Source organism: Saccoglossus kowalevskii, chromosome 13 (genome assembly GCF_978046115.1).
Source record: "Saccoglossus kowalevskii chromosome 13, keSacKowa6.1, whole genome shotgun sequence".
NCBI lineage: Eukaryota > Metazoa > Hemichordata > Enteropneusta > Harrimaniidae > Saccoglossus > Saccoglossus kowalevskii.
The window spans coordinates 15,653,078-15,783,829 of NC_140653.1; the positions used below are offsets into that span (position 1 = coordinate 15,653,078).

General features: G+C 34.8%; 2 protein-coding genes across 5 annotated transcripts; both read left to right on the plus strand.

Moving 5' to 3' along the window:
* Positions 1 to 5,082: 5,082 nt before the first annotated feature.
* LOC102800798 (ADAMTS-like protein 1) lies at positions 5,083 to 73,541 on the plus strand. 4 transcript variants are annotated; one of them, XM_085506958.1, is made up of 20 exons: positions 5,083 to 5,198; positions 5,801 to 6,055; positions 49,820 to 49,993; positions 50,380 to 50,619; positions 51,574 to 51,700; positions 57,909 to 58,038; positions 59,816 to 60,017; positions 60,508 to 60,655; positions 60,921 to 61,008; positions 61,309 to 61,634; positions 62,963 to 63,092; positions 63,993 to 64,203; positions 65,394 to 65,573; positions 66,118 to 66,271; positions 66,845 to 67,174; positions 67,670 to 67,712; positions 67,898 to 68,105; positions 68,498 to 68,677; positions 69,252 to 69,402; positions 69,647 to 73,541. In XM_085506958.1, exons 2-20 carry the CDS (start codon positions 6,023 to 6,025, stop codon positions 69,766 to 69,768), a joined length of 3,177 nt encoding a protein of 1,058 aa, XP_085363084.1. In that variant the 5' UTR covers positions 5,083 to 5,198; positions 5,801 to 6,022; the 3' UTR covers positions 69,769 to 73,541. The 4 variants fall into 4 exon arrangements, with proteins under 4 accessions (XP_085363084.1, XP_085363085.1, XP_085363083.1 ...); XM_085506959.1 differs by lacking the exon at positions 5,083 to 5,198 and adding an exon at positions 5,574 to 5,698; XM_085506957.1 differs by lacking the exons at positions 5,083 to 5,198; positions 5,801 to 6,055 and adding an exon at positions 41,790 to 41,910.
* Positions 73,542 to 74,808: 1,267 nt separating this feature from the next.
* On the plus strand, positions 74,809 to 81,204 carry LOC100375245 (uncharacterized). Its single transcript, XM_002740522.4, has 2 exons — positions 74,809 to 75,649; positions 76,313 to 81,204. The coding sequence occupies exons 1-2, from the start codon at positions 74,918 to 74,920 to the stop codon at positions 76,529 to 76,531; spliced, it is 951 nt and encodes a 316-aa protein (XP_002740568.1). The 5' UTR covers positions 74,809 to 74,917; the 3' UTR covers positions 76,532 to 81,204.
* The last annotated feature ends 49,548 nt before the right edge of the window (positions 81,205 to 130,752 follow it).

Below are 130,752 nucleotides of genomic sequence, written 5' to 3' on the forward strand. Positions count from 1 at the left end.
AGTCTGACAAAGGTTGAAGTAATTCTGATTTCGATAACGCTAATGAACGCGATCTCGTGCAGCTCGTGTTTGTTTGCTCGTAGACTGGTACCTCTTCTCTCGAAATTCACACCGCTAGTAATGACTGTGAAACTCACCGTGAGGAGCGCAGGGAACGGAGGGTCGTGAACTCTTCAATTTCTGTCTCAATTTGTTCTCAATTTGAGGCGCACTTGGAAACTCGAGGCAGATTTGAAAAAAAAAATCCTAAAATAAAAATGACATAAATTGTTCAACAAAATTACACATTCGACAGAGTTTTTCTACTCCCTCTTTCTGGATCCGTCAATGTGCTTTTTTTTGAAGAGTTTGCACGTGTGATGCCATAACATTATTTGTTGCTCTAGCCACCTCCTCCCCATCAAGTTCTTCATCCCGAAAACCTCAAGGGGTCCATTTGTGTAACAATACGTCTAGAAATGCGAAAATCACACCTACTTACGAAGGGAAATGCGAGCTATGTTTATAAGGCGAATCACGGGCCGAGGGGGGTCAACAAAGCAATTATACAAACCCCTTCTGAAAACCACTGGCCATTAGCCTGAGACTGACGTGAAGTGAACCACGAAATACTACTTATAGCCCAGAGTCCTATCACAAGTGGATGTGCTACTATCGTACGTGGTAGATCGATGAAAACACGTTTAGTTATAAATTAGATAAACGTTATCGTATAACCGTCAAAAGAATAGTTCTTTTTTTAAATCTGAAGATACCCATATGCTCGCTATTTTTGATTGAGTACATATACACTTTGCAGCCGCCGCTTTCTCCCTGAGAGACACTCAGCCTATTACTACGTATTGTATGAAATACAAGCCTAAGGGGCAAACCATTATTTCGAGAGGGCTTCGAATTATAACAACCAATCCAGGGGGAAACCGATAAAAATAACAAGCAGAATGAAAAGAGACGCATAATCTGTATGCAAACCCCTCCGAGAAAAAGAAATGTCACTTTACGAAGTGCGGGAACGTGAATGGGCGGCCTATCCATCCCCTAGCATCATTCACTGCATTTCTCTGCGACTTTGATATATCAAGTTGCAAAGTTAAACTTTTCTTCCACGGCAATTTAAAACTTAATTGTTTGCCCATCTCACTTCTGTCAATACCGAGGACTTGATTTTGAGTAGGCCAGTCTTAATCTCAGACCCAATAAATGTGTTGTCATTCAGTTGCCCTGACGTCTTTGTCAATGACACTTAATCGTCTTGGTGAGCATACCCAAAAATGTGGGCATAATATTTATACACGAATTCTCCATCGGTTGATCATCCACGGAGTATCGCCGGTTTCACTGATACCGCTAGTCTCATGGAGCCCTGCTTCGAAAATCTATCAAGACGAGTTACATTCGCCAGTACAAGAGAAAGCGCAACTTGAACTAGCGCCCTCGGCGGCTGAAATAACTCAACCGTGACATTGAAATTTGTTGTTGAAAAACTCGAACATGCTAACATTTCTGGAAAAGCATGTAATTCTACTAAAATATAATATCATCGTCTTGTGTAAAGTATATTAGCACAATGGAAATTCGCAAAATTATATTCCAGTTTGTTTAAAGAGGTCTGAGCAGAATCCCTTATTCTATGATATATAATGAAACATTACCCCAATGGAAACTTACCCAATTTACTGCCAGTCTAGATCTGTTCATGCACAGTCGATTAAAACGAAAACAAAATTTCGCAGATGTGAAAGTCTTAAAACTGCCCAACATTGACCATTGTTTTTCCTTGGTACGATCGATATCTCATGTCTTACTTACATCAGCGAAAATCAATGCAATTCAAGTTCGGCAATTGAATAGTGATACCGTTAGTATTTATTATTAAAGAGGGCAATTTCGTAAGATGTAATTTAAGTAAATAAATAAATAAATAAATAAATAAATAAATAAATAAATAAATAAATAAATAAATAAATAAATAAATAAATAAAAAACGTAAATTCGTAGATATGGGCAAGGTGTAAAATGTAATCAGCTATTTTATTCGTCTGTGTAATCATTTGTACAAAGATCTTATTTTTTGTAAGCGTATACTAAACATTTTCCACATTAAATGTCGCAATTTGTGCGCAATCTCCAATTTTGATTCTTAAACACGAATTATCTAATATATTATAGAAATATAAAATGTAATTAGGCATTTGCTTTATCTGTAAAGTGTAAAAATCTATTTTTTACTGTAAAAGGAACTTTCATTTTATTTCCTGTAAAAACGTAAAATACCTTCAAAGTTTTTTATTTCCTGTAAGCTGTACCAGCTATCCCCCTTGCCCCCCCCCCCGATTAAATGAGCCAAAACTAAACAGCCTGCAAATGACACACACACTGACTAAACGAAATTCAGAAACGTTCTATCCGAGAGTCATCGCAGTATATGTGATATGGTTATGTAAGAAGTCGCACTAGTCACGTGACCACCCGGTGTTCACTGCAGATAAACACGCGCCACCAGTTTGACAACAGATCCTTGTTGATACAATCGTACGGGCTGTGCCTTTGATAAGTTACAGTAAATCACCAAACAAAACAATAAGTTGCACGCTGCTCAAATTAAATCGAGCTGAGTCGCCACATAACAGTTTACTGTTAATTAGTATGTGCCAACTTTCCCACACAACTTGACAATTGTCTTGATATATAACACTAAGACGTTACATTCCAATCGTATTGTCTATTTAAGTAGTTGAGATGCAATGTTATTCACGTCTACGCAAATCAACATTTACATCGATTTGAGAATAATGGTCCATTGCAATGAACGTTTTCGGAACCATAAGGGGTGGACCAATAAAAAATATGGGAGGACGATAACAGAAAAACTGTGCAAAATATTTGTTTCCCTTTAATACCTAGTTTTGTGCTATTTTTTCATGATGAATATTTTTTGCACACTGAATTTTTCCTAAAATTTATGCGCGCTGACTTCATTTTCTGTTTTTGGGTCGTGTAGGATAGTTTTCCATAATTTTTATCCTGTGCATTTTTTTTTGTTTTCAATACTGCCATCGCCTGCAGATTTTCTAATGGTCAACTCCTAAAAACTTCACCATGCTCATAAAAAATGTTGTTTTATGGTGAAGTCTAGAAAAAGGAGTTAGTTGTTTGGTTAGCTGTGACTTCTGCCCTGCAGTGATTGATTTCTCGTATCGACTCGTCGTATACTAGAGTCACCAGTCTATTATGCAGACAAATTAACTCAAGCGGTATTCGTAATTACCAAAACTAATTGTATTTTGGCTTATTTGCATATCTGACGACCTGTGACGTGGTAATGAGACAAATCAAGAGATGAAACGGGCTTATGTCATTAGGGAGCACCCACAACCACTATTTGTAAAATCCTCCCCAATGCTAGCACCTTTCTAGCGTCTTGTGTTACTCCATTCATTCACCAGCAGTGGCATTTGGTGTCCCAGACTTCGCATCTCTGCAACCAAGTACACCTCACAGGTATTTCTGGACGAAGCATTTTAGTAACATTACGTCATTAAATCGAGTGGGCACTCACTGAAATGATGTCGTAGGTTGTATTTACGATGTTCTCATATATTTTATTGTCACGTGATCGTAGTCCAGATATATTGCGGTTGTGGGTTCAAGTAGAATTCCAGGTATAAAATTCAAGACTTTCCGTTCGTCGCACGACTATGTTAAAAACGTTCGCAGGCAATAAAAGTTGATGTGTACTGAGAGGAAATATCTACTACATTCCGAGTGTAGTCTTCTCTGCAACGGTCTGCTTAGCTCATGATGGACATTCTAAGGTTTGACGGACCTTTACTTTAAAGGGCGTCGTGCCGCGTCCGGTTCGATATGGGACTCATAGCGATGTATACAACGCGTGTAAAATACATTGTTTGCGGCGACCACCGCGCTTTAAGAATCCTTTTCGAATTTCGGTTTGTAACCAGGGAGACAGTCTAGTGAGTTTAGCATTACAACTTTATTACTGCTGAAACTATCGGGGGTTTTGATGTGGCAAATTACAAAAACATAACAAACAAAAAAAAAACAAATAGTGAGACCAAAAGTTAGCCGACAAATAAAGTTTCCATTGGATATTTTGCTAAAGGGAGATAATAAAATAGCTAATGTATTAGTCAGTTTCAGATTCGTTGTATTATGTTTGAAAGATGACGTCATTGCTACTATTTCGGACAACTTCTACGGAATTAATTAATACATCGGGTACTAATGTTCGTGACGTGGCCAGCCTTATTACAACTTGAATGGTCAATGTGATATGAATTTTACGACGTGGCATTGAATTTATGTACAATTTTATGATATTTTAATGTATAAAATGAAGTTGTCAACATTTGTATAATGCCATTTCTCGGCGGAATCAAGTTGCAACAGACGCGATCGGTGGACGCCGGGGAAGCCCATGGGGGTTGGTTCGCCCACTACTTATAATCTACTCTGATCAGATTGTTCTTTTTGTGTGTGTGGATGTCAGATTTCCACTCCCTCATCATAGTATTGAAAAGATACCAATAAATCAGTGTTTATTAATATATATATTTGATTTGTATGTCCCACCCCGTTATTCGACGGCGACAGTATTTCGGCTGCCGGAAAAGGGGGTTACGTCTTACTCGTAAATGCAGCATGTCGGTAAATCAAATCAATGTCCACGGCACTCTGTGCTGCAAATTATTGGCATTATAGATGGAGGGACGTTGTACGCTGTAAGTTGCAATGTACTGTTAGACTACCGTGCTGTTTACTCGTATTACAAAACTGCACGGCGGCTGTGCTGACATGAAATCTCCAAGTATGCCGTGAGTACAGTAACCGGATACGTCGTTATTGTTGATTCTCACTGTTGCCGCTATCAATAATTATCCCCATGTTGGGCGTACTTCGCTCTAACTCAAAATAATCGCTTTTTATTGTAAACATCATTATATTTTTACACGTCATACTTTCTCTGAATCGTGATTGGTCAATTAAAAATTGTGTTTATGAATATATAATTACGTCGGCGGACTCGACCATTTTACTATAATACCACCAGGAAGTGAGGGGAATTGTTGGTAGGTGTTTAAAGACACAGATTAATTGAGCGTAGGTAGTTGATGAAGTTCGGTCACAGAGTTTGTATTGGTATGAATTATATTGATACGGCGGCTGCTCGGTGTTAAGTAAGTGCTTTAACGTCTAGTCAATTAGTTGAATTCTTGCGTGTAATGTATGCTTCTATTGAGCGCAACTATATGAGAAATGTGACGTGAAGCTGGCCGGCTTCTTTACTGAACTGTACGGAAAATAAGCCCAAAAACTGCCAGTTGATTATATGTTACCGACTACTACCAAAAACTTACAATACATGTACATTTCTATGTCGTCGTGTCCATTTCCGATTTTGGGTCTTCTGCGCCAAAAATCTCCCAGTCAGATTTGTTAATAGACTTATTTATTCACTGAATTTGTTGTAATGGTCACATACGCCGCAGCTGGGCCGAGGAAGTTTGTTTGCCAGCGGCACTAATTTCTACATAGCTCGTTAACCGTCATCGATAGGGAGACAACTGACATGACTTTCCGCTGGACACTGTGACATTTCATCAGTTCTTGTCATTTAGCTGCGAACGAAGATACCGAGTTGCGCGTACAGGATTCAGTGTTTGGTCATTTATAGACGGTACGCATCTCTGTTCACTGGGCATTGAACGCGTTCGTGATAGAAATAGATACTTATAAATCAGCCACTGTTTAGCACGTACTTTTCTTCTTCGTTTTATAGCGCCGTAATCTTGGTCGTGAAAAAGGAAGACAGTAGCTACTGGACCATTGATGTTCCAAGTTCATTGATGAGATCCTTCGAACTTCAGATTGGATTTTCGATATTGGTGTGTGAGATATAATCCGATAAAAATATATCAAGTTCGTTGTTTGCATCTGGTTGTTGGCTGAGAGGCGTGTTTACCGTTGTATCCAAGACAAGTCGAATACAAGAAGAGTGGAGATGACAGCGAGGGCCATTACGCAGGCTCTAATGGTAGGTGCACGCTGCATACGTCATCCCTTCCCCCCTCCACAGCAATCAGTGAAATATGGCATCGCGTTCCATCATCACCTCTTTCAATTTCCTCTCCAACCGTCAATATTGCTGTGGCGAACATACTTTCTCGTGAAACTGTCTGGCCACCTGGGTGCCCCCACATTGTCACCGCACAAAAGCTCGCCGATGAAATATCGGCAATTGAGCTCGTAATGAAAATAAACAGGAACATACGCTCCGTCAGATTTATAAGGCAGTACGATTTATTGTGAGACGTCTGTCATGCTATAGTGGTTCGTTGATCTGTTCAACCGTTAAGGGCTTCACCGTTTGATTTATCCCCCAAAGGGACACGAAGTTCACTCTTACAGTCGCTCTATTCTGCAAGTGTAAACACTTTCTTTGCCCAGTAGCCAGCTTAATAGTAATTTCTCATTTCTGAATCACGTAATTTCTTGAGTACCCTAGCCCCGATTTAAGTATTTAACAGTCGTATATCAAATACAGGGGTCTTAACCGCTGATAAGAATATTTGAAAAAATAAAGGGCCAGGATGTCGAGAATTTAGTAGAATGGTCGTGAAATTATCATGCTATCAGCTTTGACGTTATACTAGCACTACATCTTCTCTGCACCAGTAACATACCAGTATCACATGCACTAGCATTTCATAATCGATTCCCATATTTACGCCGTAATTATTTTTAAACAGGGTATTTTAATTGGTACAACATGTTTATAAATATACAAATTCGTATTACCACTATATATATATAATACCGGCTCCCTGCTATCCGTGTCCGAGTTTTATACTGATATAACTCTTGTAGGTTGTTTTCAGCTTAAATTAATCAAATTTCAATTAAGCTTGATAAATATTTTCTTGAAGAATTTTCTTAAAGAAAATTCCAGGAAAGTCTCCAGCTTCAAGCCTGGCGGAAAGATTATCAAATTCTTGACCCCGACATTGAACTTTTGTGGCCTGCTTTTGCAATTAAGTGTGGTCACTGTGGGAAAAGTACAACATAGGCGGATATAATGAAAAGGATCTTGGCATCAGCATTGGAATTCTGACGTGCTCCTGAGAGTATTATAAAACTACATCAGAGAATTCGATTTTGTAAAGTCGGCTTATTTTCTGAAGCCATGATGTACGCCAACGTGAGTCTATTTTCACGGGACATGGACTTCACGGTGGAATTGGTAAACTACTGATGCATTTCTTTTTGCTTGACCATTACGGCTCTTAAGCAGTGATCGCGTCACGCATGCGCGAGATATGGGTCTCATATCAACAAAGATGGAGATTTTGACTGTTGCGCACACCAACGGGTACAAACTGTGAGGTTACCGAGCTTTAATTTGATTTTTTTGTGTGTGATTGGGAGGTATCGAAGGAGTCGCCGGCGGTAATTAGTGCAAGTGGCACTCAGGACAAAACTTGTACTTGGAATTTCATTTAAAGGCGCACTGGGTTGTGAGGAAATCATGCACATGCACGGCTCGACGACTACCGCCCTTTACAGAAAATGCAATCGAAAAACAAAATAAAAAAATATTATTTCATCTCATTACCTTACTATGTTATCTTATTACTAGCACACGTACAAGCGCAAACCCGTAAAGCCTGTCGTCATGACGTCATTTTCGTCGACATTCGTGGCTATTGTAGATGATTTCAATTTGGTAGTCCAGTATATTATTTCTAGGTATTACACTAGTATTGAATAATTAAAGGAAACAATAATAAATAAAATATATCAATATACATCTGGCAGCACAAAATGTGAGCACGTGTTGTCATGGTGATGTTATGAATTCGCAGTTTTTATTATTATAAATGAAGGTCAAGCGCGGTTTTTATCTTATTAGAAGCGTATCTCCAAATTGAGGCGCGTTCAATCCAACTATTATGATAATGTCCTGACCGGCTCGTAGTACTTTATAAAAAAAAAACTCCATATTCCGTTGTTGTTCAGCCTCGTTCGTTTGTATAATCACTAGAACAGTTGTTAAACTGACTATCCACCAATCTGCGGTTTTGCTTAAATTTGAAATACCGCGAAATTTAAAGCTGGGCCTATGCGTAATGAACCAACTTCGAAAGTAATCGAGTGAACTGTCGTCTGCTTCGGAAACCCCAAAATGGTGCATTGAATCTGGACGTCACCAGTGTTTCCAGTCTTTACGTTGATCCGACTGTGATTACAGAAGGGTATTATGTTCTATCAATGATCTTGATATGAACAGTTCTCACATTTTATCATATGACGCGGTATTGGATTTTGGCCCTCCAGTAAAATAAACTTTTCTCCCGGGGACTCTATTAAGACCCTATCTTATCCAATTTGATCGTTCTCGTTAATTGGAAACTGTAGCGCTGTCGGTACATACTGAAGTAAAACACACACATTTACTTGCATTCAAAATTCTTGAAATGGGACTGGTGTTGTACTTACCACATAACTATGACAACAATAGTTGCTTGCTGCATTGGGTGGGTGTGGTAACATTGGTTGGTTAGGATGATGTGGATGAGAAGAGGCATAACAACATTTGGGGGTTCTGAGATGGTTGAGATGGGACATGGTAACATTAGAGGGTTCTGAGATGGTTGAGATGGGACATGGTAACATTGGTGGGTTCTGAGATGGTTGAGATGGGACATGGTAACATTGGTGGGTTCTGAGCTGGTTGAGATGGGACATGGTAACATTAGTGGGTTCTGAGATGGTTGAGATGGGACATGATAACATTAGAGGGTTCTGGGTGGTTGAGATGGGACATGGTAACATTGGTGGGTTCCGAGGTGGTTGAGATGGGACATGGTAACATTGGTGGGTTCCGAGGTGGTTGAGATGGGACATGGTGACATTGGTGGGTCCTTAGCTGGTTGAGATATGACATGGGACATTGTAACATTAATGGGTTTTTGAGGCAGTTGAGGTGGGACATGGTAACATTAGTGGGTTCTGAGGTGGTTGAGATGGGACATGGTAACATTGGTGGGTTCCGAGGTGGTTGAGATGGGACATGGTAACATTGGTGGGTTCCGAGGTGGTTGAGATGGGACATGGTGACATTGGTGGGTTCCGAGGTGGTTGAGATGGGACATGGTAACATTTATGGGTTCCGAGGTGGTTGAGATGGGATATGGTAACATTGGTGGGTTCCGAGGTGGTTGAGATGGGACATGGTGACATTGATGGGTTCCGAGGTGGTTGAGATGGGACACAGTAACATTAGTGGGTTCTGAGGTGGTTGAGATGGGACATAGTAACATTAGTGGGTTCTGAGGTGGTTGAGATGGGACATAGTAACATTAGTGGGTTCTGAGGTGGTTGAGATGGGACATGGTAACATTAGTGGGTTCTGAGGTGGTTGAGATGGGACATGGTAACATTGGTGGGTTCTGAGGTGGTTGAGATGGGACATGGTAACATTAGTGGGTTCTGAGGTGGTTGAGATGGGGCATGGTAACATTGGTGGGTTCCGAGGTGGTTGAGATGGGACATGGTAACATTGGTGGGTTCCGATGTGGTTGAGATGGGACATGGTAACATTGGTGGGTTCCGAGGTGGTTGAGATGGGACATGGTAACATTGGTGGGTTCCGAGGTGGTTGAGATGGGACATGGTAACATTGGTGGGTTCCGAGGTGGTTGAGATGGGACATGGTGACATTGGTGGGTTATGAGATGGTTGAGATGGGACATAGTAACATTGGTGGGTTATGAGGTGGTTGAGATGGGACATAGTAACATTAGTGGGTTCTGAGGTGGTTGAGATGGGAAATGGTAATATTGGTGGGTTCCGAGGTGGTTGAGATGGGACATGGTAACATTGGTGGGTTCTGAGGTTGGTGAGATCGGGAAAGGTCGGATTGGAGGGTTCTGGGGTGGGTCAGATGAGGCATAGAACCAATGGTCTTTCTGGGGTGGGTTAGATGGGGGATAGCGGCATCGGATAGTTCTGAAGTGGGTTAGATGGGACACGGCAACATTGGAGAGTTCTGAGGTGGGTGAGATGGCAACATCGGTGGTTTAGGGTTGGCACTTGAAAAACTGCAATAACCCGAGATGTGTTAATTTCTCACCCACACACTGAGTAGCCGGGAAATTAAACGGTTCGCCCCGCGCCGTGGCGCATTTAGTACTGAGAATACGTAGTACGAATAATACAATAAACAAAAATGAAATAAGACTGGCTAAGTGTCGTCATCAAGTTTCAATACTGATTTTTGGTTTCATTTCCTTGGTCGTGCTCCGGATGTACGTGGAATCTGTTCTGCACTTTCGTCGGTTACAGTGAAAACTTCCACCACCCACACATACGCAAGCACTATTTATATTTTCAGGAAAAGCTAATGAAGTTCGAAAGAGTGTCTTAATATGAACCATTGGCCGAAATGGACAGTTGACAAGTTTCAATTTATGTTTAATTCTTAGTATTCGGCTCATGTCAGTATGTCATTATTGTTTTGTTTTATTGGGCATTTGCAGGGGGTTGAACGTATAAAATGTACGTTTTAATACACTGTGTTGTTGATGAATGTCCCAGTGATTTGAATGTAAACCTGTGACCCGGAATGTCACTAGAGCAAATTCTTTTCATCAAATGCGTATTAAATCTCTCTTCGAGGATTGTGATAGGGCTAATAACGACACCAAGCTACACTCCCACTTACATCTGAACTAATTGGAATCCGAATTAGCAATATCTCACAGAGGGCTACTAGAAAATCGGACACAGCTGCCGTCCGGAAAATCCAACGATCCCCTTACCTTATATAATTGTAGAGAATTCGTAGAATGAGTTATTTCATTTGTCCATTTTGTTATTTATGTCATGCGTGGACATTTGCGCACCATGACAGGATATCTGGAAACAGATCTTGCCTTATTGACGATGCGAGCCTTGAAAGAAATGTGCCTTGGCAGTGTCTGTCGTCACCTCCACGGTCGACCACCTGCTTCGCTCTTAGGTCGACGTAACATGTTTACTCACACACTGCATACCGTGACAACACAATATCACAGTCTTAGACTACTGTTGTTCGCGTAAACAGGACAATTCAGTTACACTTTAACGTTCAATGATGACTTGTAAGATTTGTACGACTATGACTTGCAATGAAAATAGTTTATAGTCAATATTCTGGTGAATAGCTTAAACATATCTCATCATTTAGAAAATAGTGCTCATTTATCTTCAATAGCTACCGCCAATAATGCACAGTTGTTTTTAACGCTTCTGGAACAGTCATAGGGAAGGCGGTTATATGAATGATGGCAACGTGTTTATAGTATCTATGCTGTACACTATTTGGGACCATGACGTACATTTACTCTAATATCGAGTTTCATATCGTCTCGCAAACAGCATGGAATATTTGGCATAACAAACTCAGACATTGACATGCCATAGCCACATTGATTTCATAGATACAGTACATATGGTATGTTGGCCGATTCTTTGAGAGGGGAAATGAACACCTTTATTAGTTCAGTCGTGACAGTTGGTGTCAGGTGAACACAACAGCGAAGGTCAGAAAACGGCAGTAAAAATCGGGATGAGGTAGAGTCCCCGGAGGCCGTGAACATACCGTCACCAAATGGTTGATAATCACTGCAGTGGGATATACGCAGGGGTATTCAATCTGTTATGTACCAGGCCTGAGGCAATGACGCACGGTCAGACTGTGTTCAGCTTGACAGGTTTCGACCCTCGGTCCCATAACCGCATTCTCTTTGTAAAATATTGTCGTGCCCAATCACCCAATTGTCCCAGTACCAGTGAAGAACGGGGTATAGTTAATAAAATAAGAGAAGGCAAAAATTTCCGCCTGATGTTTTCCGGCGCCCTTGAGTAACATAAGTGAGCTAACCGCGCGGCAGTGTTATGCTCCCCAGAGTGGGAAATCAGTATTCGAATATTTTGTATTATGAGTAGTTATAAGCTGTTAACAAAAGAGGTGCACCAGAAAGTTCTGGGGATAAAAATGTTAACAAAGTTTTCGAAAGTTTGTATATCGATGTGCATTGTGGGTAATGTTGTTAGTGTTAAAGCGGCCATTTTGAATATCGACCGAAACTTGGTGATTATAAGGTGAGTTAAATTTCCTGCAGTTCCACTGCGAATATATTCACTAGTCAGTTGTGTCATCACATTACGTGCTTAATTATAATGTCATATCTGCCACGTGCGTGGTTTTTAGCGTTTTTTGAACTGTGTTTTTCTTGTTACAATCTCAAATCCGTATCAGGAGACAAAATTATGTCAGAGTCAGAACCCTGATACAGATAACTTTTCGGCCACACTAAATTAACAGCTTAACAGTGACATTTAACAGCAAATGCTACGTTCTTTTTTTAAGGTTAGTTGTATAAAGATCCACAGCTCCATACTTATATTTCTTGTCAGTGTTGTGTCAAATAAATATGTACGTAACAACATGGTTCGAAAGAAAATTATAGAAATTGGTTTGCTACTGCAGGCGTGTGTGAATAGTCTAGTCTAGTGATAGGAACACATCTTTATATATGACACAAATGCAGTATTTTAGGATAATAATTTAATTTTGTTATTGCATCTTACATTGCTAGCAGTGTACAGCTACTCTTTTCTAATAGAAAATAATAATACAGTTCTGAGAGGGAATTCAAAATCAGTGTGATTAGTACGTCTATGGTTGGGGCGGAATCATTTGATCAAGTTGTCGTATATATATATTGGCACAGTGAGTCCATCAACACATGAACACAAAGAAAATAATAATAAAAAAACAGATTGTGGATGAGTCATGACTGACAACATGAAATTAAACGAACACTTTGATGATAATGATGTCACTGCAATACCAGCATATCCAGGCGATGAGGAACTGCATGCAGTATGGATAAGGGGTTTGGGTTACCTTTCAGCTTGATTACTAGTAAATTGGGTTTGAAACATTGTTAAAATAATACCAATGTCATATTCTTAATGGTTGTGTAATCAACTCCAAAACTCACCATGGACTTTTTGTAGTTGAATAATCAGTCAAATTGAAATTTAATTAAAATATGTGTAGATAATATGAGTTACTTCATCATCACCTCATGAATATTCATGAGATTATTTAATTATATCATCACCTCATGAATATTCATGAGATTATTTAATTATGTCATCACCTCATGAATATTCATGAGATTATTTAATTATATCATCACCTCATGAATATTCATGAAATTATTTAATTATGTCATCACCTCATGAATATTCATGAGATTATTTAATTATATCATCGCCTCATGAATATTCGTGAGATTATTTAATTACATCATGACCTCATGAATATTAATTTAATTGATTGATTGATTCAGAAAAACAAGTAAACAATTAATGGTGACACACTCAATATTTCAAATGATTTTGACATTGAAATATCTTTCAATTTAGGCCAGGCAGTAAATCTCTTTGGGATTCCAAACAAATCACTCAAAAGTCACAACAAACATGAAAACATCTATAGTATATGCTCGCATTTCTGGAATTTTTTTGATGAACCTTTTCATCCAAGCCGATTATGAGTTTCCATGAATCGGATAGTACTTGTCTTTTTTAATACACAAATACAAAATTGTGCATAAAACAAATGAATATCTAGCAATACCATATCTTATGCTATTATAGTCGTACAAGCTTAGACCCTATCAAAATTGAAACACTGAAGGATCTGAGAAAGCTGTTCGTTCAACATATCGGCTAATGAAAGCATCCACGAAAGGCCACGATGAATTGAAAAAAATCATTCAATAGACAATGTATTAAGGATGTCAGTCTTCTCTACTTATCTTGTATAAGCAAATCTGTGCAGATGTACGGGAAAATAAGATTGTATTTCAATGTTAGCATTGTGTCTTGTGATCTGTGGCAGGTAGGAAATAAATTCTGTAACTGGAGACATTTACGTGTAATTTACAGTGTTGAACTTAAGTGAACTTACTTCCTTAGCACATTCTTTAAGGTTGCTAATGGACTTGTATTAGTCAAAAAACATTTTACTACTAGGTTAGAGTACTCCAGAACTATGTGTGGCTTTTGCGAATTTGATGCCATTTAATTAAGGGAGTGGAGTAAACAATTTTGCTGATTTGTTGGGAAAATCAATAATTTACAGTTTATAGGGACACATTCATAAGATTTTACCAACTTTAGATGTAATTCTAAGCATTTTGAAGGCAATGCAGGGATTAAAAATTGATCTGTACACCCAACACATCATTTGAACTTATACATGTAGATATTGTTGAATAAGTTAGTGCATGTTACTATGGTTACTAGACAATTGCGATATAATATAACACTTTCAGTCAAGCACAAGATGTTCTTATTGCTATAGGCATGACGATCGCATCTCTGTTATCTTTTATCTGTCTTTCATTTCTTGCTATGACTGAAAAACTAAAGACATGCTCCTGACATTTGGTTGATGATGGAGGACGTATTGGCATTATGGACAGGGGAGAGGAGAGAGGGCTGCATAGTCCTTTGGTATGTTCGGGGTTTTAGGTATTATTGAAAGGGTATTTTATTTTGTTATGTTCAAAATGGCTGATGTCAAACTTTCTGACTATATTCCTCTCAGTATCCACTTGCTTCCATCAAATATATTTGGTCTAAACCTGTCATATTTCTTCTGTTTGGGTAAAAAAACATTAAATGTTGACAAAACTATGGAAAAACATAAAGTGTTTTGTACAAAAAGTAGAAATATTCAAGAGCAAAAAAAAATTAACAAGTTAAAAAAAAAGTTTGAAAAAAGTTGAAAAAAAAAACAATGGTGTCTCATACACATTTGCAGTTTTCCTTTCAAAAGGTATACCATTACTAGTTGAAAAAAATTAGTTGACAGGTTACCAAAGTAGATTAGCCATGATTTACCATCAATGTTTCAATTAGACAAAATTTATTTGATTATATAAGTACTGACGATAGTATGTAAAACACTGGAGACCTGTGAAATTGTGAATGGTCGAAAGTTTACTATAAACTAGTGTGAATTTACGAGTTCTTTCTTCTTGGCAGGGGACATAATTATGTCTTGAGTGTAGCATATAAATCTGTACGCTTATAGTAGTTTGTATAAAATTAAAGAAGAAAATCGATGCACAGAGACTTTATTTTATTTTGCCACCCCTGAACAATCTGTTTGCACTGCCCATTGAGGCTGATTAGGAAAAAAAACAAAACTTTTTTTGAAGTTTATGTACTTGAATACAGAGCAATTTATGAAGGCATTAATGTTTTTTATGTAAAAAAAATTCATAAATGTTTTCTATATTTCAAATGACAACTTGAGCAGTCACAATGCCTAAGTGGCTGCAGATTCCTGTACATGATAGTAAATCTGCCAATGACTGGAGGAAACCTGCAAAGATTCATGGGTAATGGTCATTACCTAATTGCTTCTGTAGCCAATGAAATCATCATCTTTAGATTTGAATGAAGGTCTTACAAAATAAATGTTTTATAGCTTTTTATATAAATTTACATTAAAAAAAACTATGCCCTCATGAAATATGTGATTTTCTGTTCAACTGCGAGATCTCGCGAGATGCATGAAACATGCGTGTCGAACGTCTGTCGCAAAAATCGAACGATTTGATTTTGAACTCTAACTTCTTTATTTTGTAACTCACATCGACCGGCCAATCTTCGACAGAGGAATATTGCTTTTGAATACCCTCACTTAATCAAAATTGTCTATCATCAAATGTGTACAGCACATTATTAAGCATGGAAATGCTCCGCAAAATATTTTCGCGTTTGTCGAATCCCACGCGATGTTTGACGCCACTACGACCCTATGACCTTTGTTTGTCCTGTTTTCACGTTCGATTTCACGCATAACACGTGATTCTCGCAGTGAACGGAAAATGGTCTATTCAGCGTCAACTTTTTATTATTACCGGGTATATTTAAAATTAAAATGTGTCACAGTGTTGTGCAGCACTTATTTGTTTTATGTGTAAACAAGGTATTTCACATGTATTGTGATGTATTTAAATGTACACCAGTTTCTCTTAATAGCGCATCTTGTTGGTAACATTGTCACAAAAGTGAGCTAGTATTGATCAGTAAGCCATAATTATTATCATACAGTTGCAGACTGGTTGGCATAACTGTAAACATTCAACATTAAAGTGCAATGACCTATATATCACATGGGACCCATAGCGAATATGAGGGCATGTGTTGTCTGTAACATTAAATTACTATACACATTTTTTCACTGTGAAGTAGTGATACTACATGTACGAGAAAAAAAAAGTTGCTCATATTTTTGGAAATGAAGCCAAAGTTCTACTTTTTACAAATCTCTGCTAATGATGTCTAGACACAGGTTTAAAAGCATTACAACCCAGCAGTGTCGCTACAGGAGATATTTGTTTTCCTCCGCGGAGAACCAAAATAAAAAACATGACATATACCGGTAGCATCTACATTAGGAACACAGATGTGGTGTAAATCTGGATGAAAAAAAATCACAGAACATGCAGAGTGTGAAATGTTAAAAAATTCAGAGCTCTGACCTTGGTGTCAGGATACGTATAAATATAATTTTACTCTGTCATTCAATATACCACGTAACCGCTGTCCATCTTTGGTATACAGAGTATATTTTACTGATAGGTGATGATCTCTTGCTTTGATTTATATTTTGTTGTGTAACCTGAATTGCAAAAAAGTTCATAAAAAACGTTCCAGGGTGGTGCAAACTATGCAGCAATTTCGAAAAAAAAGAAAAGATGTAAACTCAAGGAGAGATTATTGATTGAACTTTTCATGTACCCATGATGCAATGCAAATGCTACTGTTCTTTGATGATAGATTTTTTCCCAGCATTATATAGTAACCAAGAACGCCGGCATGTTTCAGCCATTTTTGTTGAAAAGTGCATTCATGGTTTATACCATAGTTTATCATAAACTTACTTATTACAAACTACAGTAACACATTTCAATTTCTGACAGCTTTGAGTAGTCCAATCAGAAGCAAATTTGCTTCAATTGTCTAGAATTTGACAACTAATATAAAGTACATATACTTTTCCCAGTAACTAGTGATTTCCAATGTACTTTATTTAGAAGTTATAAAACGTCACAGTATTAGGGTACTAGGGTATTAAGTATTAGGGCAGAAACTGGCGCATTAATGTGTTGACAACTTTGGTTTTGCATGCATGACTAAACAGATCTACAATAGGATACTTCTCTAAAAAACATGTTTTTAAGTTTATAAGGTTTTTATGTGTGCTAGTTTGTATTAATTGGGCATCTGCACATGCTAAAAACCTAACTTGTCATGCTTGTTTCAAAATGCCAAATTGGTTTGATGCATATTAGTGTCATCTTATTCTTAGCCTATATTGTGGTTATTAGTTTGATTCACTGTTGAAATAAACAACATTTTCTCTTCCCTTTTAGAAAAATATAAACTAGTCCGCTAAGTATTGCGTCCCTTTTTAATATATTAATACAACTTACTGCAAATTGCCTTCAAAATGCTTGTTATATCGTATGTTTTTTTTTTCAAACTGGTGTCAAAATTTTAGTCTAACAGAAACATTGCGCAATAGTTAATTTCTTTGTGTGCAAATACAGCTGACAGATTAGCCTCATGACCCGCAAACCAAAATCTATTCAAATGCATTAGACTGTGTTCACTTAGAAATCATGCATCCTGGTTATGAGAATCTATGAATTAACACTTTGTTTAGCATAGAACAATACTACATAATGCAAATTATACAGCGTGTACCTGAGGTGACCAAAAAAAACAAAAACGTAAAGTGTTGGGGTAAATACAAATTTTACGATTCATTGTTCAACATGCGCATTAGCGTTTTTCAAACACGTTTCTGCTTTCTCCATATTTGTTGGCTGTATCGCCATATATGGTCATGACATCCATGTTTTTTGGTGGTATATCCATATTTGGTGGCGATATTTCTGTATAAGATAATAACATCCATATTTGCTGATGGTGGTATGTATTTGATTTTGGATGGTCTATTACACTTTCCAGTCTATTCAGTTACCACATTCATGATAATGATTATTCTATGTGCAATACTTGGTAAACATGCTTAAGTGACATCATCTCTATTATGCGAGTGTCACGTACTTCTCCTTGTACACGTTATCACCAATTACGCATAGCTGTGTAGTCTTGTACTGAACGATATACTGAGCTTTAATCATCATTTCAAGTGGTTTGGAGAGTCAATTTGTGTTTAATATATACCTCTATGTCCTTGGTTCTAATTCCATTGATTGACTATTCAAGATATTGTTAGCACGTTCTCAAACTATTATATAGTATATTATCAGAGTAGATTGAATATAATATCTTAAAATCATAACAGTTAATTTGTGTGTAGTTTTATTCTGTATGTGGTCGCCTCATTCTCATGCGTGTGCATGCTATTTCAATGTCGCAAATACTTACGAGTGTGGTACCAGAACAAACAGTACAGTCCGAACATAACTTAACTTCCAAACTGACTTTGCCTTTCCAAGTATCAATGTCATCAACTTTTTCAACTTATTCTAATAGGTAGTATTTACCTATGTTACTTAGACATATTTAGGCAGATTACCGTACTCTGCACAATTGACATATATTCTATTTCAGGCTAGAAATCTAGTTTTATGCCAGCTTGAAGCTATCTAAAGGTTATGTTATTCTTAGACCATACAATAGCTTAATTCTAGCTAGGGGTTTCTATAAATGCAGTTAATTAAAACCCCTGATATGCAATCACACAATGCATTTCCTCCACAATCCAGTGAATTTAAAATCTAGTTAATGTCTGTGCAAAAGCAAATCCATTAAAGCTATACCCTATGGATATTTCTTCTTGTGACCTGATCACCTTGCTAGTAACGCAAGATGGTGGACCATATATCCGTATTACACGGGTCGGTATGCTACTGTGATCTCAACAGTTTATCAAGTTATGCATTCTTACAATGCAATGACAACTAAAACAACTTCACAGTCTAGTCCTTGATCACTGTGTTTAATTTAGAATACCATGCTTAAATTTACTGTTAATTTGCGCGTACATAAATGTACTATGTAAATGTAAGATGTGGCTTGTTGTTTTAAATCGTGTTGATTTATTGAAGGTGTACAATGTAATATTTACAATAATAGACTAAACATCTTGACTTTATGACTTCATGACATCTGTTTCCGTTAGATACCTACTTCCCTTATAAATAACAGAAAACTCAATACTTTTTATCTGATCTAATCTTTATTTGGTTAATTTGTGAAAATAATAAATTGGAATATCTTGTTGGTTTAAATTATCTATATAAACAGGATATACCATATTTCCTCTATTAGGCCAGACTTTTTTTATTCCTTGTTTCTCGAGTTTTATAAGGCAATTTTTTTGAGGAGGGCGGAAAAAAAATAAAATTAATTCTTTTTTCCTTTAGATTTGCGTGATTCTCAAAGAACTGTAAGTGAGATCATTGATCGAAGAGAAGAAATGAAATAAAATTTTATTCCATGTATAACCTTGTTTCTCATCTGCGCGAGACTTTGGTGCTTTGATCATGATACTCCCACGAAAATGCAACTTGGGTTTGTTATGCGGCGGGCATAGTTTTTTTAGCAATTTTTTGCACTTACAAGTCGGCTGGCGCGAGAAATTACACTGAAATAAAATTTTATTTTTATTTCATTTTCGGCTCTTGTTCATTCGGCGGGTTTGCGAAACAAAGGATAACAAAAGTCTGGCCTTAGAAGCACATCTCCAATAGAAATTCTTCAATATTTCTGGAAATAAATCCTAATTTTGGGGCAAACTGAAAAAAAATTGTTCAATTATCAGTTTTTACTCAAAAAGTTCAGCTACTTTTGTTCCAATCTTTAGATGGAAGTGCAGACTAGAAACACGACTATTTTGTAAATTTGTGATGAAAAGAGGGAACTGTTCTTAACATAAATGTATGTGCTTTTAATAGAGAAAATACAGTATCTCCTTTATGAGCTAAAAGGAGGTATAACTGTTGATGTCATCTGAAAGAGCATTTTCAGAATCTGTCTATCCGATTCCATGGTGATGATACATCTATCTTTATACTGTTTTAATATAAGTAGAATTATGTTTTTTCAGTCAACTCAAAGAACACCTAAATATCCATAACATTTTATTGTGTCTTTAAGGTAGATAGATACTTTAACCATAAATTACCAATGTTTCCAATCCGGAAAATCAATCACAGCCACTTTAATTGTCCCAAATTTTACAAATAATCACAAAAATGTTTTGTTTTTTTTGATGAAAATAGCATCACATTTAATTATAATAAATACAGCCTTAAAATGTGTGAGTTAACACATAAACAAAATTCATAATGATAGATACCAATACTTGTACTAATATATAGAATACAGAATATAAAGAATTCCCAAGAAAATAGCAAATGAAATGTTTTTCTTATTGTTAGCACATGCTTTACTCTTAAATAAATAAAAGGCAACTCTCCAGTTAAGTTCCCAGAACTTTATTAAGTATTTTTGCGTAAAAGAAAATGTTTTTGTTTGACCAGTTTACATAACAACATGTACTGCATGGAGAATGCCTGGATAGAGCCAACATTAAATCATTTTCATCTCGTTAAATTTTCTTCAGTTATTTCTCACTGTTAATAGCTTTACAGTTATTAAAATTTAGTGTCTAAAACAAATAACAAGACACGTTGGAATGACATCAGCAAGGTATTGATTAACCATAATGATGTTATGACCTGTACTTGATTCAAATTTGAGTAAATTTTCTATAATGTTCACATAATTTTGAACCAAACAGACAAAATGTGACATTGTTTCTAGTTTTTGAAGAAGCATTTTGAAATTTTCAAAAAATTTCATGTGAAAAATGCAGACTATAAATGATATCGTTTTGTGGAAGTTGATGTTAGTGCTGAAAGGATTATAATCAACTTCTTCTGGTGACTTTAAAATTGCTTGAGTGCTGTTTAAGCTGGCACCCCCCACCTTTGCAACTACATGTTAGTACTTGTATGTATATTCCATTCCACTATGACCAATATCTCATTAGTGACATTTTCTATCTCTAGTGCACACTACCATCATCTTTGTTTTCCAGGGTTCCACGTCATAAAGAATTATCACTAACGTATATATTTGTGACCTAGAGCCGCTTGCAGTGAAATTTAACCTGCAAAAAGAGGCAAACATTTGCTGGAACATATTCAAGTATTTTTATGTCATTTTGTAGGGAGATAAACAAGTTTGTGCCAAGACTGACTGTCATACATCTGATCTTTTAAGTGAATGATTATTGGTAGATGATGAATGATGTATGTGAGTTCCTCATCTGTTGGTAATTTGCTTCTTGTATTTACCCTCATTGACAGACATATGAGCTTTTTTTCTCATTTATATTTCACCAGACCTATGAGCAGAGACCTCTTTTAATTATAATTCACCTTGTAATTAGGAAAAGTGGAAAATTGCAACCGTGTTTGAATGGGAAAAAATTCAGGTCATAAGACGAGATTCAGACAATAAGTTGTCTGAGGATGAAAAACATGGATTTTAGCTGTAATACTTGTTTGCAATCGCCCTGCTAGACTCTTTCTAGATATTGTTGAACCCTGGATAGCACAAATAGATTTATAGTGAAGCAGGATTTAAATTACTGGCTGCGACATAAAATATATATTCAGTAATTAGAACATAACATACATACTGGCTGTAGTAGGCGACACCCATTGTTTTGCAGAATGTATGAATCAGGCGCCTGTGAATGTATTTGTAAATGTAAAAAAAAACTACCCTTTTCGCATATGTACGTGTCAGCAAATTATACCCTGTAATGGTCACATGACATATGAATCAATTGATTTGTTGGACGCGATAAAAGAGCAGGGCATGCATGATGCATGACATAACTGGGAAAAACTCGGAAAAATCCTACCACAGTCATTTTATTTCTGCTACTGTTTTTGATCATTTTCAAAACTTTTACCTTTGTAAGTGCATTAGATATTTAAATTTGACAATTTATACCCCTACATTTATATTGTGCCTGGGCAAAATATGTAGAAAAACACTATGCAATATGAAATATGAAAAATCCTACCACAGTCATTTTATTTCTGCTACTGTTTTTGATCATTTTCAAAACTTTTTCCTTGGTAAGTGCATTAGATATTTAAACTTGACAATTTATACCTCTACATTCATATTGGGCCTGGCCAAAATATGTAAAAAAACACTATGCAATATGAAATTGCATATGATCTTTAAATTCAAGTTATGAAATTTATGAGGGCGTTATGATGATGCACGGGAGCACTATTTGCTGGTTTTACTTATAGTACAGGTGGATATACTGTATACATACTGCAGGATGATTGCAAAACCATTAAAATCCAGTACATGCCTAGCTATACAGAGTATTACACTGAGTTAACCTGAAAATTAATGCTTTTTTATCCATTTCACCATAAATTTAAATCTTAAATCAACAGTTAATGGGTCCCAAAATAATTTTTTTCATGTATTTTGAGGTTACTCTGAATTTCGTTAATTATCTCATGAAAAAAAAGGTGAGAAGTCATGTAATTATTTGTCACAATCAAGATGTCGGCCATTTTGCCAAAACCATAGATATTTTTATCAACAAATTTTGCTGTATTTTATAAAACGTCTTTGATTTCACCCATCTATTTCACTAGAGGGCGCTATACTTATATGGATTGTCTGTTCCACAACCTTTCATCAAATGTACCTGAAAGCACTTCAAATATGCTTTTCATTACCCGCTGTGTTGTGGCATTTTCCAATGTGTATACATTTGTAAACATAATGCAATTGTGATATAAATTCAAACTTGGAGTGTGTGTGTCCATAATACATGTACTGTGAACCATTTAATTTCCAAAGCTAGAAATTTTTCGTGATTTTATAGCATTCGTGAAGACAAAAATTTCATGAATGCCATTGTGACACTTGGCGTCGTAGTGCCCCCGGGAAATTTCCACTGCTAGAAAAATTTGTGGTTTTTACCGACTTGCGAAATTCCTAAAAATTTGTCACTCGCAAAATTAAAGCGAGGTACAGCTAGGTGCATACAAGATCTGACATGACGACCGGTAGATTTATATGGTTTTGGTGATACTGTATTTCTTCTACTAGAATTGTATGTGCTTATACATATTACAGGTGTGTTGCTATGGGGAAATAAATCATATTTTAATGATTTATTATACAACACATGCAATTTTGGTTTATAAGTGCTTCTATCGGAGATGCGCTTCAAATAGAAAAAATATGGTACCAATAAATTCAGTGATAAAAAGTACTAAAATTAACGACCGTATTCTGCCATCATCATTCCACCTTTAATAGCCAGCATTGAATGGTATCACATTGTCGTATTAGGTGGAATTAATCTTGTTCTCCAGTTATCATGTGTCTTTTATGACCTGGAATTAATTTGACTTGTTTATACAACCAGTCTCTCGAATGGTTTATACTGATCTAAACTAATTTGGCTTCAACATTTATGGACCAAGAAGAAATATAAAAAAGAGAGTGCACCCTTGATTTTAAATGATGAGTCACTGTACACAAAGATTTGCTGTGACACTAATTCCCTCGTGTAACAGAAAATTTTCTTTAGAAAATCATACATTTTACTATTCTGAGTAAGATGTAGCTTGGGCCATGCATAGGTGCCATAATTTCACTTTGGGACAAGTTGCAAGACCTTAAACAATCTGAATCAGCAGGACATAGGGAATCTTTGCAATTTTACCTTAATATTTATTATGTTTTTTTCTTATCTGGTGCAACATGAACCAAAAACTTTCTGAGAATTACTCGGAGAGTCAGTTAGCAAGATAACTGTCCTCATACTTCTCAGAACTGGTGTGAATGTATTGGTGGGCATTTCACAACACTTTAATTATTCGTCCACTACTCCTTACATGGATATGGTGAGTGAAGCAATAAAAATGTTTCTGACTACTACTAGTTATAACAAATATTTCTTTTCGGGCTTTGATCTTTGATTGCATTTGTAGCATAAATAAACAATTACCAAACAGTTGGGTCTATTGAAGACATATGATCCTACTACATAAACATTTATATAAAGTTATGACAGGCAAATATTCCTTGAAGGGGTCTGGAAGTGTTTCTGGTATTTGCAGTTGCTGATTACCAACAGATAATTTGTCACAAAACAGAAGCCATCATGCTAATAAATGATCATTTGACTTCTATCTAATCAATCTGATTTTTGCATTCCTTTTTACAGAGACTTAGGGTGTTCTTTTCTTTGAATACCTATCATTCTGAAGATTATTATTATTATTATTTTTGAGTCAATGCAGAGTTGTTTAAAAGAGTGTGCCTGATTGGCTACCCAACCCTAACACCTAACAGTCTGACCAATCAGAAAGCAGCTTATTTGTGGAAAGTTTTTTTTCTGAATGAGTTAAACAAGTCTTGCACCTTTGACCACCAAAACTTTTGTCACCTTATACAAGTATTTTTTTTTTTTATCTTTTAAAAATGTTGTTCAAGCCCTTTATCTAATGAAATACATAAAATTGTCCAAAAATGTTGGGCTGAATTTTTGGCGAGAAAGAATTGTGGAATTCAAAAGGTTTATATTAATAGTCTGATGTAACCAGTTGAGTTGTTGTAGTTACACAAACGATTTTTGGTATTTCTACAAGATCTCGCATTATGAGTGTAATGATTTGATCTTGAGCTTGAATTTCTTTTTTTTGTAGTTGAATGTCAAAAATACTGATCGAGAGTTTCAAATGTGTATAGCACATTCTAATTTAACCTTTTGAACCACCAGTTCCCTCTTTTCATGACAAATTCACAAAATAATTCGGTTTATAGTCTGCACTTCTCTTCAGATATTGGGACAAAAAAGCAAAATTTTTGGGGTAAAAACTGAAAATTGATTTAAACTTTGTCCAAAATTAGGGTTCATTTCCAGAAATATCAAAGAATATTAAAAAAAATGCAGTCTGGTGGTGAAAAGGTTAAGATGTAGCTACCGTAACTTTTTTAATTCTCACTAATAGATTGTTAGCTCTGCTTTGAAATTAAGGTGCTGCTGATAGAGGCATTGAGCCAGATTCACTAATTTATATGACACACATTCAGTGTATTTTACAGTACATTGTACTGTTCTGGGTTAAGATCTTGGCTTGTTCAAGTGTGACAGTCATTGATGAGTGACTTTGAATCAAGACGAGTTTATGTAGACTGTGTTTGCATGGGTGTATACATTCAAAGTGTTGTTTGTATTCCGGCTTTTTACGGATGCAACATGAAGCGGAAAATATAGTTACACACTATTTGTCGATGAAACTATCAAGAAGTTATTCATGTTTCACTCCTTTGTTGGAGTGTTGTTTGTCCTAGTTTCAATGTACACTTGTACTTGACAATGTTAGTACGATCGAGTCACAATCATGTACTTACAAATCTAGAGAAAAATACAGATGCCTTTGAAGATGAAGCTGTCGATCCCAGGGATTGCACCAGTGAATCATGGGACATCATTGTTTATGTTTTTTACTTTATTAATCTGTCTATTGTTTTTCAGTGTAGTTTTAATCAAGTAATATTACTATTTGGCTCATCACTATTATTCTGACAGTCGCTAACCTTCCAAAGTGAATGTTTTTTATTCAGCATTTACTAGGAAAGTACTCTTTCTTAGTTCCAAACAGTACTCATTTACTAGTTTCTTGAGTTCTCAACAATGCCTGTTTACTGTGAAAGTACTGTTTCTTTGTTTCAACCCGTTTAGCAGTTTCTTGACCAGACTTTCTCACCTCAAATTTTTTTGCATTTTTTTCTATATTATTCAGTATTTCTTAAAATGAAGCCTAATTCAATTTTCAGTTTGTCAACAATTTTGCTATTTAGGTTTTTCTCCTCACTGTTCAACAATAGTACATTTTTAAGAAGCAATAACCAGGATTCGAACCAACCATTTTCAGATCAAGGAGCAGTGACCATGCTTGATGATTTGAAAATCATCTATTGAATGAGCTAACAGGAGGTTTGTGGTTGAAACATGCACTTCACTGTGATATGTTCATCGAACAGGTGTGTTTTATAACAGGTCATTGGCCCATTGTCCTTCAATACAAAAGTTGCATAACAGATGAACACTGTGACAACACACAATCCACAATGAGGCATGCAAAAAAAGAAAAAAACACCTAAAACTTTTAAGTATAACATTAAAAATAGTTAAAGTACAACAATTCTGATGCTTGCAGCCTATTTGGTGTCTCAGTTGTTCTACACACATCGGAGATTGAAGCCAGCTGCGTCAAGCAAAAGGAGGCTGGTTTTGGCTGAAGACGCCATCGCGCTAACGCTTTTGCGCGCGGGCCCCTTAGCAGTGTGGACTGGGTCCACGAACACTGTCTGACCTGTCACCACTGGTCCCTCCCTGTAAAGACTGTTCTCCAACACTTTGAGGTCTCTCAGGTAATAGTTAATGAAGACATTCTGAGATCTCCAGAACCCTGCTCGGAGAACCTGCTCGAGCGAGGCACCAGACATCAAAGCCAAGGAGCTTCAATTCTCATAGCCATACTTAAACTAATGGAGTTGTCTATGTTGCCCCTACATGATCAGAAAATTCTTATTCTGCATTGTATATTGGTAGTTTCATGGAAATCTAAATCATAGAAATCTATTTGCTCTGTATTTAATCTGAAATAACATTCCTCTAACCTCCATGAAGAGGAAAACTCTTGAAGAGCGTTATCACAAGAAAACTGCAAAGTACATTGATTGTATTAACAGACATTTATTTTATAAGATTCATCCTAGTTTTCTTTCAGTAACTAGTTCTACTTCCATCATGTGCTACATATTTCTACATGTTGCTGTCTAATATAAACAAGGGAAACTTGAATGTTGGTGATACAGTGAATGGCAGAAAGCTGTATCTGTTTATAGATATATTTATAACAATTTGTAAATATTGATTATCAGCTTTCAATCAAATTCAAATATTTAATGATTGGCCCAAGAGCAAATTCAACAGCTCACTTATTTAAAATGAAAGGTTTCCTGATTGGATGATTTTGAACTAATTAATATTAATTAGAACTTGTTATGATGTCACCTTATCATTTCCGGATATGTCAATTTGAATTGTACCAGTCATTTTTATTTGAAAAAATTTATATTGATAACACGTTTATAAAATCCCCAGGTTTATGCCCTTCACTGTATTAGTTTCTCCCATATATTACTGGTAGAAAAATTTGAACATGTTAACACATTAAAACAAATGGAAATGCATCTTTTTATGAAATGCTAAAACCTATTTTTAATGCCAGCCATAGTAGTATAATAATACGGGTAATATATAATATTGACAATTACTGTGGGTCTTTCCTAAAATTTTGTTGTTAATTTTGAAATATTGGGAGCCTGAAATCTATCTACATGTAAGGATCAGAAAAGTATATAAATGTGTCTGGTCATCTTTTTTTGTCCAAATTAAAGAAAAAATGAAAGAAAAATTCAATTTTAAGGAAAATCAACTTAAAAGCATGATTTTATGACAATTTTAAAATAAAATAAAAAAACAGGCACATGCATAGATTTGGGGAAAGCAATGACCAGAAACTTCTTTTTTTTCCCTCTTGGCCTATGTTAGTGGAATGTGAAAGTGTTAAAGTTGATACTGTGAACAAACAGGAAGGAGGTGATTAAACCACAATTATGTTAATGTACATTGAATGACTGTGATGTAATGTCGTTACAATTATATATAGCTACAATTCTATTTCCTGTGTGTGATGGTTATTATTGTTGGGAAGGTGTAAATTCCATAGGAATGGCGTAAAGCAATGATTTCATTACTAGCGTACTCCAAATAACTGTCTACTTATCATGAATGATTGACTGCCTGCTTTAGTAACAGGCTATAAACCATGTTTATAAAGTATAAAACGAGAAGTTTTATGTTGTCTACTTCGTAAATGTGGACGCCTAATCAAAAACTCTACTCTGCATGCTCTGCCCTCAAGTGACTTTTTTCCAGGAATATCCCTATAATATTTACAAAATTAAACCCAACATGATGTATTTCAATTTTTCAAGGTCCATAGTCAATATGAAATTTGTCTGTTCAACCTTTTCACCACCAGTTGCTTCTTTTTCATCACAAATTGACAAAATAGTCAAGTTTATAGTCTGCAGAAAATTGGTACAAAAATAGCAAAATTTGTGACAAACTGAAAATTTACTCAAATTTCGCTGCAGAATTAGGCTTCATTTTAAAAATATTGAAGAATATAGGAAAATAGAAGTTAAAAATTATCAAACAAATTCTAGAATAATGCATACAAATTTTGGCGGGAAAAAATATGTTGTTCAAAACCTTATGGAGGAGGGGGCTATTTATAGGTTAGTGTTTCCAGTCTGGGCAAATTGTTATTCAAGGTCAAGTCTAGATGTACATTATTTTGTATCTTTCAAGATCTTGGTGTTTAGAGCCAGTAGTTATGGGCCAGTGAGTGTATACAGTACAGTACCATGTATGAGATAACCTCTGCCATCAGGCCAAACTCTATGGAATGTCTTTGTTTCTTGTCTATTCTCCTGTCATTGCGAGGTGATGATGTATTAGGGGAACTTTGTCTGCCAGAGTCCTTGTCAGTGTTACAACCTGATTAATTTTTGGAACAAAGTCCGAAAACCGAGACTTACAATTCGGTCTGTGCATCTGTGCGTCTGTCCGGAGTCATATCTCAGAATCCCTTGGACCGATTCCATTCATTCTTTGCATGTACCTAGTACTTTATGTGAGACATATGCACATGCAGTGATTTAGCGATTCAATTCAAAATGGCCGACTGGCAGCCATCTTGTTTTTTGAAAATGTTGTATTTTGGACATGCTTTGTCAGTTTTCATTCAAATTTAGTACATCGATCATACATGTTAGGATACATGTCCATGACGATTTATTTCGCAATTGGATCAAAGATGGTCGACTGGCAGGCATCTTTTTTTTTTTTTATGTGGTATCTTGGACGTGCTCTGTCAGTTTTCATTCAAATTTGGCACATACATGTACTTTATACATGTTAGGATGCATGTCCATGACAATTTGTTTCAAAATCTGGTCAAGGATGGCCGATTGACAGCCATCTGACTTTTTGGCCTTACTACTCTATTTCCACAATTTATGTACCATTTTCATTCGTATTTGGTACATACATCATACATATCAGTGTGTTTCATAATCAGATCAAAGATGGCCGAATAACGGCTGTTTTTTTTTTGGCCCATATTACTACTACTCGGAACACGTGTTTTGATGTAAATAGACAATCTGTTGTATACGCCACTTGGAACTCAAGTTTCAAGAACATGCTCGCGACAACCCCTCCACTTTAATATGACGAGTACAAAGAGAACTTTCAAAAATTTAACAGGGACTGTGTCATTTTCAATGACTTGTCTTTTTGTAAACTGTGTATATTCTCTATGATCCAGTTGAAAAAATGGTTCCGAAAGCCATACACGCTACCAGTAGTTCAATTACTTGTATAGAAATAAAAACACAGTTTAACTACAGATGGCTTGCCCTGTATATAAAAGGGCGGGCAGATCATAACATAGGGTGGGTATTTCATTACATAGACCATAAGTATAATATGTGAAAATGGACTAATGAGGGCGAGAAGATCACATCATAAGATGGAGAGATGGACTACAAAGGGCAAGGAAAATCAATAATGCATAAGATGAGAAAATTATAGAATAAGATGGGGAAGGTCATCTAGGTATATAAATTAACCATATATACAAGTTTGATAGTACTCACCTAATTTGAATGTAGAAAAAAAATATGGAATTTACTCATAATGACTTTTAAAGAAACAATTTAAACGACTCCAAATTATGTACATACAGAAACAAAAGTTCGTTACACTGTTAATTTAAGTTGAATGAACTGACCCTTATACATGTAGCTTATACCGGTAGTCAATATTATTAATATTTTATTTCCAAAAAACTTGATGAGATTAGTTAAATTGCTAAATTAAAATCCCGATCATTGTGAACTTGTCTTCAGTAAATAATTATAAAATTATTTTACCTTTTCAATACCAGTTCTATTTTTCATCACAAATTCACAAAATAGTCCCATTCAGAATAATGGGATAAAAACAGATAAATTTTTAGAGTAAAAACTGAAAATTTACATAATTTTGTCTGTTTGCTCCAAAATTAGGGTTCATTTCCAGAAATATTGAACTATATAAAAACAAAGTTGGTTGAGAAAGTCTGGTGATGAAAAGGTACTATTTTATAGGTTGAATGTTCTGTAAACATCCATATGTATATTGGAAAGATTAGTTTTAGAATCTAACATGAAGTCTGATTCACTGTATACATGTTGTTCCCAAGGTTTTGAAAGTAGACTTGACAAGACTTTGTAGTGTCAAGTAGCCTGATAGACTACAGGGAATATGAAATAGGATTCCATGCACCAAATATGTGAGGATACTTATAATCAAACCTATGTCAACGCCTGTCCCTATGGTCTGCTACTTAATAGTTTTATTCAATCACTTCTGGCAGATGTATCTTATAAAGTTACCAAAAATGTTCATTCAGTCAGTAGCAATGACAAAATAAATTAATTAGTTGCATACCAATGATAGTTTATCAGTTTATACTGGAATGGCGCCCTCATTGGTTGTTACTTGAGGGTGACTGCACACAGCATGGTCAACAGATTCCTTAACCATTTTGAGTGCCAAAGTCGACTTTTGTCACTATTCACAAAATAGTTCTATATACCATATGTGCATATTAATTAAGGTAATTTGCATATCATTAACACTTTGAGCACCAAAGTCACCTTTTGTCACTATTCACAAAATAGTTCTATATACCGTATGTGCATATTAATTAGGTAATTTGCATATCGTTAACATTTTGAGCACCAAAGTCAACTTCTGTCACCATTCACAAAATAGTTCTATATACCATCTGTGCATATTAATTAGGTAAAAATATTAACCATTTTTGAGTGCCAAAGTACACTTTTGTCACCTTTCACAGAATAAGGCTGAAGCCAACAGGGATTTTATCCAAAATTAAGAGAATTATAGAAAAACACAAAAATGTTTTACCAAATTTGTTTGTCAGAAAAAATGTGGTGCTCGAAAAGTTAATTGCTGTTAAACATGCAGGGTTAACATAAACTATTAATTTTGGTGATAATTAAGTTTTTTAGGATTTTTCTTGAGCTTTTGGTTGGTTTACTTGATTTTGCGTTTTTTGGTTCAATGGTGTGTTTGAGCAGGTCGTCTGGTGCATTTGTCTGCACTTTTTAATATTAATATTTTAATATTTAATAATGATTTTAATATTTGTTTTGGTGGATTGAACTGAAATGGCTTGTTTGTTATGTTCATTGGCTTTGTCTTGGAATTGAATCTCTGTGCCATACATCCAAACTGGATACATACAGGCATTGTACAGAAAAAATTACCAGTGGATTCTGGATGATGATTTGTGTCCTGCAATTTGCAAAAGAATGTGTATCATGATGGCCCTATGCCATACTTTAAAGAAGTGTAGTTGCCATGTAGAGTATGATTGAGTTTTGTGTATACTTACTATATAGGTCGTTGCACCGTGACGTTATTTCTTTACATTTTTGCCAACCAGCACAAGAATATCTGATAACAAATGTCGCTCATCGATCAGCAGTAGCTCACAATCTGCTGTGACAACATTGACTATAAGTTATTTTATCTGCCGTAACTTTAATATATGTTAAAGCCATGAGAACAAAGCCACTGTTTTATCTTCTGGTGGAATGATTAGTTTTTGTCAACGAGTCACTGCATATTCGCTTGCACATAAAAAACGGTGACTATATATACATTGCATGGGATTGGTATCGAACATGGATGATGCACCTCATTGGTGCTAAATAGTCCTGTGTATAGTCTGCACTTTCCTTCCGAGGATTGGAACAAAAATAGCCAAATTTTTTGAGTAAAAACCCATAATTCACTAAAATTTTGTCTGTTGGCTCCAAAATTAGGGTTCATTTCCAGAAATATTGAATAATATATAAGAAAAAGTGCAGAAAAATTTGGGCGAGAAAGTGTAGTGGTGAAAAGGTATCATAGAACTATATTTAGTACAATGCTGGTTATTTAACTATTCCGCCCAAGTACATGATGTTTTGAACCTAATGTGTATAACGACATGCATGCATGCTTGCTCTTCTCAAATACACGATTTGTTGTCGCAGATTAATGGAGTTCATTCATACAGGTGTTAACTTGTCACGATATAGGTGTTTCCGTTGATTAACCTTTTGATCTTCACATCACAGGGAGTCTAGTGTCATTAACAGTTCAACTGGAACTACTCTAGTACTTCATCTGTACCACTTCTCCTCAGACCACACATAAACACATCCACTCATGAGTGTGTTGCTAAGGGGTAGACCATTTATAATCATATGGGGGGGGGGGGGTCCACAGACTACGCACTGCATATAAACATTGCACACATTGCTAAAGGATAGACTATTTGTAATCGGTTCATTTTGATCGTCCACTGGCTACGTACTGCCTATAAAGCATCCACACATAGATGTGTAAAAGGGTAGTTCATTTATAATCAGGGGGGCAGTCTACTGACATCGCACTGCATAAAAAACATGGGTACACTACTGAGGGTGGGTCATTTATATTGTTGGAGTGTGCTTCCTCCTCGGTGCACACTGCATGTAAACAAACTATAGACTTGTTTATTTTATATATTTGCACAATGTGCTTGTGTTATGTTAATTGTTTTGACCATAAATTACATATTTAGTACATGATTTTGTGTCAAATAAAATATACTATAATATAAAACTGTAATGCATGAGTTTGTTGCTAAGGGCTAGACCATTTATAATAATCGAGGTACTTCCTCAAATCATGCACAGAATAGATAACTACTCACACATGCGTGTCTTGCTGAGGGGCTGGCCATTTATAATAATGGAGGTACTTCCTCAAATCATGCACAGAATAGATAACTACTCACACATGCGTATCTTGCTGAGGGGCTGGTCATTTATAATAATTTATTTTCAAACCATTCTCATATGGGTTTTTTTCTAAAACCAAAAACAAACTCTTTGAAAGATCAGAAGAAATGTGTTTGTTTTTTTTGGAAAAATCAAATCTAGCCTCAATTGCTTTATACTGTAAACCGTTTAATTTTCACTGCTTGAAATTTTTGTAATTTCATGATTTTACAGCATTCATGAAGACCAGTTTTTGCAAAAGTCACAAACAATCCAAGTCTTAGGATGACAGAGAAATTTTCATTGCTACAAAATTTTGCAATTCCCATTCATTGTGAATTAAAGTGGTTTTCTGTATGTGGGAGTAAGAAGTATTACCTCATAATGTCAAGCCTTGGTATACTGTAGAATACTTTATTTTCGCTTTGAATTTATTTTTGCTGAAGGGATGATTCCATGAAAATAAAAACCAGCGAATATACTTTTTTTTGCTATATTTCACATTGAACTCATCAAAAATAAGTGAAAATAAATTCCATACGAAATGCCCAAAAAGCCTTTTCAGCGAAAACTTATTCCAGCGAATATAAAGTATTCCACAGTATGTACTCAATTGTGGAATTTCCCTACACTCTTTTAGTCAGAAGTTTAAATGGTCCCCTTGTTATCAAGTTTTATGTTATTATTCACCACTAATCAGAATTATAGTCTCTGTTTGATCCCATACTAAATTTATCAAAATCGTCTTAAATCTTGATGCAACTGCAAACGATGCTGAGAGAAAAATACCAAAATTAAAAACATTTGGCACTGAATATTGGTTGGAAATAATCTACATATTACAGAGAAAACAAGTGGTCAAATTGTTTCCATGGAAACAAAGATTGAGTTTTCTTTGAAACAGAGGATACAACTTTTAACTTGAACACGTGGATAGCAGAAAAAAATGGCGTCAACAGACAATGCTGATGTTGACTCTGGTTTGAAAGTAGGAAGAAAATTGCTTTTAATTTTCAATTCAGTTCAATCTTTAAGAGTGAAAATTTATTAATTTGTATAGTTGTCCATTATATTGCTCTTGCTTGCAATCTCTTCAACTAAAAAAAGTTTATATTAGATGCAAACATTTTCCCACTTCAAAAATGCCAACTTGTCATCTTGCCAGACTCTGTACACAGCTGTTCGCATTTCCCCATTCAGACCACACAGCCACATCATTTACTGTTCTTTTGATGTAATCCTGATTCAAATGGACTGTGATGGTGTTTTATTTCAAGTTTGGTAATCTCGTTCCTTGGCAAGCAATATTTCAATTTGTGTGTTTATAGAGCACTCACTCTTTGTGCTTGAAAGCTTTTTTTTAGAATGACCTTTGTTTTAAGTGTTATCTGTTGACAAGTTGCTTAATAGATAAGTAATAGTAAGATATCTACAGTGTACCGAAATGTATACTGTGTTCTCACTTGAAGAAAGTTAATCGGGTTGCGTCTGTAATTAAAAAGATAAGGGTCTCATAATCATGCGTTCACACATAGCAATGCTTACAAGAGACATAAATATGGCAGCCACTGAATATGGCACACACTAGCAGTGACTCATAGATATGTTTCAGTTGATCATATATTTCTGTTTTTTGTGTACTTTTTCAATCGAGCAAAAATTGTTTACAATTCTAGGCCATATACATGAAAAAGGTCATAATAATATATATTATTATACATCTTTCAGCGTAACGTCATAAGTTACAGCGTACTGTAATTTTGCGGTATTTTACAGGGTATTTTCATCGTACCATATAAGTAAATGCGAATTCCAAATATTAAACAATTTTAGTACATAAGCATTCTCTAATAGTAAAAACAAATATGGCTGCCACCAGGGTTTGACTGGGCGTTAAACAAAGAAGTTTGCTGATTCTGTTGCCTCTGCCATATATAAACTCTTTTATGCCGTTTTATGCTAGCGAATGTATTACATAGTTATGTTGGTGCTGATATCCCTTCTGTATTTGAGTCCTTTACTTACCAACCTTAAAGTGATGTAAAGGGACAATGAATGTGAACATGATAATAATGATACTATTTTCATCTCAAAATATTATGTTTGTGTTATTAACATATGTGTCTATGATTATACCAAGTCATATTTTAATGATAAATAATAAAATGATGATAAATATTGATTTTTAATGAATAATAACAATAAATACAAGTTTAGTTTATGTTGACTTTTATTAGAGTTGTGTTTCTAATACAGTGAATATGGTAGTCTGTAAATGGGGAGTACTGGTATTATATTTGTCCCCGCCCATCCCAACTTAATTACTTCCAGTTCATTGGTTCATTCATGTAGTCTTGTATGTCAAACATACATTGTCTATTCAACATTGCTACAAAGTTACCATATAGTAAGGCAGGAAATAAATGAGTTATTCTGTAGCTGAGAATATCATTGTTTCAGATTTCTATTGAAAATTAATTTTATTTTCATTATTTGCACCAAATTACCCGTAATAAAATAAATACACGAAAAGCACCTATCCAAACATCAGACTATTCACTTTCCTTAGCCTCCAGGCATTCTAAAATTATCTCATGCATGTAATGTTTTCATATCCGGCACACAAACCAGGTAAAATTAATAGCCTTACTAATGTTTTTCGACATAAACAGTCTAGTGTTGTGTGTGTTCTGTTTTCTTTCATTATAACTCTTGTTTACAAACAGTCTGATTGAAATGTCAATTTTTGCTGATTGTATCAAATTTGATATAACGCATGACAATCGGAATTGAAGTCTGCTAAGTTCTTTTTGCTCTACGCTATGACCACAAAAGATTTGCAGATTTTATACCTCTCAATATTCAGTATTTAAATAAGATTTTCTATTACTAAATGCTCTCGGTTACCCAATGCTACTTTTATGAAGGGTGGTATTTCATGGAGGCTTCGTTACCTTGAATGCCCAAACCTGATAACGCTTTTAAAATGTTTTCATAATTTAATTAGACTCTGGCTTTTCAAGCAAGTTTGAGCTTTATATTGGATATATTCACATGACTAAAGTTACACATTTACACATTTTACTTAAATATTCTGAATTTGGATCTATGACTTGGAGTGCATTCATAAAGAAGCAAGAACCAAAAGCATTTATTTATTGAACAAATTATTTTTCTTTGGCATTATGTTACATAACAGTAATAATAATATCTTTATTACTAAAACATGATGATACAGTATAGTAATTTAAACACACAACAATGGGGTGACTTTGATATAAGAAGACTGTTCTTCATTTAATTTGGATCTTACTGGTAAAGTTATTTTTAAAGTATTTTTGAAAACTCACCCCAGTTTATGGGTAGGACATCGTAATGCATTGTGGGACAGTTTGCATCTAATGAGTGTGCAGAACCATCATTGGTGGAAATTTAATCGTTCAATTGCATGCAAACTTTCCCATGATTCTTTGCTTGGAATGATCTGTAACACGGTGACGGTGACGATGACCATGATATCAGTATGAAAATGTGTCTCAACATATATATAGATCTTTCCTTTTTCTGTCGAATAATGTAATAATAATAATGACTTTATTGAAATCATACCCTGTTTAGGATCTAGTTAAAATACAATAAAGTTTCCGATACATTAAAAATGGCAAGACAAAATACAAATGAAAACAAAATGAAAGCATAATGAAATAAAAAAAACGAAGAGAACAAGGTCTGATTAAATGATTAAAAAAATGAAACAGAAACGAATCTGAATGAGTTATATATGTATCAATTATAAATATTTTAAGACCGCTATTGTATTATACGACATAACTGGATATTAACAAGATTCCCACTAGATGTCTTGTAGCTTTAAGATACAAGTTTTTACAAAGAATCTTAGTGTTTAGCACGCGTTAACACAAGTTTCGCCATGTGGACTGGTATTAGGATGACTTTTGTATCAACAATGTTGATATAGCATGCTGCAATCATTATGGTAGTGATTTTATTTAGACCACTGGTTTGTTACTCCATGTGGAGATATCAATATGATTATCAGACTCTAGCATGACCTATGAACTTTGACCCCCAACCTATAACATTCAGTGATATGCATGCAAACACACACGTATACCTCAACTCTCATCAGTATCTCCCGCTTTGGGGGGGGGTTACTAGTTAATTCAGTGGCGATTTGTTGGGACGTTTTATCTTTTTCTTGATACATGTATAATGTGGCATTTGAAATAAAACAGACCGACTGAGATCACTACGTTTTAATTTACTCGATTAGTAGCACATTTAGACTATACGTAGGGGTGTCTATGGTCAAAATACCTATGAGAAGTGCATCTATAATAGAAACGCATTGTAAACTGAGAACTAACTTCTCAGAGTAGAGTGAACCAAGAGAGCATTGATCACCAAATCCGGAAAGAGAATAACCTACTGGAGAGGAGCACTTGTAAACTAAGATGTTTATTACTCAACTGCTAGGCAACTGCAACTGACTAAACTTATGCAAATGACTAAACTTATGCAAATGACTAAACTTATGCAAATGACTAAACTTATGCAAATGACTAAACTTTGGTCATAGCCTCAAATCATCACATGCATATAAACCAAAAATTACATTGGTTGTATAATGAATCATTAAAATATAATTATTTTGACCATAGAAACACTTGAGATATTGGAACACATTGAATAACTCTGGAGTCAAAATAAGTGTTCATGCAGCAAACTTCAAGGTCACATCAAAGGTAGTATTTGTTCCTGGCACTGAGAGAGTGCATTGGATTGTGGGAAAATCACTTTTTATCAATACAAATGTCACACATGCGTGGTGTGACATAAATGTCCCTTTAAAGGAAAGACAAACAAAACAATAAACCCTATGTCGGTTTTAGTTGTTCTTTCTAAAGATGGATTGCAACTTTAAATAAAGTAATGTTCCAAACTTTGCACTATGTTATGATTGATCTGCATCTGACAAACACGTACCACCATACAATGTAACTACTTTGAGAGCCTACAGGACCAAGTCTGCTCATTCAAGAAAAAGTTACAGTTACCTAAAATGTCAATGAGCTATTCACATCACCACTCATGATTTTCTATTTCTCTTTGAAAACAGTTAGTTAAACTCTTCCATAAATTTAAGCACAACAGTGCCTGAAGTGTTTCCGAGTGTGTGTTCAATTTTGAAGCTTTGTTCTGTCTCCACTATCGAGTATAACTAAGTATTCCCTTCAGACATTGATTTTTTTTCTTTGTAGAAAAGCATTTGTTTTATCTTTCCATGATGATAAAGTAACAGAGGCCTTAGAATGAATTGCTATTTAATGGAAACACCCTCTGGTTACGTCCCTGTTTTAATGGACAATTCACAGCTGCATTCACCCTTTCACTTCATTCAAAACATAGAATGTTCTTTACCAAAATGTTGCCAACATTAATGTTTTGATCAAACCATTTAGCAATGATTAGATTCTGTGTGTTTAAATTACTGAAATATGTTTAAAACTTTTGATTAATTCTATAAAGCTGTATCAAGTTCTGTCTGGTCCAAAATTATCTTTCAAATTAGGATAAGTTACAAAAATGTGAGAATATTTCTTTCAAAATTTTGGCAGTGACATATAGATAAGATAGATAACAGCTTTATTACAACCGTGTACAAAATTTTACATTTCTAATTTGGTGTTTAAAATGTAATAAAGTTAATAATGAATAACTAAAAAAAAGTAAGTAATATTGAAAATTTCAGTAACATTTTCAAAAGCTATTAAAAACATTCTTCAGACTTCTGAACTGCTTTCTAACTCTGGGAATTTTTTTTGTTATTTTTGTTTGTGGCAGTATCTGCTGAGTGAATGTGTGACGGGATTTGCGTCAACCCCAGACAGCCTTCAGTAGACTGTGATATGTTGGCTCCAACTTGACTCATGTATATAGTCAGTATCTCTAAAAGTCTAATATTTCTTTCTTAATGAGCATAATCATTCTTTATAAATCTCCTCTTTATGTTCTTGTCAACATGATCCTAGATACCAGTGATATTTTTGCCTAGAATTTAACCTTGTTGCCATAATTTACCCTATTCGAAGCGCATCTGAGCCAAACAAAATTGATTTAATAGAGTTTTAAGCAAGCTCTCACCAATCAAAATCTTAATTTTGTTGACAGGGTATTTATATAAGCACATGTGTTTCTAATACAAATAATTATGTGTAGTAAATAATAGTGCAAATACAGTAATAATTATATTATAGATAATTTTCCAAAAAAAGAAAAAAATTGTAGCCTAATGTTTTTAAAATTGACTTCCTTATTTTCTATTACCGGTATGTACTAAAATTTGTAACAATAAATTATTCAAAACTTGTTGCCTGTAAAATTTTCCGGTAATCTTGCTCCTTTGTCTACTGCAATATTTAATACGTTGCCAAAATTAGTTCCTGATTCGTGGGCACTGATCACTCAATGTTCTTACAGATATTTTTTTAGTCAGTGTGAAGATGGAAGTTGCATTCACACGTTGTATAATGTGTAGGAAATTTTTCACTGAACACCTCTACCCTCCAGTGCTGATACCCCCCATTCAAGAGGGATTAAACTATATTTAAACCTCTTTATGCAGGTGTAACATGCTCACATCTGTCTTCTCTTATGCTGACGTAGATATGTTGTGTAGAGGAACACAACAAGCAGGAAACGCTATGAAAGACCGTGAAAATGGGAGAAAAAATGGAATCAGAAATTTACCAAGCTGCCAATATACACTTGCTTTTAGAAGGGGGATAACTTCAACTATTTTAAAAACCACCTTTGGTAATCCCAAAGAAAATCTTTGTTAAAAAGCATAATGCAGCACTGTTATGCAAATAATTACATAATAGAACAGTGTAGCAGTATAACAGTTGAGTGTTTATTCTGAAGCCAGTAAGTAGATAAGTAGTAGAGGTGAAGAATGGAATGAACCAAATCTAATTAAACTAATCTGTAAACAAACCAGGCAAATCAAAGAGTGTCTGTTTTGTGTTGATTAACCGAGAACAGCTGTGTAGAGAAGTGGTTGGAAAGTAGGCACATACATTTACACTTCAGAATGGATACATTTAATTTTTTACCACAAAGGGCTTAAATCTCACTAAGAAACGGCAATGTGTAATTCTACTATCTTACTAGTACAAGACTGGTACTGTAAAATAGTGTTTGCGTGTTTTGTATGGAATTTATTTTTACTGATTTTTGACGAGTTGAATGTAAAATACAGAGAAAAGAGTATATTCGCTTGAATTTATTTTCACTAAATCATTCCTTCAGCGAAAATAGTGAATATTAATTCCAAGCCAAAAAATTATTTTACAGTAGTTTATTTGTTTGGTTGCTCTGCATTAAAGTTGATGAGTTAATTAAGTGTATTATAATATGAGGATTGTTTATCTAATTCTCGTTAATTGTTACTAGGACAACACACATAAGTATTTTCAAAAGAAATCAGCCAACAATGCTATGAATATCAGACCTCTAAAAGAAGTGTGAATGAAGAAGAGAAAAGAAATCTTCTTGAAACTTAAGGAATATTCCATTTACATTGCAGGGTGTTAGCATGGGATTTGATGGGGTTAATAAAAGATTACATTTTTGTTTTACATTTAAATGGGAAATTACTAGTCTTACTATATGTGTTTTTTCAATATTGAAAAGGAAGTCAGAAACCAAACTGAAAAAGATGTGTAATAATACTTTTTGACAATTATTCATGATGCAAAAAAATGACTTCTTTCAATTTAGGGAAGCTATTTCAAGAATAGAGTGTATATTCTGGGATATTTTATTGTGTATGTGGGGGTGTCAGCCTCTCAGCATCAGAGGGACAACATTATGCTTTAATGGTAACGCGATAATAAATAAAATGTTTTTCATGTGAGCAAGAATTTTTTTTTTTCAATTTCAGTGTTTCTAAGTTACTGATTGATTTGTTGTTTTGCCAGAAAAATGTTATCAACTGCCTTGAAGGAATGTTTCTTTGTGGGTATGGTGGACACCGAAGCCACTTGCTTTCAAGAGACCCATTATAGAATCAGTAACAATTAAATTCCCATAAGAAACTTAATTCCATGTCAAGTTGCTTTGGGGTGTTGAATTCCTACTACGGGGAGTTTTCAACAGACTGACAGCAGCTAGAAATCTTTATGCAGCCAGACAAGCCCATATAGAACACTTCAACCCAACTACCCTTGGGATATTTAGCCTATTTGGACGAAATGCTATACCTTTTATCTGTGTTTATACAGTAGAATAGAAACCAGGTTGTAAGGCGACATACATTCCCACTGCTGTGTATGTGTGTGTGTGCGTGTAGTACACATTGCTACTGGACTGCACATTCATACCATACCTGCCTGACACTGTCGCCGTCTCTTGGAATTGTGAATAGACTTGTTCAGAGTGGAGACTAAATTGGTGGACAATCACTCCTGTTGAGGCAGCATGTTGCCTCTTGCTTGAACGCACAGAGTGTGTGTGCTGACAGCGTAGTGAAATACTAACACCAATTACTTGTCAACAATAATCACTTGAAGTCTTCTAACCCGGTCTTTCCATTCGGTTATTTTCATTCATACTGTTGACATGCCTCGTTCACGTCCCCCACCCGCTTCTAGGCTAATCATGATCATGGTGAGTAGGTAACTTTTTTTATTTTGTCAATGATCGTAATATTACAGATTTTAAGAGATCGTTATTGAGGAGGTTCTATCACAGGGTGTCTTGACAAATGCTTGGCATATTATCGTGTTATTGTGTGAAGCACTTATGGTCCGTGTTTGTGTGTACCTGGTTAGAAAGCCAGACACTTAACCTGCAAAGTTTGGGGTCATTTAAGATTGGATGGAATTCTGGCCTGATAACCTCTTGTCATAAAGAACCCATGCTGTGACCATTGAAGCCGATTGGTTTTCTTATGAAAATAATTTTCTTTGTGATTATCTTTTTTTGAAGAAAAAATATGCAGTGCTCTACTGTTAAAGATTTTATAACAATGTAATTATTGTTTAATAAAATTTGGTGTATATCATAGTCATTTCTGTACTTTTAGTGATATCTTATCATGTTAGAATTCATGAATTGTGTGATCGTTACTATAGTGATGTTACTGATTGTTATATCAGTGTTAAAAAATGTCTTGAGAACAAGAATGTTTCCCACCCCTCTCTTTTCCAAGTTTATTGAACTGTTTTTATGACGCAAAATTTAATTCAGTCCAGACGATTCATCACATTTTTTCATTTTAATGCTCAACAATAAGGGATTCAGCAAATTTCATTCAGAAAAAAACTATTATAGTTAAACAGTAACCAGAAGATGTAGAAATATACCTTATTGGTAAATAGAACAAACCTGTTATTATCAGGTTTTCAAAGTATTACTGAGCACATTGTCAAGTTTGTACGTCTGAAGTTTCTGTATAATTACAATTAAAACTAAGGCAATTATAAAACTTGTTAACTCCTATTGTTCATTGTTCATTTTCTCTGTGGTTCTTTCTGATTAGATCTCCTTTTCTTTGGGACTGTGAGTTGATCAGCGGGAGGGTGACTTTGATTCAACTGATCATTGTGGTCACAGTGTTGAAATACAATGTAGGCTGAATAGCAGTATGTCAGATAACACTACTCGTTTTCTTTGCTTCACCGTAAACAATGCTCTGTTTTGCTCCACTTTAAAATAGCAGTCTTTCTGCTTATACAACATGTACTTAACACATTAGTTTCCACTGGTGGGCTCAAATTGTTAGCTAGCCAGAAAGTCACATGGCTTTACTAGGAAATGTGTGAAATTAAATTACAGTACAGTGAATACTGTAACATGCTTTTATAATCTTGTTAGTAAATAAAAATTGAAAAATTTCAAGACATTTTATTTTATCTTCACGAGAAGTTTACAGTATTCACTCTAGTAATTGAATTTTCCAAATTTCTCAGTGAAGGAATCTGACATTCTGGCTTGGTAACAATTTTGTTCTCCCTTCGGCAACAATTTCAGTGAAAACGCGTTCTGTAACTATCAGAGTCAAATAAACTCAGTGAAATAAGTGAAAAAAATAGTGCTAGAATAATGAAATAATAGTTGACGGTTTGCATGTATCTTCTCACAAATCACTGAAAATCAATTTCATGTTTTAAATTAATCTAACATTGAAAAGTTAATTCCAGTAAATTGTAAAGGCAGTTTTTACTATATAAAAGTCATAAACTGCCACATCTCAACAGAACAATTTTCCACTTTTATTGTTCAGTTGCTATCAAAACTATGATTAAAAAAATCTAATGAAATTGCTGAAGTTAAACCTTGTACCATTATCTAATGTCATTCTCTCTCTTCTCATCAGAAAAGCTTCTAATATATACATGCAGTTGGGTTATTGTCCTCGTAGAACATATTTAAACAAATCCACAACTCTGAAATGTACTAAACTATTTATTCTTTACAAAACAAGGTACCTAAGAGCTACAAACAAATTATTTCCCATGGCCTAGCATGTTTTTGTGTGTGTGAATATATTCAACACAGTGTGTGGGAATGCAAATGATGTTACGTACTTTAGTCAAATTTTTATGGACTGTGATGGACATTCTCTCCTGGCTCAGACCGAAAAATTTGTATTGGCTGTGATGGACATTCTCTCCTGGCTCAGACCAAAAAATGTGTGTGGATTGTGATGGACATTCTCTCCTGGCTCATTTTTATCTCATTTGTAGTGCATTTAAAAATAAAAAAACTGTAGTGTACAACAATACTATCAGAGGGAACAGTATGGGAAAAAAACTACAACATTCAAAATGCAATAAGTGTATCATAAAATTTCCCTTTCTCTGGTTTTGTGCTTATCTATGGAATATAGTTTTCAAGTACTTAGAAACTACAAAACTATTCTTCATAATTTCTCTGAAAATTGCTTCTTTGATCAGTTTTTCATTGTTAACCTATTCACCAACAGACTTTCTTGCTCAAATTTGTCTGCACTTGTTTTGCTTATTTTCGTCAATATTTCTGGAAATGAACCCTAATTTTGGAGCCAACATAATTTGAGTTGATTTTCAGTTTTTACTAAAAAATTTGTTTATTTGTCCCAATCTTCTAAAGAAAAGGGCAGACTATAAATGGAACTATTTTGTGATAAAAAGAGGGAACTGGTAGTAAAAAGGTTAACATACATTGTTTGTTTAGACACTGTTTGAAAACACAATACCTGAGTAATAGTGGTTTGTGTGTTCTCACATCTGGGATGTTTTATGTTCGATTCCAGAGCCCACTGTTTATTCAGTAGTATAAATCAGAGTACTGTCTGCCCTGCTTTCTGAACACACAATATTTGGTTCAGGAAAATGCACATGCAATTAGACCAACAACAAAAACTTCAGAAAAGACAGCAGTGGCCTCATTTCCCGGAAATGTCGCTTGGCAGAAAAAATATTTACGAAAACAAACATTTGATGAATGTATGCTCCTCACCAGCTTTAATGCTTTGAAAGTGTGAAAGAGAAATATAATAAAAACTTGGCTACTATTCAAATATACCAACAAATTACCATAATATTTACCATGGGTATTTAATTTCACTAGCAAATCTAGTAAATATAAATAGAATTGTCAGATTAGGTCAAAATTCCATGAAAATCATATTTTTGTATTTTCGTATTTGATACCATGGTTACTAAGGAAATACTGCAAACTGTATTTTTTTCTCGATTTGATTATTTTATGGCAATCATGAAAAAAAATAGCAAAAGTTCACTGACTCTGTGTAGTATGACAGAAGAGAAATTTTCACTGCTACACAATATGGCAACTCGCAAAATACTGTCCCGCAAAATTAAAGAAATTTACATTATTACTGGAAGCATGTGAAAAGTGTTTAATCAATTCTTGTCTATTTTCTGGTAAAAATTAAAGCGAGAGGGTTGTCGACTGTGCATGCGCAGGAATTGAGTCCCATGCAATAATAACAACACCAGCTAAGAACGCAAAGGCTAAATGGTAGATGCTTGTTTGTAAACAATGACACGCTATGGCCATCTGACGCATGCGCAGATGATGACTCCCTCGCTTTAATTTAAGCTGAACAAACATACTTAAATTTGTGTAATGCAAAAGCGTATATTGGTTTGCATAACCAAGTATTCGAATAAATGTTACCCCAAGTTCTTCAAAAGTTGGATTGACCCAGATCCCCAGATCTTAAAGGTGATTAGAAGACAGCTGTATCCTAGGCTTCTGGCAATCGAATCAAACTTCCAAAATAGGGGATAAGTGGTTTTTGATCTCTTGGTGTTTTTAGGCAGATATCTCGATGCACAATTTTGTTGACAGTTTTCAACAGTTTGATCATTCTCAGTGGAGCTGCTTAAGGCCTTTTTCTTGTTCCCATATATCATGTTAGAAAATGTGGACTTTGTTAAGAAAATTAGTTTTTAAAAATCCCATGATAGCTTGCTATCAATGGCCACTTTTTGTATAAGAATGGTTCTATTCATGACAGCTGTCTTGTTTGTAATCCTCCACCGACTGTTGATTTTTGGGATCTTGTTTGGCCTATACTGCTGTTGATTTTCTGCAATTTGTTTATATAATATTGGTCTACTGGACTGTTGATGTGATTTTGGGTGGGTAATAGTTTATTCAATCATCACGTTCTATTTATATAGTGGTTTATTGTCAAGTTGTTAGCAAATAGCCCAGCTAATAAAACAGGAAATCTGAGAGTTCAAGTTATTTAGGAGTACATTGCTTATTTCACTCAAGTAGGGAAGTGCAGCTAAATAAATAAGTTGTGAAAAAAACAAGTACTGTAGAATACTTTATTTTCGCTTGGAATTTATTTTCGCTGAAGGGACGATTCCGTGAAAATAAAATCCAGCGAATATACTTTTTTTCCTATATTTCACATTAAACTCATCAAAAATTAGTGAAAATAAATTCCATACAAAACGCCCAAAAAGCTTTTTCACCGAAAATTAATTCCAGCGAAAATAAAGTATTCCACAGTACTCTGCCAAAAAATAATAAACAAATCTACCAAAAAATGAAAAAAATAAATGTTCCAAGCTGTACAAAAAATAATTCTGTATTATGCTCAATATTATTTTTAATATTTAAGCAATAATTTTGTATGTTGATCCAATGAGAAAATTGAATCATTCAGCATAGAGTGATCATTTTGTATTCTCTTATGTTTAGCCTTTTTAACACCAGACTTTCTTGCCTATATTTTTCTGCAATACTCTTCAATATTTCTAGAAATGAGCCCTAATTTTGGAGCCAACAGAAAAAACTTGAGTATATTTTCAGATTTCACTCAAAAAATTTCGCTATTTTTGTCCCAATCTTCTGAAAGTAATTGCAGACTATAAACAAGACTATTTTGTGAATTTATGATGAAAAGAGGGAACTGGTGGTGAAAAGGTTAGATTTGCCATTAGTGTGTGTAAAAACAGGTGTACTATTTTGTAAAAAGCTAGCTACAATATTACTTATTTGTTGGTGTTCCAGGCTGTCCTTTATGGAATGTGAACCTTACTTGTATAAATATATTAAACGCTCTGAAAAAGTCTTACTTTATACAGACCAGTGTGATGAATTAATAGTCACTGGGCATTCAAAACAAACATCTAAGTTTCAAATTTGAAAGTCTCAAAATAAACTTTGTAGGGGGAAAGAAAACCTTGGAGCAGTAAAAAAATAAACTGTATATACTGAATAGTATGTATAACATCATTTTAAAGTGTACGGTTTTATGTTTGAAATGCCAAATTCTGGCATAGTCTGTTTATTGCTCGTGTTCATTGAGAATACTAAGTATTTATTTGAAGTGAAATCTATACTTTTCTTTTGTAGCTAGCACAGACGCTGTAATCTAAAAATATTCATACCAATCATAGTTAGAAGTATTAGATGTTTAGTAGAAATTCCAGTCAATTTTTTTTTCAAAGGCTCGGTTTTAGCTAAATTGAAATTAAAACTCCAGTATGTTTTAAGTGGAGATCGATAGTGAACATAAAGTACACTTTGAAAGTTCAGAAATTTGTCCTGAATCAAAGTCAGTTCAGTCTTGATTTTGTAAGTTTGTTCGCTACCATATCTTTCCATTGATTCAACTAGGAACAAATAATTATTGTCGGAGGCATCTGAATAATGTTGGCATAGTGTGATGAAAGTTTGAACCTTGTAACCAAAATACAGGGACTCTCAGATATAACTAATTATATTTCTCATAAAAAAATGTCCAGTCAGATTGATAACCTCTGCCTTGACTTGCTGAAGAAAAAGAACAAATGGTTTCATCAGAAATTAAATACTTCAAGTAATATAAGGATTATAGTAATCCAAAGAAATTTCTATTTTACAACCTTCATTAAAAGTATATGTAAGATTAATTTCAATAATATTCAATATTTTATAATTAAATCTGATATATAATAATAAATATACCAGAAGAAGAAACTTACAGAAATAGAGTACATTCGGACGGGTATCTTGTTTTCCAGCATTTCAAGTATTTCTATAATAAAGCTTCTTGTTTGTGAGCTTGGTCTTAAGTGTATGCTAAGCATAGTCAAGTAGTCATAGAGTACCCAATTTCAAACATTCTGAATACTTGATTTAAGGTCATGCCCTGTTTCCGTTTTTATCAGTACTTTTAGTTTATATGGTAGCAAAAATAAGTGCCACTTGCAACACACTAACTCATGATTTGCTAGTAACTGTGTAATTGTAGGTTATCTCTTGTTAACCCTTTCACCACCACTTCCCTCTTTCATCACAAATTCACAAAATACCGGTAGTCCCATTTATAGTCTGCACTTTCCTTCAAAAATTTGAAAAAAATAGTCAAATTTTTTGAGTGAAAACTACAATTTTATCAAAATGTTGTCTGTTGGTTCTAAATTAGGGCTCATTTCCTGAAATATTGAAGAATATAAGAAAAAAGTGCAGAAAATTTGTGCACGAAAGTCTGAACAAAAATAAGCCATACAATGTATAAAATTTGATCCTATGATGGTTATGTAAAAGTTTTGGATTGACATGTTCTTCAATAAGAAATGCATCCTCTTGAGCAGGAAAAGGCATGAGAAAAAAATAATAATCTGACCATAATATAGGTAGTTGTTTTTCTGTTAACTAACAAACAGATAACTAATTTTACACAACTATGTTTTAATAATAATAGTAAAAGCATTTTTTTTTTGTGAATGCAACTCTGGGAGCAAGAATTTTCACACAATCTGGATGGTTGAACAGTTAAGTCAAAATATTAATAAAAATTGCGCTGAAAGGACGGACTAGGAGGCCTGGATGTTTGGACAATATTACCATATTTGCTATATTAGTAGCACATCCACTGACAGAAATATGTTGATGATCAAAATAAGCCATTTTTTAATGATCCAGTATACGATGCATGCAATTTTTGTTTATGGGCGCTTCTGTTGAAGATGTGCTTTTAATAGAGCGAATACAGTATGGTTACTTTGATATTACTTTTTTTGACTAGTTTTCTAACAAGTGTAAAAAATGTGCTATAACTAATATGCTACATGCTGGAAAGTTCAAATGTCCTTGTAAGAAAGTGTGAATCTAGCCAGTTTTACCACAGGCAATATACATGGTATTCAAAAAATGCACTTCTGAACGCTCAGCGAGGTTAAAACTCTAACAAAGGGTCACATGAGATTCTCTTCGGTTCTCTGCTTTTCCATACACGACTGCTCTATATGTGGTCGTGTACACCCCTTGGCAAAGTTTTCAAGTACAGCCCACCCTGATCTTCAACTATACTGTAGACAAATTGTTATAGATGCGATTAAGATATCTAGCTACTTGATTCTGTGAAGTTTCTTTAATTGTAATAAAACCCAGAAAAACTAATCAGTATTGGATGCTACAGGCAAGGTAGTGACCTCATGATACTGCGTTGACCTGGAAACATAACATGCCTGTACAATTCATTTAATTTGATCATACTTGAAGTCATCTACTGAGTCAACTGGTAACATATTGTTAAACTATCCGTATTAAATGGTAAAGGCATGCACAAATTAAGAAGTATTTTCTCTGTAACTAATGAAGTTAGATGGCTTCTCATTTTATCTGTACTTGTAAGTACCAAACTAACCAGTCTTTTGAACTGAAAGAAGATGACTGTTCAAAAGTTGTTTTTGTTGCTGCTTCTGTAGCTGTTGCTATTGGATGTGGTTTTAAATTTGTTTACTTCTCATAACATAAGTGAATGGAAAGAAATTACACAAGAGGACATGTTTTTTTCCCATCCTGCACTGGTGAATATTGTGTTAGATACAATAGTTTTCAAACTTTTTTTGACATTAAGTATGATCAAGTATCGGCCTAGTTGATTTGAGAGAAGTATGCTTGTGTTAAGATATTGTAAAAAAAAAAAATATGCAAAATACACAGAGAAATGTAAGTAATAGGACTAGGGTTTTCAAATTCCAGTGTGGCCGCTCAATTTTATATCTCATTTTCATGTTTTTATTGACATTCATTCCGGTCTATTTGTTTCTATTTGTAGTCTTTAATCTGCATTGGTCATGCCTTGGCCTGGTCACCCTGGTCGGCATGGAGTGAATGTTCCCGGACCTGTGGAGGTGGCGCTTCCTACTCACTCCGTGATTGTGATCGTGATCGTGATCGCCACGAAGACTGCGCCGGAAAATCAATTCGATATCGAACATGCAGCACACAGGTGATTTGTAATAATTTGAGCATTTTTAAGGTTATTTACAATAAGCAAATTAAATATTGGAAGTTTTAACTTGTTTTATCTATTTTTCTATAATTTCTTAATTAATTGTAGACCAAAGGTTTTAAAAAGGTTTTAAAAAGTGTGAAAAAAAATTATGAAGGTTTATTTTGTGAAAGCTGAAAAGAGTTGACTTTGGAATTCAAATTTGAAATTTATAAAATTTTATAAGTATAAAACAATAAAATCCGTAATTTTAATTCTCTCTGGTACCTATATAAATTTATTATACTGCCCTCAATAGGATTAGTTTCACATATGTATGAACTTGCATGAAAACAAAATAATACATGTTCATTAACTATAGAGGGCGGTATTTCACTCTGTAGGCATGTTGTTCTGGTTCTGCTGATTTTAGAGCACAACAGTGTTCAGCTTTTAATGATGTACAATTTGGTGATGTATCATTTGAGTGGATTCCAAAGATCGGTAAAATGCGCCAGCCATGTGCTTTGATTTGCCAAGCAGTAGGATATGACAACATTGTTGAGGAACTTGCACCAAAAGTACTAGACGGTACTCCATGTTATCGTAATGGCAGGGATATGTGTATAAACGGTGAATGCTTGGTAAGTATTTTATGTCTCACATCATTATTGGCCGATTTAATCTGTGTAGTTTAATTTTTAATCATCATCAGTGGCATTCATCATTGTATGTTCCTGTCCACACAACCACTGTTGTTGTTATTTTACTTTTGAAGTTATTCATTTGTTGTGACAATTACTAGGTATATGCAGTGTTTTAAAATACTACCTTCCTGTGTGCCAGAGATGGGTTACTCTCCAGTCTGACTAGTGAAAATTCCCAAAATGTAATTTTAAATCAATAAATAGTAAATTGAATGGAATTAGCACTGTTCTCTTCTGATGATCAATACGAAAATAGCAACAATTAGCATAGTGACAAAAATCATGTTTTAAATGGAAATCTCACTCAGTGTAAAACTTCGGTTGACCTTACGACCTGCTACGTTCAAACTAGGGAAATCTAATTACTCGTTTTGCATATTGGCACTTATCACAAAATGTTGAGTTGATTCTAAGGGATTGATCTTCCAGCAAAGTGAAAGTGACTGCACAACACATTTGAAGTAAAATAAGTAAAAAAGCATGCCCTCTTTAGTGCGATATCTACTGCTGATTAATAAATGACTGTTACCCCCGGTAACATATTTTACTATGTTAAGCCATACTTACCTCACACTAATTGGTTGAAGTTCTTAGTCATTACTCGATCATTTGGAATGGAAGCATTTGAAAATAAACTTCAATGCAAGACTAACAGCTTTCTTTCAGGACTGGTAAAATTTGAGTTGCCTGCCTTGGTGTCTGAGTTCAAGAAATGTCAAGCATTGGGATATGGTTATGATAGTAAAACATCTGTCCTTATCCTTGTTGTTATCGTTGTCATTGTTTACTACCACTCTCATCACAATTATTGGTGTTGTTATCCTCTCCCGCATGACTGACATTGATTACTTGTGGCTGTGTGATAACTACAAATTTAATTTTTAATTTTAGCCGGTTGGTTGTGATTATGAATTGAATTCCACTGCTGTTGAAGATGAATGTGGAGTCTGCAACGGTGATGGTTCAACGTGTAAACAAATAAAGGGAACAAAGAAACTTTCAGCGGTCATTGCCAGAGGTATTTAAACTTATCATTGTCAGTATAGTGAAACATGTCATGAAAATAATCACATCATGACTATATGAATATTTATTTTTCAATGGTAGTATTTTAATTTTGTGTGTTGTGCTCAGAACTGAATGTGAAATTACATGGTTTGGTTTTTCGTAGAGTGCGTAGTATAATATATATAAAAGGTATGTTGTTTCAGCTAAAGAACAATAACCTACTAGGGGCTTTTGGTAACTATTCCTCACGCTGCGTATCGCATTTTCAATTGGCTACAACAAATTATGCAACTTTTTCACCACCAATCGCTGAGAGGAAATCCAAAAAGTTATTTTTATTCTGAGTAAATCATAATTTATAATCATAAAACCTCACAGATATAAGTGTATTTTCACTTCTCCCAAAATCAGAATAATATTAAGAATTTTTCTTGTCTTCACCCCATTTGCCAATTGGCTGAAGAAGGTGGTAATTTACTAAGAAAAACATTATATCTACCCATTCATCTGCAGATTTTGAGCAACTTTATTTCTTTGAGGACTACTCTTAAGCCACTACAAAATCTGATGACTAAACTGCTTTAGTTTCAGAATGCACCACAATATTTTAAGAGTGGCAGTTTAATTTTGATGTGTTGACAACACACAAAACATCAAAAAAAACCAGAGAGCTCTCAAGTTTAACTTCCTGTTTATTCCGCCATTTTCAGTTACACCAATGGCACTACTTTTTTCATAAAAATACACTCGGGTGATCAGGTGACATATGACACCATTACAAAAGTATGTATTCAGACACATGCAATAAAGTAGTCCCAAAAACGTCACACAGTTGTTGAATCATGTGCGAAAGAATCATGAAAAAAATGTGCATTATTTACTTTTTAAACATGTATAAATTTTAGTGAACATGCCGTATGCAAAGACTGCTTGCTGTATTTCAATAAATATTAGTTTTCTCTATTCATGAGAATTTCTGATATCCAATAAAAATTCCATATAATATATTTATCATAATGATGTTTGATGTATTTCTCAGTGATTTGTAATTAACTACACATAAAACATACACATTTAATTGGTAAATAAGTTCTTGATATGAAAATCTTCATGTTGGTAAAGTACTGCATATTCATATGTTTTTATGTACCATTTTCGGTATCGTTAAATAAAATAATTGCTATGCTACATGTACCGTACAAAGTTCATTTTGTAAATAAGAAAATTATTTTGTTTTGTGATAAAAACTGCTGTAGAGTGCCCTCTATAGTCAACTCTCAGTGATTCTTAAAACAAATTAATTTGACAATCGCAGGCATTGAGGAATTGATGATTTTACCGGTTGGTAGTCGCAACATCAAGTTCACCCATAGAGGGCGAGCTCACATGGGTGTAAGGGGCCAGAAAACCAGGAAAGGACTGAATCAGAACATGCGCTATTTAACAAAGGCAGGAAAGTACGAAATTGAAGAAAATTCTGTGGATTTTTTCCTCACTCGCAGTGGAAAAGAAATCATCAGCTTAACAGGACCAACCAAAGCTAACCTAAGTATGACAGTGAGTATGCATAAACCATGCCCAAATATGGTATGTAAAATACATGGACGAGGCAAGCCTATTAATGGTGACAACCGATATCTTTCCAAATATAAACAAATCTACAAAAATGCATACTATAATGAAAAAAAAAATCAATCCTAATCATTTTAAGATTTAGACAAATCTAACAGAATACCCCAGATTCTAAAAACAACAAAAAACTCCCGAAAACTGATATTTTAACAAGCTGGATGCACAGTACAAGCACTATTTTCACAACCCTGGAAGTTTCCTATCTTTTCAAATGTAGACCATTTAATTTAACGCACCACTAACAAAATCACTAACATACTGACTAGAGATCTTGTAGCACATTCTATGTAGTACTTACTGATAACAATAATTTTTTTTGCAGCTTTAGCATATTATCGTTGCTGTAGTAACCAATCTGGTGTGTTAATATTGTAGTAACTGTGGTTTGTGGTTTTCTGTAGAATTACAATGCTATATATACATATATAATATAATTGCTACTTTTTGCACTGTTTATTAGCCCCTTGAATGCCAATTTCAATTTATGTCACCTTACGAACAAATATTTTTCAACTATTTTGATCAATACGTGTAGCCAGTGTGAAATTATGTCCACTAGGTTCAAAATCAACTCAAAAATTAAAAAAAAATGCGTAAAAATTTGAAAAATGTTCCACAATAATTTCAGACGGTAAAAATGAGGCATTCAAAGGGTTATAACACACCATATGCTGCATGCATGTATATTTAAGGTACTATACACTGAAGCCAGCAGCAAGCATGAGAAGGTGCACTACCAGTATCATGTGCCCAGGCTGTTTCTGTGGCAGGATTTAGGATGGACACAATGCTCGCATACTTGTGGAGGAGGTATGGTGTGATTTTTTTTTGCTTTTTCTTTTGGCCTTCGTACGCATAATTAAAGGGCATATTTGTTTATATTTTTCTATCTATGTAATATGAGGGTGAAACAACATTTACTAAATGAATACACGGTTTAAGTACAGGCATATGTAGATTTCTTTAGATTAATTTCCTAGTTGAATAATAACTCATTTCTAAGGACTTTTAGAATAAGTCCATATGACGTGACATCAGAGTGTTCATTTTATTATATGACCGACATATTTCATAGTAGGTGAGAAATTCTATAGTTTTCTGTATACTTTCTGTACAATATGGCAATCAAAAAAACAAATAGTCAGTTGATTTTGTCTGTTGTCTGCTATAACCTGTTGCAGTACTCATTTAGTGCAATGATGTTCATTTTACTTCTTTTATTACATAGATTGAGAAAAATATGACAAAAAATACAGGTGCTTGTCTTATCACTTGTATACAGGCCATAATATTAATTTTACAGCAAAAAAACCACACATTTTTGCATTACTTGCTTGCTAGTTGTTAGATGGAGTTAGAAATGTAAATGAATTTGTAATGGTAATGTTCTTGCTTCCAAACTTTTGCTAACATTTATTTTAATTGCTACTTCTGTAGTCATGGAACTATGGTGGTAAATTTTCAGAACTCATTTCCAGGTGATCAGAAGGGGTGTAGAAAGCACACATTCTGCGGTAGTTGTCGCAATTACCGGTAAACATTAAAACAGTAATTTGAAGAAAATTTGAACTAATTCGCATCAGTATTTCTCATGTTAAAGATGAAATAATTTTCTCAATTTCTGACAACAGATTCTATGATGTCATACTTTACCCATAATCCTTTGCTTGAGAATCAAGATGGCTGACGACATAATATCGATGAAAAGTTGAATATCTAGAGAATGAAAACTGATATAAAAAACTGTAAATTGCATTCTCCTACATTTGTGAAGCTTTTTCTTTAGGGATCATTATGTTGTTTGGATTGAGGTTCCCTTTAAATTTTTGCTCTTAATGGCATGTTCACATGTTCCAATTATATTACACAAAAAAGTGTGACATCCAAATAAAATAGGAAAGTTTTGAAGCCACTGACAAAAAAAAAATCATCTTTTGAATTTTCTAATTTTAGTTTTTTGTCATTTTTGGTAAAAAATACTATTTTCAAATTCAGATGTTACTTTGTTTGACTGCACATGGCATGCACTTTGCATGGGATATCACAAAATATTTTATAATATAACTTCAGATAGTCGTAAAGTCCTGTCAAGATGTTTTAAATATAGATTACTGATCTGATGGCAAAATGCACGTACCGGGGGGGGGGGTACATGCATATACTGTCAACGCTTGCAAGTGCAATTAGCGCAAAAAGTATTTTTTTAAATCGGCCAAAATTCATACTTAATTGTCAGAGAAACAATGCAATCATAAAACAATAATTTTCTCTTATTTAATACATTTTTTTGCAATTTCTGTAAAATTTTCTATTAAAATGTTACAATGCAACAGAGAAGATGCAGCTTCTATTAGAGCATCAACACATACAAGAAATGGTGAATTTTTGGTTCTCAATTTTTCAAGAAGAGTGGGTGTGACTTCTGTTAATGATGCTGCTTTTAATAAAGGTTTTATGGTAGTATGGATTCTGTAATGTAAGAAGTGTCGATATACTGCTGTCTTCTCAAAAGATGATCAACAATAACAACAGTCCAGTTTATGTTGTTGAAAGAAAATTTTTGTTTCTGCTACTTTGATTTCTTTGAAATTAGAAATATTAATTTTTTTCTCAAGAAACTGACCTTTGGTTGCATCCTGGGAAGTGTTACTGTGCATATTTGTTTGTTTTGGTTCAAGCTCTCTTTGTATACCAGTTCAAATAAAAATATAAAAAACAATGAATGACCAATAAATTTATTATTTCAAAAACATGTCCACTTGTACATTGCTTAACATTCTTAATGGGAAAATTTGTAAATTTCAGAAGAACTACAAAACATAAATTGAAATAGTAAAAAAACATGCCTGCCCCATTCACCCATTTGCTTGCCTATCTGCACAAACCTGACTTCCTGTCAGTGGGATTACATGTACTTTCAGGGCTCATACCACTAATTGAATTTTCATAGACGACAATGTTAACATATGACGAGATTGCTATATGTAAATGATAAACAAAGTTGAAAACATGGCTCAAAAATGGGAAATCAACATGCCAGTAATCAACCACATGAAAAAACTAACATGTTGGCCAGTTCAAACTCTTGAAAATCTCAGGTAAACAAGACACACCTACTGTATTTGGATTGCACCTAGAGAAATCACTGTAAAAACACCAAGATTAGAACATCCAAATACACACAGAATAAACCCACAGGTACACAGTCGCTAAGTAATAAACACAAGACCACATGTTAGTCTCACCTTTGACCCAGGTGATGCATGCCCTCAAATAGGGCACACCTGAAAAAAAATATTTAAAAACTTTCATTGGTTCTTCAAGGCATTTAAAATAAGGGCTACCATTGGTCATTGATTGATTAGTGGCATGAGACCTGAAAAATGGAATGTCTTCGTGTAAACTGCCCTCTAGCAGGAGGAATGTGTAATTCTATTGTTTTTATTGAGAATAAACTGAAAATGCTGTTAAAAGTTTAAACCAGTTTTACTATATTAAATTTGTGATCAGTAAATTTGACTGTGCATATTCACTGGATTTGCCTGTGAAACAATGAGTTACATGTATATTATTATTTTTCCACTTCACATGAAATTAATGTAGCAGATTTCATGAAAGTTAAACATTAATTGATGTGTTCATAGTGCCAGTATTAGTTTTATTGTGAAATAGTGGTTTCCTTATATTCTTATGTTCATCTTCACCAGAATTTAATTTTTCAGAGAATCATGGGTAATTTATGCAAATTAGTAGCATATTTATCCTCTCCACTCACCGAGTACAATTCACTCTGAAGGTGACTTCTAGTATAAAAGAACTATTTGCTGCAAGGCTGACATGTTTTCTATGACTGGAGATCTTACATACATGTAGCTTGAAATTCAGGAAATGCCAATTCATAAATCAATATAAGATAAGATAATTCTTTATTTCAACCTTATAGTATGAATTACATATCTATTTTGGTTTATAAAATGTAATAAAGGTGTTAAAATAAACATATCAAGTTAGATATCTAAAATCTACTACAATACAGTTACATGTAATAATGTAAAAAATATATAACTCTGTTTGTATTTAAGATTTGTGAGTGATTCTCACTGTAACTATGCATGTTATTAGATGCATACAAAGGTACATAAAGATAAAGTTATGTAATTGTCATAAGCACATGATGAAGATCCATCCAGTAGCAGTGAAAAATAATCAAGGACAAGAAATTGTCATACATGAAACGATTACCAGTATTTGAATTTATACAGAAATTACTTTTGCACAAAAAATGGTTGAACAAGCATTTCAAAGATATCATTACCAATATCCTAACACCAGTCGGACCATTCAGAGAGCAGCTTGTTTGTCAGCAGGTGTTTTCAAAGTATCAAAATCTGTCTTGTACATATGCTTTGACTCAACTGCAACTGTGTGGCTGGTGATATGACGACTTCAAGATTGGTGACTGGAAATGGCAACTCCCCTTTTAAACGTTTGTCTTAATGCTGCATTTAAATCACTTTCAGGATGTTGTTATTTATTTATTTATTTATTACATTGTTCACTCTTTGTTTTTTTTCTGTTTGGAAAAGGAGAACAGGTAGCCAAAGTCAAGTGTGTGGATGTGAGAACTGGTGAAGAGGTTGATGAAAGTGAATGCCAGCCGAATCACAAACCATTACTTCAGCAGAGGGGTTGCAATCAACAACATTGTCCACCCAGGTTAGATGATCTAAAGCATTCCCCTAGTCGTATTATGGTTGTTGTTTTGCAATCATGGGACACAATTAATATCCTGCCCTGGGTTGAACACACATGTCTTGAATACTCTAATTAGGAGACCAATTCTGCACTTTTCTTTGTTGGTGCCTTAATTGATATTACAAAAAAGGGGTCACATTTGCTAGACAGCTTTGACATGCATATGTACGGGTAGTCTGAAAATGACTTTCATGGAATTTTGTTCATTAACAAACGGCATTATACCATCAAATCGCAAACTTAAGTAGCAAGAATTAAACTGCTTATAGTATGTATATTGATTACACAATTTGCTATCTACGCCAGCCAAGATACAGTAAATATGTGTTTACCCTATCCTTTTACGCATGGTCTCGTGGGGATCCCAATAGGTCGATGCTACATAACCATTCGATTGATGACACTTTATATGTCAACAAATGTCAAAAGCAGCAAAAGTGATATTCAGTGCTCATAACTCCCGCCATTTTTAGCTCCGCTGTCGACTTTGTCGAGCGGAGCTTATCATATGAGTGATTGTCCGTCGTCGTCCGTGTCAATGTTTTACTTTTTCGACTTCTTCTTGAAAACTATAAGCCTGAATGCTTTGATACTTGATGTATATGTACCTTGGGTAGACCTCTCTCAGATTTGTTCATTTCATGATGATATCTACAATTCTCTAATTTTGGTGAATATTTTTGTAATTTTTGGTAAAAAGTGATATTTTTGACTTCTTGTTGAAAACCGCAAGTCCAATTGCTTTGATATTACATATATAGGTACTACATGTGGACCTCTCTCAGATTTGTTCATTTTGTAATGACATCTTTAATTCTCTAATTTTGGTGAATATTTTTGTCATTTTTGGTAAAAAGTGATATTTATGACTTCTTGTTGAAAACCGCAAGTCCAATTGCTTTGAGTGGTTCTAACTCAGATTTGTTCATTTCATGATGATATCTTCAATTCTCTAATTTTGATGAATATTTTTGGAATTTTTGGTAAAAAGTGATATTTACGACTTCTTGTTGAAAACCACAAGTCCAATTGCTTTGATATTACATATATAGGTACTACATGTGGACCTCTACCAGATTTTTTCATTTTGTAATGATATCTTTAATTCTCTAATTTTGATGAATATTTTTGTCATTTTTGGTGAAAAGTGATATTTTCGACTTCTTGTTGAAAACCGCAAGTCCAATTGCTTTGATATTACATATATAGGTACTACATGTGGACCTCTACCAGATTTTTTCATTTTGTAATGATATCTTTAATTCTCTAATTTTGATGAACATTTTTGTGATTTTTGGTGAAAAGTGATATTTTCGACTTCTTGTTGAAAACCGCAAGTCCAATTACTTTGATATTACATATATAGGTACTGCATGTGGTTCTAACTCAGATTTGTTCATTTCATGATGATATCTTCAATTCTCTAATTTTGATGAATATTTTTGTAATTTTTGGTAAAAAGTGATATTTTCGACTTCTTGTTGAAAACCGCAAGTCCAATTGCTTTGATATTACATATATAGGTACTACATGTGGACCTCTACCAGATTTGTTGAAAACCGCAAGTCTGATTGTTTTGATACTATACATATTGTTCATTTTCTAATGATATCTTCTGTTCTTTAATTGAAATGTGCACTGCTAACAGCAGAGCTATCTCAGCCGAGAGACTGCTGTTTTTTCTTTTTGATGTCCAAACCGTCTATGTGTTAATCTTATTTATTTAATATCTTTATAGTTGGGTATCTGATCCATGGAATCCATGTACCAAATCTTGCGGTGGTGGTATGCAGTTTAGAAACGTGCTGTGTGTTGAGATGACTCCATCTGGTCTTCTGGTTCGAGTAGAAGATACCATGTGCTCTGGTGCTAGGCCTGCGCTACAGAGAGTTTGTAATATGGAACCATGCCCTATGTGGTATACAGAACCATGGTCGCAGGTATGAATAAGATTTAAACAAAAAAACATCAGTATAATTTTTGAGAAATTATTTAATACTTTACCTCCAGGGATAGCCAAATGTGTTTGGGAGATATATTTTACTGACTAAAAATAATATAATTTAAATAATTTGTAAAATACAATAAATAAAATTAATTTTCACTGAAAGGCTTTTTATGTGTTTTCTATAGAATTTATTTTCACTAATTTTTATGAGTTGATTATATTAAATATACGAAGAAGGAAGCGTAAATTGTGGAAATAAAGTATTTTAAGTAACTCGCATTTGATATATATAAAGTATGTTTTCCATGCAAAATTTATGTAAAAATTATTTTTAAGGTCCCTGACGTACTGTAACATCGATGAATAAAATGTTGTTTTGAGAGGTTACATGTCATTGGGATGAAGATTCTTTTTGTAATTCTCATATGAAGGATGGATCTTTATTATAAACTCAATATTACATCATATTACATCAATTTCAGTGTTCTGCAACCTGTGGCCGTGGTATAATTTACCGTAGAGTATACTGTAAAAACCATGATGGAGTGATCGCACATGGATGTACGTCTAACACTAAACCATCTGAGGAAAAACATTGTTTAGCGTCTGAATTGTGTGTGAAAGAGCAAGGTAAATACAAGTTGTCTTTACTCACTCATACTCACTACTCACTAATACTCTCCACTCATTTGTTCCCTTCACTCACTCACTCACCTCTTACAAACATACTCACCATTAACTCACTTGTACTCACACGCGCATTTATTCAAAACTTGCTCGCTCATACAAACTATTAATCTTTATATTTTATATGCTTTTAAAAGTATTGGAAATATGAAAATGGAACAGTAATTTTTGATAATTGCATTGAAATAAATGTTGTATTTCATTTTAGAGGCTGGTGTAATACGAATATCTGGTCCAACTGTCATCAAACAGAGCCAAAGTATTCAAGAACTGTCTCAGGCATCTTCAGAACCAAGGTAAATCTCTATTACTGTGTGCATACACAGTCATTATCAATAACATACCAGTAACATACCAGAAATACATATGGCTTTGGCCCTGTATTGGTGATGCGTCACATATCCACAAGCGATCATACACATGTAATTCCAGTAACAAAAAAACACTTGTGGTTAGACCCTGTTGTTACATTTTGTATTGCCAATAACATGGGCGTACGATACCAAAAACACTTAATTTTCCACTGTGCCTGTCATATTGTTAACTGCTTGTCAATTGGAAGTAGAAGTAGCAACTTCAAGTTTCTTTTTTCACAGCTATGTTGTTGGTGAATGGAGTCTATGCAGCAAGACTTGTGGTCCTGGAATTCAAGTTCGTCCAGTGTCTTGTCAGGTGTACTTGACATACAGCGAATCAACAGTTGTCTTAGATGATGACCAATGTTTGACCATCAAACCAGAAGAGAATCAAGAATGCAACATCGGTAGTTGTATGAATTACGGCGAGAGTGAATACCCAACTGTAGATATTGAAACAGAGATATATAAAGACATATCTACATCAAACTCAGTTGAGAATTCAGTATCTGTGTATGTTTGGCAGTATAATGGATATACTGACTGTAGTAGATCATGTTTGGGAGGTAAATATATTTGATTGTCATCAGTTGGTATGCACTTTGATCTTTTCTATAATTTTCAAGATTACTGTACTCTGTAGTTGCATAACTATCGAAGAATTTATAAGATTCGGGTATGTAAGGGCCAATTATGTTAGGAAATCACACACGAATTGAAGAAGTCATGAGAATAATTAGCATATAATCAGCAAGTCACAAGAAAACATTTTTTCTATAGATCCTAGTAGAAATAACCGAGTCTGTGAAAGAACTAGTTTTATATCAGATTGTTTCAAGATGAAAGCGTGTAATACATGCATTTTGCGTTTTTGCATGCAACAATAATCTGACTCATTTCTATTTACCCATTTCCAATCACCCACTGCATTTTGTGACGCTAATAGTCAGAAATTCTTTTAATGACTCGCTGAAATGGAATCACTTTGTAACATTCGAAGATCACAAGCATTTGTTTCTCATGAGAGCTTCATCGCATATCATCGTACATGGTTATTAAAGCTGCAATGAATCCTTAGTACTAAATAATATTGAAATATCTGTATGAAATCTGACTAACTGAAGCATGTGCCAAACTTTAGTTTCTGCGCTTCCACTTATCCATTTCCAATTGTTAATTACATTTATATTTGCCTACAATAAATTGCAACTTTCTCCACCAATGGGTAATAATAATAATAATAATAATAATAATAATAATGATAATAATTGTTTATTGCATTTTTAGAAATTTCTTTCAGTATGTAGCAATAAAAATATTACCGGTAATCAATACAAATGAAATCGATACAAGTTAGTAAGATGAATTTTAAAAAGTAAATACAATATTTTAATTTAAAATCATCACATGTTTTTTGTGTATTGTTAGAATGCCATGAAGATGAATTGTACAACATGCTTAATTTAGGTTTTGTCTGTTATTTTCATTAAAAAATAAAAAAAAAATTCATTATTAGTTTCAATGGTCATCATATACAGTAAAATCTGTATTAGAAACCGCAGCATTAAAATGGTACAATGCAATAGAGGGGATGCGGCTTCTATTAGAGCACCTACACATATGAGTAATGATGAATTTTTGGTTCTCAATTATTCAAAAAGAATGGCTGTGACTTCTATTAGGGATGCGGCTTCTAATACAGATTATACAAAGCAGAAATGGAAATTAAATACAGAAATGTAATATTAATACAGAAATTGAAATTAAACATCAGGAAAACTATTGCTTCATTAATTTGCATATAAGATAAATTTTTGTTTGTTCATTTTTGTTTTATATATAGTTTGTTGTTTTTGATATTTAATATATGATTTTGTTTTATACGTGTACCTAGGCATCCAAGATACCATAATCGAGTGTTACGATATGGTCAAAGATAAAGTGGTCTCAGATACTTTCTGTAATTTTGATGAACAACTACCCACAGTGCAACATCCTTGTAACAACATTCCGTGCCCACCTGAGTAAGTAGGACCTCACTGATAATAAGAGAATCATTTTCTCTTGTTCATCATGTCCACTATTCCACTCATCTATTTGTAACAATGATATTTATAACAGTGAATAGAAATGTAGAGGGATTTGAAATACTGAGATGATCATAGAGGGTCTCCTGTCAGACTAAACTGAATAATGAAACTCAGTTGAGTATTGGTATAACATATATTATTATAGATCTATCACCATAACGCCATAAGTTACAGCGTGCCGAATTTTGCGGTATTTTACGTCACATCTACTTGCGCTGCACATCGGTCGATACCGCTGTACTGTCTTCGCGCATAGTTTGAGGTATCCTTGTAAACACCTCATAGTATTACCCACAGCAATACAAGTAAATAACAGACTGGAATCCTAAAGAAGCAGTAAGCAACATAATACAAAGTTGGCCTTATATAGCAGGATTCATGTGAACTTTTAAAAATAACCTGCGCTCATTGATCTCATTGGTCAAAAGTGAAAAAACTAGTCAATCTAGGGTTAATTTTGCCGTAAGTTTTATATATAATCATTTGAGATTTGCAAAGTCACAAAAGACAATGATGGTGTTGAATGAAATCTTCACCAGGAACAAATTAAAATATTTAAAAAAATGATCATATACCATATGAAAATGATGTATGGTAACTGATTTATTTTGGAGGCCTTCTAAGTTAAGGAAAAGAATTCTGGAATTCAAAAAACAAAACATACTCGTATATGTAGCTATATTTGGGCTATCATTGATCAAGCGTTTATTTAAATGAATGCTTGTATCTATTCCTATTGGATCCAGGCACCATATTTATGTATTCTTGATTATCCTGAAAATGACGGTTATTCCTGGCATCATATTAAATATAGTATTTCTTTCCATGTGATAGATGGGATGCTATACAATATGATGACTGTTCAGTTAGTTGTGGTGGTGGTGTACAACAAGCCGTTATTGAATGCATCCAGATTTTGGCGACTGGTAGTGGTAATACTATACGTGTACCCGAAGATTTCTGTACTGAACCAAAACCCAATATTACAAAGATGTGTAATCACATTGACTGTCCGCCGAACTGGGAAGTTACTGAGTGGTCAGAAGTAAGTGTAATCTCAAGATGTCACACATGAATCTGTAATTTTAAGTTTCATTATATTTTATAGCTTGTATTTTTTGCTCATCAATTGGTACTATTAAATTTTTGTTTTGGTCACAGCATAAAGTAATACAATCTTCACACTTGGTGTAAACAACACATTTTACACTTTTTGTATACATTGCATAAAATAAGACCGCTTGAAGTGGTGTTTAGAAGTTTACTGCCAATGATCTCACAACAAATGGATAAATTGTGTATAACTGGGCTATGTGTAGTTCCGACAATGGGTTTTGAATTAATCATGTTGGCTTAAATGTTAATACGGTCTCCAGGATCCACCCATACAGAACATTATACAACACAGTGACTACTTTGTATATCACTTTTAACTTGTTTTTGGTGTCAATTCAGTTCTAGGGTTCTTACATTTGAAATTTATTTTGTTCATTATTCACAAAAACTTTTTCCTCTTCAACATCCTTCAGCTCACAGTTTTCAAAAGAAGATGGCCTTAGATGATTTAACTATTAGTATTTTGATCTTCAAAATTATAATAATATAAATATGTTTTCCAAATACTGAAGCTAGATACTTTTCTTTTGACATTGTTAATTTATCTATTAGTCATGGCTGAAAATTAAAGGAGCACTTTACATGTATGTCATTCTCAAGATTGTTAAAATTGATAACAGGGACTATGTCATGTATAGTAATTTTTGCTGCTATGCCATAAAACACAGACTGAGTCAACCCAATGACACAACCTGACACAGCAAGCATTTTCAACACCATATGCGCATAATATTACTTGCCTCAAAATTGTTGTTTTTGAAGAATTGTCTCATTCTTCAAGGTGATCATTTTTCCACAATCAACGTTTAATAGAATATGATTGCTAGACCAGGATTGTGCGGTGGTCTTCATAGTTTTCTATTCTGTATAGAATTCGTTTTTTTTCACCAAATGATGATCAGCACTTTCTCTTACATTATATTAAATCAAAGATGCACATTAAAAATATTGAAAGTAGTTTTTATGAGCTGAGTATTTACTAGAGGCTGGAAACAGCAACATGTTTTGAGATGAACTACCGCAATGCTATTGGTCAGTATGTTGTTCAAATGATGCATGTGGAATGGTTTCTATGGCAACATACTTTTGATTAACAGCATTACAAACTGTTTATTACAGTGTAGCCAATCATGTGGAGATGGTATTCAAAGTCGTGATGTATCCTGTAAACAATTGCTGGCATTGGGAAATAAGATAGATATTCCAGACGTTTTCTGTGTGGAAGACAATCCAGCCAATCAACAGCCATGCAATACTCAAAGCTGTCCTGCTTACTGGGTACCACAGCCATGGTCAGAGGTATGTGCAATAAAAAAAACATTGAGTATCTATCATGGAAAATCTACTACATCCACAAACAGGATTTTTACAAGAATGCTAGATGATGCTAATAGACTTTGTTCACAAATGGCCTCCCACTGCAGATCTCACTGAGAGTGAGATCCACATGACTTGTTTTTGCCCCTCAAATAGTGGTCCTTTCTCCAAGTATTATACAGTACTATACACTTGTGCATGTCACAATTTATCTATGTTTTCATATTACCGGTATGTATACTGCCATTATTTTTTTCATCACCAGTTCCCTCTATTTATCACAATTCACAAAATTGTGATGTTTTTAGTCTGCGTTTTAATAAGAGTAGGATAAAACAGCCAAATTTTTCGAGTAAAAACTAAAAATTGATTCAAATTTTGTCTGTTGTCTTCAAAATTACAGTTTAATTTCCAGAAATATTGAAGAATATAAGAAAAAAAGTGAAGAAAATTTGTGTGAGAAAGTCTGGTGGTGAAAAGTTTAAATTCTAATAATGACATCATATTTTCACTGATTTCTTTTCAGTGCTCTGTAACATGTGGTGAGGGTTCCAGGATCCGTGCATCTATATGTATGAAGCCAACAACCACTGGTAGTATGGAGGAAACTGATTCCATTGAGTGTAATAAGCTAGAACAACCACCTATAATATTACCATGTACTGGACCACCGTGTTATGGTAAAAATACTGTGTACCATATTTGTTCTATTAGAAGCGCATCCCCAATAGAACTATATTTAATTGTAGTACGGTATACTCAAATAAGTATACTACATATTTTTGACCATAGAAATACCTCTGTAATTTTCATAAGCATATGTGCTACTAATAGAGCAAATATTTATAACAGCTTTAAATTTCTCTGAGATTTGATTTTATTGAACAGTTTTGACAGTTTTCATAGTTAGTTCATCATATTTAGTAAATTCCATATTACATAAAATTAATAGGTGATTGACCACTCTTTGCAAGATCTTGCGTACTGCGTGAAAAACACAGACCTAACATTTGCCACAAAAATCAAATGATTAGATTTTGAACTGATTGATAAATTTATTGTTTTATAGCTCAATGTTGACATGCTGAACTTTTAGAAGGGAATATGGTGTCATACACTTACTCTATGATAATTTACCATTATCGAATGTGTATAGCACATTATTGAGTTTGGAAATGCCCAAAAAAACATTTCACATTTGTCAAATCCCACATGATGTTTGCTGGATCTAAAACTGTAAATGTTTTTTCTAGAACCTCCGAAATGGAAAAAAAGTCCTACTATACTAGGTGAATACAGCAAATTTGTTCAAAAACACATGGTCAACAAACTTTACTTTACAATTGGTGGTGAAGCAAGTGTCTTCCAGGAAGTTACAGTCATAATAAAATGCCCTGTGAAATTTTGGAGGAGGGCTTTGATAAGATGGCAGAGGAATTTTGAAAATATCGACAAGAGAAACAGAAAGATGACGATTTTAAAAGATGGCCGATTACGAATCAGTCATGTGGAACTCAGCGATGCTGCTGTGTATTCGTGTGTTGCTAGAGACGTCTCACAGAATTTCACACTTACAGTACAAGGTAAGTGTTTTATTCCCAGATTAGTGGTAAGGCTACTTTTAAGGTTCATTGGGGGACACTTGTGTGCAAACTGCAAAATTGCTTTCAGATAAATAAATGACAAAGAAGACATATCATACTTTATTTTAGCTGACATTTTGTTTGTTCTGTAAAATTTAAAAAAGAAAGTATTTTCACTAAGATTTTATTCCACAGATAATTTCCTTCAGTGGAAATAGTAAAATAAATTCCAAGTGAAAATAAATACTTCGCAGTACATCATTGGAACTTAATAACTAACTTTATACTTTAAGAATAATTCTAACTACGGTAATGACACTTGTGATACAGGGTTAGATTATTTTCCAGATTACAATAGACTACAATTTTTGTTCGTTTCATCCATGATATAATTTTAAACACTGAATTGAGGCAGTGATGGGGTGAAAATATTTTACCAATATATATTTTTCAAGTCAGATTCAGTTGAAAATTAACGCTATGTTGTATTTGCAGATGTTCCCGTTCTAGAAACAGTATCAAATTCCTCGGTTGTGAGGTGAGATTTTCCATTATGATTCATGTAACATTGCTAAACAGCTTCTTGAGTTGATTTCTTATAATAAATGCATATATTAATAAAAAATTTTCATGCAAAATTTCAAATTTAATAACACTACTTCTTTGCTGCATTATAATTTGCATAAATTGAGACTTAAGTTGGCGGCCATTTTGAAATTGCAGGTGGGGAGTTGGTCGATGGAGTGCCTGTTCAGAAAGCTGCGGAGGTGGATATCAAATACGTAGAATATATTGTGAAGGACTTTTCCAAGATATTAATTCATGGAGTGAAATCCGAGCTGTTTTGTGTGAGTCACAACCAGTACCAATCGACCAACAAGAATGTAATACCCAAGAATGCCCACATTGGGAGACTGGGGAGTGGTCTGATGTGAGTAAAGATAATTTTTCATTGAAACTCACCAATAGGTTTATCATTTTTAGACATTAAAGTGCATGTTGAATAATCAATATGCAAATTAGGTAATCAATATGCACATATTTTGTATTTAAATTCCAGTTAAGATTAATAGTGTAAACAGCATATTCAGTTGTTTCCCATGATTCCCTAGTGCAGTCTATTTTCTTTTCTTTTACCCTAATGATAGAGCCTTAATGTACTATTAAAGACAATGATCTGAACACAGTGTTTGTTAATGTCTAATGATGACAACATGGATAAACAAAATCTGCAAAATTTTATTTTTCTCTGAATCGTGGAATTGAGTAAGGCATTTTAAATACAGTAAAAAATTACTAAATTTGTTTTCTTTTCTCCTGTAGTGTAATACAAGGTGTATAAGTGAGAACACTGCCACCCACAGGAGGACAGTCAAGTGTTTGGACCACAATGGAAAACAAATTGCTAATAAAAAATGCAATACTAAACTCAAACCCAAACATAAAGAACATTGTCAAACGACAAATTGTGAAGCAATATGGCATCCTTCAGCATGGACCCAGGTAAGATGAATATTGTTTAAAGGCAAATCTTTTGTGCATAGTTAATCTGAGAAATTGGGGAATTTTAATATCTGTATCAGTTGTATAGTTAACCATGTCCTATTCACAAAGTTTACAAATGTACAGCCATTCCAATCAAATCCTTCATAAAGTAGGGGTTATAAATACTGTGAACAATTACAAATCTACATAGAGACAAATAACAATGTATGAAATCACAGAAATAAACACATAGGCAGAACAATTGATGCCAAGACCAAGAGTTGTATAAATAATAATAAAAGTTACAAACCTTTTACTATCAGCCACTAAAACATCATGTTATCTACTGAGATTTTTTTTGCATACACGAGTCAACACATCAATGCACACATCGATACTGGTAGGGTTGGCAATGACATTTATAAACGTACCCATTTACCCGCAATTTATACTCCTCCTTATCAAACAACCCATAAAAATGAGTATTTGAACGAACATTTTAACAGACTCAGAATCACCATTAGTTGGAGTTGATGCAACTGCTTGCAGATTTAATAATAAATATATGATTTTAATTTATACCATATATTAGTGTTCCTCATCATGTGGTACTACTGGTACAAAGACGCGAATGATAGGATGCGTGTATCGGAATAGAAAACAGCCAGCTGATGTACAATATTGTAATCAAAAAAGAAAACCAGAACTTGTGACAGCTTGCAATAGAAAACCATGTGCACAGGGTAAGTTAAATTTCATTAATATGTTTACTTTAACATTGCTTCTTTGGCATTATTTCATTTATATTATTTCCTTGGCATTGTTTCTCTGACATTTTTACATTAACATTGTGACATAGCATTGTTATACAACATTGTTACATTAACATTGTTTAATTTTCCTTGTCTTATTTAATAGCATTGTTGCATTATTGTTAATGATAGCATTGTTTAAAACCTGTTTTGTGTTCTATTTTTTGTGTTTCAGTTCCCTTTTCCTGCCAAGACAAGACTAACTATTGCAGTCTCGTTAAACGACTGAAGATGTGTCGACTCCAAAACTACGCCGAACAGTGCTGCTATACATGTAACACAGAGAATGAGAGTTGAAAATAATATCCAATGAACAGTATAATAACTTTAATATATAATTGTAACACCACGTATACCCAATGCAATGTGGAGACTCTGAAATTAATATTTACAAAAACAAATTTTATTTGTTGGTTCTTTGATAGGTGCAGTGTTTCTCTTTGCTTTGAGTATACTGTTTTCATGAGAGTGGGTGGTGTAGTTATGACTATAAGAAGTGGTCTGTTTTCTTCCCAGCTGCATTGTACAAATATCTATGGAATGAAACACTAATAATACTATTATTGTATGATTTTGTCAAATTATGTCATTTTCAGAAAGTTTTTTTTTCAATGTGCTGAATCTGATTACCAATTTAGAAAAAAACTGTTGCAGTATTTATAAAACTCTATCAATCATCACCCAGATTTTCACAACCTTTAATAAACAACTGACTGTACTAACATTATTGTGGTTCTTATTTCAGCCTTGGATTTGAGGTCATTTATCCTAAATAACACAGTTCTTTGACAGTTGGTTGACAAATATTTTGAAAATGATAGTATTTTTATTTTAATAAAAAATTTATTATTATAATTAGCTGATTTTATAAGGAAAGTGAATTATAATGATTTCTTGCTTGTACATACGTATAACTGATATTGTTATTCATGATATAGCAGTTATGTTTTTTATACTTTTTATAGAAATATTAATAACAGTGTCAATGTTTGTAATGCTCGTAGGTAAGACAAATTATTATCAATTTAAAAACTTTGGATTTTGTATGTATATTCTGCAAAATGTGTTTTGTAATAATAATAATGATGATAATAATGATGATAATAATTGCAGTAACAACTGTTAACTGCTTAATTCTTTCAATTTGTCATGGCGTCTATGAAGACAACATTTCGCAAAGGTTGCTGACACTCCATGACATGTAACTCCAGAACAATTTTCACCGACTTGCGAAAAATTCGTCTCTCACGAAATTAAAGCAATATACAGTCAAATGCATTGTTCTTGTTCTAAATAAAGTTCCATCGTCAGGAAGCCATTATTATGATTGAAATTCAAATTGCGAAGAGCCAATCACAAATGTGTAATCATAGCTGCACAACATTGGTCATATTTCTCAAATGAGTTTTGAAAAAATTATGGAATCAGTTTTTATACATTTATTAGTAACAATGATATTGTGTAATTTGTTTGAAATTTTTTGGTGAAACTACTGTAAATATGTTAGCATTTACATATGTAATCTTGGTGCTTTTCTTTAAGTTGTGGTCTGAGGTACAGGATTTGGAAAATATCTCAGACTTTGACTTGTATGGCATATGTAGCACATGTGATGTGGTTTCTATGCTCTGTATCATACAGGTTTCAAAGCTGTGGGTTTTGAATGACCTGTTTACTTGTGTAACCCTTTTACCTACATTATTAACTGTTGTATCCTTCCACAAAGTAGGTCCATGCAATAAACGTCCACTCATTTGAATAATAGTAAGTGAAAAGTAAAATTATTTGTATGGATGATGTACACAGTTCTTCTCAGTTTGGGGGGGGGGGGGGGGTCCAAGTCAGACCTGGTACCCTTGCTGAAGTACCGGTATAGCTTTTCAAAAAAGCCTACAAACACGTACTTGTTGTTGTGAAATTATACCCCTTTTCAAGTGCAGAAACTTAAAATAGATACCCTTTATACATACTAAAATCATACTGTTTTCAAGTTGAGGTAACATGCATTCACAAGATTCCTTTTTTAACACTTTATTACTATATTATAAGTTACATCCTGTTTCAAGTTGCAATAGGATTTACAAGCAAGCTATCATAACAATTTCCCACCCTAAACATGGTACACGCGTCAAATAACTAAATAACACCCCTCTTACACATTTTTTTTACTTCGGCTTGCGTACCATATTTTATTCAGAGAGACCCCCCACCCCATCCAGGGCTATTTCATGATTGATAAAATTTTAGTGTGATTGAATGTCTCACTGTTTAAAGCGGGGGGAGTCGTGACCAGCGCATGCATCAGATGGCATAGTGTGTCTTTATTTACAAACAAGTGTCTACCCATGAGCCTTTGCATTTTTAGCATTATGTTGTTATCGTCGAAAGGACTCAATTCCCGCATGTGCGCCTCAATTCCCGTGCGTGCGCAGGTGACGACCCTCTAGCTTAAGGGCCTAAGAGAAATTGTTTATACAATGTGTATATGTAGGTCAGTAGTTATAAAGTTACTTTATTAAATTTAATATGCAATGAAGATGATCTTGCGAGTTACGTTTATCGTTCCGTCTGTACCTTTCAAATATTCTGCGAGATAATCGTGAACTGAAAATCACCACACAACTTCATATTGAAATCTCCATCACATATATTGCATACCCTTCTTTCAACTCTTTGATTGTCTTAAATGACTGCAAAATGTTATGCAAATCTGTAGGAAACCACCAGATACCAATTTTTGATTGGGACCCCCCCCCCCCATAATAAATTTTTATTTTCATCTGTCCCTGTCTAATGCATAAATATTAAATATAACATTCCCATTTAACAGAAAAACCCAGGAGTTTACAAAATATCCAATTAGTACATTGCAGTAAATACAAACTTTATAAAAGCTTTATATAATGCTTTTGGTCGGTAATGTGAGGGTGCTTACACTGATGGCAAGTCTGTTGGGATTTGGCGGTCGCATGACTTTCGCTTTCATCCCTCGTTTACGCAATTTATATTTATTATTCCAGAATTTTTCATCGGAAACGCAACAGACTGCAAGCAAGTCTAATAATGCTGTTCAAACACTGGTAATTGAGAAAAACTATACATCTGTGTTTTATATTGTGGCAAATAATTATGTCTAGTAAATTCAATAAAATTTACTGTACGTTTTCCGGTTATATTCTTGCTTTAACTTTATTTGTGCGGATTAAATGTAATGCTACGTCTCTGCATGTTTACCTTCATTATTCATAAACAAAAGTCCACCATTTTTGATGAAATGAAACTGTTTTTTGCTGTTCAATTTCCCAGAACAATACCATATCTTCTCTATTAGTACTGCATGTACTTGCATACTATTATTATACATCTGTCACCGTAATGCCGTAAGTTACAACGTGCCATAATTTTGCGGTATTTTACGGGTACATGTATTTTCATCCTACCATATAAGGAAATGCAAATTCCAAATACGAAATGATTACGTGCGTAAGCGTCCTCTAATAATTAAAAACAAACATGGTTGCCATCAGAGTTTGACCAGACTCCACACAAAGAAGTTCGCTGATTCTGTTCTAAACTTGTTAGATTTCGGCATTCCCATGATGTATCCTTGAAAGGAAAAGATGTATAATAAGGTTATTAAGAGAATACCTCAAAGTATGCACTCATACAGTACGCCGTGCATCGACCTCCACTGCCCTTTGGTAGATACAGCTGTACTGTCTTTGTGCATACTTTGAGGTATCCTCGTAATAACCTCGTAGTATATTGATCTTCCAGTATACTGTAATATAATTTTTGTTTTATATGCACTTCTAATAGAACAAGTACGGTATATACCAATCAAAACATTCGTAGACCCAACAATGTGAATTTAGGGTTGCAATAATTTTCAGAAAATTTGTTGTCATAAGGAGAGATATTTTATTCATTTTTAATACCTGCTTATATAATTTCTAACAATAATACTTGTGTACAGTTCATATATTGTTGAGAGCATACTTGATTTTGCCAAGCGTACATTTCATTTAATCTTTATTAAAGAGTTTCAAGGAAATTATTCTCTGGAACAAGGTCTCTTTTATGCACATTACCCAGTACTAGTAAGGGACAACGTCAAAAGATCGATGTCAGATAAAAAACTTATTTGCCTTAGTTTGGGGGTGGGGGGTTTTGACCTCAACAAGTTTCCATCCTACAAAAACGATTTTATTTCTTAATGAAGTCAAAAAAATCTTGTAGTATTTGTAGTTCGTTTTTTTTTCTATCCAATCATGAACAAAAATAACAGAAAATGAAAAAAACACATCCAATACAAAAAAATGGTTTGGCTCGAGTGTAAAGTTTGTTTACATCCCCCACCCCCTGACAACCAACTGCTATGCCATACTACTGTCCGATTATCAATTTGTATTTAATGTATTTAGTCTGACGCCATGGTCAATATTTATCAATTAAGTTTCAGTGGGGGGTAGGGGAAAAAACGAAAGGAATTAAGTTTTTTATCCTACATTGAACTTTTGATGTTGTCCCTAAGGTTTCATTATTGAAATTTTTGAATTTAAATACACTTGGTGTAAATGAACACAAACAATCTAACTTTTAACAAATAGTTACTGAATGTCAATATTCAGTTATAATAACCCAAAATGGGAAATATAATGTGCCTTGGACAATAATCCTTCTGAGGGTCATTAAAACTGAATATTGACGGATATTAAAGTAACTATGTTTTATTTCATTACTGAGATTAAGGGCAGTATAGATAATATAGTCAAGCACCAAGCAGTATCTGACTGGAAATGCTAAGGAGTGCAGCTAAATCACAACCCACTTACTGGTAAAATTACTGAAAAGATTTCCAGTCTCTGTTTACATGTTGCATTCGAAAAAATAGTTTTCTTCTTACATTGAGGGCAGTGTAGATAATACAGTCTAGCACCAAGCAGAACCTCGCTAGAAATGTGTAGGGGTCGGCATAGTTAGTCAGTCACCGGTACTCATGTAATATGTAGGCGAATGTACCGGCTACTGACTAACTATGCCGACCCTACTTTAGGTCATTTGTTATTATCCAAGAAACATTCCATTTCATAATCTGGGGGTTAAAGGAAATAGGTAAAGAATTTAATGAAACACATTTTACATAAACACATTTTACCAAATTTTTTTTCTGGAGATTGTGGGGGTAATTTAGTAGTTTTAATATCCGCTCTCCCTGTTTGTTTTTTCCAACTTACCTTGGTTCGATCATTCATTGGTCCCTCTGTTACCAAAACATGTCTGACCTAAGCGGTCAACATTGTTTCCATTCGTTGGCTGAGGGGTCTCAAAAGATGGCGGAGTTCAGTAACAGGTGGTGAAACCATAGTAATGCATCAACGCTGTTTTCACTCATTTTGATGTTTTCGATCACATTCAATTAGATTATGTCAGCACAGTGTACGAAATGAATGCTGCGGAACTAGAAGAGCTCATAAAAACGGCTAGGGATGGACAACAAGATGTTTTAAACTTGAGCCATCGTGAGCTCACCGTTCTTCCGAGTAGCATTCAGAAGTTGGTATTTGTCAAAAGGCTTTTGCTGAACGATAACAAATTACTGATGCCGCCGACGGAACTGATCGAACTAGAAAATTTGCAAGTCTTAACTCTCGATAACAACAATCTCACTCTGTTACCCACTGGGTTCGGTCGTCTGAAAAACTTATCTTATCTGAATATTAGCCATAACAAGCTCGCTTTCCTGCCGCCAGAAATCGGCGACTTAGTCAACTTGATCCAATTATGGGTAGTTGATACTGGACTTATAAACCTACCCCCGGAGACCGGTCTTCTGCGAAATCTACAGAAACTTGGTGCTAGAGACAACGCAATCAGCTCTTTACCCAAAGAGATCCATCAGATGCGTAGCTTGCAATGGCTAAGTTTGGCACGGAACAATCTATCAGAACTAACAGATAGCTTTGGACGGTTGCCCAGTTTGACGTATCTCGATATTAGCCACAATGCGTTTGACCAAGTGCCGCCAGTTTTAGGCGAACTTCAGACTCTTGCATCTCTTAGAATACAAGGCAACGATATCACTACGTTACCGGATGAACTGTTAATCGGTCTTTCACGCCTCACTAAATTAGATTTGCGAGACAATCCCATGACTAGTAGACCACCTCATTGGAAGGTAAGTAACATTTAGCAGGGAAATTATCTCAATATCAAATTGCATTAATTACAGTGCATTATTTTTGACAATTTTTTCCTGGGAAAGGCTTTCCATCTTTTTTTGGGAAAAGTGGTAAAAAAATGTTAAAGGTGGACAATTAAGACAAAATAAAGCACAGACCAATGAATTATTTTATTATTTTCAATACAATGAAAATGTGATGGGGTTCACAAGGACCAAATGTATAAATTAACTGTACATGATTTTATATTTTCCGTTGCTGTAGATGAAGAAAGCACATACTTCTGGTTGGAATACTAACTAAGTCTAAATTTTGGACAGTATTTTCTAATATATGCTGTCCATAATGTATGGTTGAAAAAAAATTTGCACAGATTTGAAATATATTGATATTATATCTCTTGTATGTAATTTAGAATATCTGCCTTACAAATTACCATATTGTCACAATGAAGTAAACATCACATGGTTGCATAGCGACTAATTTTTCCTTAAAATATTTTTGCAGTCAAGAGTTAAAGTCAAAATTTGTGCATAGAACTTTTATGTATTTTTCAAAAGTCTTGAGTTGTACCTGCTGAATATTAAACTGAGAATTATAAGCAGTGTGATGAAAAAGATCAGGATAAAATGAATAAATTTACACTTTTTGTTTGTTAGGGTTTGGAATTCATACTTCTTGGACCGAGTCCATCAGAAGAGTCTGTGGCGACAACGTCCAGTGATGAATGGGATGATGATGATGATGAAGAGGTGGATATTCTACTGAGTGGTGATGAAGAGGAAGAAGAGGGGGAGGAGGAAGATGAAGACGAGGAAAATGATGCTGGACTTAGGGGGTCTAATACAGTAGGAGATGAATATGATGCTCACAGATAAAGTGGTTGTTTGTTGTCTTTAGTTAGGGGCCGACTATTTGATATCCTGGGGGACAGGAAGATTGAAATGAAGCCTACTTTTTTTCCCCTATCTGATACAGATTTTTTTTTTCGGCACACCTTGTCTCTAATTTTTAAATACATATAGTGTAGGATTGTTTTTCAAGCATTGTCATAGAATTTTCTTTTTTACAAAATCTTCCTGCCCACACCCCCCCAGGATATCAAATGCTCTACCCCTTACATACTACCGGTAATGTCAAAATGATAAAAATTAACATTTAGTTTTCTGATGATGACAACCAATGCATCCTATGGGCCATGAAGCTCACCTGTGACTCGAGCCTCATATTCAGAACCCCAGAATCTGATTCAAAAATCAAAAATCTTGTTCAGTCTAAAGAGGTATCAAACAAACATTGCAGAGGTATTATCTGAATTTCACTGCTCTGTGGTTATCTGTCACAACCACCCAATCCCTATCTGTAAAAAAAAAATCCCACCCCAGCTGTGGATTAGCTTATAGACATTTAGATAGATGTCCTGCAAATAATCCACAATCTTTGAGAAGTATGTGTTGTGTTGTTATTTCCTCATCTGACCTGAATCTGAGATGTGAATCTAACTTCATACTTATTTCTGGTATCTGAGTAGTACTGTGGAAGGAGAAATATTCACTGGGTTTAATATTTGCATGTTTGATGTTGCAGCCATATTCACTAGGATTTTTAATTCACTAGTTTGTGGGGGAAAATGATACAGTTTGTGGCTAACTTTGCATATTCACTGGGATTTAATTCAGCACATTTACCTGTCGGGAAAGTAAAGCAGAAATAAAGCTTAGTTAATAATATACAGTACCCTTTAGCTGCAATCTGATGGCTCCTAAGACCTCCTAGCTTTGCTATTATAAATACTAGTATTTTCGCAAGACTTGATAATTCATGGCAATTATTGAGGAACAAAATTGGGTAAATTTTATCATCTCAGCTTAATACATGAAAACTTTGTGAAATATTGACTAAAAGGTTACAACTTGATTAAATAAAATGCAATTCTCATGAAACTTTTTCCAAGCATCTCATTTGTCAGAGAACATGCATGTTTAAACTTTTGGGCACCATTTTCAACCTTGGGCACCATCTACAAAATGATTGTGTGCAGTTTGCTTCTCCCCACATGAAATGGTACACCATGGTAAAAATTGACTAACTTTTTGATCAAAAACTAAAAACAATATCTGAATATGTCTGTATGGTCCAAAATTATGATGAAATTTAGTGACAATTTCACAAAATGTGAAAATGTTTGCACTAAATTTGGGTGGAAAAAATATCTGACACTTGAAATGTTAACAAACTATTATTTTCCATCTGATGCAAGGGAATCATATCAAGTATGACAGAGCAAAAACTTCTGTACTTTATTGCTCATGATTTGTTGTAACTATGCCAAACATTTACAATAAGTTGCAATTAGAAACCAAAAATACAATCACGCAGGTCAGCAATCTCTTGGCTTGTGGCAAGAATATAAGGTTATTACGAGAATACCTCGAAGTATGCACGAAGACAGTACAGCTCAGGTATCGACCGACGCGCAGCGGAGGCTGATGCGTACGTGGCATACTGTCTGAGTGCATACTTTGAGGCATTCTCGTAATAACCTCATTATTATACATCTTTTCCATGGGAATGCCGAAATTCAAAATGTTTAGAACAGAATCAGCGAACTTCTTTGCAAGGAGTCCGGTCAAACTCTGGTGGCAGCCATGTTTGTTTTCATTATTAAAGGACGCTTACGCACTTAATCATTCCATGTTTGGAATTTGCATTTCCTAATATGATAGGATGAAAATACCCCATAAAATAACGCAAAATTACGGCACACTGTAACTTATGGCATTACGGCGACAGATGTATAATAATAAATATAAAATACTGTGAAATTAATAATTTTTATAAAAAATAAATTTTGTACTACTGAAAATTATGTTTTTGTTTAGATGATATTTTTACATTTTGAAGTCTTGCCACATCTTGTATTCTATTTTGTTTCCTGATTCATTGTTATGGTAACAACAGATACATGTAGTCACAATATAAATTTTTTATAAAATTTTCTTGAAACAACTATCAATATATTTCCATCTTAATTGAGGAGATTAAATCACTGATTATTTTTGATTCTTTAGAGTTATGTCAGACTCAATTATTGGCCCCCAACCTAAACTTATTTCATTGGTGTCAGTTTTCACATGTTACAGTTGTTACAACAGAACTTCGAGCAAACATGTTGTCTGTAATTTTGATAGACTTCTGTAATTGATTCCTAACTTTTCTAGTGAATTTATTAAATGTTGTCCTGATTGTTTTTCAACATTGTAGACAAAGCGTAGATTGAACAGGCAGATTACCCAGTGTGATCAAAGTTGAGTCATCATGTCATACACTAAGGTTTACATGCATGAAAAAAATCAAACTATAATCTGATCTTTGAAAATGTCTATACAGTGGACACAGTTCAAAGTATTGTGACCATACATTGTGCTATCATAGAAATCTTGAAATGTGTCTAGAAATAGCCTCTCTGTAAAATATATCACAGAATGTTTCTTGCTTACATGCATTTGACGTGCATTCTCCATGTTTCAAGGCATTGACGAAGTGATGTTGACAGTGTACATGGCAGTAGTTAAACTTTGATTACATAATCAAAAGTGTTTGTGATGTATATTTTAGCGACACCTAGTCTGCTGGTTGTCTACAATGTTTCAAAATTGATAACAATCAGAACAATGAGTAAATTTTTTAAAAATTACAGAAGTGTATGAACTTTTGAGACCACAGTTACGCTTGAAGTTCTAAGGTAACAACTGTAATTATCAGTATATTAAAGTTAAATATGTAAATCAGTCAAAGTCATATTAAAGGGCGGTAGTATGGGTCCCATATAAACAAAGATGGCGACCTTGATTGTTACGTAGATCAACGAGTACAAACTGATACGTTACTAAGCTTTAATTAGGTATTTTTTTTAGGTGATTGGAAGGTATCAAAGAAGTCACCGGCGGTAATTAGTTCAAGACGTGCCCATGCCAAACCTCATACTTGTGATTTCCATTAGAAGAGTGCATTTAGTTGTGAGAACATCAATGTTTGCCAACACAAATGTCACACATGCGCAGCACGACGACTACCTCCCTTTAGTCATCAAGAAAACTCACAATGTTATATACACATGTAGTTATAAATGAGGAAATACTGTACTTCATTAAATTATTAAAAACAAATCAACCCATTTTACTTGAACTGTTTGCAAACATGTACTTCTTCATAGTATTTAAATTAGGATCCAGTTACGTTGAGTTTTCATTTTACTGCTGTTTGTTCTATGCTGCCTGTTTAAGTTACAATGCCCAGATTTATCTAAAAAAGTAGTATGAGAACAATCAATTCTCAAGTTTTTGTTGTTGGTGATATGGTATGAAAACATATACTCTGCCTGACTGATTATTTGTTTTCTTACTGTCAATTCGAAATCTGTTTTAAAACATTTGTAACTGTTTAGTGCCAAAGATAACTTTCATCTCCTTTCGCTAAACCTGCGTAATGTTTTACTATATTTCTTGTTTTTGAATTTGTTTCTGTAGACAAAAAGAACTTACGTCTATTTGGTACAAAAGTAAATAAAAAAACTGCAGTTAAAAAATGTGGAAAATGTTTGTGTGTGGAAAAAATCATGACGTTCAAAAAATGACCGGTCTCGTATTATGTTGACTTAATTTGCCTCAGTGAAAGCAAAGATACTGTAAATCAGTTAATTTAAAATTTTTACGATTTGGCCATTTGTCATTTTGATAAAGTCAATGAGTCTTAGAGATTCAAATTAACCTTCTGAATCCATGCCAAAATTGCGAGGGACTGAAAATTCTGCACATTCACAAGAAGTCTGGATCAGAATTTTTGAGAGAGTATGAACAAAATTATGCAAGTTATTTTGCAATAAAGGTGACAAAAGTTGGTGTTCAAAAATGACTCAATGACTTAAATGACTCAATCATCACCGACGTGATACACTGACCACCATCACAACATAGTCTTACTACTGTAAAATAGTTTATTTTTGCTTAGAATTTATTTCCGCTGAATGGATGATTCAGTAGAAATACAATCCAGTGAGTATACCATATTTTACATTAAACTCATCAAAAATAAATACCATTCAAAAAGTCTTTTCAGTGAAAATTAATAACAGGTAAAATAAACAATTTTACTGATTCTCCATTGCACACATGCTTAAGTTTGATGATTACGCTACAATTTTTGTACAAAATGTTTTGATATACAAGTATTTGTGTAAACCATGGCTAATTTGTAACAGGTTATATGATGTTAAAAAAAAACACTAACAATGAACACAACAATTGTTTTATAAAATAGGAATGTTTAGTTCCCCAAAAAGTTCTTGTGTGTGCTTTGCCTCCAACAACGAAAACCTGGTTGTTTGAGAATTCTGGTTAAACTTGCATTGAATACATTTGTTTTTTTCATTTACAATTTTCAGTTCTGTTCTTTTTTTTCAATATTGCTAAAATGTCTATGAACCATGTATTTTTCTAAATGTGAATTTATACAAATTTGTAAAAAAAAATAAAAACGCTCTGTACATTTATTATTTTACTTTTATTTGAATTGTCAGTGCTATGCATTTTATATTTTTATGCCATTTCAGTATTACTAAAATGAATGAAGTTGTGAATTTATAAAATTTTAATAAATAAAAACATTAGTACTGAATCTCTGAGGTCATTGGGCGAGTGGAGTTATGTTTTTGTTTGCATCTTCTGTAATACTATAAAATTGCAATGGATAGGTAAATCTATATTATTTAAAAAAATGAAGAAGAAAAAAGCTTTTGAAAGCATAAAAGCCATACATTGTTACTGCAGTGTAAAAATTGCACAGATTTGTGTAAGCAATGTTTGAATGTATAGGCTGTGACACTGCAATGTTTACATTTTGGCCAACCAGTATGCAAATGTATAACCAATGTAACTCAATGGCAAGCAATCCACCATGACAACATTGACATAAATTGTATCATTAACAGGGACACTTGCATAAATGTTTAATAATGAAAGTAGATCATTTTTGTCACTATTTCACAATAATTACAACTACAGTAACAGTGTAAGAGAATTTTTATTTAACAATATCCGAAGCTTTTTTTTCATCAATTTACATGAAGATTCAGTCTTTGGTTTCATGTTTATTTCAGTTTCAACTGATTTGATATGAAATTGGGTTTACAGCTAGTATACTTGTCCACTAGTCCACTAGATTAGCAATGAATTGGTCTTCTGGGATACTAGTAGTTCACTGTTTTAGCAATGAATTAGTCTTCTGTGATACTAGTAGTTCACTGTTTTAGCAATGAATTGGTCTTCTGGGATACTAGTAGTTCACTGTCTTAGCAATGAATTAGTCTTCTGGGATACTAGTAGTTCACTGTTTTAGCAATGAATTAGTCTTCTGGGATACTAGTAGTTCACTGTTTTAGTAATGAATTAGTCTTCTGGGATACTAGTAGTTCACTGTTTTAGCAATGAATTAGTCTTCTGGGATACTAGTAGTTCACTGTTTTAGCAATGAATTAGTCTTCTGGGATACTAGTAGTTCACTGTTTTAGCAATGAATTAGTCTTCTGGGATACTAGTAGTTCACTGTTTTAGTAATGAATTAGTCTTCTGTGATACTAGTAGTCCACTGTTTTAGCAATGAATTAGTCTTCTGGGATACTAGTAGTTCACTGTTTTAGCAATGAATTGGTCTTCTGGGATACTAGTAGTTCACTGTTTTAGCAATGAATTAGTCTTCTGGGATACTAGTAGTTCACTGTTTTAGCAATGAGTTGGTCTTCTGGGATACTAGTAGTTCACTGTTTTAGCAATGAATTGGTCTTCTGGGATACTAGTAGTTCACTGTTTTAGCAATGAATTAGTCTTCTGGGATACTAGTAGTTCACTGTTTTAGCAATGAGTTGGTCTTCTGGGATACTAGTAGTTCACTATTTTAGCAATGCATTAGTCTTCTGGGATACTAGTAGTTCACTGTTTTAGCAATGAGTTGGTCTTCTGTGATACTAGTAGTTCACTGTTTTAGCAATGAATTAGTCTTTTGGGATACTAGTAGTTCACTGTTTTAGCAATGAATTAGTCTTCTGTGATACTAGTAGTTCACTGTTTTAGCAATGAGTTGGTCTTCTGGGATACTAGTAGTTCACTGTTTTAGCAATGAATTAGTCTTCTGGGATACTAGTAGTTCACTGTTTTAGCAATGAATTGGTCTTCTGGGATACTAGTAGTTCACTGTTTTAGCAATGAATTAGTCTTCTGGGATACTAGTAGTTCACTGTTTTAGCAATGAATTAGTCTTCTGGGATACTAGTAGTTCACTGTTTTAGCAATGAATTAGTCTTGTGGGATACTAGTAGTTCACTGTTTTAGCAATGAGTTGGTCTTCTGGGATACTAGTAGTTCACTGTTTTAGCAATGAATTAGTCTTCTGGGATACTAGTAGTTCACTGTTTTAGCAATGAATTGGTCTTCTGGGATACTAGTAGTTCACTGTTTTAGCAATGAATTAGTCTTCTGGGATACTAGTAGTTCACTGTTTTAGCAATGAGTTGGTCTTCTGGGATACTAGTAGTTCACTATTTTAGCAATGCATTAGTCTTCTGGGATACTAGTAGTTCACTGTTTTAGCAATGAATTGGTCTTCTGGGATACTAGTAGTTCACTGTTTTAGCAATGAATTAGTCTTCTGGGATACTAGTAGTTCACTGTTTTAGCAATGAGTTGGTCTTCTGGGATACTAGTAGTTCACTGTTTTAGCAATGAATTAGTCTTCTGGGATACTAGTAGTTCACTGTTTTAGCAATGAATTGGTCTTCTGGGATACTAGTAGTTCACTGTTTTAGCAATGAATTAGTCTTCTGGGATACTAGTAGTTCACTGTTTTAGCAATGAGTTGGTCTTCTGGGATACTAGTAGTTCACTGTTTTAGCAATGAATTAGTCTTCTGGGATACTAGTAGTTCACTGTTTTAGCAATGAATTGGTCTTCTGGGATACTAGTAGTTCACTGTTTTAGCAATGAATTAGTCTTCTGGGATACTAGTAGTTCACTGTTTTAGTAATGAATTAGTCTTCTGTGATACTAGTAGTCCACTGTTTTAGCAATGAATTAGTCTTCTGGGATACTAGTAGTTCACTGTTTTAGCAATGAATTGGTCTTCTGGGATACTAGTAGTTCACTGTTTTAGCAATGAATTAGTCTTCTGGGATACTAGTAGTTCACTGTTTTAGCAATGAGTTGGTCTTCTGGGATACTAGTAGTTCACTGTTTTAGCAATGAATTGGTCTTCTGGGATACTAGTAGTTCACTGTTTTAGCAATGAATTAGTCTTCTGGGATACTAGTAGTTCACTGTTTTAGCAATGAGTTGGTCTTCTGGGATACTAGTAGTTCACTATTTTAGCAATGCATTAGTCTTCTGGGATACTAGTAGTTCACTGTTTTAGCAATGAGTTGGTCTTCTGTGATACTAGTAGTTCACTGTTTTAGCAATGAATTAGTCTTTTGGGATACTAGTAGTTCACTGTTTTAGCAATGAATTAGTCTTCTGTGATACTAGTAGTTCACTGTTTTAGCAATGAGTTGGTCTTCTGGGATACTAGTAGTTCACTGTTTTAGCAATGAATTAGTCTTCTGGGATACTAGTAGTTCACTGTTTTAGCAATGAATTGGTCTTCTGGGATACTAGTAGTTCACTGTTTTAGCAATGAATTAGTCTTCTGGGATACTAGTAGTTCACTGTTTTAGCAATGAATTAGTCTTCTGGGATACTAGTAGTTCACTGTTTTAGCAATGAATTAGTCTTGTGGGATACTAGTAGTTCACTGTTTTAGCAATGAGTTGGTCTTCTGGGATACTAGTAGTTCACTGTTTTAGCAATGAATTAGTCTTCTGGGATACTAGTAGTTCACTGTTTTAGCAATGAATTGGTCTTCTGGGATACTAGTAGTTCACTGTTTTAGCAATGAATTAGTCTTCTGGGATACTAGTAGTTCACTGTTTTAGCAATGAGTTGGTCTTCTGGGATACTAGTAGTTCACTATTTTAGCAATGCATTAGTCTTCTGGGATACTAGTAGTTCACTGTTTTAGCAATGAATTGGTCTTCTGGGATACTAGTAGTTCACTGTTTTAGCAATGAATTAGTCTTCTGGGATACTAGTAGTTCACTGTTTTAGCAATGAGTTGGTCTTCTGGGATACTAGTAGTTCACTGTTTTAGCAATGAATTAGTCTTCTGGGATACTAGTAGTTCACTGTTTTAGCAATGAATTGGTCTTCTGGGATACTAGTAGTTCACTGTTTTAGCAATGAATTAGTCTTCTGGGATACTAGTAGTTCACTGTTTTAGCAATGAGTTGGTCTTCTGGGATACTAGTAGTTCACTGTTTTAGCAATGAATTAGTCTTCTGGGATACTAGTAGTTCACTGTTTTAGCAATGAATTGGTCTTCTGGGATACTAGTAGTTCACTGTTTTAGCAATGAATTAGTCTTCTGGGATACTAGTAGTTCACTGTTTTAGCAATGAATTAGTCTTCTGGGATACTAGTAGTTCACTGTTTTAGCAATGAATTAGTCTTGTGGGATACTAGTAGTTCACTGTTTTAGCAATGAGTTGGTCTTCTGGGATACTAGTAGTTCACTGTTTTAGCAATGAATTAGTCTTCTGGGATACTAGTAGTTCACTGTTTTAGCAATGAATTGGTCTTCTGGGATACTAGTAGTTCACTGTTTTAGCAATGAATTAGTCTTCTGGGATACTAGTAGTTCACTGTTTTAGCAATGAGTTGGTCTTCTGGGATACTAGTAGTTCACTATTTTAGCAATGCATTAGTCTTCTGTGATACTAGTAGTTCACTGTTTTAGCAATGAATTAGTCTTTTGGGATACTAGTAGTTCACTGTTTTAGCAATGAATTAGTCTTCTGTGATACTAGTAGTTCACTGTTTTAGCAATGAATTAGTCTTGTGGGATACTAGTAGTTCACTGTTTTAGCAATGAATTAGTCTTTTGGGATACTAGTAGTTCACTGTTTTAGCAATGAATTAGTCTTCTGTGATACTAGTAGTTCACTGTTTTAGCAATGAATTAGTCTTCTGGGATACTAGTAGTTCACTGTTTTAGCAATGAATTAGTCTTCTGGGATACTAGTAGTTCACTATTTTAGCAATGAATTAGTCTTCTGGGATACTAGTAGTTCACTGTTTTAGCAATGAATTAGTCTTCTGTGATACTAGTAGTTCACTGTTTTAGCAATGAATTAGTCTTCTGGGATACTAGTAGTTCACTGTTTTAGCAATGAATTAGTCTTCTGGGATACTAGTAGTTCACTGTTTTAGCAATGAGTTGGTCTTCTGGGATACTAGTAGTTCACTGTTTTAGCAATGAATTAGTCTTCTGGGATACTAGTAGTTCACTGTTTTAGCAATGAATTAGTCTTCTGGGATACTAGTAGTTCACTGTTTTAGCAATGAATTAGTCTTCTGGGATACTAGTAGTTCACTGTTTTAGCAATGAATTGGTCTTCTGGGATACTAGTAGTTCACTGTTTTAGCAATGAATTATTTTTCTGGGATACTAGTAGTTCACTGTTTTAGCAATGAATTATTTTTCTGGGATACTAGTAGTTCACTGTTTTAGCAATGAGTTGGTCTTCTGGGATACTAGTAGTTCACTGTTTTAGCAATGAATTAGTCTTCTGGGATACTAGTAGTTCACTGTTTTAGCAATGAGTTGGTCTTCTGGGATACTAGTAGTTCACTGTTTTAGCAATGAATTAGTCTTCTGGGATACTAGTAGTTCACTGTTTTAGCAATGAATTAGTCTTCTGGGATACTAGTAGTCCACTGTTTTAGCAATGAATTAGTCTTCTGGGATACTAGTAGTTCACTGTTTTAGCAATGAATTATTTTTCTGGGATACTAGTAGTTCACTGTTTTAGCAATGAATTATTTTTCTGGGATACTAGTAGTTCACTGTTTTAGCAATGAATTAGTCTTCTGGGATACTAGTAGTTCACTGTTTTAGCAATGAATTAGTCTTCTGTGATACTAGTAGTCCGCTGTTTTAGCAATGAATTAGTCTTCTGGGATACTAGTAGTTCACTGTTTTAGCAATGAATTAGTCTTCTGGGATACTAGTAGTTCACTGTTTTAGCAATGAATTAGTCTTCTGTGATACTAGTAGTTCACTGTTTTAGCAATGAATTAGTCTTCTGTGATACTAGTAGTCCGCTGTTTTAGCAATGAATTAGTCTTCTGGGATACTAGTAGTTCACTGTTTTAGCAATGAATTAGTCTTCTGGGATACTAGTAGTTCACTGTTTTAGCAATGAATTAGTCTTCTGGGATACTAGTAGTTCACTGTTTTAGCAATGAATTAGTCTTCTGTGATACTAGTAGTTCACTGTTTTAGCAATGAATTAGTCTTCTGGGATACTAGTAGTTCACTGTTTTAGCAATGAATTAGTCTTCTGGGATACTAGTAGTTCACTGTTTTAGCAATGAATTGGTCTTCTGTGATACTAGTAGTTCACTGTTTTAGCAATGAATTAGTCTTCTGGGATACTAGTAGTTCACTGTTTTAGCAATGAATTGGTCTTCTGTGATACTAGTAGTTCACTGTTTTAGCAATGAATTAGTCTTCTGGGATACTAGTAGTTCACTGTTTTAGCAATGAGTTGGTCTTCTGGGATACTAGTAGTTCACTGTTTTAGCAATGAATTAGTCTTCTGGGATACTAGTAGTTCACTGTTTTAGCAATGAATTGGTCTTCTGGGATACTAGTAGTTCACTGTTTTAGCAATGAATTGGTCTTCTGGGATACTGGTAGTTCACTGTTTTAGCAATGAATTAGTCTTCTGGGATACTAGTAGTTCACTGTTTTAGCAATGAATTGGTCTTCTGGGATACTGGTAGTTCACTGTTTTAGCAATGAATTAGTCTTCTGGGATACTAGTAGTTCACTGTTTTAGCAATGAATTAGTCTTCTGGGATACTAGTAGTTCACTGTTTTAGCAATGAATTAGTCTTTTGGGATACTAGTAGTTCACTGTTTTAGCAATGAATTAGTCTTCTGGGATACTAGTAGTTCACTGTTTTAGCAATGAATTAGTCTTCTGGGATACTAGTAGTTCACTGTTTTAGCAATGAATTAGTCTTTTGGGATACTAGTAGTTCACTGTTTTAGCAATGAATTAGTCTTCTGGGATACTAGAAGTTCACTGTTTTAGCAATGAATTAGTCTTTTGGGATACTAGTAGTTCACTGTTTTAGCAATGAGTTGGTCTTCTGTGATACTAGTAGTTCACTGTTTTAGCAATGAATTAGTCTTTTGGGATACTAGTAGTTCACTGTTTTAGCAATGAATTAGTCTTTTGGGATACTAGTAGTTCACTGTTTTAGCAAAGAATTAGTCTTCTGGGATACTAGTAGTTCACTGTTTTAGCAATGAGTTGGTCTTCTGTGATACTAGTAGTTCACTGTTTTAGCAATGAGTTGGTCTTCTGGGATACTAGTAGTTCACTGTTTTAGCAATGAATTATTTTTCTGGGATACTAGTAGTTCACTGTTTTAGCAATGAATTATTTTTCTGGGATACTAGTAGTTCACTGTTTTAGCAATGAGTTGGTCTTCTGGGATACTAGTAGTTCACTGTTTTAGCAATGAATTAGTCTTCTGGGATACTAGTAGTTCACTGTTTTAGCAATGAATTAGTCTTCTGGGATACTAGTAGTCCACTGTTTTAGCAATGAATTAGTCTTCTGGGATACTAGTAGTTCACTGTTTTAGCAATGAATTATTTTTCTGGGATACTAGTAGTTCACTGTTTTAGCAATGAATTATTTTTCTGGGATACTAGTAGTTCACTGTTTTAGCAATGAATTAGTCTTCTGGGATACTAGTAGTTCACTGTTTTAGCAATGAATTAGTCTTCTGTGATACTAGTAGTCCGCTGTTTTAGCAATGAATTAGTCTTCTGGGATACTAGTAGTTCACTGTTTTAGCAATGAATTAGTCTTCTGGGATACTAGTAGTTCACTGTTTTAGCAATGAATTAGTCTTCTGTGATACTAGTAGTTCACTGTTTTAGCAATGAATTAGTCTTCTGTGATACTAGTAGTCCGCTGTTTTAGCAATGAATTAGTCTTCTGGGATACTAGTAGTTCACTGTTTTAGCAATGAATTAGTCTTCTGGGATACTAGTAGTTCACTGTTTTAGCAATGAATTAGTCTTCTGGGATACTAGTAGTTCACTGTTTTAGCAATGAATTAGTCTTCTGTGATACTAGTAGTTCACTGTTTTAGCAATGAATTAGTCTTCTGGGATACTAGTAGTTCACTGTTTTAGCAATGAATTAGTCTTCTGGGATACTAGTAGTTCACTGTTTTAGCAATGAATTGGTCTTCTGTGATACTAGTAGTTCACTGTTTTAGCAATGAATTAGTCTTCTGGGATACTAGTAGTTCACTGTTTTAGCAATGAATTGGTCTTCTGTGATACTAGTAGTTCACTGTTTTAGCAATGAATTAGTCTTCTGGGATACTAGTAGTTCACTGTTTTAGCAATGAGTTGGTCTTCTGGGATACTAGTAGTTCACTGTTTTAGCAATGAATTGGTCTTCTGGGATACTAGTAGTTCACTGTTTTAGCAATGAATTGGTCTTCTGGGATACTGGTAGTTCACTGTTTTAGCAATGAATTAGTCTTCTGGGATACTAGTAGTTCACTGTTTTAGCAATGAATTGGTCTTCTGGGATACTGGTAGTTCACTGTTTTAGCAATGAATTAGTCTTCTGGGATACTAGTAGTTCACTGTTTTAGCAATGAATTAGTCTTCTGGGATACTAGTAGTTCACTGTTTTAGCAATGAATTAGTCTTTTGGGATACTAGTAGTTCACTGTTTTAGCAATGAATTAGTCTTCTGGGATACTAGTAGTTCACTGTTTTAGCAATGAATTAGTCTTCTGGGATACTAGTAGTTCACTGTTTTAGCAATGAATTAGTCTTTTGGGATACTAGTAGTTCACTGTTTTAGCAATGAATTAGTCTTCTGGGATACTAGAAGTTCACTGTTTTAGCAATGAATTAGTCTTTTGGGATACTAGTAGTTCACTGTTTTAGCAATGAGTTGGTCTTCTGTGATACTAGTAGTTCACTGTTTTAGCAATGAATTAGTCTTTTGGGATACTAGTAGTTCACTGTTTTAGCAATGAATTAGTCTTTTGGGATACTAGTAGTTCACTGTTTTAGCAAAGAATTAGTCTTCTGGGATACTAGTAGTTCACTGTTTTAGCAATGAGTTGGTCTTCTGTGATACTAGTAGTTCACTGTTTTAGCAATGAGTTGGTCTTCTGGGATACTAGTAGTTCACTGTTTTAGCAATGAATTAGTCTTTTGGGATACTAGTAGTTCACTGTTTTAGCAAAGAATTAGTCTTCTGGGATACTAGAAGTTCACTGTTTTAGCAATGAATTAGTCTTCTGGGATACTAGTAGTTCACTGTTTTAGCAATGAATTAGTCTTTTGGGATACTAGTAGTTCACTGTTTTAGCAATGAATTAGTCTTTTGGGATACTAGTAGTTCACTGTTTTAGCAATGAGTTAGTCCTCTGTGATACTAGTAGTTCACTGTTTTAGCAATGAATTAGTCTTCTGGGATACTAGTAGTGAACTGTTTTAGCAATGAATTGGTCTTCTGGGATACTAGTAGTTCACTGTTTTAGCAATGAATTGGTCTTCTGGGATACTAGTAGTTCACTGTTTTAGCAATGAATTAGTCTTTTGGGATACTAGTAGTTCACTGTTTTAGCAATGAATTAGTCTTCTGGGATACTAGTAGTTCACTGTTTTAGCAATGAATTGGTCTTCTGGGATACTAGTAGTTCACTGTTTTAGCAAAGAATTAGTCTTCTGGGATACTAGAAGTTCACTGTTTTAGCAATGAATTAGTCTTTTGGGATACTAGTAGTTCACTGTTTTAGCAAAGAATTAGTCTTCTGGGATACTAGAAGTTCACTGTTTTAGCAATGAATTAGTCTTCTGGGATACTAGTAGTTCACTGTTTTAGCAATGAATTAGTCTTCTGTGATACTAGTAGTTCACTGTTTTAGCAATGAATTAGTCTTTTGGGATACTAGTAGTTCACTGTTTTAGCAATGAATTAGTCTTTTGGGATACTAGTAGTTCACTGTTTTAGCAATGAATTAGTCTTTTGGGATACTAGTAGTTCACTGTTTTAGCAATGAATTAGTCTTCTGGGATACTAGTAGTTCACTGTTTTAGCAATGAATTGGTCTTCTGGGATACTAGTAGTTTACTGTTTTAGCAATGAATTAGTCTTTTGGGATACTAGTAGTTCACTGTTTTAGCAATGAATTAGTCTTCTGGGATACTAGAAGTTCACTGTTTTAGCAATGAATTGGTCTTCTGTGATACTAGAAGTTCACTGTTTTAGCAATGAATTAGTCTTCTGGGATACTAGTAGTTCACTGTTTTAGCAATGAATTAGTCTTTTGGGATACTAGTAGTTCACTGTTTTAGCAATGAATTAGTCTTTTGGGATACTAGTAGTTCACTGTTTTAGCAAAGAATTAGTCTTTTGGGATACTAGTAGTTCACTGTTTTAGCAATGAATTAGTCTTTTGGGATACAAGTAGTGAACTGTTTTAGCAATGAATTGGTCTTCTGGGATACTAGTAGTCCACTGTTTTAGCAATGAATTAGTCTTCTGGGATACTAGTAGTTCACTGTTTTAGCAATGAATTAGTCTTGTGGGATACTAGTAGTTTACTGTTTTAGCAATGAATTAGTCTTCTGGGATACTAGTAGTTCACTGTTTTAGCAATGAATTAGTCTTTTGGGATACTAGTAGTTCACTGTTTTAGCAATGAATTGGTCTTCTGGGATACTAGTAGTTCACTGTTTTAGCAATGAATTGGTCTTCTGGGATACTAGTAGTTCACTGTTTTAGCAATGAATTAGTCTGCTGGGATACTAGTAGTCCACTGTTTTAGCAATGAATTAGTCTTCTGGGATACTAGTAGTTCACTGTTTTAGCAATGAATTAGTCCTCTGTGATACTAGTAGTTCACTGTTTTAGCAATGAATTAGTCTTCTGGGATACTAGTAGTTCACTGTTTTAGCAATGAATTAGTCTTCTGGGATACTAGTAGTTCACTGTTTTAGCAATGAATTAGTCCTCTGTGATACTAGTAGTTCACTGTTTTAGCAATGAATTAGTCTTCTGGGATACTAGTAGTTCACTGTTTTAGCAATGAATTAGTCTTCTGTGATACTAGTAGTTCACTGTTTTAGCAATGAATTAGTCTTCTGGGATACTAGTAGTCCACTGTTTTAGCAATGAATTAGTCCTCTGTGATACTAGTAGTTCACTGTTTTAGCAATGAATTAGTCTTCTGGGATACTAGTAGTTCACTGTTTTAGCAATGAATTAGTCCTCTGTGATACTAGTAGTCCACTGTTTTAGCAATGAATTAGTCCTCTGTGATACTAGTAGTTCACTGTTTTAGCAATGAATTAGTCTTCTGGGATACTAGTAGTTCACTGTTTTAGCAATGAATTAGTCTTCTGGGATACTAGTAGTTCACTGTTTTAGCAATGAATTAGTCTTCTGGGATACTAGTAGTTCACTGTTTTAGCAATGAATTAGTCTTCTGGGATACTAGTAGTTCACTGTTTTAGTAATGAATTAGTCTTCTGTGATACTAGTAGTCCACTGTTTTAGCAATGAATTAGTCTTCTGGGATACTAGTAGTTCACTGTTTTAGCAATGAATTGGTCTTCTGGGATACTAGTAGTTCACTGTTTTAGCAATGAATTAGTCTTCTGGGATACTAGTAGTTCACTGTTTTAGCAATGAATTAGTCTTCTGGGATACTAGTAGTTCACTGTTTTAGCAATGAATTAGTCTTCTGTGATACTAGTAGTTCACTGTTTTAGCAATGAATTAGTCTTCTGGGATACTAGTAGTTCACTGTTTTAGCAATGAATTAGTCTTCTGGGATACTAGTAGTTCACTGTTTTAGCAATGAATTAGTCTTTTGGGATACTAGTAGTTCACTGTTTTAGCAATGAATTAGTCTTCTGTGATACTAGTAGTTCACTGTTTTAGCAATGAATTAGTCTTCTGGGATACTAGTAGTTCACTGTTTTAGCAATGAATTAGTCTTCTGTGATACTAGTAGTTCACTGTTTTAGCAATGAATTAGTCTTCTGGGATACTAGTAGTCCACTGTTTTAGCAATGAATTAGTCTTCTGGGATACTAGTAGTTCACTGTTTTAGCAATGAATTAGTCTTCTGGGATACTAGTAGTTCACTGTTTTAGCAATGAGTTGGTCTTCTGGGATACTAGTAGTTCACTGTTTTAGCAATGAATTGGTCTTCTGTGATACTAGTAGTCCACTGTTTTAGCAATGAATAAGTCTTCTGGGATTCTAGTAGTTCACTGTTTTAGCAATGAATTAGTCTTCTGGGATACTAGTAGTTCACTGTTTTAGCAATGAGTTGGTCTTCTGGGATACTAGTAGTTCACTGTTTTAGCAATGAATTGGTCTTTTGGGATACTAGTAGTTCACTGTTTTAGCAATGAATTGGTCTTTTGGGATACTAGTAGTTCACTGTTTTAGCAATGAATTGGTCTTCTGTGATACTAGTAGTCCACTGTTTTAGCAATGAATAAGTCTTCTGGGATTCTAGTAGTTCACTGTTTTAGCAATGAATTAGTCTTCTGGGATACTAGTAGTTCACTGTTTTAGCAATGAGTTGGTCTTCTGGGATACTAGTAGTTCACTGTTTTAGCAATGAATTAGTCTTCTGGGATACTAGTAGTTCACTGTTTTAGCAATGAATTGGTCTTCTGGGATACTAGTAGTTCACTGTTTTAGCAATGAATTAGTCTTCTGGGATACTAGTAGTTCACTGTTTTAGCAATGAATTAGTCTTCTGAGATACTAGTAGTTTACTGTTTTAGCAATGAATTGGTCTTCTGTGATACTAGTAGTCCACTGTTTTAGCAATGAATAAGTCTTCTGGGATACTAGTAGTTCACTGTTTTAGCAATGAGTTGGTCTTCTGGGATACTAGTAGTTCACTGTTTTAGCAATGAATTAGTCTTCTGGGATACTAGTAGTTCACTGTTTTAGCAATGAATTAGTCTTCTGGGATACTAGTAGTTCACTGTTTTAGCAATGAATTGGTCTTCTGGGATACTAGTAGTGAACTGTTTTAGCAATGAATTAGTCTTCTGGGATACTAGTAGTTCACTGTTTTAGCAATGAATTAGTCTTCTGGGATACTAGTAGTTCACTGTTTTAGCAATGAATTAGTCTTCTGGGATACTAGTAGTGAACTGTTTTAGCAATGAATTAGTCTTCTGGGATACTAGTAGTTCACTGTTTTAGCAATGAATTGGTCTTCTGGGATACTAGTAGTGAACTGTTTTAGCAATGAATTAGTCTTCTGGGATACTAGTAGTTCACTGTTTTAGCAATGAATTAGTCTTCTGGGATACTAGTAGTTCACTGTTTTAGCAATGAATTAGTCTTCTGGGATACTAGTAGTTCACTGTTTTAGCAATGAGTTGGTCTTCTGGGATACTAGTAGTTCACTGTTTTAGCAATGAATTGGTCTATGGGATACTAGTAGTTCACTGTTTTAGCAATGAATTAGTCTTCTGGGATACTAGTAGTTCACTGTTTTAGCAATGAATTAGTCTTTTGGGATACTAGTAGTTCACTGTTTTAGCAATGAGTTGGTCTTCTGGGATACTAGTAGTTCACTGTTTTAGCAATGAATTGGTCTTCTGGGATACTAGTAGTTCACTGTTTTAGCAATGAATTAGTCTTCTGGGATACTAGTAGTTCACTGTTTTAGCAATGAATTAGTCTTCTGGGATACTAGTAGTTCACTGTTTTAGCAATGAGTTGGTCTTCTGGGATACTAGTAGTTCACTGTTTTAGCAATGAATTGGTCTTCTGGGATACTAGTAGTTCACTGTTTTAGCAATGAATTAGTCTTCTGGGATACTAGTAGTTCACTGTTTTAGCAATGAATTAGTCTTCTGTGATACTAGTAGTTCACTGTTTTAGCAATGAATTAGTCTTTTGGGATACTAGTAGTCCACTGTTTTAGCAATGAGTTGGTCTTCTGGGATACTAGTAGTTCACTATTTTAGCAATGCATTAGTCTTCTGTGATACTAGTAGTTCACTGTTTTAGCAATGAATTAGTCTTTTGGGATACTAGTAGTTCACTGTTTTAGCAATGAATTAGTCTTCTGGGATACTAGTAGTTCACTGTTTTAGCAATGAATTAGTCTTCTGGGATACTAGTAGTTCAATGTTTTAGCAATGAATTAGTCTTCTGGGATACTAGTAGTCCACTGTTTTAGCAATGAATTAGTCTTCTGGGATACTAGTAGTTCAATGTTTTAGCAATGAATTAGTCTTCTGGGATACTAGTAGTTCACTGTTTTAGCAAAGAATTAGTCTTCTGGGATACTAGTAGTTCACTATTTTAGCAATGAATTAGTCTTCTGGGATACTAGTAGTTCACTGTTTTAGCAATGAATTAGTCTTCTGGGATACTAGTAGTTCACTGTTTTAGCAATGAATTAGTCTTCTGGGATACTAGTAGTCCACTGTTTTAGCAATGAATTGGTCTTCTGGGATACTAGTAGTTCACTGTTTTAGCAATGAATTAGTCTTCTGGGATACTAGTAGTTCACTGTTTTAGCAATGAATTAGTCTTCTGGGATACTAGTAGTTCACTGTTTTAGCAATGAGTTGGTCTTCTGGGATACTAGTAGTCCACTGTTTTAGCAATGAATTAGTCTTCTGGGATACTAGTAGTTCACTGTTTTAGCAATGAATTAGTCTTCTGGGATACTAGTAGTTCACTGTTTTAGCAATGAATTGGTCTTCTGGGATACTAGTAGTGAACTGTTTTAGCAATGAATTAGTCTTCTGGGATACTAGTAGTTCACTGTTTTAGCAATGAATTAGTCTTCTGGGATACTAGTAGTTCACTGTTTTAGCAATGAATTAGTCTTCTGGGATACTAGTAGTTCACTGTTTTAGCAATGAGTTGGTCTTCTGGGATACTAGTAGTTCACTGTTTTAGCAATGAATTGGTCTATGGGATACTAGTAGTTCACTGTTTTAGCAATGAATTAGTCTTCTGTGATACTAGTAGTTCACTGTTTTAGCAATGAATTAGTCTTTTGGGATACTAGTAGTTCACTGTTTTAGCAATGAATTAGTCTTCTGGGATACTAGTAGTTCACTGTTTTAGCAATGAATTAGTCTTCTGGGATACTAGTAGTTCAATGTTTTAGCAATGAATTAGTCTTCTGGGATACTAGTAGTCCACTGTTTTAGCAATGAATTAGTCTTCTGGGATACTAGTAGTTCAATGTTTTAGCAATGAATTAGTCTTCTGGGATACTAGTAGTTCACTGTTTTAGCAAAGAATTAGTCTTCTGGGATACTAGTAGTTCACTATTTTAGCAATGAATTAGTCTTCTGGGATACTAGTAGTTCACTGTTTTAGCAATGAATTAGTCTTCTGGGATACTAGTAGTTCACTGTTTTAGCAATGAATTAGTCTTCTGGGATACTAGTAGTCCACTGTTTTAGCAATGAATTGGTCTTCTGGGATACTAGTAGTTCACTGTTTTAGCAATGAATTAGTCTTCTGGGATACTAGTAGTTCACTGTTTTAGCAATGAATTAGTCTTCTGGGATACTAGTAGTTCACTGTTTTAGCAATGAGTTGGTCTTCTGGGATACTAGTAGTCCACTGTTTTAGCAATGAATTAGTCTTCTGGGATACTAGTAGTTCACTGTTTTAGCAATGAATTAGTCTTCTGGGATACTAGTAGTTCACTGTTTTAGCAATGAATTAGTCTTCTGGGATACTAGTAGTTCACTGTTTTAGCAATGAATTAGTCTTCTGGGATACTAGTAGTCCACTGTTTTAGCAATGAATTGGTCTTCTGGGATACTAGTAGTTCACTGTTTTAGCAATGAATTAGTCTTCTGGGATACTAGTAGTTCACTGTTTTAGCAATGAATTAGTCTTCTGGGATACTAGTAGTTCACTGTTTTAGCAATGAGTTGGTCTTCTGGGATACTAGTAGTTCACTGTTTTAGCAATGAATTAGTCTTCTGGGATACTAGTAGTTCACTGTTTTAGCAATGAGTTGGTCTTCTGGGATACTAGTAGTTCACTGTTTTAGCAATGAATTGGTCTTCTGGGATACTAGTAGTCCACTGTTTTAGCAATGAATTAGTCTTCTGGGATACTAGTAGTTCACTGTTTTAGCAATGAATTATTTTTCTGGGATACTAGTAGTTCACTGTTTTAGCAATGAATTAGTCTTCTGGGATACTAGTAGTCCACTGTTTTAGCAATGAATTAGTCTTCTGGGATACTAGTAGTGAACTGTTTTAGCAATGAATTGGTCTTCTGTGATACTAGTAGTTCACTGTTTTAGCAATGAATTATTTTTCTGGGATACTAGTAGTCCACTGTTTTAGCAATGAATTAGTCTTCTGGGATACTAGTAGTTCACTGTTTTAGCAATGAATTATTTTTCTGGGATACTAGTAGTTCACTGTTTTAGCAATGAATTAGTCTTCTGTGATACTAGTAGTTCACTGTTTTAGCAATGAATTAGTCTTCTGGGATACTAGTAGTGAACTGTTTTAGCAATGAATTGGTCTTCTGTGATACTAGTAGTTCACTGTTTTAGCAATGAATTAGTCTTCTGGGATACTAGTAGTTCACTGTTTTAGCAATGAATTGGTCTTCTGTGATACTAGTAGTTCACTGTTTTAGCAATGAATTAGTCTTCTGGGATACTAGTAGTTCACTGTTTTAGCAATGAATTAGTCTTTTGGGATACTAGTAGTTCACTGTTTTAGCAATGAATTAGTCTTCTGGGATACTAGTAGTTCACTGTTTTAGCAATGAATTAGTTTTTTGGGATACTAGTAGTTCACTGTTTTAGCAATGAATTAGTCTTTTGGGATACTAGTAGTTCACTGTTTTAGCAATGAATTAGTCTTTTGGGATACTAGTAGTTCACTGTTTTAGCAATGAATTAGTCTTCTGGGATACTAGTAGTTCACTGTTTTAGCAATGAATTAGTCTTTTGGGATACTAGTAGTTCACTGTTTTAGCAATGAATTAGTCTTCTGGGATACTAGTAGTCCACTGTTTTAGCAATGAATTAGTTTTTTGGGATACTAGTAGTTCACTGTTTTAGCAATGAATTAGTCTTCTGGGATACTAGTAGTTCACTGTTTTAGCAATGAATTAGTCTTCTGGGATACTAGTAGTTCACTGTTTTAGCAATGAATTAGTCTTCTGTGATACTAGTAGTTCACTGTTTTATCAATGAATTAGTCTTCTGGGATACTAGTAGTTCACTATTTTAGCAATGAATTAGTCTTTTGGGATACTAGTAGTTCACTGTTTTAGCAATGAATTGGTCTTCTGTGATACTAGTAGTTCACTGTTTTAGCAATGAATTAGTCTTCTGGGATACTAGTAGTTCACTGTTTTAGCAATGAATTAGTCTTCTGGGATACTAGTAGTTCACTGTTTTAGCAATGAGTTGGTCTTCTGGGATACTAGTAGTTCACTGTTTTAGCAATGAATTGGTCTATGGGATACTAGTAGTTCACTGTTTTAGCAATGAATTAGTCTTCTGGGATACTAGTAGTTCACTGTTTTAGCAATGAATTAGTCTTTTGGGATACTAGTAGTTCACTGTTTTAGCAATGAATTGGTCTTCTGTGATACTAGTAGTTCACTGTTTTAGCAATGAATTAGTCTTCTGGGATACTAGTAGTTCACTGTTTTAGCAATGAATTAGTCTTCTGGGATACTAGTAGTTCACTGTTTTAGCAATGAGTTGGTCTTCTGGGATACTAGTAGTTCACTGTTTTAGCAATGAATTGGTCTATGGGATACTAGTAGTTCACTGTTTTAGCAATGAATTAGTCTTCTGGGATACTAGTAGTTCACTGTTTTAGCAATGAATTAGTCTTTTGGGATACTAGTAGTTCACTGTTTTAGCAATGAGTTGGTCTTCTGGGATACTAGTAGTTCACTGTTTTAGCAATGAATTGGTCTTCTGGGATACTAGTAGTTCACTGTTTTAGCAATGAATTAGTCTTCTGGGATACTAGTAGTTCACTGTTTTAGCAATGAATTAGTCTTCTGGGATACTAGTAGTTCACTGTTTTAGCAATGAGTTGGTCTTCTGGGATACTAGTAGTTCACTGTTTTAGCAATGAATTGGTCTTCTGGGATACTAGTAGTTCACTGTTTTAGCAATGAATTAGTCTTCTGGGATACTAGTAGTTCACTGTTTTAGCAATGAATTAGTCTTCTGTGATACTAGTAGTTCACTGTTTTAGCAATGAATTAGTCTTTTGGGATACTAGTAGTCCACTGTTTTAGCAATGAGTTGGTCTTCTGGGATACTAGTAGTTCACTATTTTAGCAATGCATTAGTCTTCTGTGATACTAGTAGTTCACTGTTTTAGCAATGAATTAGTCTTTTGGGATACTAGTAGTTCACTGTTTTAGCAATGAATTAGTCTTCTGGGATACTAGTAGTTCACTGTTTTAGCAATGAATTAGTCTTCTGGGATACTAGTAGTTCAATGTTTTAGCAATGAATTAGTCTTCTGGGATACTAGTAGTCCACTGTTTTAGCAATGAATTAGTCTTCTGGGATACTAGTAGTTCAATGTTTTAGCAATGAATTAGTCTTCTGGGATACTAGTAGTTCACTGTTTTAGCAAAGAATTAGTCTTCTGGGATACTAGTAGTTCACTATTTTAGCAATGAATTAGTCTTCTGGGATACTAGTAGTTCACTGTTTTAGCAATGAATTAGTCTTCTGGGATACTAGTAGTTCACTGTTTTAGCAATGAATTAGTCTTCTGGGATACTAGTAGTCCACTGTTTTAGCAATGAATTGGTCTTCTGGGATACTAGTAGTTCACTGTTTTAGCAATGAATTAGTCTTCTGGGATACTAGTAGTTCACTGTTTTAGCAATGAATTAGTCTTCTGGGATACTAGTAGTTCACTGTTTTAGCAATGAGTTGGTCTTCTGGGATACTAGTAGTCCACTGTTTTAGCAATGAATTAGTCTTCTGGGATACTAGTAGTTCACTGTTTTAGCAATGAATTAGTCTTCTGGGATACTAGTAGTTCACTGTTTTAGCAATGAATTGGTCTTCTGGGATACTAGTAGTGAACTGTTTTAGCAATGAATTAGTCTTCTGGGATACTAGTAGTTCACTGTTTTAGCAATGAATTAGTCTTCTGGGATACTAGTAGTTCACTGTTTTAGCAATGAATTAGTCTTCTGGGATACTAGTAGTTCACTGTTTTAGCAATGAGTTGGTCTTCTGGGATACTAGTAGTTCACTGTTTTAGCAATGAATTGGTCTATGGGATACTAGTAGTTCACTGTTTTAGCAATGAATTAGTCTTCTGTGATACTAGTAGTTCACTGTTTTAGCAATGAATTAGTCTTTTGGGATACTAGTAGTTCACTGTTTTAGCAATGAATTAGTCTTCTGGGATACTAGTAGTTCACTGTTTTAGCAATGAATTAGTCTTCTGGGATACTAGTAGTTCAATGTTTTAGCAATGAATTAGTCTTCTGGGATACTAGTAGTTCACTGTTTTAGCAATGAATTAGTCTTCTGGGATACTAGTAGTTCACTGTTTTAGCAATGAGTTGGTCTTCTGGGATACTAGTAGTTCACTGTTTTAGCAATGAATTAGTCTTCTGGGATACTAGTAGTTCACTGTTTTAGCAATGAGTTGGTCTTCTGGGATACTAGTAGTTCACTGTTTTAGCAATGAATTGGTCTTCTGGGATACTAGTAGTCCACTGTTTTAGCAATGAATTAGTCTTCTGGGATACTAGTAGTTCACTGTTTTAGCAATGAATTATTTTTCTGGGATACTAGTAGTTCACTGTTTTAGCAATGAATTAGTCTTCTGGGATACTAGTAGTCCACTGTTTTAGCAATGAGTTGGTCTTCTGTGATACTAGTAGTTCACTGTTTTAGCAATGAATTAGTCTTCTGGGATACTAGTAGTGAACTGTTTTAGCAATGAATTGGTCTTCTGTGATACTAGTAGTTCACTGTTTTAGCAATGAATTAGTCTTCTGGGATACTAGTAGTTCACTGTTTTAGCAATGAATTGGTCTTCTGTGATACTAGTAGTTCACTGTTTTAGCAATGAATTAGTCTTCTGGGATACTAGTAGTTCACTGTTTTAGCAATGAATTAGTCTTTTGGGATACTAGTAGTTCACTGTTTTAGCAATGAATTAGTCTTCTGGGATACTAGTAGTTCACTGTTTTAGCAATGAATTAGTTTTTTGGGATACTAGTAGTTCACTGTTTTAGCAATGAATTAGTCTTTTGGGATACTAGTAGTTCACTGTTTTAGCAATGAATTAGTCTTTTGGGATACTAGTAGTTCACTGTTTTAGCAATGAATTAGTCTTCTGGGATACTAGTAGTTCACTGTTTTAGCAATGAATTAGTCTTTTGGGATACTAGTAGTTCACTGTTTTAGCAATGAATTAGTCTTCTGGGATACTAGTAGTCCACTGTTTTAGCAATGAATTAGTTTTTTGGGATACTAGTAGTTCACTGTTTTAGCAATGAATTAGTCTTCTGGGATACTAGTAGTTCACTGTTTTAGCAATGAATTAGTCTTCTGGGATACTAGTAGTTCACTGTTTTAGCAATGAATTAGTCTTCTGTGATACTAGTAGTTCACTGTTTTATCAATGAATTAGTCTTCTGGGATACTAGTAGTTCACTATTTTAGCAATGAATTAGTCTTTTGGGATACTAGTAGTTCACTGTTTTAGCAATGAATTGGTCTTCTGTGATACTAGTAGTTCACTGTTTTAGCAATGAATTAGTCTTCTGGGATACTAGTAGTTCACTGTTTTAGCAATGAATTAGTCTTCTGGGATACTAGTAGTTCACTGTTTTAGCAATGAGTTGGTCTTCTGGGATACTAGTAGTTCACTGTTTTAGCAATGAATTGGTCTATGGGATACTAGTAGTTCACTGTTTTAGCAATGAATTAGTCTTCTGGGATACTAGTAGTTCACTGTTTTAGCAATGAATTAGTCTTTTGGGATACTAGTAGTTCACTGTTTTAGCAATGAATTGGTCTTCTGTGATACTAGTAGTTCACTGTTTTAGCAATGAATTAGTCTTCTGGGATACTAGTAGTTCACTGTTTTAGCAATGAATTAGTCTTCTGGGATACTAGTAGTTCACTGTTTTAGCAATGAGTTGGTCTTCTGGGATACTAGTAGTTCACTGTTTTAGCAATGAATTGGTCTATGGGATACTAGTAGTTCACTGTTTTAGCAATGAATTAGTCTTCTGGGATACTAGTAGTTCACTGTTTTAGCAATGAATTAGTCTTTTGGGATACTAGTAGTTCACTGTTTTAGCAATGAGTTGGTCTTCTGGGATACTAGTAGTTCACTGTTTTAGCAATGAATTGGTCTTCTGGGATACTAGTAGTTCACTGTTTTAGCAATGAATTAGTCTTCTGGGATACTAGTAGTTCACTGTTTTAGCAATGAATTAGTCTTCTGGGATACTAGTAGTTCACTGTTTTAGCAATGAGTTGGTCTTCTGGGATACTAGTAGTTCACTGTTTTAGCAATGAATTGGTCTTCTGGGATACTAGTAGTTCACTGTTTTAGCAATGAATTAGTCTTCTGGGATACTAGTAGTTCACTGTTTTAGCAATGAATTAGTCTTCTGTGATACTAGTAGTTCACTGTTTTAGCAATGAATTAGTCTTTTGGGATACTAGTAGTCCACTGTTTTAGCAATGAGTTGGTCTTCTGGGATACTAGTAGTTCACTATTTTAGCAATGCATTAGTCTTCTGTGATACTAGTAGTTCACTGTTTTAGCAATGAATTAGTCTTTTGGGATACTAGTAGTTCACTGTTTTAGCAATGAATTAGTCTTCTGGGATACTAGTAGTTCACTGTTTTAGCAATGAATTAGTCTTCTGGGATACTAGTAGTTCAATGTTTTAGCAATGAATTAGTCTTCTGGGATACTAGTAGTCCACTGTTTTAGCAATGAATTAGTCTTCTGGGATACTAGTAGTTCAATGTTTTAGCAATGAATTAGTCTTCTGGGATACTAGTAGTTCACTGTTTTAGCAAAGAATTAGTCTTCTGGGATACTAGTAGTTCACTATTTTAGCAATGAATTAGTCTTCTGGGATACTAGTAGTTCACTGTTTTAGCAATGAATTAGTCTTCTGGGATACTAGTAGTTCACTGTTTTAGCAATGAATTAGTCTTCTGGGATACTAGTAGTCCACTGTTTTAGCAATGAATTGGTCTTCTGGGATACTAGTAGTTCACTGTTTTAGCAATGAATTAGTCTTCTGGGATACTAGTAGTTCACTGTTTTAGCAATGAATTAGTCTTCTGGGATACTAGTAGTTCACTGTTTTAGCAATGAGTTGGTCTTCTGGGATACTAGTAGTCCACTGTTTTAGCAATGAATTAGTCTTCTGGGATACTAGTAGTTCACTGTTTTAGCAATGAATTAGTCTTCTGGGATACTAGTAGTTCACTGTTTTAGCAATGAATTGGTCTTCTGGGATACTAGTAGTGAACTGTTTTAGCAATGAATTAGTCTTCTGGGATACTAGTAGTTCACTGTTTTAGCAATGAATTAGTCTTCTGGGATACTAGTAGTTCACTGTTTTAGCAATGAATTAGTCTTCTGGGATACTAGTAGTTCACTGTTTTAGCAATGAGTTGGTCTTCTGGGATACTAGTAGTTCACTGTTTTAGCAATGAATTGGTCTATGGGATACTAGTAGTTCACTGTTTTAGCAATGAATTAGTCTTCTGTGATACTAGTAGTTCACTGTTTTAGCAATGAATTAGTCTTTTGGGATACTAGTAGTTCACTGTTTTAGCAATGAATTAGTCTTCTGGGATACTAGTAGTTCACTGTTTTAGCAATGAATTAGTCTTCTGGGATACTAGTAGTTCAATGTTTTAGCAATGAATTAGTCTTCTGGGATACTAGTAGTCCACTGTTTTAGCAATGAATTAGTCTTCTGGGATACTAGTAGTTCAATGTTTTAGCAATGAATTAGTCTTCTGGGATACTAGTAGTTCACTGTTTTAGCAAAGAATTAGTCTTCTGGGATACTAGTAGTTCACTATTTTAGCAATGAATTAGTCTTCTGGGATACTAGTAGTTCACTGTTTTAGCAATGAATTAGTCTTCTGGGATACTAGTAGTTCACTGTTTTAGCAATGAATTAGTCTTCTGGGATACTAGTAGTCCACTGTTTTAGCAATGAATTGGTCTTCTGGGATACTAGTAGTTCACTGTTTTAGCAATGAATTAGTCTTCTGGGATACTAGTAGTTCACTGTTTTAGCAATGAATTAGTCTTCTGGGATACTAGTAGTTCACTGTTTTAGCAATGAGTTGGTCTTCTGGGATACTAGTAGTCCACTGTTTTAGCAATGAATTAGTCTTCTGGGATACTAGTAGTTCACTGTTTTAGCAATGAATTAGTCTTCTGGGATACTAGTAGTTCACTGTTTTAGCAATGAATTAGTCTTCTGGGATACTAGTAGTTCACTGTTTTAGCAATGAATTAGTCTTCTGGGATACTAGTAGTCCACTGTTTTAGCAATGAATTGGTCTTCTGGGATACTAGTAGTTCACTGTTTTAGCAATGAATTAGTCTTCTGGGATACTAGTAGTTCACTGTTTTAGCAATGAATTAGTCTTCTGGGATACTAGTAGTTCACTGTTTTAGCAATGAGTTGGTCTTCTGGGATACTAGTAGTTCACTGTTTTAGCAATGAATTAGTCTTCTGGGATACTAGTAGTTCACTGTTTTAGCAATGAGTTGGTCTTCTGGGATACTAGTAGTTCACTGTTTTAGCAATGAATTGGTCTTCTGGGATACTAGTAGTCCACTGTTTTAGCAATGAATTAGTCTTCTGGGATACTAGTAGTTCACTGTTTTAGCAATGAATTATTTTTCTGGGATACTAGTAGTTCACTGTTTTAGCAATGAATTAGTCTTCTGGGATACTAGTAGTCCACTGTTTTAGCAATGAGTTGGTCTTCTGTGATACTAGTAGTTCACTGTTTTAGCAATGAATTAGTCTTCTGGGATACTAGTAGTGAACTGTTTTAGCAATGAATTGGTCTTCTGTGATACTAGTAGTTCACTGTTTTAGCAATGAATTAGTCTTCTGGGATACTAGTAGTTCACTGTTTTAGCAATGAATTGGTCTTCTGTGATACTAGTAGTTCACTGTTTTAGCAATGAATTAGTCTTCTGGGATACTAGTAGTTCACTGTTTTAGCAATGAATTAGTCTTTTGGGATACTAGTAGTTCACTGTTTTAGCAATGAATTAGTCTTCTGGGATACTAGTAGTTCACTGTTTTAGCAATGAATTAGTTTTTTGGGATACTAGTAGTTCACTGTTTTAGCAATGAATTAGTCTTTTGGGATACTAGTAGTTCACTGTTTTAGCAATGAATTAGTCTTTTGGGATACTAGTAGTTCACTGTTTTAGCAATGAATTAGTCTTCTGGGATACTAGTAGTTCACTGTTTTAGCAATGAATTAGTCTTTTGGGATACTAGTAGTTCACTGTTTTAGCAATGAATTAGTCTTCTGGGATACTAGTAGTCCACTGTTTTAGCAATGAATTAGTTTTTTGGGATACTAGTAGTTCACTGTTTTAGCAATGAATTAGTCTTCTGGGATACTAGTAGTTCACTGTTTTAGCAATGAATTAGTCTTCTGGGATACTAGTAGTTCACTGTTTTAGCAATGAATTAGTCTTCTGTGATACTAGTAGTTCACTGTTTTAGCAATGAATTAGTCTTCTGGGATACTAGTAGTTCACTATTTTAGCAATGAATTAGTCTTTTGGGATACTAGTAGTTCACTGTTTTAGCAATGAATTGGTCTTCTGTGATACTAGTAGTTCACTGTTTTAGCAATGAATTAGTCTTCTGTGATACTAGTAGTTCACTGTTTTAGCAATGAATTAGTCTTCTGGGATACTAGTAGTTCACTGTCTTAGCAATGAATTAGTCTTCTGGGATACTAGTAGTTCACTGTTTTAGCAATGAATTGGTCTTCTGGGATACTAGTAGTTCACTGTTTTAGCAATGAATTAGTCTTCTGGGATACTAGTAGTTCACTGTTTTAGCAATGAATTAGTCTTCTGGGATACTAGTAGTTCACTGTTTTAGCAATGAATTAGTCTTCTGGGATACTAGTAGTTCACTGTTTTAGCAATGAATTAGTCTTCTGGGATACTAGTAGTTCACTGTTTTAGCAATGAATTAGTCTTCTGGGATACTAGTAGTTCACTGTTTTAGCAATGAATTAGTCTTTTGGGATACTAGTAGTTCACTGTTTTAGCAATGAATTAGTCTTTTGGGATACGGGTAGTTCACTGTTTTAGCAATGAATTAGTCTTCTGGGATACTAGTAGTTCACTGTTTTAGCAATGAGTTAGTGTTCTGTGATACTAGTAGTCCACTGTTTTAGCAATGAATTAGTCTTCTTGAATACTGGTTGTACGGTTTAAGTGGCGCGCCATGTAGATGACTAATGTTTTTCTTTTAACGTTGAGTATATTAGTCAATACATTTAAAACTTCAAAAATAATGTGTGTTTCTTTTGCGTTTGTGTTGTACCAGTTGATTGACGTTCCAGATATTTTGATTTAAAGGGCATATGCGAGATATGGGTCTCGTATGAACAAATATGGCGACTTTGTCTGTTACGCAGAGCAACAATACATCACCAAGTAATTTCTTTGGTGATTTGAATGTATTGAAGGAGTCACCGATGGTAATTCGTGCACTTTGCGGCCAGGTCTAATCTCGTACCCGTGATTCCATTAAAAGAGCGCATTGAATTGTGGAAAAGTCAATATTTATCAACACAAAAACTTCCACATGCGCGGCGCGACGACCACTGCCCTTTAAAGCGTCACAGTGGTCGTGCTACGTCATGTTTGATGTGTATCACATGAGACGTGTACAACGTAGGTGAAATACATTGTTTGAATGCGCGTTGGACGAAAACTGATGTCTATATATTCATCTATAGGTATTGGTGAGTCAAATAATTCTTGTCTGGACTGAAAATTTCAATTTATAGCTGAACATAAGGTGTGTTTAAATATTTATATGAGTATTATGTTGTTTCGTCGCCTCTACGCGGGTCCTATCTTAAAATGTAAAATTTATGCAAATAGATGAGTTAATTTCACTCAAAACCATAAATTTTGAAAATTTATCTTTGTATGCGGTATGAAAAAACAGCTGTTTTGAATGTGTTGTTCCATAATTAATAATAATAATAATAATAATAATAATAATAATAATAATAATAATAATAATAATAATAATAATAATAATAATAATAATAATAATACACGATAAAAGTAGTTTAGTAAATACATGTTTGATTTTATGTCATTTAGAGCAAGTGATCTTTTTATCTCATTATTACAACCAATGGGTAAACACACGCAGTGATGCTAACTTGCAAGACAGTGTCATCAATATATGGCTTTACCATATTATGTATTATTGTTCATAGTATTAATTTGTCCTCAATTATTTTTGGTCTTTTAGTTGTTTTTTTTCATTATTTCCATAAGTTATATTGCACTGTTTATACATGTTGAGAGAGAGAGTTGTGCAGATTTGTCGTCTGTTGTCATTCGATAAGTCATGCCACACTTACCAAACAATTTGTCGGCAATAAGTAGCTTTAGAATATAATATCAGTTGTAGTTTCATTGCGCCCTCTAACGTCGACAATACCACACGACACCGTCTGAGGGCGCAACACATACGCTCAGCGTTGTCATGCCAGTAGTTATGCTACATTGTTGAGTATATATATTACTATTAATGTGTTTTTGTCGCACTTAAAACTAGTATTTTCACGGATTGTTGTATCCTGCCATGACAACTTCTTTGACGTATGGTCTGTTCAACGCAGGTCAAAGGTGGTCAGCACACACTCAATAGACAAGTACGTTTCGAATTGATCACCTCTCAAAATGACATTGTGATACCGAAGTTAGCGGATCACAAAAAAGAATCAATAGTGAGGGAACAAAACAACTCTGTGCAACCGTAAAATTTTACCTGGCGCTCATTGTACCATCAAATTGAACAGTTTTAGTTAGGTAACGTGGGTATACTTGTGAATATGGGGCAACCCCGTAAACGTTGTACAGCGAAACACGCAGGTTGCACGGTGTAGAATCGACGTCTGCCACTCTCCCGTCTCTGTTTTTACCGAATACATCATGGTTTGTTGTCGTTTGAGTATTGTTCTGCAGTTACGATATCCTTCTCGTGTCACCAAGTCGTCGTAATCCGACACCCGAGGGAGCTTCACGGAGTGTCGTGACTTAACACTGTTCACCAACTAATACCGGAGATATCTGGTATTACATTTCATTTCCTCTTTAAGGTAAGACTGTAATTTATGTTTATCTGATCCGCTAATCACTCATTTGAGTTTTCTGCTTAACGAAATTTATTATGTCTGTTTATTATGTCTGTGAAGATAGTATATAACTACGTTCGTCAAAAAGGCTAGATTATGGAAGAGAACGACGGAGATCCCAACCACCCAAATTTGGTCTACGGTTTATTGTGGATTTGTAGACATTCTTTAATTATCCCCGCAAGGTCATGGAAACAATAACAGTCTGTCCATTTTTCATCCGCTGCTATGGAATTGCGATCGCACTTCCAATTAACGTAATGGATTGATGATGATTTTATTGTGACAGAGTGTTACCCACTATCCGTATCTTGTTAATAGGCACCGGCGAGCCGCCGTGAATGCTACCAGATATGGTAGGTATTCCCATGCCGCCAGTGACGTGCTCTTCGGCAAAATCATAACATTTCGCGATTGTTTTCTTTTTTCCGTATCTACGAACTTAAATTCTCGTACGGTATGTATCCATACCTGCTGAAAAAATACATTATGGAACGTTACTTCAATGGTGATGAAACGAAATGAAACGAATGAAACAAAAAGCATTCTTCTTTATTCTTCTCCAATTTCAATTTGTTCTAAACCGAACGTCACTGGGGATATGCATTAAACGCAGAGGTGTGATGGGTGGCCTTGTTTTTCATTGATCGTCACAACCGATAAGTTGTGTGACAAACTGATACCCAAAATATCAAGTAAGATATTTACTCGGACAACTAAATGTCACCTGGGATCTGAAAGAAGAAGTGACTTGGACTGAGAAGGTTTGAACAAGACATGTTCATAATAAGCAGTAACCGTAATACAGTCAAGTTCGTTTTGCCAAGCGATAATAATGAGCTGACTAATTTGATTTTTTTATTCATATTTACTCGCCTTTTGGGTCAATATAACGTCCTTTATTTCCCCATAGAACGAGAACCGGAAATTATACTAAAATATTTCTCTGAAAATACCGAGTACCATAAAAAGCGCCCACCCACTACGCGTTATTTGAAATACATGTACATGTTCATACCATGGGATATTGCGTCTATTTATGTTGATGTTTTGTGTGAATAATTGTCGTCTTTTACGACACGTATTCTAATAAACTCAACTTAATGAGGTCAGTGTTTAATTAAACAAAGTATTTATAGTAACGAAAACAAGCACTAGATGCAGTAACATTGTTTCTTTCCTTTATTGTTCTTGTATTGTTTTCGATAAACACAAAAACACGGTTATTGGTACAGCAGTTGATTTCATTGTTGACTCGAAACTCTGTTATATAGAAAATATTTAATTTACTTGCACGAAATCTGACAATTCCTATTTAATATAACATTTGCCCGCGGCCTTGTCATTTATTTCGACCGGATTTAGATGCTAAAAGGCGTCTTTGTGGTGAGTTCTAACTATTTATAATTCTGTATTACGTCGTATTGGTATTTAGACTCAAATACATGTAGTCTGCATTACGTTGTATTGGTATTTAGACTTGAAGACATGTAATCTGCATTACGTCGTATTGGTATATAGACCCGAATACAAGTAATCTGCATTACGTTGTATTGGTATTTAGACTCGAAAACATGTAATCTGCATTACGTCGTATCGGTATTTAGACTCGAAAACATGTAATCTGCATTACGTCGTATTGGTATTTAAACTCGAAGACAAGTAATCTACATTACGTCGTATTGGTAGACTCGAAGACATGTAATCTACATTACGTCGTATCGGTATTTAGACTATAAGACATGTAATCTGCATTACGTCTTATTGGCATTTAGACTCGAAGACACATAATCTGCATTACGTCGTATTAGTTTTTAGACTCAAAGACATGTAATCTGTATTACGTCGTATTGGTATTTACACTCGGAGACATGTAATCTGCATTACGTCGTATTGGTATTTAGACTCTAAGACATGTAATCTGCATTACGTCTTATTGGCATTTTGACTCGAAGACAAGTAATCTGCATTACGTCTTATTGGCATTTAGACTCAAAGACATGTAATCTACATTACGTCGTATTGGTATTTAGACTCGAAGACATGTAATCTGCATTACGTTGTATTGGTATTTAGACTTGAAGACATGTAATCTGCATTACGTCGTATTGGTATTTAGACCCGAATACATGTAATCTGCATTACGTCGTATTGGTAGAATCGAAGACATGTAATCTGCATTACGTCGTATTTGTATTTAGACTCAAAAACATGTAATCTGCATTACGTCGTATTGGTATTTAGACTCGAAGACATGTAATCTGCATTACGTTGTATTTGTATTTAGACACAAAAACATGTAATCTGCATTACGTCGTATTGGTATTTAGACCCGAATACATGTAATCTGCATTACGTTGTATTGGTATTAGACTCGAAGACATGTAATCTGCATTACGTTGTATTTGTATTTAGACACGAAAACATGTAATCTGCATTACGTCGTATTTGTGTTTAGATTCGAAGATATGTAATAAACAATTCCTGACAATATTCATAGGTGATACCAACATCCATATGGTATTATCGTATATGGCTCATTGCGGATTTTCGTTTAACGTCAGCGTGCTTGGTTGGTATAGGCGGCAGTTCGGACTTTACGTAACGCCGTTGTCTCAGTCTCTTGTTACCAAACGCTTCAGCGTGGTATTAAGAGTTTGTTTTCAGGGGTGGGTGATACCAAGGTGGGAAATGGATGCACATATGGGGTTAATTCCTTGAATTGCAATATAGAGGGTTCAAGCTGAAATACAATATATAGTGTTTTCATGTTTCGTCTGATATTTCTGTGGTATTCTGCTGCTGTAAGTAATGCACGATTTGTTCCGAAATTCAGTATATTGTGTGTATTCCAGGGTTATTCGTTTTTTGCTGAAAACACCCCTATTTTTTTAGTGGCAGAGTCGAATAGTCTGACTCCCACTGGGAAATCTGCATTGTTGCTTGAATGTGAGTTAATTAAACACCTTTTCCAGACCGGCGAAAGAGTATACAACAGCCAATTTTAACAGCCTGTCACGTGATTTTAGTCTGAATGTCAACATGAAGAGGCTAGTCCATTTTACGCAGGAGTAATTGGGAGTAGAATATGTGAGGGATAGTATCAACAGAGATGTGTATAGTGAAAAGTAATATCTATCCTTCATTTGCATCTCTGAGCATTTCTGTTTTAGTATATTGGTTTGAAAATGTTGAACTTGCATGATTTGCAATGTGTTTTTTTAATGGGACTCCCCTATTGATCGAATCCCGGGTTTGAACGAGAACGGCACACCACGTGATTCGTTTGAATACAATGCTGATGGCAAACATGCCGTGTGACTGCAGTACTGCACTGACGGGATGACTTACTGGTACTGCATGCTACAACTTCGCTTGTGATGTTGCTTGTTAGCCATGGATTACATGAATCTTGATTACCAGTCAAATGTTGCTCATTTGACGTTGGTAATCTTTATTTGGAACTGAGTAACTTCCTGGTACTTCGTACTATGATAAAAATCAGTCAACATACATCAAGTTCTCTCAATCGTAGTATTCCATGTGATGTACACCTAATATGCCAAAAATGTTGCTGAACGATTTGAACTGAATAAAAATAGCAGACGAAAATTTGTTTACAAAATAAAAATACTTCGGTTGCCAATGAAAACCGGTAAAAAACAAGCAATATGTTTTCGGCTGTTATCATGGAAGGGACATGAACGTGAAGCTAACGTCTGTTTATAACTAAAACCGGGCACCTTATACGAGGTTCGCAAAATAACATGGCAGTCATTAGAAGTCACTTTATTTTATTGTTAGGACGTATTCAGCCGTTAAATGTATTATTTCCAACCGTTTTGCGATAGTATTTTCTAGATTGGAGGCAGCATTTACATTTTATTCAAAGTTCAAAGCTGCGTTGGGATTCCGTTGACAGTGGTAACAATGTCGGCGCCGGTGATCTCTTACCAGTGCGCAACGTAGCCACAATAAAAGGCATGATCATTTGGGCACTGCTATTACAAGACTTTTGGCTGTTGCCATGGTAGCGGTGGGTCAGGATTGTTTTTCCAATTAGTGATGGTACGACCTGCCTGTCAAGTATGAACCGTGACAAAATCAGCCAAGCCAAAAAAAAATCACAGAAGAGTTAAAAAGCCATTCCTGCTGAACAGTTACTCTAACTTCGGGGTCAACTTTCTCATTAATGAAAACAGATATCAAAAATTCAAATAGTAACTTTTTGCCCACACTCAAGCCGAGTACAATGAGCTATGTCTTAGGTGTTGTATCACAGGGAGTTGGACAAACTTATGTATTTTAATAAATTATTGAATAATAAAATGTTATATAACTTTTCTTTTACCCCCCTCCCCTTCCTGGTATCTATTTCAAGTATTTTTGTCAGGTTCAAATCGCTCACCAGCATTTTTGGCATGTTAGATGTACATCACATAGAATACTAGGATTGGGAGAACTTAATGTTTGTTGACCACCTGGAATCTGAGTTTTATAAATCTTGAAGGGCTCTCGGAAGATCCACCCGCTGCCTGGACCCGCAGTGAAATCTCCGATTAATATGGAGCCGCAACCATCAACATCGATATACCATGAGGTTTCTGTTGGCGACGTTGCGGCGTTACTCAGTTCCAAATAAAGATTACCAACGCCAAATTAGCAAAATTTAACCGGTAACCAAGACTCAGTCCATCCACGACAAGCAAGCAACATCACAAACGAGGTTGTAGTGAGCAGCTAATGAGTCAGCGACGACCGATTTCAACGAAAGTCATTCCGTCAGTGGAGTACTGCAGTTGCACGGCATGTTTGCCAATGCACAGATCTGTGGAGGAACTTTTAACTTCAACATCAACCGTGTATCGTAGTCGCCCAGTTTAAGTTCTGGTTCTGTCGTGGTCCCAACTAAAGGGCGACAGTCGTCGTGTCGCGTCCTGTTCGATATGGGACTCATAGCGACGTATACAACGCGTGTAAAATACATTGTTTATTTACATGAAATTCGAACACGCGCTGCGCTACGACCACCGCGCTTAAACATCCACGAGTTATTTATTCGGACAATGACTTAAATTAGACGTCTGATTATTTTATTTTCACACGTACAGCGACACGCGTTCTACACTGACAAGCGTTGCTAGGTCGCAGCACTGTCTTGGAGCATATTAATGGGCAATTGGGTTCCCCGATCTAAATTTCTATCCCGGTTTGTTGCACGTTCTTTTTTTAATATGAAATAATCAAATATGGGACATGTGTATAATAACAGAACCCCACACCCTCCCCGTGGCTTCGCTCGTGAAAGTACGGCAGCAGGATACACAGCATCACTCGTGAAAATAACTTCCATACGCAATGAAAGCCACGGGGAGGGTATCTGTCATAATACTTCATTATCACTGAAAACATTTTTCCCCTGAAATAAATTCCAGTGAATATGCCATTTCCCCCATACTCTATTGAGACACAGCGCAGTGAAAATTGGATTCACATGTAATGCTTGAAAACATGTCAGAACAAATAAATTAAGTGAAATTCTACGTGACTTCATAATAGTTGGAAATGAACACATTACACCCGACCCTACCACTCTATATACAATGTAAACTACACCCCAAAACATCCTTTCACCCACAGTTACTATCGTGTTTCACCAGTGTATTCTATTTGACGTCAGGAGAAATTGAAATAAACAAATTAATTATAATTTCAGCCTCTAGTTGACCACTGATTAAATAAACTACCTCGTCTTTATGTCAACTTGCAGTTATTCGTTGCCTACACCAGTGACTTCAAAATATATGTTTCAATCCCAGGAATTTCACTCGCTGTTAATTGCATGGGAGTGGCAGTCTTTAATGAATTTCTATTGTCATGTCAATTTCTTGCGATTACTCGAACATTAAGGCTAGCTGTAACCACATACCGCCTAGGTGCAGTAATTAAATCCTGGTGTAAGCACCATATGAACTATGAACAATGCATGTGAAGCCAGCTGTGGGGTATATTCAATCCTATAGATTTCTCATTGTTTGGTAACTATTTGCTGCAAATGCAACAAAAATCAATATAAAAAATATTACCCACACAGTATTCTACAGGTTACTTGTTTACTTCTAGTAATTGCTTTTGAACACGTAAAGCACGCGGCGTTCTGAGTGTTTAATGGAGAAGAGGGTAAAACAAGCATTCATTATGCGGACTGATGTGCTACACCAAACAGTCAACACCACTGTTAATGTAGCAAACTGTGGTATATGAGTGACTCCTTCGATACCCTCCAATAACTATATTATCAAGTTAAAGCCTGGTAACGTCTCAGTTTGTACTCGTTGGTCTGCGCAACAGCCGAAGTCGCCATCTTTGTTTATATGAGTCGCACATCTCGCGCACGCATGGTGCGACGACCATCGCCCTTTAAATTCTGGTTCTCTTTCGGCCATAATTCCCAAGTAACTGCCGCGGTGACGGTGTTCTCCACTGAAATGTTATCTGGCCCACACGATCAACTTAAAGACAACCTCATAGTCAATTGGTATAAATTCAATTATATGTGATGCTTCGATACGTATCTCTTGCAGTACGAATCACATCAAACGCACCTAAATGTCGTAAGTGTCAGCTGTAAATGTAGACGAATCATTATAGTATAAAAAATACACGTGCGCAGTGTTCTTATTCTCCGTATCATTCATTTCGTATTATGACCCGATTGATATCTGTAATACACCTCAATGAAGTCTCAAATTGGATACTCGTCATGAGCGATAACATTTGAGTATAGTTTTGCCTAACATCGTTTTTAGTTAAATCAAAAAATACTTTATAAATAAGATTTATTGACTATAGTATATATGCATTGAAGATGATGCCAGTAGAAAAAGATAAGGTTTCCTCAAGTTAAGCCTAATCTCACAACAAATTTACCATTTTTTCAATAGTGTCCCATGATTATTTGGTGCAATCCCTGGGTTTGGAAGGCTCTCCTTTAAAGTATGACTGAACTAGTAAAAAAATGACCCATTGTTATCTTGGCTTACTTGTCTGGCAGTGTTACTTGTAATGTAGTGTAATATTGTTTGGCGAATGCCCGGTGGCCGAGTTTAGGTTCGCATGCAGTACGTGTTTACTACAATTTGACGTAGTATTTACCTTGCCGTTTATTCGGTAATATTTGCTTACTTTATTTCCTATGTCAACAGCAACTATGAGTTTAAAATTATTTCTCAGTACTTATTCACTGTTACAATGCTGTACCATTACTTTCACCATCCTACTACAGCCAGATCTGAAGGCCTTTGCCGCATTCTGGCCATGCTGTGTGGCGCGTATCGCGTGGACGGGTTTCATGTTCTCTGCACGTAATAAGCTCGGTTATTAAGCATCCTTTTTTGGGGATGCCCGGTGGCCGAGGGGAAGACGTGAAGTGACGTAAAGCTAGGCGATTAGGTGCCGTACGCGAGCGCCCGTTCGAGTCACGCATGCTGTACGTGTTTTTAACTCCCATTTGACGTACATAGGATTTACCATTCCGTTTATTTGGTGTTATTTGCTTACTTTACTTATAATATGATTGTCAGACACGGCAATATGTTTATTTGCGTTTATTATTAATATATCTTTTATTACGTAAAGCTGTTCCGTGTTCTGTTACTATCGTCAGTGTCCTTGTGGAAAGTAGTAGCGGATTAGTACCGCGGGAGGACTGTTTACCTTCGTACAAAGATGGGCCATGTGAAAGGTAGGCCAATGGCCTAACAGTCACCCTCTATTAGATGTCAAATAAGTTGTAGACTAAAATATCATTTAATTTGAAATGATACTATTTTCAGATAGTTCGTATGACGTGCGACTGATTCACTCAGCGACTAATACTTCATACACTGATGTCATGTTGACACAAGAACATTAATCTTAAAATTTACATTGTGAATTACACCTCAAATATTACTTCATCGATAAAAAGTGTTATTTACGTCACTGTTTATTGACGTACTTCACGCTATATTCATTTTGCGGTGTTCTACATCGTGTCATTGCACAACAATGTGAGGTATTGGCAACTTTCTTCTCCACACTTGCTCTGTGAAGAATTGAAATATCCAAGCAAATACGTATAAATCTGTCTAGACCGTTTTACACCTCTACTGTTTACCGATCTTTAACAATTCAAAGAGCACCCCTCCCACACGCACACACTTTATTACACGCTTGTCAACAACATGGAGATAAACAGAGCGGGGTTATGTTTTGCGTACATCAGTGCGCATGCGTGCAGTCGAATAACCGTGATGTGTATTCCGACGATTGAACCTTGAGGAATGTGAGTTATAAAAGCGTGTGAAATCGATCTTTAACACGTTACCTGTATACGTGACAGCTTACATGAAATGGGAGTTGGATTTGGAGCGGGAGAATTCAGCTGAACACATGACAGCAGGATGCTCCGGAGAACTATGTCCATTGAAACTACTAGTACTAGTATATAACATGGGAGCCAATGACCATACGTACATATTTAGCATAACGGTTTATCTCTCGTTTAAATAAATGAATAAATAATTAATTTACATTTGCGGTACATTTTCTCAAAAATATGTAACTACATTGCTGTATCCGTTGTAACAGGCCCGGAACTTGGGCACGCGCATCTGATCGAAGTCTCATTTAGTGAATTATTCTCGACCAATAAAGGCGGCCTTCTCACTAAATCACACTTACCAGCAGGACGATCCCTCGGTAGTGTTCAATTGCAGTAGATAATAAGGTGAGCCTTACGTAGATACCCATTCCTTATTTGGAAATATATATATTAGTTAATATTTAAGGGGGGATATTTCAGTAAACACGATGGCGACATACTGTCGTTCTCTCCCGTAACAAACCTGATCGAGGATCGCCGACAAGGTTTGACAGCATCTCATCATTTAACATTTTACAAAGAAACGGAAGCTCCCTCATAGGAATGGGATAAGTGAAAAGATGATCCTCAATTAATTAAATAGACTGCTTGTCAAAAATCGTCTTCGATGACGAGGACAAATTATAATCTTGTCAACACTTATAATGGAATAACACCTGACTCGGACAATGGTGGTGCAGAGACTCGAAGATAGGGAGGTCCCAAGGTCTTGTCCAGCATTGAGCTAAACAAAAAAAATGTTTAGGAAGTAATTTATGGATTAAATTTGCAGCAATGTCTCGTTGTCATGTATAAAATCAGAAGATTGAACATTAGAAAAGTGTGGTATAATTTGAGGAAATAATACACCAATAAGAAATTGAAAACAATAAGTCAAAAAATATATTTAAAAATACCTGCATATTCGACAGAAGAAAACACAACAAATGACTAAACATCATCGTCAAACCTAAACAATCTATTTAAGATTCAAATAAAGTTGTTCATCATCTCTCCCTTTTTATTTTCTCTTTTCACAGAATTGCTATGACAACCCTCAATTTCTCGCTTGTTGGAGATATTGTGGCAGCATCAACAGTGTAGTTGGATATATTTATATTCGACACCGTTGACTTATTCGTAGATAAAAACACACTTATATTGATAACTATCGGGGAATCCAGAATAAATTAAAAAAGCATAATTTATCAGTAGATACATGAAAGTGAGCGGCACGTGATGTCAAAAAATACCACCATAATTTATTCAAAAATATAATCAATAATACCGATGTTACTCATAAATACGCTTTCTCAATTTACAAAATAAATTACATGAGTATTTACATTCTGTTTTCAAACCATGGCAATAAAATGAGAGTAGCTATGGGTTATCGATTGTTACAAGAATATCGGCTTTTGTTGTTGCTATTACGTGAAAAATGTTACCATATGGTCCCGTCACTGTATTAATTCGTTTGTTGAAAAGTCTGTAACGATAGGATGTAATGCGGATGTATATGGGAGAGAGTGTGTGGCGCTCAAGTGCATGTGATGCCCTTTACGGCCATTTGTCTTATCAGTCCGCCTAATTAGGTACATTTGAACAAAAAAAAATCTATCTGTTGTTTTTTCATGGTAGAAGAGTTACTCATTATCGTACGTCCCTCTCTACGGATAATTACCCCCGAACCACCTAATTAGCTATAACTGAAAATAATAATATACCTGCCTCATCTTGATTTTACATCCGGCTCTAATAACCTTGATGTGTACTCACCCCCATATAATAGTGATATCGCCCACACCAAACTATTCACCTATAATAAATTGTGACTGATTTTTTCTATGTTACTATGTCAGTAAATTAAATGTTATCACATCTATAGATTCCCATTTACACCGGGTGTGAGACGTACAATATGAATTACAATACGAGTCAGCAATTGTTGTCATATTTACATTCATAAAAAATAATCACTTAAAAGTCAGACTGAGGTTAAAAGTAAATGCTACTAAAGATTTATAAGAGGAGAATATCTTATAAATCCTTGCTACTACTTATAAACTTTCGTGTCAAGTTGAATACAGTGCCCTCAGTAGACTTTATTTGCAAATGGCCGCCGAGTTCTCGTCGAAATCTCGTTGGGAGCGAGAAAGCCACGTGACTTGTTCCAACCCCTCCCCAAATACATTCTCCTTCCCGTGGTTTCTTTTGGTTGGAATTCCGTAAGTATCTCTGCCACCACATACCGCTATTTTGTTGTGAAAACGCCACAAGATTTGTACTAAGCATATTTTTAGAGTGTGTTAAACAAACAAAATCACTTATCAGTATTGACGGATAACTCGTCCTACTGCCACCACAGTCACTCTCCTAGTAGAGTGACTGTGCTGCCACTCAGCTTGTCCTACAGAAAGTCAAAAATAAGCTTCTCACTTTGAAAACAGCAAGAATCTACAAACATCGCGCACGCTTCCGCTGGGTTTTTACAACTAGTGCCAGTCAGGGATCAAACAAGTCATGAAAAGCATAAGATCGCTCAGATATATATTCGTAGAAATAGAAATATGCAAGTGAGAATTCTGCTGGGAGACTGCTCCCCCAAATAGTGCTACATTTTCCGTCGACATCACGTCCAATGTTACCACGGTTTCTATGATCAGAAAAACAGTAGACGCGATGACGGGAGAAAATGACACATTTTTCACGGGGAAAGTCTCATGGCTCTTTCGAGATCTCGGCGGCCATCATGATTTGCGAATAAGATTGCGATTCAAGTTGTGGTTTTAAGGCGTTATTTCTTTAAAATATCTCTCACCAAATGACACCAAGTTTACATGCTCGTGACCCTGCATGGAGAGCGCCACTATGCGCATGCCCAACATTTGGAAACAATAGCCAACGTGGGTGTTTGGCAATAATTAATTAAGTTCATGGCATAAATTTAGTGCAAAACAAATATTGTTTTTTTCGGGCATTGAGTAATCAATCAAACAGATAAATCTGCCAACGCATTGTTAAAAGTTCTTCTTCATCTTCAATCTATTGATATCAGCCTACCATAGCAAAACTGCTAAATTTGAATTTTTAATATTATAATAATAATAATTTTATTAACACTTACACATTCCCCGGAGGGATTGGCAATGGTTACAAAGGTTTAAAAAGGAATAAAAGGTTACAAAACAGAAAATAGATAAGAAAAAAAAAAAAAAGAAAAAAAAATCTAAGCTAATACATTACAGATAATAGCTAGTATAAAATTATGATACTACGATAGATAGAAAACAAAATGCAAAACTCAAATAGTGAGAGAAGGTTGTCACTGGGGTTGCTGTCTTATTTCAAAACACTTCTTTAGGTACCTTGCTACGGGGAGTGTTAGGCCACTGTTGTTTAGCAAGGCTATGAATTGAGTCTTTAGCGGCAAATTTTGGATTATGGTTTTTGCTATTTCGAATAGGACATTTCTTTCGGGGGTATATCTTTTACATGACATCATGAGGTGATACTCATCTTCTACTTCATTTTTATCACAAAGGTTGCATAATCTATTAGCAAGGGGTATTCCTTTGTGTCTGCCAGTCTCAATTTTCAAGTTATGGTCACTGAGGCGGAATTTAGTTAAATTTTCGCGCATATCAATGTTTTTCAGGGTAACAAGATATGTTTCGAAAGCAAAATTGTTTTTTAATTCTCTGTATGTTCTTAATTTATTTTTTTCATTTTGTTTTGATCGATTGTCATTATGTAATTCACTTTTCCAAGTTGATATGAATGATGTTTGTATATTTTTGTTGATTTGTCCTAATTCCCTTGCAGTTAGAGTTTCATCGCTGTCGATCAGGTAAGAATGGTTGATGTTATTTAAAAGGGAATCTATATTGGTGTACCATTTACTGTTAATTTCTTTATTTTCTTGGAAAGCTAGTTTTAGTAATGGATTTGACGAGTTCTTTATACGATTAAAATATTTTATCATTTGTTTTTCGATAAAAGTCTCCAATGGGTAACGTCCAAGTTCGCCGTATAAACCCATTGTTGTAGTGTTTTTGGATGTACCCAAAAGAAAACGAAGATAATTTATATGTACATCTTCAATTGGTGATTTTAGTGAAATTTCATCTCCCCATACATCACTACCATATGTGAGAATTTGTTTGAAAAAAAAACACGATGAGCTATATTGCAATAATGCTGGTTACTATTTGCGTTATTCAATATTTGCGTGATTCAACCTAAAACAGAATATTTTTAGGAGAGTTCGTAATGTTGTTGGGCCAATTGGGTAATTTTTTTATTACACGTTTTGGCGTGTCTCGATTAAGTGTGCGTGTATCAATTAGTATTCCAGTGCATGATGGGAGTTAAACAGACAGACGTGCACAAGCGCTGTGTCATTCGCTTTCGAACTTTCAATAAAATATACACACAGTATGTGCAAGTTTGCCTCGATATCCACATACCATGGAGTTATCGTTTACACGAGACCGAATGACAACAGTTATGTATTAAATAAGATTTTATGAACAATCAATTTCAAATTTACGGTTTTTGTGCTAATTTATGGCCAGTTCGATATGTATGCGAAACGCAGAAGAAAGATTGATATGTATTGTGACCGAAACTGCCACGTTTAGTGTACAACAGCTCGGGTCACAGTGTATAACCAGAGCACTACGCGAACTTAATCCATTTCACGACGGCTAATCTGTTGTCCAAGAACAGTGTTTTGTTGAAGGCCTGTAACCGTAGGTTACACAACAATCAACAGAATTGATCGATAAAAGAAGTTCAAAGTTCAACAACAACAAAGTCACTATTTTACCCGTTCGTTCACAATCAATAACGACTTAAAATAGGTAATTACGAAATAAAGTGCCTCTTTACAGTCAGGCACACTGACAGCGACGGCGACTGTTTTATTGAATTATGCTAACAACACGTGACTAGTTGGCAAGGCTTCTCAGAACCCTACCTTGTTCAGAACATAGCTTTAGAAACTGGTAATTTGTTTACATTTTATACATTTTTATTATTTGTATATGTACACTCCCGGCGAATATAAAAATCGATATGTATTATTAATATTATGGATTTGTCACTGTATTATTCATCTACATGCTTTGAATGTATAGACTTAACGCAGGAGAAGACGGGCGTTTAATTAAACCATTATACACCAGTGTTCACGTTTTTCCCCAGAACGCATCACATTCACGAGAGGCAGTCCGAAGTACCTTTGTGATGAAGTTATATTTTTACAGCATTATGACAAACTCGCGTTATTACTGGTATAATATAGTAATATAGCGATAGTATTTTGATGTATTTTTGGAACAACAAAATAAGAAAACGCTCAAATAATATAAACAACTCCAACGAAGTGCAACGAAGCGATATCGTTATTAAAATGAGTATTTTTACACATCGACCGATTTGACACTATATAATAATTAAAATCGGCTGTCCAACAACATCGTACGCCAAGTGCACCACAGAGGCAACGCGAACACGATAACGTTGTAACGATCGCTCGAATAATCCATCGTCGTATAAACCACGGAAATAAGCCCCGGTGGCGAGAATGGATTGAACGTGTCCGACTCAAAGTCAATTAACTTGCATCGTGTGTTACGTACGATTTTTTATTTTTACTTAACGACTCGATAGATTCTATTCTATTCATCACGCTGAAAACAAGGACCGAACCACAGTCAGCTGGCGCACACGTGATAATTAAATAAATATGATATTTACTATATGGGGGCCGCCATCTTAAATGACGCATAAAACTAAAGAGACAAGTTGTGAAACGCGTTTTTCAGATTCCTACAAATCAGGACAAAAATACCAATCTTTCACAAAAATACGGTCCGTTGGGGTTATATTAAGCCAACCGATAACAAAATTCGGCCTAATTCGTCGTTTTTGTGTGGAAAAATCCCTTGCATACGAACACATAATTACGCGAAGAACCTAGAACACTTTCCTGGGGGTATTTAAAACTAAAAATTGGCATTCCAGCTCAGCAGCCAATCAGCGACGGCCTAACGCTTAGATGACAATTTCGGTTTCAAATACCCCGGTTTAGTTCCACAACAAACTGTAGCAGTATGAACTTGACAATATAAGTCTCACAAGTGCATCGTGAGAGTACAAGTCTCACAAGTGCATTGTGAGAGTGCAAGTCTCACAAGTGCTTTGTGAGAAAGGTGGAACTTCATTAAAAGTAGATAAATAATATAATATATAATACTGTAACAATATAAAATAATAGAGACCATCTGGCCAAGGTACCTATATACCTCCACGTACCATGCAGAAAATACAGTATTTTTACCAAATAAAAACATATTTATTAAAGTTATTTTTCATACACGAGTTGTTGAACACACTACATAATTTTCAGGACAAATAAAATGCAAACAATTTATAGAGAATATAGCGAATCATTTGTTTCATGCAATTTTCTAGTATAATCGGTAATTATATATTTCGTTATGAATCAGTTTTTTTTCCAAATAACGAAAGAATTTCTCAATGTCGTTATCGTAGTGTTTCTGTTGATTTTTGTGTAAATCACAGGTATTCGGAAGTTTTCTTATTTTGTTGTAAAAAGAAGATCAAAATGGTATAATATAACAGAAATCAACAATAGACCCAACATGGTATACCACGACATGTTGTACAGACGCACGACATATACGAACAAACGTCAAAATAAATAATTACAGCTACAATGTTCAGGCCAATTTATTTTCATTTAGACTAAAATGCTGATACAAGCATTCTGAATGTATATAACACGGTATGTCTTATAATGTTATCTTTATCATATATTTAAAAATCGTGGTTACAAAGGTGAATCTCGTCTTTAATCCGATCACAGTCCTATATCTGATAATAGGACTGTGAATCAACTAATCCTTTTCTGAATGCAGGGCTGGAATTTATAGCAAAGAGTTTGGCGATGTACTAGCACACGTAGCGTAAGTTCTGGGGTGTTCATTTGTGTGTTATCAAAAATACGGTTCAAGTATAAATCACAATTCAACATGTACTAGTATATCAACAAAGAAAACACTAAATAATTCCAGTGTCACCCCCATTGTCATTTTAAAAGAACAATACACCAATTGTTATAGTTGTTTGTTAAGACAACTGTTTTTTTACCAGCCACGGACCACAGATTCTTCAGCCTTAAACTACATGTAGTACCATTTTATATAATTTGCATCTACTGGCGTCAAACAACGACAGCCTGTTGTTTATACACACTACTGTATCTTAGGGAAAGACTGCTGTCCATGGCCATGTTTATCAACGGGGGGTTATAGGTATGTTTTATATAACACTAACACGCACGAGTATTTTCAACCTAACTGAACTATATCCTATCAAATACGATTAATGTCGTATTAATGATTATTTTTTGTGACTGCTAAGAGGACCATGAATAGTCCAATCGTATACTCCATGAACGAATGTCTGTTATCGAACCGAGGGTGTAATCTTTCAAGTTACGTTGGGGACAAGTTGACATACACCACATTTATTTATTTATTTATTTATTTATTTATTTATTTATTTATTTATTTATTTATTTATTTATTTATTTATTTATTTATTTATTTATTTATTTGTTTATTTATTTATTTATTTATTTATTTATTTATTTATTTATTTATTTATTTATTTATTTATTTATTTATTTATTTATTTATTTATTTATTTATTTATTTATTTATTCTAATTAATTTAGTTACTTAGTTAATTTGTTTGTTTGTTTGTGTGCTTATTTATTTATTTATTTATTTATTTGTGTTTTTTATTTATTTATTCTAATTTATTTAGTTAGTTATTTAGTTATTATATTTAGTTATATATATGTATTTTTTTAGTAGTATTTCTTTTATTTAGTTTATGTTTCTCGTATATATATATATTATTCTAGTATTCTACTACGCGGTTTATAATTGTCCAAATACGTAGTTTGCGGAATAAATAAATAAACGGATAAACCGCATTATGTTAACGACTTGTTTGAGTGTAGTATGACCAAACTAAAGGACGAAGGTTGACTATCTCGTTTTGGACAATAAAATTCGTGCTAATCAAATAAATGTCTTGCTGTTATCATTCCGCTACCCCATTGATCGATTTATAGTGATGTCTTCATTGACCTGAGGGAAAGGTACGGTACAAGTTCAAAGACTGGTCTAATGTGAAGGTCATACGACAGTGATAGTGCCAATAATCATCCGTTGAGTGATCCGCCCGTTTTCTATACATTGCATTCCTTGAAACTAAACAAACGTATCGATAAACAGGCGCCTTGAAAACCCACACCGTCCTCGCTACTGTGGATATTGTAGTTTTCTGTCACTGTATTCCTATGTACATTGAGGGCGCTGCAATAAACTTTATCAATACTAATCTCCCATTGCACAGTAAACAGCGTACAACATAACATAGGAGTTTTTTTAAGGGATCAACAGTCATGAATACTTGAAAATGAAAGCTCTAAAAATTAAATGTTCCCAATCGTAGTGCAACTGCTACAATGTATGTAAAACGAGGGAGGGAGGGGGGTACTGACGACAGGCGATCTATTGTAGCATCGATACTGACATGGCGATTAAACTTACTATAGACAACTATGTAACAGCTTAAAAGCGGGGCTATTTAGGGCAAAATTTGAGAGCAATTATGGCTGGCTTTTATTTTAACATATTTTGTTATCGCGTTAATAGCAAATAATCACAGACTGTATTGTTTCTTTCACAAAGCAGTGAAATTAAAATATGGTCACGGTGAATACATCCGCAGTATCAAATATTCTAAAAATAAACCCAATGAATATTTCTTCTTGTTCAGTGTCCGAAATAAATAAAACGAGTGGGTTGTATATTTTTTAATTGTCATCAGAAACAGCATCATCACCGATATTCAAAATGAAAGTCCCAATAATCATGAAGCCAATTCAACAACACTGGTATTGGCAGCAGAAATATTCAAGTAGTTGTTTTCAAAATAAAGTGAATTCTATTCGCGTGGCCCGCGCCTTTATACGAATTATAATTGTGGTGTGAGACCTATAGTTACAATGAGATTGTGTCACGTGACATGGTGAGTTGATCTAGCTTGAAATTGCTGATAACTTCAAGCAAACCTCGTCCGAATTCTCAACCGCGAGACATTCGAACAGTATCTTACGGCCAACAGCTGCCGATAATAAACAACGAAATGTAATCTTTCTGAAATCATGTCCAAATGTCTATAATTGATTGTTTTAGTATTAGTCAACAGCCTTGTCTTATTTCTAATCTGTTTTTCGAGAAAAAAAAACTGTCAAATAATATCCATAAAACATAACACAATGAAACTAAATTTCGTCTTCAAAAACCCATATTAGATCATGCATATTTTGTAATATATTTAGAAACGAACAAGTAACTTCATTGTGTATCTTTTTTCACTCTATGTCACCGAACAAAATACGTCTTTTTAGCTGGCAATGATTAAATGCTATGAAACAGACAAAACATGCTATATTTATTCATTTTATTTTCTGCAAACTGAGTACGGCGGTCCTCATAATACGTCGCACCTTGCCCGAAGTAAACATTCCAATACGCACACGTGTGCTCGAAACTGATTGATTGTCAAGCACATGAAGTACGTGAATGGTAGCATTGCATCGCTATGTTGTCTGAAGAGAATACAAATCCAAGCTCAATGATCTCCAGCAATGGAAGTAAATACAAGTATAATATCATATAATTACAATAACGGTAAATAATATCCTATTTTTGTCCTTTCGCTGCTGCCCAGCGCGTCCTGAAATATGGTTACCAATCTCATGCCAGTAACATTTGCTTGTTGTGTGTATTCACGAAATAATGAAAAATAGACATCAATTCTGTCAAAAAATTGCCGTCGACCAGACGATAACATATTAATTTGATAATATATTTTCACCCATTACAACTATGCAAATAATATCTACAGCCATTGTCCCGTAACGACGATGCGTGATAAATATCGCGTTTCCTAGCAACCGTGAAGTTAATTGGTCGATAAACACGATTACCTAATTTGTACCATGTTAATATACTGGAACTAAGATACAAGTTTTCTGTCGTTGAGCGATATGATAACGAAGCACTGGAATTTCTAGATATATTTGCCGAGATCTTGTGGCGAATGGTAAAGTTAATATGTTCCGCACTTATTTATGGTCCTATACTTTATCATCACTACATTAATAATGCCGCCATCGATAAATCTCAGACTCGTTCGCTTTGTCACAGATACAGTGCGGAATCAAGTAAATTTTATACAATTAATCATACAGATTACGTCATATTGAGTAAAAAATATTACTCTGCCAGGCAATGAAATCATTGTATTGCGGTCAATGACACATACGATGCCGGATATGAGATGAAGGGAGTATTTGGGGGTCTCCTAGCAACACTGTCGTTAATGATGCGAATCTAAAGCGTCACGCATAAACTGTGATCTCGTAATCTCGTTAACAATTGGTTAGTGGAAAATAACTTCATTTTCTCTCGATTAACTATTGTACATACAAATTGTCTCCGTTGTCGATAGACTTAGAGGACTCGGATTGCGTTAACCTTTACACTTGCCCCGAGACCCTCCTTCATCTCAGCGAATAACTTTAAAGTATCTATCGTGATCGTGACGATACAGAAAATACATCCATCTACACGTTTATTCGCACTGGAACTTACATAACGCATACGCAGTTCTTGTCGACATTATCTCACACGCGAAAGCTCGCACCGGATATATGACTGGATGTTGATTTTTTTTTTTTGGTGTAATAGTTTCAATGCCAACGCCAAAAATAATAAATAAAAATACAAATGTCCATGACAATTGAGCATTAAGCGTTGTCAATAATTTGTTTTAAATTGAATCTCGATGAATTTATCTTTTGGCGCTGGTTAGGTAAAATGATTTATCATGATGATAATCGAAGGTCATAATGATGAAAACAGATGCCTTGCATTATTATGGCAAATTATTGTCATATTAAATGAACATCCTCATTTAGTTTAAATGCGTTGGGTGGTCATTATACACAGGAGACCAGTTTGTTACGTCAACAATGACGCAGGATATTTCGAGATGAATGTTTGCCTTCGCTAGAGCACTCTGGAATAGTTTCCATTTGAATTTGAAATGCTAAACGTTTATACAGTGTTTTTTGTGTTCGTCTCGCGTGGAGGCCGTGGAATCAATCTTCTTAGCCGTCTGCTTACCCAGCAGTATAAACTAGAGCACATCCGCCTCGACCACCAAATTCGTGATATTAGTTCTGGAGAAAGGCGACCCGTCGTATGGGGACGGGAAATTCCGTGTACTTTTTTTTTCTGTCCTCGGCGCACGTTAAACATCACACTGTCCTTCAAGATTAGCAGATTAGCTAAGTAGCAGATTTTTCGCGTAATGACTAAAATTTATACTAGCGACTGTAAATGGTACTTGCTCCCCTTGGCATTCCAAATAATTAAATAAATATTTCATATAATGACATGGGCTCGAGCATTTGTACATATTAAACGTGTATTGCCGAAAATTCCATCTCCGATTCGATCCGTGATCGAAAGCATTGCGCTGTATATGTTTTGCCCGAGGGGAGATGATCTTTCGCGTGACAGTACACTTTTAATCTGATTCAAACTTGGATATATTATTAATCACTAATCTCGGCATGTCTAAGCAAACCGTATAAGCTTTACTTCCCACGTTCGCAGCAACAATTATTTGGCATTCATATCTGCCACATTGCTGTTTTGTTTCACTGTCATCTGTATAGCCAGACGGACCAGGAACTATTTCCGTGTGAGAAGAGCAGGTTTTACCATCTCAGTACGTTTCGGCAACCATTTGTGGTGCACAAGGTGGACGAATAGGAGACGTGAGGTGACGCGTAGCTAGGCAACGTGCGCCGTGACGTCTACTGAAACCACTCAACGTAATATGTGTTGCTTTGAACCGTTAGTACTTTCCATGCTTTGATTGCATTCAATAATTGTAGACTACCAATTGACATATCATAAAAACAACAAGTAAACAATTATTAATGGACAAGGCTTAGACAGTTTCTCTGCTTTTATTATTTTTTTGAAAGAGCCTCTGAAAAAGTTTTTTTTTATCCTTTTCTCACAGATTCCCAGTGAATATCTTTGCAACATCAAATTCACTAAAATTAAACCCAGTGAATATTTTCTCCTTCTACAGTAATCTAATGATGATCTAAACCCTATATCGTTCACCGCTAAACTTAGCTGAAAAAGATGAACGTAAACTGATAAGAATTTGCTTTGTTTTACACTTTCTTGAAAGCATTTGCAAGTCTTTTGACGACGCTGCTGGAAAAGCATACAGCATCACCGCCAGTTTTGGGCACTCTTGAATACTGCGCTAAGAGGCGTGGTCTTTAACGTAACAGCTGAGCATCCCGACGGCAGGGATGAACGTGTTCAAAAGAAGTTTATTAAATTCTGGTGTCTCGAGGGTAATTTCCTCTACTTCTCTTGTAATTACATATCATTATGTGACTAATTTAACCCGACTCCTTTAGAAATAGAAAAAAAAAACTCTTGTTGTGTATTTTTTTTTACAGAAATCACTTCAGTATGCTTTATAACCGTGCTTACATTCTGACTACTATACACAATGCGGACATACAACCTACAACCGTGAATGTACCACACTGTTGAACCACGGTCTACTCTGTTAGGCTTATAAAACTTAATAAAGGCGTATATCATCTCTCACCACGACTACTATGTGAGGTTTATTCAAGTAATTAAAGCGGCACAGTATTTTCCAGTTTAAATATGGAATATACATGTATTTTTAGAATTTAATAATTTCAAAAGAAAAACCAATTCGAAAGTTCACACAACACATTGGTTGCTGCGGGTTCTATTATTGATGAACTAATTTATTTCCGAATGTGACGTCATTAAAACATTATGTAAATTAGGTAATCAATATGCTTGGATCTGAACAAATAACTCAAATCTGTAAATTACGCCGATAAGAAACTGTAAATTCTGATTCCCAAAACAAAAACAAAAAAAATAGATCCATCATCGATTCAATTACTTCACATCTGATAGAAAAGCGTGGTTTTCGAGACTAACGTCGACGTGCGTGTCCATGGCTAATTAGGTAAACGCGTTCATTGTCGGTAATCAACGACGCGAGCTAATTCTCCTTACCACACACAATATCTAATTAGCCTCGTGTAAAGTGAATTTTAAAATTACTCTGAAATTACACCGTTATCGGGTTACAGTTCCTGGTAACGTTCAATCAGTGGTTTTGTAATTGTTCAATAATTTCAATATGAATAAAATTAGTGCTAATTACTTGGTAGTAATGAATGGTAATTTGGATATTGATTATATACATAGATAAAAGGTCATAAGTAATCGCACTATACATATAGATACACGTTTATTACAAAGCTTGCGACGAGATGGTGATGGATTCTATCCTTTAGTCGGGGCGATCTCCGCCGCCCAGAATTGGAAGAAATTCGCTGCAATTTGTTTTCACGAGCATTTTGTCACGGCAAAATAACACCGATATCATTGAAGTCTCTCTTACAAGGTTAAGCGGAATAGCAACATAGAATCAGCCACACCTGTGTCCTGAATGGTTTCACCCAGATTGAGTACTGGACTGTTCTCATTGTTATTGGCTGGAATTAAACTATTCATAAGTGACCAGGTGTAGAATTGTACACTAACGCACGAGCGCATCTCACTTATCACTCGCTTCACTTTTTACTTCAAAAAATTTGCCCACGTTATGCATACGCTCTTTATTTTTCTGAGCAGAGAAATTCCTCTATTTTTCACTTAGTGAGATGCACCATGGGAGATTTTTAATGTACATGCTACTAAAGCAGTGGTAACAAGACATTTAGATATATTTTAATATTTTATTTTGTATATTAAAGTTTATATTT

Bases quoted from the DNA above. Each gene is read 5' to 3' on its own strand.
- LOC102800798 (XM_085506957.1), top strand. From the start codon at position 41,863: ATGCCTCGTTCACGTCCCCCACCCGCTTCTAGGCTAATCATGATCATG. The intron at 58,039-59,815 runs GTTAGATGATCT...ATATCTTTATAG, and splicing joins CAACAACATTGTCCACCCAG to TTGGGTATCTGATCCATGGA. The intron at 67,175-67,669 runs GTAAGTGTTTTA...TTGTATTTGCAG, and splicing joins TTTCACACTTACAGTACAAG to ATGTTCCCGTTCTAGAAACA.
- LOC100375245 (XM_002740522.4), top strand. From the start codon at position 74,918: ATGAATGCTGCGGAACTAGAAGAGCTCATAAAAACGGCTAGGGATGGA. The intron at 75,650-76,312 runs GTAAGTAACATT...TTTGTTTGTTAG, and splicing joins GTAGACCACCTCATTGGAAG to GGTTTGGAATTCATACTTCT.